The 144,179-nt window shown below is 39.0% G+C and overlaps 2 protein-coding genes across 2 annotated transcripts in view; one reads left to right on the top strand and one right to left on the bottom strand.

Moving 5' to 3' along the window:
* The window catches only part of hs3st2 (heparan sulfate (glucosamine) 3-O-sulfotransferase 2), a 15,331-nt gene extending 4,037 nt beyond the window's left edge, over positions 1-11,294 (bottom strand). Inside the window, exon 1 of the mRNA XM_041062908.1 lies at positions 10,777-11,294. Coding sequence (XP_040918842.1) covers positions 10,777-11,294 — 518 coding nt within the window. The remainder of the gene's footprint in view (positions 1-10,776) is intronic.
* Positions 11,295-63,795: 52,501 nt separating this feature from the next.
* On the top strand, positions 63,796-133,537 carry hs3st4 (heparan sulfate (glucosamine) 3-O-sulfotransferase 4). The gene is made up of 2 exons (XM_041062840.1): positions 63,796-64,394; positions 132,743-133,537. Exons 1-2 carry the CDS (start codon positions 63,796-63,798, stop codon positions 133,395-133,397), a joined length of 1,254 nt encoding a protein of 417 aa, XP_040918774.1. The 3' UTR covers positions 133,398-133,537.
* Positions 133,538-144,179: the final 10,642 nt, after the last annotated feature.

The following is a 144,179-nucleotide window of genomic DNA, read 5'->3' as shown; positions in this document are numbered from 1 at the left end:
CTGTAATATCAACAAACATGTTTTTTTTTTTATTTTTTTTTTTATGTAGCTCCTGTGTGTGTTTATTTGTCTCTTTATCACAAGATTGATCTGAATGGCTACACATTAATTCTTAATGGCCACATGTGCCTTTTTAAGTTTTAACAAAAAACATGCAAGTGATGAGAAGAGATTTCTCATTTTTAAAACATACTTTTCTTTTCTCACACCAACACACGGCAGCAGCAGCAGCCTCATTTACGTATCTGTTCGTTACTGAGATAGCAGGAATCAGGCCAGAAGGCAAACATGTGATACCTGAGGCAGGTGTCTGAACCAACCATCAGAAATTTACTTTTAAGGGATTTTTTTTCTCTCTTATGCCCCCAAGAAACTATCAGCTCTGCACACAGCATCTGAAACTAAAAGATAAAAGTGTGGGTCTTTAGAGCAGGTTCTGGTGTGGATTTACTAAAGGCTGTTCAGCTCTTGCTTGGTAATAATTATTTGCAATTACAAAATCAACAAGATTGTAATTCCAATGAAATTGCTTTCATGGTCACTATTGTTTCTGGAACTTCTGCATCTTTATGCATGCATCAGTAAACAAACGTTGAAACACACTTAAATGTGAACATCTTGCTTTTTGAGACTGACACATGAACACACAGACACACACAAACCCAAGACACATACACCTTGATTAACTGACATTTGAGTGAAGTGCTCTGATTGATTACCACCTTCTCACTCAATTCTTTGGGGTAAATTGCAGTTTTCTTCACAATTCTTGGTGAAACTTTAAGTCAGGATGCATTACGGGCTTGGCTGTGACATTTTAATCACCCTGGGAAAATGAACTCGGGTGTGGAAGATCTTCGCAATACTGTAAATGAGACCTGTTCCTGGTTAAATAAGAGAACATGGTTGAAAGCTAATTTGTTCCGGATGCTTCAGCATTGCATTTGATGCTGTAATTGCACAACTCTAGGTGGTTATTTATGTGAAAAACAGATTTTTTTTCCTAGATATGTCCGGTTTAACATTGACATCTGTCTTTAATTTATTATGATAAATGGCTTGTATGATATTTTATAATACCTATTCTAGCAAATTAACATTTCTAAGTAAATCCTAAGTAAATAGTTGAAAGGTGTCTGGCTGTTAGTTCAGTTAGTATCAGTTTTGCTCCTGTGAAAACAATTTCAGTACCTACTGTGAGAGGCAAGAGACAGTTCCTTACATTATATCATCCAAAAACAAAACAAAACAAACAAAAAAAAGTGAGGATAAGCTCCATCCGTTTAAACACAGTGGACATCACAGATCAGAGAACACTGGTGTGAGGCAGCCACTAATGGGCATACGTGGTGCTCTTGTCTTGTGAAGCTTTTGATTTGAGTCCCTCCATAGCAGGGAGACTTTATAGTACTTTACAGTATATTACAACTTGTGTTGAACTATTTTCAAGTATTTTACAGCAGAATAATGTCCAATCTTTGTATTGTAAAGAATACAGTCTAGACATACTCTATATAAGGACCCTTCTGCAACGCTTATCTACAGGTATTTAGGGTCAACAGTGGAAACAGTCATTGCCATTCATTAATGAGCTACAGTGTGCTGAAAGCTAGTCTGCATATTGTAATGACCCTGAAAGCCTGCTGGCTATCTTGCTGAACGATTTATCTCTGTTGGCGCAGTGGAAGCAGGAGGTCTGGAGTTCACACTTAGTTCCCTCTGGACGCTGCTATATCATTATGGAGGAATACGCCACAAACATGGATGTCTTTATTTCAAGGTACTAAGGTCTCCCCCATTAAACCCAGATGCACCATTCTCCTGCAGTGTGCATTTCCACTGGGAGAATGTGCTGCAGTTCCTACAGCAGCATATTCAGTCAGTGGAGGACAACAATTAGATTGGCATAGCTTAGCCAATCAAGAGTATAGCTCTGGACGATAACACTGCACACAGCACATCTGAAAACTAGTGATGTTCCTGAAAATTAACACCGAAAAACATTGCTGATAATAGGCGTCCATGTAGTTTGGTGTGGACACCTACAGCAAATCATCAGCAATTTATCGAAAGCTGAAAATGAATCCATGTAACAATTTCTTCGACATTTGCAGACAACCAAATATTTAATGGTTCCCTGGTTGGTCTATTACTCACAAACTTTAACTTCTCACGGGGGCTCTCAAAGTTTAATCACTCATCCATAGTGTTGGAAGTAAAAATATGAATGCTTTTCATAATTCTTCACACTCTGTGTACTAAGCCAGTAAAGATGAGCACTTTCAACTCTAAAGGGCTCACTGAGCTCACACAGGTCTGGAGAAAATCTAATAAAAACAAAACAAAACAAAAAACAGAATATGCAGTGCTTAAGCAGCCAGTTATTTGACTGTGAGTTTGAAACTACCTGTCTCTGTTGGCTTGAGGTTTAATGAATTTGTGCTAACTATTGTTCTTGAATTGAACAGACAGTGATCTGGATGCACAAGGCGACCGACAACAAAAACAGAGGACTGCATGAGAGCACCATCACAGTCGACACACACAGACTGTGCTTTATGCGCTCGTAGCTACCACTTCATTTACCATTGTGGTCATGACTCAAATAATGAAACAGTTTGGTAGACCAGAGGAAATCATATGGCATATCCAAAACAGTAATGTTCACAGGAACCTGACCATGCATACACATAAGTTTTTGTGTTGTTTAAGGGGTCAGCAGACATAATGTGATTTTTTCAGGGGACATTAATAGCTATAGAGTTTTAGAATTTATTCACCAGACATGAAATTTCAATAAAAACAGGGGTGTGATACTAGAAGTGATTCCTGCATCACTTCTAGTATCTACTGTTAGTTTTCTTTCACAGTGTGAAGCTAAGCTGAGGCTCCACACAATATGTCTTGTTGAACAACTTAGACTTGTAAAGAGCAATGCAGGTTCATCAGGGATGCAGACCATCAGAACAAGTAAAGGTCAGCTTTGAATCATCTCCTTGTGAATCAATGAACTCAGAATTTATTACTGTCATTTCAGTCTGGTTTGAACTTAAAACAGAGTGTTGCATATTGTCAGTTCAAGTTCTCAGTAAATGTTTGCACTGCAAATACAAAATTGTAATGCAATGTAGCTCCACATGCAAAATGAAAGTCCCTTACAAAACAACAAAAACAAAAAGAACCAGCAAATTTATCACAACCTCCCCAACCCCGAACAAAATTAAGTAAAATAACACAATGACACATGAAATGTGCCCAAAAGTGGCGTGCTATTCAAACTCAATCCCATGATATCAGTTTCACCTGTTGTTACATAAAAAATAAAAGGTTCCATCTGAACTTACTTAATGCCAAACTATCAGAACTTCATTCATGTTTTCACAAACCACAACTGCATTCATCCAATAATCCAACTGGAAACTAATCATCAAGATCATCTTCCCTATCACTTGTAATTTATCAAGGTGTATTGTGCAAACAGACTGTTACTAATATAGAAGTTTAATGAGCTGGAGAAACTCTGGTCTAATTGGGATTTAACTTAGAAACCATTAATCACAACATGAAGTGTTTCTGCTGCACCAGATAGAGTTAGAGAATAGCCTTTGCTTCCCACCGGACAACAAATGTTTGCCATTACAACTGCTAATAATGAACCAAGCCCATTAAACAATATGCAGGCTCATAGGCTGACCAGGGAGAGGCCAGAATCAAAGTATCCATTACATGCTGTGTCCAGTCTCTGGAGTAATTTAACAACAAAAGAGTTACACAATAAATTATAAGAAAAAGTCTCCTGGGCTCTCATTGCCTATGTGTTATCACAGTAAGCAGCATGCAGAGTAATGATGGTCACAGTCTTTGATAATACTGTACACAAAAAGCTCTGGTGTAGAAAAAAAGACGTTGCTTCATGGTGACATTCCGAGAAGGAACGCTTCATAAAGTTTATCAGAGGAACTGCCAAATGTCAAAAAAGTCTTATGTTTATGATTTATGTTTATGTGCCCTCGGATTTAATTATAGCTTCACAGGTGCTATCAACAGCAACAAAAGTAAACATCACAGTAATGCTGAACATATGAAAAAAAAAACTATCTAAATGCCATGAAAAGCTGGACTATTGCAGTCTAGTTAGGAAAAACTCAAGCTTATTAAATGAGTGTCTGAGTTGTGCACTGTCCTGAGATCCTGTCACAGCAACGTCAGGGTAATTGCTGTTTTTGAACACATTAGTAGTGTTCTCACTTGAAACCTCCAAGTATTAGATTTTTGTCTTCTTAGAATTGCAGCAAATTTGCTTTTGGTTCATTTTTCTTACACAATTTCATTTTATTTTTTATAATCATTAGTGAAGTGCTGATCTGAGGATTTTCAAATATCTTTGTTTGCAAACTTTTCCATACTTTTAGAAACTGACTCAGGGAAATTGTGTTTCACACAAACCATTTGTCCTGAAATGTCCTGAAAAGCCAATAGCACACACAGACCTGCTCCCTGCCGTCCAAACCCATTAACAGTTTATTTTACGGAGGTAGACTGTGCAGAGAAAATGTTCTTATGCTGCGTGGTTCTCATAATGTCTGTGCCACTGCACTTCCTAAAAATGTCATCTTCCTCTTCCCTGATATGACAGCGTAGATCCAGTCTCCACTGGAGAGGCTGCTCCATTATTAAAGTATCACTCACTTAGATTACAGCTGTGATGACATCTGATCATTAATCACCAGCAACAGAGGCCTGCCAGCTTGAAAGTCTATTAAGAGTTAACAAAGAGCAATCCTGCAGCCAATTCAGCGAGGTGAGGAACAGAGGTGAATAACAATTCAGCGTCCTGAGAATCAAGCATCTATTTCTCTAATTTAATTGAAGACAAATTGGTTGCAAATAGCGGACTGCCTGAGCCAGATGTCTTGCAATAGGAGGTCTTTTTGACATTAGGCCAGTTTTCAGCCACCTAATGTTATCAAAACACATTTATAGCAGGACAATACAGCCATGCAATAATGTAAAATAAATAAATAAATAAATAAAAAACTGCATAATGTATTTCACCTTGGACCAAATCCTATTTAATCGCTGTCATTTCAACTCTAGTGTCTTGTTTTCCTTGAAATGACAATTATTCATGGTTCGGTCTGCAGAGGGAAATGAGCAATAACACGTTGAATTGATCTGAGCTACGAGCTGTCACATTAACATGTGGCATAGGAAAATATCAGCGGAGACTAAAATTAAGACACTCATACATACAGGAAAGCCTCTGAAATTCTAAACTGTATCTAAACGTATTGTGTTTATTCAGTATTTTTTTTGGGGGGGGGGGTGAACAGCTGCTGCGCTCTAATTTCAACTGATGAACACACAAAATCGAGTCTGTGAGGGCTTTCTGCAACGCTGTACTATCATCTTTATGGCTGCTAAAATAAATTTGTTTTATAATACTATAATTCACATGAAATGACCTTCATCATAATAACATTGAGACATTATGAATGATAGTCTTTGTCAGTAATTGGGCTAAATTATGTCCTGCCCCTGCACACAGTAAGTCAATCCTCCCCTCAGCTTCTCACCTTTCACAGCAGCATCTTAATGGACAAAAATTGAGATTTCTTGAATTTTCATCAGGAGCTCTTTCTAGGTTTACAGTATAGCCAGTAACAATGTGACGGTCAAGGATATTTATAAATGAAGAGGTTCATACACCCTTAGTAGTTTCACTCTTTACTTAGATGGTGAGAAAGTACAAAAGGAAACAAGAACACAGGAGACAGAGGAAGAAAAGCTCAGAAAGGATTTGATCCCTGGTCAGTAGGGACACAGTGGGTTCGCCAAGAGGGGAAAGTTAACAAGCTGACAATCTCTAAGTGTGAGCTAAGGATCACAGACTTTTGAAGACAAAAAAGTGCCAAACTAGGTATTCAGTCATGTATTGCTCCAATGTACAGCAAATTCTCTGACCGTGCAAAAATACAGCAGCACACAACTGACTTTATCAACAACCCTGTTTCCTGAAACATACGTTGTTATATTACTAACAGTGTTGTTATAGTACTTACGTAGCTAATGGAAATGTCATTAGTTTGTTTGTATTCACTCATAAATCAAAGTTTTGGACAAATTGTTTGACTAATTTTATATTAAATTTCTAATAATGTATTATAGCTTGGACCAAAGTGGCTAACTTGTTGACAGACTGACCAATTGATGGCTAATAAGCAAGTGGTGCAAGTTGTGAAAGCTTATATTATGTATTGAATAGCCAGAAACAGTATCAATGTTACCAGACTTTATCGCACACACTAATGCTTTACCATGTGACTGGTCCATGTACATGAGTATATTATTTCCTGAATTATTCTATTAAAGGAATAAAAGCACCATCTCTCACATTTCAGACCGGTCTCATTGGGGAAGCATCTCAGAAAGAGTTGTTTTGTAATTAATGTTAACCACTACATGTCTCTGAGCTGCAGTGGAATGAAGACAGCTCATTAATAATGCAGAGTAACGCCTGACCATCCCTCACTGTATAATGTGCAGTTTTCTGTGTTAAATGAGAACCATCTAACTTTCTGTCCTCATCAACCTTTCTGATGATACTGTTTCAGAGCTCCCTGCCTCCCCGAGCCAATTAATGTGGACCTGCAGAATATTCGTAACTGCAGCCTCTCATACAATTTCAACGCTTCTCGGGGAATCTACTGGAAGTGTCTTTGACTCCTGTGAAATCAATAGAGCTGAGATGCCCTTTTAAATCTTGATGGTGTATAGCGACCTGTTTTTGTTTGATCTTTATGATTCTGTGGAAAGCGGAAAAAAGTGGTGAGAAAAGTTCAAGGAAATTGGTGGCAGTGTCTGTTTTATCAGGTCCTGTATGGTTATGTGAATGCCCCTGCACAAAATAAATGAGGCCACATGTGTGTTCTGTTCAGGAGGCACAGTAATGAACACTGCACCATTTTTCTTCTGAGCCTAAATGATCTGTCACACTCTTAATGTAACAGGACAGACTGTGCAACTGAACTGAACAACTGGCCAGTTGAACAACTGGCAACTTTACTGAAACTGACGAGAGTTAATTTGGTGTCATGTATGTTTCTGCCTGTTCGACAGATCTTAGCTGCTGAGACTCAGTTAAAATATACACAGTGTTTTTTTCTCTTCAGAAAATAGTATGTTGAGTTTTAAGTGTCTTCTTAACACAGAGTGCTGAAAAAGAAGTCACTCATTTAGTTTGTCCACATGTTATCTTGTGATGACACCAGAGCCACAGTCTTCATTTACTAATGAAGACTGTGAGATGTGTTTGATAGCTCAGGAAAAGTAAGTAAATGGACCTTATGTTGAGAGTATTTTGTCATACGTACTTTTTCTAAGGTCAATAATGAAATTCTGTGCTGAAATTAATTAGTTTATCAAAAGAAAATTAATGGCTGGCCATTTTAGCCCTGTGCGGCTGTTAATAGCACTGATTAAGATTATTTTGTCAAACTACTGTTCTCAGGTCTAGAATAACCTTTTCACTCAAATTTTGCTCTTCATTGCATTAGCATGTTAGCAGTTAACTGCCAAATAGTTGGCATGTAAGATGCTAATATGTAACATGTTAGCATGAGTACTGATATCAGATTATGACTTAATACTTTAGACGCATAATTTCATGAAACTGACGTGAAGAGTTTGACCTGTTGGCTGCACAAGATGAAAAGTCTATTATTAGGATTCACACAGATATATAAACTGGGCTATTGAAGGCAGCTCACAGTATCTCACTGCAACAAAGCAAAGAAACACATGTAGAATTCACAAATATATTATGTTACTTGCTATAGAGACAAATGTGACAGCTAATCAGAATGGAAAGATACTTAATATGACGTGCTGCCAACAACCCAGACACTGTGACAGATAATCAGTGAGGGCCAGTCCAATGCAATGAACATCACTCAGTGACTCGTCAAGTTGAATAACAGTTGATCCAGCCTGAATTAATCCCGTCTTTGTGTCCAAGGTGTTGTTTAAGTATTTATCTTGGATATATGAACTGTCAACTTGTGACAAGTGTGCAATATCCCAGTATTGTAATTTCCCTTTAGTGGCATCACATCAGTGAGGGACCTCGATTTATTTTTGCTTGAATCTGGAGTGACAGAGAAAACAAAAACGAACTTCTGTAAAGCTCAAACCTCTGGTCTAATAGTTTGCTCACTGCTGAAGTAAATGGCTTATCCTGCATCATTAAGCTGTATTAAGACGGTAGATTAATGTGATGGAAGCCTGCCGGTGTGGACTAATGGGTGGGGTAGGATGATATCTGATGTGTTGGTGTTTGACATGGGTTTGTTGAAGAAGCAGAAAAATTATTGCATCTAGTTCTTTCTGCATACTCAGTCTGCTGTGTTCAGTTGTTCAGATGTTTAGCTGGTGTGTATTTGGTTATCTTTTGTTAGCGTGATGTGTTCACACTTGTTCATAAAGAAAGTATGTATGAATACACTTTGTACAATTGACTCATTTACACTGTGTCTCCATTTGGCCTTCTGTGTGCATGCGTTTCTATAAATTAATCAACCCTTTCACCACTGAAAAGAAACGTCCTCGGAGACCATATTAAATGTCTCCGTGTGCCGAGGTATTTGCTGAGGTATTTAACAGACTTTCCAGCTCACTCTGTTAATTGTTACAAAGACCAGCACCTTTGTTTGTCAATATGTTGTTTCTAAATCAATGCAATTTGTGAAATACACACTGTCTATAAAGTAGCCCCTTAGGAAGTTATACAGTTTGAAAGCAAAAGGCTCCTTCCTGTGCATGCAAATAAAACAACATGGCAGTGTAGGCTTAATAACCAAGTATAATACATGGAAAATTAAGATTAATATCAGAAATTGCAATTAAAAAGAGACCTTAATAAACATGCAAATTATTGAACAAGTGCTTGCTTTTAAACCTCCATCCAGGGGGTTCCGAAGTGTTTTGTGTCTTACATTAATGCATTTTTAGAATGTTATGGCCTCTGGTTCATTAGTTTGAAGATGAAAAGGGCTGATTCTCTTTTCAGGAGTATGAAGCTGCTTTTGAGATAACTCCATTGTACAGCCAGTCTCTCTTTCTGTATTCATGTGTGTGGTGAATTGTCTGCAAAGCATTTTCATTTTAATCTTGTAAATTTATTGTCACTCTGAAATGAACCATGACAGGACAAGACTTTACAGTTAAAATGAAGACAAATTTATTAAATTTAGCTTCAGTGCAAGTCCCAAATTTAAAAACACAAACTTGTCCATCCTTTTTGCAGAAGGACTGATTGTACCTTTTCAGTTCTACAGAACTTTCATTTTAGGAAACAGTTTGTTGTCTGAGATGAGGAAAGAAGTAAAATCAAAATGGCACAGTGATCTTGGTTAAAGCCCACTAGTGTGTGTGCCAACATAAACCATCTCTGACGCTAAAGAATATTATACATGTGCAGAATCTTGGGACAGAAATTAAACATGCACATCCCATAATTAAAAGCAGTAACAGTTACTGAAAAATGTGCAAATTCAGGCTGCTAAAAGCCAAAATAAATTAAAAACACCTCGTAGCGTGCATGTCTAATGAGACCTGAGCAAACTATCAGCTTAGGCATGATGGGCAGGTACTCATATACATGTTAATTTGCTGCAGCTTCTGCTGTTCATTCCTGCAGTGCAGCTTGAGAATATAGTTCATCACTTGTTCTATGTTCTTGGATGCATTGGTGTGTGGTCTGTTCCTGCCACATTGGTGGCACTGTGGGTATATGAGTGGAAAGCTGTCGACAGCTCCAACAGTCCGATGTAATGCAACACAAAACCATCAAGCCCTTTTGGAGGACATTTGCAAACTTGAGATTTTAAGGCAGTGCCTACTCAGTTTGGCAGCGATCTGGATTTTTTGTTGAGATGACCCTTGAACTTTCTGCTTCATGATTCGTTTTAGTCTTTTGAATTTAAGTTTTATAGACGCTCAAAAGGTTAGAGACAGATAAAGGTGTCTTATCACTAGATTCAACAGGGGCCATCTAGATTGAAATCTAGTCACACAGCAACACAGAGGTGGGTGTGAGGGCGAAGCTGTGGGATTGTTGCACCTTGTGAGCTCCTTTGCCTTTACTAACCAACGCAAGAACATTTTGTGCCCGGGTGTAGCCTGTTGGAAGGCAGATGGTAAACCTGGGGGCTTCCTGTGTCATCTGTGCTGTCGGCTGTGATTGTGAGAACTGCTCCTACATCGGCTTCATGGAGCTGTCTGTTCAGCACCGTGGAGCTTTGCTGACAGCTAACATCTGCAGCACAGATGAAAACAACATCATAGTAAAAAAAAAAAAAGAAGAAGTAGAATCAAACTTGTGATCTTAGTGGTGACATGAAACCCAGGTGTGTGTGTGCATGTGTGTATTGCATTGCAGCCTATCAAAAGGATAAAGTGCCTTTGTAGATGTAACCACTTAACCCTTAAAATGAATTGTTGGCTTCTGAGTTATAGTAAAAACATGTATGTGACTGAGCAGTGTCCCACGCTGTGACCTTAACTGCATTCGTGTTTGTCAGAAAACAGGTTAATTGAACGATTGGACATGGGAGTGTCTACATCAGGACCTCACGGAGCAGAGGGGGACCGCATTACACTGGGTGTCACAAGTGAAACCAGCCCAGGATATTCAGAGATATCAAAAACATACACAAATGTATCAGAAAACAACAGAAATGACCACTACACTGTCAGTGCCATGTTTTTCCCCCTCACCTGTACCAGTCCAGCCCTCTGTCGTAGTTTCTGTCGAAAAAGTGCGGCTCTGTTCCGAGCGCGCGCACATCTGGATGTATCCGGATGAACTCCAGCACCGCCCTGGTGCCTCCTTTCTTTACCCCGACTATTAACGCATTAGGCAGCTTCTTATTCCCATATTTCTGCGCAACGCTCATGTTTCCTAACTTCACGTCAGTCCAGTGACTTCCAGACGAGGCGGGGGCTTTAGTTTGGTCGCGGGGATCACTTGATCCTCGCTGGGCAGCAGTCTCATCCAGGGCGGACCTGACTTCCAGCGAAGCGCAATTTTCTAAATTTCCAAGAAGTTTCTTCCCTCCTGCGTTCTTGCTCGGCGGGCATCTGTCCCCCTCGTAACCCTGGTTTGTCATGATTGTGCCGCGACAAAAAATAATACTATAGCATAAATAGGTGCAAGACAGTGACAAAGTGAATATAAAGGCGAATCTGGCGCTGAATCTGTTCGTAGGCCTAGATGAGAAGAACCTATGTGCCATGTCTCCATGGGTTCAAAGTGCTGCATGATTTTCCATCGGAGTCTTCCTCCTCTGTTGGTCTGCGGTCAGAGTCTGGGGATAATATAGGTTCCGAAGTCAGCCAGACTGGCATAGGAGAATAGGGGTGGCTTCTTGGAGGCATCAACTGCGCGTAACTGGCATTATTTCTTTTCATAGGCTGCTGAACTGTACGAGAAAACTTGGAGCAGAATATGATTACACAGAGAAAAACGGGGCAGTCCTCAAGTTGTTCTTAAGTAGTTTGAAGTGAGTCATTTGGATCAATTACTGATGCCTCTGTCTTAAAATGAATCCCACAGGAATTTGACGCCCCTCTCTATCCTCATTCTCCTTGTTGTGTGTCGATTGTGAGAGAAGAGAAAAAGTCCGAGGCGTCCTCAGTGTCCCTAAAAAAAAAAAAAAAAAAAAAAAAAAAAAAAAACTCACTAGCGCGATTGTTCTGCTCGCCTCCGAGGGGATTTCGGTTCACAGACCACCTTTCCCTTTCATAATGAAGTTGTGAAGATATATTCACTTCGGCTACGGGCTATAAATATTTAATCAACCCTCTGACGTCATGCACATGATCATAATTCAATATGCGTTTAATGTTTTAAAGGAACATCCCAAATATTTTTTTGGGGGGGGAGAAAAACATCGTATGTGGAGATATAAAGATGCAACATTTGAGCTGCCAGTAATTTATGCAGAGACATCGCTTCAACTTTAATTACATTGCTTCAGATTGTCAGAGCTGCAGCATGCGTGTTCACTGAGCTTATGGAGTTTCAAAACGTTCAATGCATTTATGACTTGCTTAATTTCAGAGGAATACTCTGAAACACCTGGGTTTTGCAAGCATCTTTTTTTTTTGTAATCAATTTTCTGCTGTGTGCAACGCGTTTGCTGTGCACTTGAAACAGAATGATTTATCAAGGCTGAGAATTATTCTCTTCATGTTGAGTATTTTCTTAACACACACTCGGGCATTAGCAGCCTCTGAAAGTCAAGATCACACTTGATCCACCGTGTTGCCATGATGTAAGCCGGATGCAGACTGGAATGTAAAGTTTTCAGCTCCTTCAATGTCATGGTGAAAGTTTGTTTCATTATGGAAGAGTGAATAGCTTATGCAGTGTACACATCAGCAGTATTCATGTTCTCCCACTTTTAAATACCAAAATATGAATATAATACATTTATCATTCTGTTTCTGTCCGTGACCCTGTGTAGATGTATGCCTGAATCTTTGGTCTGAGCTCCATTCACTCTGGGTGTGTGTTGTATGGACATCCCTTGAAGCAGTGTCTTAGCAACAAGAATGGTGTGAAGCAGTTAGTAGTGAAAGAAATTGGAGCAGAGTTATGTGGCAGGTCACACTTTCTGCTTCAAGGAAATTCATTCTTAAAATAGGGTAAGGCACAAAATTGAAACAAGTCTGTTTTCTAAAGGATTATAATGATAAAAGTGTAGGCTACTTAAAATGTCGGCTATTTAGCTATTAGCTAAAAGTGATAAACGGAGGAAGAGCAGGGAGGTGAAGGTGAAAGCACTCTGAAATAGAAAATGGAGATCCTCAATAACCAGCCTCTGCCTTCTTCTCACTCTTTATTATGTCAGTACACTTGCACTCAGTCAAACTTGACATTGAAACAACAGTGGGATCCTCACATCAACACAAAACACCTACAATTAAACTGAAAGGGTTTTAATGAACAATAATACATCCACGGTTTGGCATCTGTTATCATTCCTGTTCCTGATCATTAACTTCTGTTTATTGCAAATTAAAAAATTGTGCTGCGCAGACCAACTGCTTCTGATAGGGTATAGCGAATCCCTTCAGAAGAACAGCAAGAGATGCTTTGTGAATATTGTCATGTTATACAAATAAAATATCTCAGGTTTAATGCTGCTTAGACAGACAAGAGTCTCAGCTCCTGGGAGTTTACTGCCACACAGCTGCACTGTACTTCAGGAAACAAGCAGCAATATTTTTTTTCTTCTTTCCTTTTACACTACTAAAGCTTCTGCACTTTTTTATGAAGTCATCCATCAGGACCCCTCAGTTGGCCACCAGACAGCATCCTTTCACCTGCAGCTCACGTCGAATGATTTCAGGAAGTGTAACCAGCTCCAAAAAGTTTGATGATTCACAGCCAGTTGGACACAAGCAATTCCTTTGGGTTTGCAGTACCCCCCCCCCCCAATTTCTTGTCTGTCTGCTTTCAGGTCAAAGAAAAATAAATAAAAAATAAAATGTAGATTAGATATTAGATAACTAAATCCCACAACCCCAACAAAAATGCTGTTGTGAGAAAACAAGCAGTGGATACTGAGGCTTTAACATCTTTTTTCTTTCCCCTTGGTTCCTGCGATGTGGCTACTGGCTCAGTCTTTAGTAAAATAGGATCAGCAGACATGTAGATGGGGCCCTCAAGGTCAAAAGGACAACAACAACAACAACAACAACAACAACAACAACAACAACAACAACAACAACAACAACAACAACAACAACAAAAATTGAAACTCAAACAATTTTACAATTAAAAGTGATAGTAAGAAGGCGCCAAGACTGCACTGAAGACGCTTCTAACACTTTCACGCTTTTGTTCTGATGTGTCACTCTAAGACTGTGCATGAGAGACCGACCCTGAACTGCAAGGACACTCATATTTGTAGCCGGTGTGAATGAAAACGGGCTCAGAGCTGAAATTCAGGAACATGAAAAGAGAGATTTTTAAAAATCAGTATGTGTTCTTGCATTACAAAATTTTAGCTTTTTTGCTTTATTGGTGAGTGGTTTACATTCTTGTCATTGCCCAGGGCTCTCATTCTCCTTGGCTTCCTAAGCAGTTAATGCTTAAAGTCCAATAAACTGGCAATCAGTCATGTCGAGTGATTTGTTGCGTTTTAGAATAATTTTACAATATATAGTGTCTTCACGGCTATACTAGCTTTCACTCCTCACTCTACACATACACAGACATACACACACACACACCTTATTCAGAAAACCTCCTTCTCCTAGTTAAAGTCTGCTCACATGGACAGCAGGTACTGAAAATGGCTTTCCATAACACTGCACTTGTCTGCCCTCACATCCTTCACAGTGGAGAATGAACTACTTCCCTCTCAGGACAGTGAGCTGTACCAAAAAATTTATCCAGTACAGGATTTTTGTGATTAATTTTTTTCCTTTTTCTAAGGGCATTTATTTAGGACTGGGTTCAAGCAAATGACCATATACATCCAGCCACACATGTACAGACAAACCCATGTCACTTAAAATTCATACTCTTAATGATAGAGAACTCTGAAATGACTTGTGCGCTGTGCACCATAAAAAACTCAGGAATAAGTGTAAATACGACTGTTTTTTTTTTCTTGCAATCCCCATGTGGGAGAACTTTGATGAAGCTGAACTTTGAAAAGTTTTTGTATTCCGTGCAAATGTATGCAATTCCAATGACTAATAGAGCAGAATATTGTAAAACTTTTGCTTGATGTGTGCAGGTACACCAAAAATGTCTCCTAAATTACCGGCTTCTGCAGTATGAGATAGTTTGTCATGCAACAAGCCTTTCGAAAATATGACATTTGTAGGGCAACATCCTGACTTTTATGCTGTGCCTTCAATACTTTTGTTCATACAGATTCTGCATCACAGTAAACGCAAACATGACCTAATCACACACTTGATTTTCTGCAAACACCTGACGTTAAATTAATATTATATTATCACAGCAATCAAAATCAACACTTTAGGCCTTTTTTCTCCAGTGCTGATCACTTGCTGCTATGTGCCAATTAACCTCATATAGTATCTCTTTGCTGCTATATTAATGCTGCTAAACTGCCAGCTGTGCCCTGGCTGAAGCTCATGTTTCCAGCTGTGAATATTGTCCCCAGGGATTCAAATAATCTTTCCCTTTTAAGTTGATATAAACCACTGAGAATAAGCAACCTTGCCAAACGTCTGCACAGCGGCACAGTGCAGTGCCCTGTGGTAATGAAACACCTTCCCTTTCTTCTTGCCGTCATCCTGTAATGCCAAGGATATCAGGATATCTCACTTTTTCATTTAGTTTTTTTGCTATTCAGAGATTATAGGATCACAGTATCAGTATGATATCAGGACTTGACAGCATTAAGTTATTCCACCCACTCTATGTGGAAAGCCTGACATTATACCGCTAAATTATGTGGCACACTGTAGGCTGCAGTTACATAAAAAAAAGATGCCAGCGTAAGGACAATAAGTGTTGTGTCTTTGAAAAAGAAGTTTGACAGCAATGATAAGTTTCAGAATTCATGTTGCAGAGTAAAATGTGTCATCTTTATTTGTGGTAAACACCCACTCAGCGTTTCCTACAGATTCCCATCTGTCTGGAGGAAATCAGATTGAGAGTTAACTTGACTGTGGATCTTCACGACCTAAAAAAAAAAAAAAAAAAAAAAAAAAAAAAAATGTCCATTGGAGATAGAATTAGTCATAAACTCAAAGCCTCACCACGAGTGCTTTTGATTCAAGAGGCTTTAACAAGGCAAAATGGTCAGTCACATATAAAAAACACATTTCAGTAAGAAATAACTATCTGCAGACCTGTGGTCTTTGATTGGACCAGTTAGAAAATGACTGTTCAGAGGGAAGAGCATAGAACAAGAGGCACACAGGGAACCATGGTAGTTGCAGTAATGTTTTGTTGCTTTGAGACAGCACTAATGTTTCTTTGAGAACAAACATATGTATCCTGGATGTTTATTCCTCTCCACTGAACTCAGAACAGTGTTACACAACTACTGAACAAACACAGTTCGCTGACATGTCTCAGCATCAATATAAATGCAGACAGACTTAAATGATTTAATTGCTGCATCTTCCAGTAGTGAAGCGGTGCTTTATTTATTTATTTATTTATTTATTTATTTATTTATTTATTTATTTATTTATTTATTTATTGAGACTTCAGTCACTCCTGCACATTTTCAGTAACTAAACTGGACCCAAAGACAAACAGGATAAAATCTCAGAGGGCATTAACCATAACGCAGTCTTCACACCAACAGTCCTCTTTTACCACAGCTGTTATACTGTACCATGAAAATGAATTTCAGAATGATATTTGGAGGTTATTTTTCTGCATGTAGAAAAGGGAAAGTGACAGAGTTGCTAAGACATTATGATAATTACTGGTGGATTTATCAACAATTTTATTTTCATTGCCAGTTATTTTCTTAGACTCCTTCATCTAATTAACAAATGTGCCAGAGCTTCCTCTGTGCTTGGATTCAGATCTGGAGGCTGGGAAGACCACTGAATCACACTGAAATCATTTTTATGTTTATGAAACCAGTTTGAGATGACGTTTGCTTCGTGACATGATGCAGAATACCACTATCAGAAGAATTGTGACCGAAGGAATGCACATGGTCACCTGAGTTATCTGAGTTACTGCAGCTCTAACCAGTCTGCCCATCCTCCTCTGTCCTCACTCATCAACAATGTGTTTCTATCTGCAGAACCACTGCTCACCGGATGGTCTTTGTTTTGTTTTTGCACCACTCTGAGTAAAGTCTGATGTGTGTGTATAAATTTCAGGAGATTTCAGTTTCAGAAACACTCAAACCAGCCCATCTGGCACCAACAATCACACCACGGTCAAAGTAACTGAGATCTATATATTTTTTCCCCCCTCCTTCTAATGTTTGACATGAACATCAACTAAAGAGCCTGACTCACTTCCACACCTGATTTTATGCATTTCAGTGCTGCCACATGATTGGCTGATTGGACACTTGCATGGAGAAGCAGGCACACAGGTGTTCCTAATGACATCTGTGAGTGTGTGGGAACCTAATTGTTGTTTTAAGATGACCTAGCCTTTCACTTGAAGGCCAGTTTGATATGTAAATAAACATACCCCCTGGTCTGTGTGTGCAAAGTGTTTATATATTAAAAAAAATTTTTAACACTGACTTTTGCGGGATTGGTTTTCCAATACTTATTACTTTTTATTAATTTTTCTTTAATTAAAACCAGCTTCTTTTGCCTTTTTCTTCATCTTCTTAATTACCTTCTTCCTCTTTGTGTGTATTTGTTGCTGATCTACCGAGAAAAGATACAGCACGAACAAAAGTCAAGCTCTGACTAAAGGCCATTGAACAGCAGGTTACCTCTCTCCTCACCAGCCACAGTGTCAGCTAATTGCTGCTGACATTTTGCCCATGTTGTTTAAATCAAAACTATTTTGATGCATCGCTTTCTTTTGTTTCTTCACAAAAAGGGGGACATGGTTTAGAAATGCCATCCTTTCTGCTGTCCGCTGAGCGTCTTGATAGTCGACGAAATCGTCTAATTATCTCACAGTTGGCTTTGACAGTACTCAGCGGTTTCCTGTATACAGCAAATATTTCTGATCCTCTTGCACGGAGGGTAAAGTCAACACCCACAGGTCTGGCTGCCACCAGGTAAAAAGGGCTCTTAACTGTCAGGAGGAACCCAAAGATTCAAATTAGGCACAACTTTAGCAAAAAATATGAGAGACGCAGGAGCCTGAAGGCTTTGATCTCACCACTTTTGATTTATTTTGTTACTGTTCTAATAATGGAACAGGAATCTGCTGCACATTTGAGAGAAAATAAACAGCACTGATGCTAAGCAGCTGTGACTCTTGCTTGCATTAGTAAGTGAGTTGCAAGATTAAATGATTTTTAAAATATAAATTATTGATTCCAAGTTGTTGCCATCTTTCAAATTTTTGGCTGTTTGAGTGGTTTTAAGAGTTACAGAAGCTGCCTGTCTTCACTGTAATCAAGGTTCACTGACTGATTTACTGCATTTTGATGTAGCAGCTCTGAGACGACAGATAGCTGCCATCAGAGAAGGACACGAGTGTTGTTAAAAACGAAACCGTGTGTTTGCTCCGAGCCCTGAGCACAGCTGCTTATTGATTGAGACAAACCACATGCCTGATGGACTTTGTGTGTTTTATTTGGGTTTCAATGACTCAGACAAAGGGTTGCTTCGGCATGTGATTGATCACCGTGCATAGAAGGCTACACCCCTGTTTCTGTTTCCTAAATGCAACACAAGTCGATTGATGGCTGTGAAGTGGATTTCGATGTCCTTTCAGTGGCTCTCAAATTCATTTTCTTTGATTGCATCTCCACAGTTTCTTTATTCTGGATGGCCGGCACCCTGTGAAAAGCACATAAACAGCGAACACCTAATCCCTGCTGTTATTCTGAGGCTCAACAACCCTGAGTCCAAACAAAGCCAGAACTGTTCCTCTGTGGGACTTTGTAGCACAGAACAACCTTGGACTGAGAAACAGGAAAAAGCACTGATGATGACACTGGACACAGGCAGTGTTTGGCTCGTTATTCAAAAATAAAAAAGTTTTAAGTTTTGACGGTAGAACGACAAACATGATGTTCTTGTCATCTTTCCTCTAACCAGAATGAAAGTTATGGGTATTTTTCCAGAATATAAGCGTTTCCATCTTCTGAGCTAGCACAGAAGATCCCAAAAATCCCAAAAATGAATCTGAGATGTGATTGGATTGTTAACAAAAGGTTAACAAAAGGTTGTAGCAATTTTTTTTTTGAGGGTCTGGTTAACTGTAATATTACTACTGAAAACTGATTGGTAATTAATTTACACTACTCATTACTAGGGAAAGTAGTTTAATTACTTCAACATATGACTAGTAACTAGTTACTGCCCAACACAGGACAGATGTCTGTCTTTGCAAACAAACTTGTTGCTATTGTTTGGTCAGGACACCATCTTGTTAACCTCTCTCAGATTTTAATATGAGCTAATATAAATTTAATCAGTACGCTAATTTAATCCAAATTACATGTAGAATTGAACTCCTCTCTGTCAAAGTCAAGAAACAGTATGCTCACAAAAACATCAAATTTGGTTCAACAAAGTTAAGTGCCATAACTTTAGATGTCACCTGTTGCTAACATCCCTCATTTCAGTTTTAGTTGTCTCATTTAAGGCCTTGAGAGAGAATTAACAGTGACAAATATTGATTGGAATGTCCTGCGGCATATTTTGTCTGACAGAGATGAGAATATTTAATTTGATGATATTCTGCTTCAAGCAAAACTGTGGAGTGTTTCATTTTCACACGGTCTGATGTGACCACATGCACAGAATATTATGTGAAGCATTTATGAGTTTTACACTCTTCTCAATCAAGCTGATTCCCAAATAGTGATTCTGAGCAAGAAAAATAATAAGAGGAAAATTTACATCTATGTTCTTTAAACTGCTTTTGTCAGAGCACAGGGATGAGATTGGTCTCCATATAAACATACAGTGGATAAAGTGGGGGAAAAACTTACATAACAACAATAGAAATATGTGCAAATGTAACTAATTTCTGAAGAAAACACGTAACTCCCAAAGGTAAAAAGAAACAAAGGAATCGCTTTACATGTCACACAACAACAAAGCTCTCATACTGATTTACTCTCAGCTAAAATATAATACAGGTGAAATTTAAGCAATGATTTTGCACATTTTTTGCAGCTTTGCAACATTTTCTAGTTAAATGACACAATTTACTCTCATGTTTAATATTGAACTTTGAACATCCCTTGAGAAATACTTGAGGGGAACACAGAATTGCAGTCATTCACTAACATAGTAGCACCACATTTTTTTTGGCCAGTGCTGAGAGCACACCTGTTGTAGATCTTGCAGGTAATTGATGGGAGGGACTGTCACATCAGGGTAACTGAAATCAGCTGGGTCCAACACTTTATAACTTCCATCACAGTCTCCTCAGAAAAGCTCTCTCCATGTGCTGTGTTTTACTTTTTCTTGTCTCTTGCTCCTGAAATTCTCAAACCATGTCCATGCACCACTGGTTTCCACATTACTTCCCTCCTGTTCTGGCATTATAAGTTTATTTAAACATTTAAATTTTTTAATGTCTTTCCCATTTTTTTTCTTTTTTTTTTTTTTTTTTTTTTTTTTTGACATGGTCTGCAAGTCTTTTATGAAACCACTAATTTGGTTAAAAGAAATGAAAATAAAATACTTTTTGGCAGCACTGAATGCACCACCTCTTTTTACCTGAGCTCAACAAGGTCTGGCTTTGTTCTGCAGGCAAATTGCTGGTCCTGCTGGTTGTTAAAGAGATGGGAGGGGATAATTTCTAAACTGGCTGTTGATCAGAATCCATTTGGATTTTCTTTCATCTAAACAACAAAAACAAGTAGTTGCTGCTACCAGAGCTGGCTGTGCTCCAACAGCCATTTTACAATGCATGATGGGCCATCAGCTCCTCCATTCTTTCATATGGACCTAAACACAGTAAAAAGAGCAGGTCTGCATCCTGCTGTTTGCCTCAACTTAACAGGGAGTCTACATAATCTGATAACAGATTTTGGGCAGGAAGCAACGTGAACATGTGGCATAGACAGAATAAATGCTAAATGTTAGTAACTATGAGTGTGAGCTTAAAATGGCAAACAGAAAAACAGAAGAACTTTTACTTACCTTTATGCACTAATCACCTCCCATCCAAAATGCTCAGCATTTCATCTGTAATGACTGAGATGGGCAGAGTACCTCTCTGCCTCTCTTCACACATTAATTTTTAAAGCCCCTTATACTGACTCCCCTCCAGCATGCTCCTCCTTGGACAGTAATTTTTGATTTTCCTGTGGAGCCTTCCAGTTTATCAGACATCTTGGCACATAAGTGTTGTCAGTGCAGGAGGAAGCAGCTCTGCTCTTACAGAGCTTCCCGCTGTGAAAACAAAAGTGAGACCTCAGCTTTCTGCATCTGTTTGAGAAGGTGTAACTTTATATGTTGGTGTATATCACAGATGTGTAAATCCAGCAATCACATAGAGGTAACATGCAATGCAGTGCAAATCCCCAGCACTCAATACTGGTTGTGATATATTAAATATATTTAGGAACATGTTACCTGAAATATTCTTTTTTTTTTTTTTTTTTTTTTTTTTTTCTTTTTGTCTGAGGTAAGACTCCGTCAGTCCCTCTCTGAGCAGATGCAGATGTTTTTCAAGATGTTCCACCTCTTCACAAATAAAACAGGTGGCAAACCTGAAGTGAGTTTTCTAGTTAGTAACAAGAGTTTGCAGTATCAAACGATTCTTAGAGGTCTGAGATTCAAAATCAAATACAGTGTCATGAGTTTAATTCTACTCACTAGTAAAAGTCAAAACACAACTGGAGTTTTCATTTGTCTCATGCAAAGAGGAACAGAGATTATTTGGCATTACTCTCACAAACACCAGTGTATAAATGTGGATCCCATATGGATTGGCGGAGCACTAAACTGAATCTATAATTGAAGCGTGAGGGAGAATTTTTAGAGCACTCAAAAATTCTGACGTATCCATAATTTATATTTAAATCCTTCTTGGTCCCTGCTACATATTCAGATCTCATTTACTGTCATCTGTTCAGACTTGGCGCCTTTATCCTCCAGGAATCTAGTCTCAATTACTGTTCTTATCAGGATTTGAGAGAGGATTTGAAAGGGATGGTGCTTGGCTGTGACCATGGAAACATGCAGTAGAATTTGTGTGTGTGTGTGTGTGTGTGTGTTCTTACATAGACAGTGGAATAATTAAATTCTATGACATTGCTTCTGGTGCTTTTTTTTTTTTTTTTTTTAACCTTTTTGGGATCACATCATGTTAACTGAGTTCTTAGCAGGGCTCTCTATGTTTTATCATAGCTCAGTCAAACTAAGCTTGAACCACATCCATGACTTAGACAGACCTGTATCAACAGGGAGTTTTAGGATTGATGCACAAATATTTTATTTAAACAAATTGATTGTTGCAAATTCTGATGGAGGTGTTCAATTTTCTGCCTAGTTTGTCTTTTCACAGAGGGCTGACTCTGTACCCATACCTTTCCCGCTCTGCTGAGAGAAAACTCCACACACAGCCAGTGTCTGTCAGAGGAGATAGCGTAGCCACCATATAGAAGAATGGAAAAAAACAGGAGAAAGCTTCAATCATTCATCACCTCTCCCTGCACCACTGTCACAAGGGTGGAGATTCAGAATACAAAGAGTAAGTTCAGGGATGCTAAAGCTGCAGAAACGGGAGTGGATGTTTTTGGTGATTTGTCATAGTTTTTGCATGGTAGACAGAACTGTAAAGTGCTACAATCTGGCTGTGGGAAAGTTCTTGCAGGACCACAACATCAGAAGTGTCAGATTTATTTCCATTTGTTTGTTTTGTTCTCAGAAAGACTGGTTTTGTTGTTTCTAGGCCACAACAAAAATGGAGACCACAAACAATACAAAAACTACAAAGCACAACCAACAAAAGCCAAATGAAAAACAAAAGAAAAATAAAAGGAAACCTGTGTCAAGTATGTTTCTTTCATCAAGTGAATAGCAAACAAAAAAACTAAAATGATCATCAAGATCATCAAGCTGGCTTATCAGTCAGCTTGTTAAACTGCTTTTAAACAGGGTAATGTCACTCCCTAACCTGAAACTGATAAAATAAAATATAAATTGATTTCCAATGACAAACATCCCATTAATAAATAATACTGGTGAATACACAGCCACCAAATTGTGACCATGTCTGCAAACCCTTAAATTATACAGTAGCAGGCTGTTTAGAAAAATGCACAGCTTTTAGTTTTTTTTTTTTTTTTTTTTTTTAATCATAAAAGCTCAGTGTGAAGCTAATTTTCATTTAAATGTCTTTGTTGTTGCAGATTTGTCCTGGGAATGCAAGTCATAAGAGTTTGTTCTCCTCCCATCTGCTACTTGTTAGCTGATGTAGGATATAAATGAATTATTTAGCATAAGCTAATGTTACACAGTAGACTTAATTATGAATTGAAGGGAATCTACATTTGACTTCTCTTCCTTTTTTCTGCCCTTGTTGACACCTCTGCTACACAAAAGATGCCTGGCAAACAAAAGCTGTGGAGCAGTCCCTCTCAGGACACTCTTGAAGTACTGCTGCTTGCAGCTGATAAACTGAACCTGCGAGGTTGCCTCCTCTGGCCCACCTCAACAGTATATAGAGTTTACTCCCCCCTGAGTAGGAAGGGCACATCACCTCTTGAAACTCAGAAAGCAACTGAACAAATATAAGTAAAGTGATAAAACTAAAGCCAACTGTATGGGTATTGAAATAACATTTTTATTTTTTGCCTGTTATTTAGTTGTTTTTGAGGTTGCAGGAAACAACATATTGATACAGAAAGACCTGAACATCAATAAATAACAAAGGTCTTGTAAAGGATTTTCCTGTTTGTCCATACAAGAATGAATTGTGCAAGAAACACAAAGAACGATTCTCCATTTTTCCTGTGTGTGTGTATGTAATGAAAACAATAAATGGAAGAGGCCATATCTCGGCCAAACACACACAATTGTAACATAGAGCAACATCAGCACTGACATTGTCTTTCAAGGATATCAGAAGCAAGGGAGATGCGTAATCCCACACCTCAAAGGCATACTGCCAGTTTGTTTTCATAAACACAGAGTAAACCAGGGACTGATGGCAAGGTTGTGTGCTGTATAACCAACAATGCTCCCAACTCAGTAAAAGCCTGGGAAGGACATTCTACAATATGGAGATACGAGAGCATTGCACACACTGTACGTCTCAGTATGCAGAGGTGAATTTGAGGATATTTATCAGTGCACAGCTTTTGGGATTTGTGCTGAGTGGAATTACCATACAAGCTCTGGAGGCAGTGAAATAAAGTTTGCGCTCATACAACAGGCAGTAAGGTACTAACTGCAGTACACAGTGCACAGTAAACCTGTAACTGCATATGTGTAAAAATTACTCTGATATGAAGAGATTCATGTTATTTTCAATGGATAAATCTCAAAAGTCAGTTTACTGAATAGCATTTATTCACACTCATCATGAAACTGCAAATATAAAAGTCTACACTATTCTTAAACGGCCTGATTTTATCACGATTAGAGCTGATTCTATGAAGTAGTGGTGAATGCACTTAAAACAGCATTTATCAGTATTTTTTTTTTTCTTTTATAATAACAAAACATGATGACCCCTTTCTGTAAAGCTCTCTTCGGCTTTTGGCTAATTGTTTTACCACAAAAACAGTACACAGTTCCAACCCTGTACTCAGCTAAGCATTAGTTAATCACACCTGAATGTGGTTAACAGTTCGTTATAGTCTGGAGCAGATAATGCACCCCCCCATGCATATTGGATTCTTTACTGCGTGGGGATATACATACAGTTGTTCTCTCTTTTTCAAAGGGAAACATACGAGTGAAGTGCATATGAATGAAGCTACACAACCCTCAAACTGCACACACTTGATGTCCTAATGCACAGACTGAAATACAGTCCTCTATTCCCTGTCTTAGTCAAGCTGAACGCATCCTATTTGAAAAAGATGACAACTAAGAGGCTCCAGATGATGGAGCTGACACATTCAGAGAGTGCAGGCTGTGATGTTCCCATACTGAAGCTTGAATTTTGCCACACTATCAGTGTAAAGCTGCTTTTGAAGCGAGTTGAAAGAGCTTAAATCCAATGATGACTGGGTGCACTTCCTCATCTGTGACCAAACTGAGAGTGAGTGTGGGTACACAGCAAATCTAATGAGGATGCTAATATTTCACTTTTCCTCCACTCACAATATCATTCAGACAGATGATCATATTTTCATTATGCTCACAGAATATTATTGAAAGGAGGAACATTTTAAGTAATGCTAAGGGTAAAGCAAATGTAATTTTCAATTACATTAATAATATGTCTAACAACATATTCTCATTGACCACCTCACTGGTTTTGCCTCAGCACTTTTGGGTGAGTTTAGCTTGGTGTACAGCCACTGATCCAGTACATCGCATGCAGATCTGACAAATGTAAAAATGTAAGAAATGAGTGCTTTTAAAAAATAAAATAAAGATAAATAAATATATATATAATTATTATTCCACAGGGAAATATTAAAACTTTGTGACTTCAAACACAGTGGTGTCTTTGGAGTCCATGCAGGAGGGACAAAGGGGCACATGTTCATAATTTAGTTGTTGTAATAATGGCAGTCTAACTGTTGGCCCACCAGTGAGCACAGATGAAACAAGATGGGGCTGTCAAGTTCACAGTGAACAAAAGAGCAGTAACATCACTCTGGCCTGAGGAGACAATAAGCTAATCACACACTTATTAGGCTTCTAATGAGGAAATGAAAATCCTGCTCTTCATCAAATCACATTATCTTGCTATTTTTATGTTTCTCAGCGTATGCTAAATTTGTACATTATTATTCAGGAACATTTTTCTTTTTACATTCAAAGCAGATTTGAGCTAGTAAAAACACATCAGCCCTCCAACCTCCTCTCCTTTGCTTTATGGGCAACTTTTATCTCACATCTGTGACCTCTTTCTGTGACCTTTATCTTTGTAAAAGTGTTGTTCATGCTCACACATATTAACTGGACTGTCCTTGGCTGTAGGAAGGCCAAACAGAAGGTGTTTCATATTTAAACAGGCTGGTTTCAGCAAATAAAGCTTGTCACTGGAATGATATAATCACAGAGATGTGAGCCTTGAAGATCAAGCCAAGACGTCATTAAAAAGAACTTGAATATCTGTTACAGTGCCATTATGCAAACTGTTTTTGAAAATCAGACAATATAATTTGAGCACTGTTTCTAGTCTTTTTGCTTCTATTGCCAATTTTCTGAATATGACATTGACCTGAACAAACATTTTCACATGTGAAATGGGAAGACAAAGTGCACAAAAATGTTTCTTGACTGCTCAGTTTTGCAGCTGAGAATATGCTGAAACTGAGGCTGTCAGTCTACACATGCACCTCCTGTGTGTTTTGTAATTCCGCAACCAAAGCAATGACTGCGTCTGCTGATGTCCAAATATTTAGACGACTTAGATGTCAGTGTTTCAGTGTCCCAAATATTTAATTTTCTGAAAAAAAAACATTTCTCTCAGGTTTGGGTAAATGGCACGCTGCTTTATATTGCAGGGTGTAGAGGATGAGAGAAGATGGAGGGCAAAGGAGCAAAGAAGGAGTTTGGAAGGCAGAGTGCAGGAAGAGAACCATAGACAGCTGAGAGTCAGTGGTGCTAATGTGGGGTCTGAGTGTGTAACCTCACTCTCAGTGCGCTCTGATTAAAGAATGATTTATAGGCCTGCTGGAGAGCCCTCTCAGCAATCCGTCTCTTCAATGAGATTTTTTTTCCCTTTCAAGGGGTTTGGTAAATCAAGCCATCTTAGAGAGGATCTAGGGTGGACAATGTCAATGTGTTACTGAGAGGGAGCCATTAAATGTTATAATCATGAAAGCATGGGGGGGGTTCACAGGTGCATACAGACACTTATTTGTCACATACAGTGTTGGTCCTGACTCCTTCAGTGGAATAAATCAACCGTTCAGACATTTCCACATCTATCATCTCCACAGACTGATCATCAGACTAATCTTAGTCTCTTGACTTTAATGTTCATTTGCACATGAAGATTTTAAATGGGGTTGATAAAGAATGTGTTGGAATTTGTTTCTCTCTCCCTCCTTCATGTCCATGCTTTAATGTTGAGTTTATGCAGTGCGCACTAATTGTTCAGACTTAAGTGCACAACCTGTGAGTGGATTTGTATGCAAGTGCACTCCATCTTATAAAAGCACTTTTGTCTATTGTTGAGTTCTAAAAGTCTTGTTATCTTCAAACATGACTAAGGTTACAGTCATGCTTACCAAACTTATAACAATTTATCCTGCAGTGGACATGAATGTCTGTACCAAATTTCAATCCATCCAACAGTTGTTGGACCAAAAATGTCAACCTCATGGCGGCACTAGAGGGAAAAATCAGGGGACCACCAAAGCCATCTAATTGTAGATGAGATATTTCAGTCTGAACCAAAGTAATGGACCGACCAACTGACAAAACTACAGACAGACCAACATTGCCATCCTTGGAGTCATACCACTGACAAGGCTAACAAATTATATGATTTATACTAGAGACAAGTTAAAACTCGCATTGTACTCTGTTTTTAATTAAAACACTTCTTCAATAATAAAAGACTTGATAAGATGGAAATTTAACTTCTGGTTTGAAGAGTTCTGCAGAACAGTGGCAGCACTTATGATGGGAAGTCACAGCAGAGTGCTCTGGCACACCCATCAATCATTAACAAATCATCTGCAGACTGAATCCTATCTTTCAGATGGTGTCCTGATGCCATTTGTCCAGAGCATGCTGCATGACACTGTGGTCTGAATCACAAGTTCAACAGTTACTGCAACAATGACTAGCTTTTCATTCATATCATCTAGTACAGTATGTCTTAATTGGGTCACAATGTGAAATTTTAGGTAACCCGCCCATTATGCCGCATTCAAGTTTGTATTCTGTGATCGTGACCTTTTTATTAACTGAAGCACACAACCGCTCCGTGTGATGTTTCCCAATTATCTCTTCCTGTTTACCCAATTACCTTAATTAGAATGCACTGTATTTACATAACCCAGAACAAATAAGCCATTGAGCTAAACCTATTATAAAGCTTCTGTGAAAATAATTACTCTACCTACTGATGCCATTGTTATAATGTTGCTACATTCAGGAAAAATCTGTCACAAGCAAGCCTTCTTGTTCACAAAGGAAAAAAAAAGTGTTTGGATTTCATGTTTTTATTATCATAGATGTAAATGCATTGTTAAAGCTAAGTGTGGCCAAACCACAAATAAAATGAAAACATTATGTTTATCAATGATGGAGGAAGAATATTTTGGATCATGCATCCAAAATTTACTTTAAGTGCCAAAAGTACTATTTTATATTCAATTAGGCAAAAAATAAATAAATTAAAATGTGTACATTTTATGGACTTTTTTACTGGCTTTCTGTGGGACTGCAAGCCACAGACATGCCAATGTTGTGTATTTTATAAGCTCATCACATTTTTCAATTTTAAGTTTAATTTTGAAAAGCAGTTATTTCAACCATCAAAGAAATATAACAGAATAAAATAGAAATGTGACATTTCCTGCAAAAATGTAGCAATTAGATTCATAAAATATCACAAAATGGAAATACTCAAGTAAGAGACAAATACCTTAAAACCTTACTTAGGTAAAGTACTTGAGTAAATGTACTTAATTACTTTCCACCACTGGTATTTATTACAAGATGAATTCTGCAGGTAAAATGTAGGTATGTTGACATATTATATGTCCTTCAAGATTGTTTCTTTATTCTGTTGCAATTCTTTTATTCATTTTAAAAACATCACAAAAAAAAAAAACTTTACATCAGTGGCATTAATGCAAAACTGTCCTTCAATAAGAAAAGTCAGACATTTCAGTGTGACAAAAGTCTTTGATCCAGTTGGTAACAATGTAAACAAAGCCAGCACGGAGACAAAGATGTTTCTGCAGTGTGCTTTATTCCATATTTTCAGGTTTGGCCTTTAACAATGTAGCCCACGTACAAAGCTAACCTGCCTGAATAACAGTGATTAAATTGGGCAGACAGCTTTCTCATCATTATGGCACAAGGAGAGGGCAGTCAGAGAATACTTGAAGGTGCTTAACAGTCACAGAACACAATATTTTTCTCTGCTGATTAGCTAACATAGAGAAGAAGAGCACGGACGATGATTGTTCCTGAAGATGACAGTGGCAACATGTTGGAGCTGTGCTGGCTGTATAAATGTCAGGCTAACCATAGTCATTTGATGTTTTTAGCACCATTCTCCTGTTGCATATTCCAGCTGAAGTGAATTCAAGTTTCAACTGAAAACGTGCTGTCCTTGACTATTATACAGTACAAAGAGTAGCCTTGGTAAAGACCATAGACTGTATATAAAAAGAGAAGGAAGACACAAAGGCACCTCTCAGAATGCTAACAGACAAAAAAGCAAGTTACACTACATCCATGTTGCAATAGCTCACTCTGTTAGACACATCACAGCACTGTGCCTGTGTGAGTAACCAGGTAGTCCATCTTGCATGGATGTGACAGGCCTGCAAACATTATGTCTTGAATGTGTAATAGATTTTTCTGGAGCATGTGTGTGTAGCTCCTTGCAACTGAACTGTCTCCCTGGAAAAAAAAAGTGCCAATTATAATATTAAAGCTGTCTCTACCAGTGACCTTTTTGCATTTGCTCTGTATGCTATTACACTCAATCAAGAAAGGTCAGTGTTGGACGTGGGTCCCATGCAAAACATTTTTTTTTCATATTGTGCTGTCTGTTTGTACAAATGGATGTCATCACTCCAGTGCACAAACACACAAATTATCCAAATGACTTTGCCTTAGATTTGGTGGTTGCATACACTGATATGACTTGAATGACAACATGTACTGTTGTAAGTTTTGCAGAGCAAGTTTGTAACTTTATTTCTATACAGCTTTTCTTATATATGTATATTTGGTATGTAGGTACTTAAAGAAGAAAAACTGTAGTTAAGTTTTTAAACTTTGGGAAAATTATTTTTTCAACAGAAGTTAGACATTGTCAGTTCCTTAGAGTTCATGAGTAAGAAATTTGCTTTTAGTAAAAATAACTGCTTTTTACTTATTTAAAAGTGTTGTTATTATGCCCCTTGTGCACTGTATGATGGAAAAACACAAACTGTTTTACCCATTTAGGGCAACATGGCAAGAGGAAGCTCATGTACGTCAGATATGAGTTTAGAAATTAAACTATGTTGGAAACATTCTTACTCAACTTTGAAAAATGCATGTGCTTTTACACTCATTGCTCTGCACTCCTCGTACTGATGTAACCCAGTGAATCTGCTTTTTGCTGTATACAATTTACCTGTCAGACCTACCCTACGCCCCCGTAATGATGATGAGGTTTGCCTGTGAACACAGAGCACACTGTGACCAAACACACTCCAAAGGCTTGAACCTGCTTTGCATAGTCATATCAATATTTGAGGAGGGAGCCCCTTGGTGGGCAAACTCAGAATTTCTCTCTGAATCTTTCTGTCAAATAAATTGAGCATCACCGCAACTGGGCAATACTTCTCATCCTCTTCTCTATATTCTGATTTCACAACACAACACTTTCTGATTCCACTGATGTGAACATAACCAACACAGCATCATGTATATACGATGTGGTTGACACTGTCTATATTTGATGATTTGACCCTGTTTAAAGTGATGTTTTTTCTATCAATTATGATTGTAAAAAACCTTCAAATGATGTGTTCCGACCAGCAGAAACTGTTCTAGTCAAATATCCTCGGGGTCCAGCAGGGATTATTCCTGGTTTGGATAAAACTGCCGGGCCAGTTTTTCCAAACCTTGGTGTTGTGGTGAAAGCGTAACCTGACAAATGTAATACAGATTGTCCATTTGGATTTACTAAAGTGGCTACAAATAGAACAGGCCAATCTCATTTTCCATTTTAGGCACACAGTGTGTGCATCTCCTGATTTCAAACAATACAAAACAAGTTGTGACAGGATGTGAACTTTAATGATTTGATTTTAATTATTTTCTTTCTCAGTTTCAGGGCATTTTTTTTAGATTTAGTTTATAAATATAAAGGCCATATTTAAGGCCATAATTTAAGAAGCACACAAACACATCAGATGTCACTGGTAACTTTCCAAATGAGTTCTTTCAAATTTCCACTCCCCACTGGGCACTGTCAGCCAGCAGTTTACAATATAAACAATATTATCCCTGTCTGTTAACAATGCCATTTATGAAAAGTTATGTACTGACAATAAACTTTTGCATTCTCTCAAATAAACATAAACAAAAACGCTGCAATTGTGTGTATAAACATTGTACAGTATACAGTATATTTTAAACTTGGAAAACCGAGGCTGGCATTTAAAACAGTAGGTCACAATGGTAAGAAAAACTGTTTTATACTGTACAAATTTTATTAAGTGCCCGTATTAAAACATGTTCAGAAAATAATTTTATAACTGAATGGTATGATGAGCCACTAAAGTCAAAAATGTGTTCAACTTTTTGCTTTTTCTGATTAACTTTTATACTTTTGGGTTAGAAGGAAAAAAAAGTGTAAAATAAGTTTCAAGCACGTCATGATACTGTAGCTCACTGATTAATACTATTTCCTCCCACTAAGAGAGTCTGAATTTGATTCCCAGCCCAGGCATTGTACTTACTTCGCATTCACTTCAATGTTATCATAGAGTTGGCAGCCCGCAATGTAAGTGCGACTGAATGAATATTCCACCACTACTGGAAAACTTTCATCTGTGAACATTTGGGCTCGACCCTTCCATTTGCTGCTTGCAGCTATGTTATATTTCTCTCTTTTGAGAATATATTTGGTTGGTGAGTGGAGCTCTGTCAGCAGGGCACTCACTTACAGTGTGGAAAGAGACTGTTAAATTTTGATTCATCATTACCTTTGGGTGGAGAACTGTCCACTGCCAAACACAGAAGTTCATTTGAATAAAAAGGGTGAATATATTGGTCTCAGTGGAGAAAAAAAGACATTTATCTACAGGGCTATTTTATCATATAAATAACTAACTCAAGTGCCACTAACTCCAGTGCACTAGCTGGAGCGCAGTAACTCAAGTGCATGTCTGGAAAATCATTGTGTTTTAATTAGGAATCATCATAGATGTCTAATAATAAAAGTCCAAATGGAGTATTCAGAATAAACAAAATAAATTCTTGGGAGGCCACTGAATCAAAGAGTTGAAGTTTATCTGATTTTGTAAGAAACTTAAATCTTTGATCACTTCTCAGTGGACTGATGCTGAGATAAAAGATATGACAAAAATTAACTCCACTCAGTCTGTTTGCCACAGATACAGACTGAGGGGGAAAATTTGATATATTTTGTAAAATACTCACAGCCTAACACCTTCTCACACATTGATGGAAGCAGGTTCCTGTGTACTGAGCAAGGGATATTGTTAAAAACATGGGTAAGAGTGATGGGCTGGAAGTAGGAGCTCAGTTGTCCTTGTGTTGATTTCAGTGACCTCTGCAGGGGGTTCATTCACTCCTAATCAATTCACCGATCAGAGCAAGCTGAGCTCATAATAACCCCTGCAACCACATCCTAGGCCTTCACATTCCTTCATACAGATGCCGATATAAATAAATGTTCTCTGAGACCTCACCAGACATCAGCGTATTGGATTGCTGCTTACTTTAGTACACCACAACTGAATACCTCATTTGATAATAAAAAGGTATTGCTAAAATGCTCCTATTTTCATATATCATTTTCAGTGTACTTTAAGGACATACTAAGATAAAAGCACCAATGATACTACAGAATTGTACAGACGGCTTTCTGACCTTGAGCAATATATATATTTCTGCACACACAGAATGACTGTGTCACTGTACAGTGAGTCTATTCTCGCTCACCCTTTTTTAATGTAGGTGCATAAAAGTGATAATAAAGATGTGATACAGCAACAGAACAGTTGATGAAGTTGTCTTTTCTTCTCCAATAGAAAAACATGGAGAAGCTGGTTCATGGTCTCGCTCAGTAGTACCTCAATAAGGCAGATGCCTTACTGATGTAGGGGGTTGAAGACAGAGAAGGACACCTCTAAAACACATCCAAAAGCCTTACATCCTGATGAGAAATTATAGTAGACTAGACATTAACCATGCTTTGAGCCATTAGACATTTTAAATTATTGGACACAAAGTGACTTAATGGAGTGTTTGATGGATTTTAATTAGCTACCATACAACATGTTTTACAATCATAGTTCTAACAAAGTGATATGATGATAAGCGTTATAAGGTACAGCAGAGGAAGTTCTGTAAATATATCTGTGTGCGTGTGCGTGCGTGTGTGTGTGGTGTAAGGTCAGAATTTACTGTTACCTGTGTGAAACCAGGGCTTTTTCCTCTGCTGTTGATGTAGATGTAGTGCCACCCATAGACAGGTCAATATATTACATCTTCAGTCTGTGTGTGAGTAGAGATGGTAATCACACAGATACCAGACTGAGGCATTAGCAGCAGCACCGTGTTTACAAGCTGTTTTGAATGAACAAAAGTTAATTCTGATTAATTTTCTGTTGATTGATTAATCAGGTTTTTTTTTACACATAATGTTGGAGCGTATTTCAGCCCATTTGGGAATGAAGGGCTGAACTGTAACAGACTAACCATCTGAAGAAAATAAAATGGTCTCAGATTACAGTCAAGGTTTCAGCAGTTTCTGCTTCCTGCCATGCACAGATTTCCCCATGGTAACTCCAGCAGATGTTCCCAGTTGTTACAGACACGTCTAGTTTAGTAAGAAGATAAAGTGCCTGTTTACCATGTATTGTGCTGGACAACATACCCAAACAGATCTATGTCCACTAGGCTGTAGACAGTTTCCCAAAAACATACTGTACATATTCATAGTCAATTGTCCGCACTCCCTCCATTGTGGCTGTGGAATGATCTGTTCCTGCAGTAATGGGGGGAGCATTCACTGTCAGCCTGCAGCCCGACTGTGGGTTCCACCACATTGGTTTTGCTTGATGGTAGATGTCAGTAAGACCATAGAACAAAATAGTTTTGAATGAATGCTGGCAAATTGAATTCCTACTCCATTTGTTGGATGCCACTGTAAATGGATGTTTATTGACAACCGTAGTGTGAAGGCCAAGAAGACCAACCCTCAACATCATAGATCGATAGTATTAACTGAGTCATCCCTGCAGCGAGTCTATGTGAATAAATAATGAGGGAAAACAAAAAATATGAACAAAAAGTACTTATTGTAGGAGTTTTTTTTTTTTTTTTTTTTTTTCACTTAAATAAACTACAGGATTATATTCCATGCCTACTCCTGTGGCCAGTAGAGGTTCTGTCATCGTGTTTAATAAGTCCTCTTATTTCACCTATTTGTCTTTGTCATCTCAACGACATTGTCCATCGATCAATAACCATAGAGCAAAGTGGTCAACATGAATAATGTGCTAAATTAAGATCTTTAGCAGTTATTGATTATGAATTTGCCCCTGCCCTTGAACCCACTCACAGCACTTAACTGGTTTATATGCAAAGAGAGCTTCATGTCCTTTTATCACAACAAAGGAAACATACAGTATAGGTCAAACTCTAGAGCATTCCATCTATTTTCGGCATTGCATATTGCTTGCATGTCCTCACAGTGAGGCAACTTAAGCGCTGCCCTTTAAAAATGGAGAGGCGAATAAAGCATACAAAGCTGCAGTGATTATCTCCATCCCTTACCCTGGTGGTAAATGTGATACAGCGAGCCAAAGAGAAAGGCCTCATCAGCCCAGAACATTCTGTAGAAAACCGGCTTTGCGGCAATCGTGGCATGAAGCTCAGGCAAAATGTGGCCAGAGACATGCAGTCAGAAATTATGTCTCTGTCTCCTAGGGTAAACAAGCCAACACACATTCATTAAAGAGCTCTCGACTGGACCTCAAATGCGTATTGACCAGCTGGGGACAAATGGGAACCATTTCCCTCTATGAATTGAAGCCATTTGTTACAGTTTAGGATTGATTCTTTGTCATGGCAGCCACCAGTGTGTGGTCATGAAATAAGAAATTGCATTTCATTGCTCAACTGAAATTGATTTAAGAAAAAGAAAATGGTTGTGTTTTGACAGAGTGAATGGCCTCGTCAAGATGCGACCCAGAATACATGAAGGTGTCTGTGTGTCAAAAACTGAGCAAATGTTGACATTATCACTCAATGCATTTCAAAGGGTTTGTCATCTGTCCTGCACCTGCAGTTCCTTCTCAGCTATTTTCCTGATACATACTGTTTTCATCCCACTATTGCTATTCCCAAAAATTGCATATTTTTGATTATTCTGACCCAGTGTTGGACACAACAAGAAACAATTTATACATATCAATCAAAGCTGCAAAGGATATTTGTATTATTAACAATGAACAACAATCAGTACAGGTGATGTGGACATTTGAAAAGACTTGGATTGCAACTGTTTGCAAACATACCGTATTTTAGTTTAAGTAAATAACTGGCTGATGGCCTGTGATACTACTTTAAAATGTATTCTTTCCTGCAGTAGCCCGATGACTGGAATCTGTTCAATATATTTATGATTTAATAATAAGAATAAGTTATTGAAACTGTTACCTTGCTTGTATTTGTTACAATACACAGGAAGTTCTTGAGATCCTTAGACAAAATCCAAAATACATTAAATCCAATCTCTGCTGAAAATAAGCGTGTGTGGCACAGACCTCAGTGTCAGATTAAAATAATTCTATCATAACACAATATTCATACATTAATGCATGACTAGAATCTCTGCAGCTGTAAATGCATAAATATGCATACTGTGTTTGATGTTGTCACGTAAGCTGTGACAAAAAACAGATGTTCCCAGCCCATTTGCCATCTTAGTGGAACAGGCCAAACATAAGGAGCCTAAATCCACGTAAAAAATTTTAATAATGAGGGTAAGAGCTTTTTTTAGAGGGGATATGTAGGATGCAGTGAACACCCTGTTTCTCCCAGTATTTCCAAAGACAAAAACCGGTGCCCATCAGGATTGGATATTGATGAAGGGGTGTTATTGTATTTCTGACAAGATGCCAAAACCTAATAGGTGCAAAGCACATGTCTAAATATAAACAACCTTCCTGGGACTGCTTTTTTGCATCTAATTTATTATTTTTTTTATGTTAATACGACTAAAAACTGAGTATTACTAAATTAAGAATCCCTAAAAATAGACAATTGTTTTCTCATGACCATACAAGAGCCCAGCCAAAGCACTGACTGTATGTATAGCTGTCTCTATAAATAAACCAAAATACATAAATGCTATCATGTAAGGTACTGCGTGACATTCTGAATGCCTGAAGCTAAATGTATAATTTATCCTTTCTGCCTATTCATCAGGTTGCGTTATACACATTTCTGCTGGTTCTGTGGTGCACAATTGAAACTAAGGGAACATTTTTGGGGCCCCTGTGGTCCCAGAATTGAGAGGATCTCAGCTGGAGCCCTAAATGCAACGTGTGGAATGCTCCCCTCCTTCAATACCCCAGACAGAGTTATCCAACAAAGCAACACTGACACGGAATCAGTATTACATTTAACTCTGGTTTGAGAAGCCATTACCTTGGCACAGACTAGACAGCTTTATTTAATCTACAAGCTGCCAGCCCTGTCCCCTTCCCAGACTGGCACAGCAGGTGCTTGTTCATTCAATCTGTAAGGGCTGGCATGAGTCTGGGAATTTGATTATATCTGGAGGCCCAAAAAAACCTGGCAAGGAGCAAAGTTCAAACCGATGCCTATCTGTACAAGTACTGTGTAATCATTGTTTTGGTTCTGTGATGCACCGCAAGAATTATACACAGTATGTTCAGAAATTTGGGGTAAAAGGTGTAGAGTTTTAGTGTGGGAATATCTGAGGACGGGAAAAGGCACAGTTACAATTCAATTTATTGTTTCCTTCTCTTTATTTATTCCCTCTGCGCCTCCTCTCCCTATCAAGTCGTGCAGATGTTAGAAATATGTCTATTCCAGTGTTGACAGGCCTCCATAGCCAATGAATAGCATAGATCTTATCTTTGCCATCCACCAGACAAATCTGACCGTTCACCTCGCTGAAAGAAGTGGCATTTTTATTTTCAGATTTGAACAGGTGTAAAATGCGAAGATGTCAGTAAGCACATGTACAGCATGTATGGTGGGTCAGAGGTCAGTGTGCTGTGTGTGCAGTGTGCAGGGATTAGGGGATAAGGGAGCACATCCAGGCTACAGGGTTTAAATCCCAACAAAAAAAAGGTGCCAGAAATGTTGTGTTGGAGTCAGACAGAGAGCTGCTCAACAGATTTATCAGACTTAGATGGGATTGTGGTCATGCTGACCTGCTCTTTCAACCCAAGCGTGTACACATACAGAGATTAAACCAACATAGGCTCAAATACTTTACACTAGCAGTGATTTTTAAGTGATACTCAAAGGCACACAACTATTAAATATTTTAATGACCTTTAATCTCCCTGGAAAAGCCAGTGCCCTATTTGTTTTCTGAATTCATTCATAGTCTAAGAGCAACATGGTTAAGTGTTATACTATTGTATTAACAACATCTCGCTGAGGCATCAAGGTCACTAAATTGTTGGAATTTGGAGTGGGAGATTGGGCAGTAAGCAGAGAATTTGCTCATTAGTTAGCGCTCCATTTAGAGAGACACATACACATGCACGGACAAACACAATGAATATTTTTAGACACTTTTGGTTTTATACAGCAAGATATTCTGATTCATGTGTCCTCACAGCATTGCCACTGTGGTCCCATTTCTGTGACAGACAGAATATAAATTGAAAATTTATATTGTCTTCTCCTTTAGATCCTGATTTGTGAAAAGAGACATTCTTTGTGACTCTTGAAAAAAACAAAAAGGAGAGAGGATGTGCTGGTGTCATTTGCCACGTGCCACAGTTTTTGAATTTTTTTCCCCCTTGAATAAACATCTTTAGTCTCTACTGCTCAGTATTTGTTGTAGGATTTTCGCAGGTGTAAAGCAGCAAAGTCAATGCCCAGTGAGTTGCCCTTCTTAAACCATTACAGATGTCTCTTCTCATTCTGTTCACACTAACAAATTACACTGACCTGACACAGTAAGTAGACATAATAAGGGCTGTTTATTTTTCAGCGTCCTCTTCTAGACAAAGTCCTGGCTGCTAAATGTTTGTTGTAGCTATAAGGTATATCTCTGAAGACTACGCCTGAGGTCTGCTTAGATTAGGCTTTTCTATATTTCATGCTTTTTGTTTCTGCATACAATAGAGCCTGATCACTGAGCCTCCGCACATTTCCTGGAGCTGTACATGAATACATGGAAGGAAGAACCAGATAGGTGGCTGTGACTATAATGTACTGCAGATGGCAGTAGTTGAACAGGCATACACAGGTGAGCCGTGTTCTGCTTTTTTGTCTCGAATGTTAACTCCTCCACAGGTGACAGATGAGAACACAGAGCTTCCCCAACAGTGTAGTAGCACTTTTAATCTAGTTCAGATTTATGATGTCAACAGAGGGAAAATTCTTCCTTGTTTCCAGTCTGAGATGAAATGGAACATGTGCGCAGTCACTAAATAAAGAGGAGGGTGTTTTGGCGGGTGATAGAAAAAGAGGTTTTGCACCGAAGTGAATGCCCCATGTGATTCATCCCACAACCTTTTAGAAGCCTGACTGAGGGAAGGCATGAGGTGAACTGATAACCAAGCGCTACATCAGACAGGAATGAATTGAAAGACAAAGTGTAAATTGCAGCAACTCCAGGAGAGATGAAAGGCAGAGCTGAAGAAAGTTCAAATTGGAACTTAAAACAGGGCAGAAAAAAAAAAATGATGAACAGCCAGTATAGATTGACTCTATCCTAGTGCCTCATTCAACATGTACACCCTGTGGCTGGGTTCCTCATTTCCATAAAAGTCTAGGCCTTCATCTGACAAGAGAAAAAAAACATTTGCTGCTGCTTCAAGAGAACACAAGGCATGGAGAATATTGCATCATACCCTTATCCTGCAGACACTCCTATGTGGTTACACATGACATATCCATCCACACATTTATGTGCTGTATCGGGAGAGTTCCATAAAACATCTAACCACATGCAGTAAATCACAGTACGACTGCAGTGCAAAGAAAAACCAATTAACTGCACATTTCTAAGGAAGAAATGAGGAGCCAATCAGCCAAGTCAACCCTGGCCACAAATGAGGGGTCAACCTAAAGAAACGTTCTCAAAAGCGTTACAGAAGCCGAAGCATGAAAGATTTATATGAGAACCCGAGCAGAAGATTTACAGTCCTGTCTAGACTCAAAGTTTGTCTGTCCTGTCAAACGCTGCACAGCTAAATCAGTCACAATGAAACATCCAATGAAACATAGCCATATCATACTGCCAAGACCAATTGTTTGTTGCATCTCGAAGATCAGAGCATGACCTTAATGATCTGTGCAGCATTGAGTGTTGGATTACCAAGTTACTTGAGCCAGCCACTGATAGGCATGCTGCATGTTATATTTTGATTGTGTGGGCAGGAGCTGATACCCCCTCGGCCCTCCCCGCGCGGAACCTGACGCCAGCAGCAGGACACTCTGGGGAGGCTTCAGCAGGATGAGGCATTCAGCCAAATAGCAATGCCACACAGCTCTGCAATTTGTCTTCCTCCTCCTCTGGACACACCTCATGAAAACAAATGAACTCTCACCTTTGTTGCTTCAGCCAGGAAGCTCGCAACATTGTTAGAGGCAACTATTCATTGTAGGATGCCGGGGCTGTTATGGGTTCTTGAGCACCACTCCCTTAGGGGTGGGCCCAGACTTCTCTACACTTGTGATTGCATTCTACTGAAATTGGCCGAGGTGAAAAAAATAAATAAATAAAAGTGAATGATACTTAGTGACCTCTGATGTCCAGTGATGTTAGACCTTCAGGGTTTGTGAAAGACATAAAAGACAGTAACAGAAAGCAAGTGTTGGAAATTCACTTGAGGGTCAGAGGCCAGATGCTGCATAAGCACTCCTGCTGCACAAAGATCATAAAGCACTGGGTGGCCTATTGATTTCACAGTCTTTATCAGTGTTTCCATGTGGCCGGTGGCCGAAACACAGTGGAATAGACACGTCCGTCATCTTTATGTGTATATTTCCAGGGCCCCAGAGAAACAATGACTGTTTGAGCCTCATCTGTCTATTTCTGTCAAATGAGTAAAAAATTAGTTTTGTTTGTGTCTTCCTCATTTACAACAGTGATTTAGAACAGTGGTCTCTACATGTTCATCAGCAGCGCAGGATAGTGTAATCAATGTACTGCAGTTGAATTGTAAATCAATTTCCATCTTACTGTACATGAGAACAAAGCATGAGTAAAGCTACAAAAGCTTTGTCGGATAATTCTCATTTATTACAAGTTGAGTCTTAATACCATAGCTTTGGTCCTCATTTCTGTCACGTTATGATAATATTGTACTCACTGTTAATTGTTGAGAACACAGCAACATAAACAATGACAGGAGAAGAAACACGAGCAGTCGTGTTCAATAAAAGTCATACAGGTTGCAAACAAATCAGCAGATGATCTAGACCACTTTATTTTGGAGGTGAGACTTGAAAGTGAGAGCACTTTAGGCTGTTAATAATCCCTCACTGCACAGCAAAACTGTGAGTGCACAACTACGGTAATTATGGTAGGTGTTGAACTTGGAGATAGGTCTGTAAATTCTGTTGGACGTTCACTTCTAACTTAATTGCCTTAAATCTGTTTTTAATCCACCTATACAGTGGCTGAGTCACATGCTTGGTTAGTAGCATGAGCAGGCTCCGGTGAGGAGGGGGGGAAATAAGGTGTTGGTGGAGCACGGTAGCATAAGTAGAGATTCATTTAGAACTGACTCAATAATGTCTCGTATACAACATCAATACAAAGTTTGCTGAGCTAACATTAGCCACCAAAAGCTAATGGTCATACTACACCAAGTACGATTGTAGTTGCAAAACCCTAGAATAATTACAAAATAATTTAAACTTATTAAGATAAGATCCAAGCTGCAATTAACCATAATTCTCTGTCAAGATTTTGATTTGCATCTAACTGTTGCTGTACGTTTAGCTTCTCCATTCATTTGTGATATGTTAAGACAGATGCAAAAACCCATAATGAATAACTTTTATCATATGGTCAGCTCTGAAGATATAGAAAGTTCAGCATGGGGGCTCAGTGTGTCAGTGTTTCCATCCATTCTGGATTAAATGTTGTGACAGATTTCTATCAGAGAATCAGTTCACTGAGAAGCCTGAGCTCTTCTCAGTGTTGTCTGAAACTGAATGAGTTCAATAACCCAAGTTCATATTCAGGTTAATTATGTCTGCGTCTGTAAATAAATGCAGGGAGTAGCCTCTGTAACCTGCAGCTGCTGCACCTACTCACCGTGATTGACTTCCACTGTAGGCTTTGGGGATTAGGTTGACCTGGTGGACGAGTAGATGAGCTGTTTCTATGTACTTCAGTGGTGTAATTATGGAGGGGGGACATCAGAGCTCAATTTATTGAAAACCTCAATGCTGTCATAATTTTATGCAGCGACTAAATGGCATGACTTCTTTTCTCTCCAGCAGCCTAACAATCACATGCTGTTTTGTACTCCCAAATTACAATGTCATCGCCATTTTCTACTCGCCAACCACAAGCATCGTCTAATGATTTCTTTTCATTACAAGTCAGTGAACATATGAGAACAACTGTAGGCACGTCATTATAATTGTTATGCTTAGGTAAACTAAACCTTTCAAATCCACTTGGAGCATTTGTATGAGTGTATGTACAGCAACAATTTACAGCAAACTTACTTCTTAAACACTTTAAATGTAGACTTGAAGGAACAGTACGTCAAATGATTAAAGTATGTACAGATAGATGCAATATAAAAGAAATGTGTATTATAATAAATCAGTTTCAATTTGTATCTTACAATGAATGAAAGTCAAGGCGAATTTTTGAGTAAAAGTGCACTACAGCACAATAATTTTGTGGTTTCTGGTTCATTACATAGATCTTTCTGATAGCTGTCTCCTTGACCCTTTCACAGTTCTATATGAGTAATGGATATGCTCTCAATCCCATTAAGACAGCAGATAAGGTACTTAAAGGCCACTGAGTGTCGACTGCTATCAGATTTTAATCCTCTTCTCCACTTATTGTAAGGTAGCTACACACCTGGCTTACTAACAGAAGAGAAAAGATTAAAAGAGTAAAAATAGACAGTAAGCAGTTCTGAGTATCTAATGTATATTGTCTCTCCCATCTTAACAATTTCCTTTTTGTCTGTTAAAGAAACATTAAAGGTGCTACACTGTGTTCATGTGAAACCAGCAATGGGGTTGTCAAATGTTTTTAACATGTGAAATTTGATTATGTTTGATTTATAACAGACACAAGTAAATTCTAGCTGCTTTGCAGGCATTTTAAATGGGTTTTAGATAAGAATTTTAGATTAGTAACAGATGATTCATTAATGGATGATGCTTTGACTTCAGTGTAAGTGAACAGTAAGAGGTAAAAAAAAAGAAAAAACTTCCTATAAATGAAAGAAGAACCATTTTTGTCTGTTTTAATATCCATTAGTAGTTAAATTCTTGTTCTTGTTGCTTTGAAATAGCTAATTTTGCTTTCATCAATACTGTTGCAAACATTCATTGATTTTACTGCAGATTTTATGGTATGGTGATGTATTTGCTGATGGAGATGTTGACAGTAACAATAATTAACAATAATTTCAGTTTCTTTGACACCAAAAACCGGAGGAAAAAAAACAAGGGGGAAAAAATCAAAGGAAAACAAGACAAACAATGGCAGCCTCCCTCGAGTTTATAGTATAACCTTGATTGTTGAAATAGACATCTTGCAGTGCTTGGATGAATCAAGTCTTTAACCCTGCGGTTTAATCAGCTTGTTGACTCAAAAGCTGTTATTTAAGTTTCTGAGGTTTACAAGGAAACCTCACTTTGCAGGGAAAGCGCATTTTCTCAACAGTTTTGGCAAAAACAAAAGAGTGATTTTGCTTGAGAGGCAAATCTGGTTCTGCACATGTGACTAACATCGGGTTGAAAAGAGCACCTAGAGTAAATACATTCAAACATTTTGCTTTGCTCTGTCTCGTTCCTCGGAGTCAGAATGAATGGGTTTGAATGCGGAGGAGTGGAAGGTCAGCAGTAGTGAGTGTGCAGGTGTGCATGTGTCAGAAGTTAATAGAGGCAACGGTGGCTCTGTAACAGATTACAGCAGCTCTGTCAAAGGAAGACAGGAGGCAAGGCCTGCAGCCCATTCATCACCAGCCCTGTCTTCTCCTCAGCTTCAGTCTCCTTAAGCCATGTGATAAAGGTGCGTGTCAGCTCCTCTCTGCTGCTCAACTGCATCCAGTCCCTGCAGAATCCACACACAGTGGATCAGGTGCCTTCACAACTTGACATCGTAGCCATAGGAATACCAACATGGCTGCCTGCCTGCTAATGTAATGTATACTGTATGTGGACCAGAACTGCTTCATATACATCAGATTTTGACTCTCAAAAGCACTTTACTTATTTAAATACCTTGAAGCTCCTGCAAATCTGTACAGTCATATAGACATACAGTACCTGCTGTGTAACTCACAAATCTCTATTTTCACTATGGGAGAGTTTATATGCCTGAGCTTAAAGTATAGAAAATCCCCAATCAGCTTGACTGCTCAGGGGACTTTGGTATTAATCTTGCCTGAAATGGACAGACACTGTCTTACTCCGTGGTAGTCTTGTGGCATTAAAATCAGAGCTATAACTTCATTCAGCCTAAACAACCACATGGAAGTAATTTCTGTTTGACCTAGATTACAACATCAGGGGATATTTTCCCTTATTAGTGACACAGGCTTATGTTTGCTCTCAACTGGATGTGTAGGTGGCTGTTGGTTGAGTCATTTTATGAGGGATAAGCCATTCAATCACACCATATTTCAATTTTAAGTGTTGCATTTACATATACTAAGGAAAAGGAAATTACGGTTATATTTCCTATTCTTCACTCTGTTAGAAAAGTCTTTACAAAATAGTGGAAATACTATATTTCCTTTAAAGACTGAATCACCCCTTTCAAAAACAGGTCAAATGAGTACAATGTAAATACTACATATCATTAAATCACTCAGTGGCTTAATATGAACCAGCTTTAGTTCTATCTGTTCTGCTCAAGACCATTCCTTATCTTTAATTTCACCATGTGAGGCACATGGATCGTGACCTCCCTGTCATCTCTTCCAGCAAAAGAGATGTTTGTTGCATTCAAGCAGCACTTATCTTTAAATAGTTTCAAGACAAATACACAAAACCCTGTTATATTTTCTAATAAATTATTCAACTTCTACAGAACATTACATTAGGTAAGTCAGGAGGGTCAAGGTATTCAGTGCTTTCAAGATCAACATCGTGCTGTACTGATGGCAGTATAAAAAGCCTACACAATAACTGTGCTTACAACTGTTTTCTAATTCCATGCTTTCTCATTAGAAAAGGTCTTGACATTAATCAGAGAGTTCAGGGTTTTTTAATGTTTTGCAGTGAGTGATAATGCTGGGAAAACATGAAAACCTTGTTCAGCAGCTGTGTCCTCATGCTGTATTGTGTCTTCGTCTATCATTTGTAGAGCACATTATGTCCTTTATAAAAAGATTAGATTCTGTTTGACATTTTCTAGGGCCTCCTGAGACTCCAAGGGTTCATTTGTTTCGTTGTGTGATTTAAAGTGAACTTTCCAGAATTCCTCGGGTCTCACACCTATACATGAACTCTGCCCATGGACCCAACAAGCAGCTACCATTGGTCACTGTGTGGCATGTGACTCATGACATCACCAGGTCAACAAAACCCTAGCACAAGAAGCTCAGAGCACTAGTGTGTTTACCTCTCACACACACCATGTGGCCCCAGCCACCATTTTATATCAACCATTTTGTTTTGTCTGTCTTCACACACACACACACGCCCACCCACACCTGTTTACAGTACCATGCGTTAGATTTGATTTAGTGTGTTTTCGCTTTAGTTATCTGTTACATAAATGCTTTTGAAATACCTCCTGGTCTATTCAATGCTGCACAAAAGTGAATGACGCCAACCTTTTCTGCAGAACTCCAAACCCTTCAACCTTCACAAGCTATTGATATGGAACGTTTCTTCATTGTTACTGAGTTAATTATTAATCAGAGTTCCAAACTGAACGTTAGTTTATTTTATGACACTGTATCACCTTTTTAAAGATGGTGTCCCAGGGTAGATTTAATGTAAATTAAGTCCTATTACTTCATGTAACTATTAAGTATTTCTGATAACCAAAAATGAATAAGCTGTTGCACTAACAACATGCACCATACATTTTATTCACCTACATTTTATTCATCTATGTTCAAATGTTCAAAGCAAAATATTTTGCTTCATTTTTCTTTGCACTCACTTCATTTGATTAGTGGTTCTGCAAGCATTTACTTGGCAGCAAACATTTGTAGTAATAGAAAAGATATGTGTGATCTACATGGACTATGATTAACAATCAAAAATACATTTTGGAGCTACATTAAATCACAAGAATATTAACAGCAATTGATTAGGACAGAGCTCCCTACATACTGGTCTTCCTTGAAAACTCACATATAAGGCGTACAGCTATAACGTGCTCCCACACAGTTTAAATTCCTCTGTGCTTTGATTAAGTGCACGGAACACCAATCAATATCGTCACACTTTGCTGCTTAAAAATTGAGATCACCCAATCTGACACATAATTTCCACTGCTGTTTAAAGACCTGGGCCTGAAATTATTACCAGATGACCAATATGCTGCAGACCTTGTTTGGACTGTTTTATAAATGCACTTATTTGTTTTAATCCTCTATTGCTGCCTTTGTGTAATGTCTTTCCATTAAGACTGAGAAACATGGACATTAAGCTTGGTGCATTTCAATAGCATGAAAAGGCGTGTCATGTCTTCAGTACATAATGGCTATAAATAAATAGCATTGAATTGATTAATATAAAGTAATGAAGCTATCTTTCTCACAGGATAAAGAGATTGATCCTCTCCCAATAGCGCAGAGACAGGAATAGCAGTATGATCTAATATTTCAAAAGAAGAACAGTTTCTGGCATAAAGGCAGGCTGCAATATGATGCTCACACCTCATAATGAAACTTTACTTTTCATTCTTCAGTCCATTTCATCTTCACCCTTCTACTGTGTCCCAGGTCCTTGAGGTGCGCTAGATGAAATGTTCCCCCAGAGTGAATAAATGTCGTGCAAAAACCTGGTTTGGCCTGCGTTCATTTTGCAGTCAGTTCCCTTCTGTGCCTCCAACACAAGAAGGGTACTTCTGTTAACAACCCTGCCAGCTGAAATCTAATCCGGCTACTTGAAGTCTGCTCTGAAATGATATTCCCTCCTCCACCTAACAACACATGGTCTTAGAAATGCAGCACATATCAAAGTAGTGAGAGAAATAGAGACATTAGAGGAGAGGCGAGGTGCACTGTCCTCCAGAGACAGCAATTTTTGGACTGATGGGGATTAAGCTGGAGGAAACTATTTCTATGATGATGGGGATCAAACAGATCATATGAATTATTAATCACGAGCATTTTGTCCCCCATACCCCGAGGAAAAAGCAGCTACTGCTAACACAATCCACATCTCATTTATTTTATGGAAAGTTATTAAAGTATATACTTGAAATCAAACTGTTGGTGCAAGGAGGAAAACATGAAAATAATGAATGTCATAGCCCCAGTATCTGAAAATATGGCTTTCAGTGAGAAAGGAGAGAGTTACTGCTAATCTATCGCAAAAAAAAAAAAAGAAAAAGAAAAAGCATTTGTTTATTAGTTTTTGTATTGGTTTTATGCAGAACAACAAACTGTTTCATCCATATGTTTATTTGAGGACTGGTGATAATATAGGACTCAAACCTCTACTACCATCAGCATGAAAACTCACTCACAGTGACAATGCTCACATCTTAATTTAGGGTGTTAGCATGCTAAAGTTTGTTGGTTAGCATTTAATGCAAAGCGCAACTGAGAATGATGGGAATGTTCTTGGTTTTGCAGGTATTTATTCCATGAACAAAATATTGGACAATTTGAAATTTTGACCTTACTATGCACCAACAAGATGATGAAAGAGGTAACTTCAAACTCCTTCTCTCAAAGCAGCTCCTGCCTCTGATGATCCAGGTACTCTAGTGCTGTTTTCAGTCATTTCACTGTTGTTGTTATTGCCACACTTTATCTAGATACACACTTGTGTGTATTGTTAAAACAAAAAATAACCCAGAGCATGTGAGTAAACCTTTGCTGCATCAGGGAGTGCTGCAGAACATCTCTGAAAACCATTAAATCAAATTACTGCCGTCTTGCTGAATTATCGTCACCCTGCATTAACTGTGTGGAACTACATATAGTCTGTGTTTTTCTTCCATGTTCATTAATATAATAGCCTTGAGAGGAATATTAATGTGAACCAAACATCCAATCATAGTGGTCCAGCTTGCTTATGTTGATAAAAGCCTGTGCCACATAACAGTGTGATGTAAACTCGCTGCAATCAAATTTTGTTTTTCTACCTCAGTGCCGTGGGCACTTGGACCTAAATTTTGCCAAGGAAACATCACTACAATTCACAGCTCTGCACTCCAGAGTATAGAGCTGTTTTCCGTCAGCTAGAGAGTTTGCTGCTCCCCTCTAGTGAGGATGCGGAATGGTGCCCTCAGCACTCGTCTGTGATGGGGAGAGCTGATGAAGAAGTACAATGCCATGGCCAGCGGTCAGCAGTGTTTATGAGGAGTGTCATCACGGCTGACAGCCTTTCCGCTCTATGATTTATACACTTCCAATCGCAACAGGCACCTGCCGAGAAGTAACAACTCGCCTGCGGAGGAGTGTAGGATTGTTTCAAGCGAGAGGTGTCCTTGATGCCAGCAGACGTAATGACACTGTTTGATGTCTGGAATTCAACAGCTGGAATACTGTGCAAACATTTGCCAGGGACGCTTTTCCGAGTTGTCTGTCATTTGATGAAGAAGCTGTCTTATTTACAACTGTTCGTTCTCCTCCTCTCACTTCACTCCACTCACTTTTTATTACAGTAACAGTGCCATCTCCCTCATGAAAACATTCACCTGTATGTGACAGCATGGTGTCACATAACAGTGATAGTTCAGATGGACCTTGACACAGCTATGCTGGCATGTAAAATATATGGTTGCAATCTTGATTTTTAAGGTTTGTAGTGAGATTAAAGTAAAATAAAATCAGTCAAACAAAAAAAATCCCTCCTTTCAAATCCTCTTCTCTAAATTGTTTTGCTGCCCATTAGGAGGTTGATTCATCTCAGCGTTCCATTCATGTGACACTTTCTCCTGCAGTTTGATGCGACATTAAGGATTAAATAACACACCTACTGGCTGTGTAACACTGTGTCTATTAGACAGACCAGTATAATTTTCATTCTTGAAAGCCATCTTTAATTGAAATCTTCGTTTGTCATTTTGGGCACAATCACCCATGGCACCCCATAAAACAGGCACTGACACAAGCAGAGCTTTGAAATTATGATATAATTAGGTATTAAATAGGTGATATATTCTGTTCTTGATTCTTTGGACAGTTACATTCACACATTTCTTTCACATTTCTATTAAGTGACACATTTTTGTTCTTGCAAAGCACAGATAAGACTAATTGGACAGTTGAGAGGCTCATGAATTGATGGTATGGCTTGAGTTGCTTTTCATTCAAAACGTGGCATGAATTGATAAAGGTCCCTCTGCAGCTTCTCTGAGTTCCCTGTGACCTTCACCAGGCTTCAGAATAATGTTTTTGTTTTGCTTCTTTTTACTTTTTACTTTTTACTTTTAATTTGTCACTGAGTGAAATAGAGGTTTTCAATATCGCAACCAATATCAAAATTATTACCTAAACCATCAATTTGATTTGTGGAGATAATACATATACAATAAATTCATCATCATATACAGCCGCATAAGAGAGTGTTTTATTTGTTTTGTTTGGTTCTATTTTTGTTTAGAAGCGATAAATTCCTGCGCATTTCTAAATCCATTTGACATTTATAAAAAATGTGTTTTCACTTGAGACAGCTGGTATCTTACAGTAAAGCTTTTAATGCCCAACCTGTTGTAGAAAGAATGCACGCATTTTTTTGAAAATGTTATGCAAATATATGTAAATTTTACACATTCCTTTACATTTAAATTAAAGTAATTTGTGTTCATCGCCTTCAGTGATTGCAGATACTTGGGAAGATTGCAGAGTTTAGTAAATAAGTCAGTAGATGTGCAAACAAAGTAGTGTTTTCAAGATACTTATATCTGCCCCAATTATAGTCAGTAATGCTTATGATGGAAAGATGAGGCATGGTGATGCTACAATAAAAAAGGACAATGAAGTAACATGAAAAGTGTCTGTGTATGACTATGGAATACAGCATTTACCAGATTTTGGAACATCTGCAATTTTCATCCCTCAAAATGCGAACTCAATGCGAGTGTATTCTAATGATAACCATCGGAATATGTAATCACTACACTACCCACTGCACTACTCTAAACTACACTGCTTTTAAAGAACTGTTCTGACAAGTTTAGGCTTTCTGTTTTTCCACTAAGTCACACTTTAGTGATAAGAAATCGGTATATCCTGGAAGAAATGGAAAAACCAAACCAGCATCTTTATCTCTCGACATAGTGGATAAACTTAACCTCTATCTGGGTATTATCAGACTCCAGTGAGCAGGACCATATTTCTTGTCCATGTGAACATTAACCCTCTGGTCTTCTCTGAATGGAGAGGTACTGTATATCCTGAATCTCGCGTCTGGACAAATGTTCCCTTTGCACCCAACATGTCTTACCCATGATAAATCCTTTAAATTGCTTCATGCTTGTTTGCAGGAAAAAAAAAACAAAAAACATAACATTCTTCTCATGGTTTTCCCAGTCCAAAGTGAAAAAATATCATTCAAATGGAACAAATTGTGGTTCAAGCATGCTTCTGGAACAGCAACGTGCATTCAAATTGTCCCAATCAATTTGCAAAAACACAGAAATGAAGACTTTTCACTCATCAAAATTTAAAAGTGTTTACTTTAAAGATACTACATGGAAAAAAGGACAGAGTATTTCAAATGCCAACTGAGTAATTAAGACATGAAGGTTAAAACTCATTTGGGTAAAAGCTTAAAAAGGTACATCAGGGAAAAAAAGAACATGCCAGACACTGTGAAACGCTAATGAATTACAATAGGGTTTAGGAACAATTTAACCATTGGCTGATCTGTTACATTGGGGACTGTTTTTCTATTACACAGTCTCAGGGCTGCCACAGTTAAAGCTTCATCGCCCATCAGTCTTAACCAGTGTGTTGACAGAAAAAAGCACAGAGGTTTTAACTTTAAACCCTAATTAAGATGTAACTTCAAGAGGGTAAGATGTGAACTCTGAGGAGAGTCATCCCAGAGAAAGCATGTCTTAACTTTGTGTATTTCATGCTCAACAACATTGTATTACATGGAGGAACGGATGTGGAAAGGAGGAGGAGGTGTTGAAGAAGATGAGATTCAAGTTGAGGATGAAGGCACCCGAGGGGAGACTTGAATCAGATTTTTGTGTGATGCCTGCAATAAACACTGACCCTCTTGTTTTTCTGACATCTGATGCAATGTGTGAAACTAAATCCCAGCCCAGCAGAGCAGAACAATTGTGGAAACCCGCTCTGCATGTCAGTTATTGGTAAATCAGGTAGAGAATCAGAGACAGCTGCCTCCACTATTCTTTCTGTGAATGAAAATGAGCAGTGCTCCTCACCGCTGATCTGGGCCTCTGTCTTTCAGAAAACAATGTCATGGCCACATTTAAACAGATCAGAGCACATGTCACTTCTGTGGCAGTCGCATCCTGAATTTTCCATCGAACTATATCAACAGACACTGGACTGGATTATCAGTATAATCATATAATAAACCATCCAGTAGTGACTGAGACATTTCACTCAAAACCACAAATGTCAGCTTCACTGTGGTGCTACAGTAAAGGTGGATCACCAGAGTCAGAAGGCTTTATTGCCTGAACCATGAATTAATATATATAATATTGTGCCAGTCTGTCAGGTAGAAGCAGCTGATTTGACCACACTGCACCTCTTCCCGGTGGGAAGAGGTGCAGTGTGGTCAAATCACACTGCACCTCTTCCCACCGGGAAGCATGATTACCATTGTGCTTTACAAGCTGGCTGTGTGCTGAAGGTAAGTTATATGGAGTGAACAGAATGTAGTGTTCATCTCCTTTGCCATAAAAACAGGAATTTAAGTTGTAATTGCTGAAGTATGAACAAGGCTGAGGGTTTACCGCTGATTTAATTACTGCGTCTGCAATAATTATAACGTAATCTAAGCCAAGCTGAATAGATGTTTGTAAGGAAGTCAATTATGAGTGATGGTTTACATTTCCATGAATACTGTGACTTGCCTACTCTGCCTGTGGCTGGCAGCAGTGATATCAACCATTACGAACAGCCAAACTGATCTCATTGTATGAAGTGAGATCAGTTTGGACTTACCATCATCTTTCAAAAAAAAAAAAAAAAAATCTTATTTGCACATTAATAATTGCAAGGGTTATTGGCCAAGTTGCCTGGCCCTACCCACAAATCATTACTATGTGGAGGAGGAAAAGAGATTTACATATGCATGACCAGCAGAATGCAGATGCATTTCTCTGCCAGCACTATTAGGGGTGTTCTCCATTCACTGCACATGGTTCGCGAACAGTATGGCATTCTAATTTGGCCATTTCAGAGGTATGGTGCACACTCTATGCGTCTCAAGCCCTCGAGTCAGAGTCTACATGTCTCATCTGCTGCAGGAGTTAAGGGCACGAGAATGATTTGTTTGTGAAACACATCATAAAGCCAACTGGAAGCGGTGGCGAAGCACAAGTGGTAACGTCTTATACTGACTTATCTCTCGGTGAGTCGTTTTAACTCAAAGGAATGAACAAGACATATGGTGTCATTCCCACCTGCATGAATGTCAACCTAGAAATGAACCAAGAGTCAGTTTAGTAAAGAATCACATGCAGTTACTCTGCAGCCCAAATGACTCTGTGGCCTGTTGCAAGTCTACAGATGGTGTGCATTAACAAAAGAGTCAGCTAACAGGTGTAACAGTGCCACAGCCATACTGAGGTGATGAGGTGTGAATGGAGGAAGGGAAGATTTGTTCAACAGGTCCATCTATTCACCCAGCTTTTGAGACTCTGGTATTTATCAATTTAACAGAGGAAGATTGGTTGTTTTGATAGGGAAATTATAAATCATATACAATCTCTGACACATTTCTGCACATTGTTTTATTTTTCCCAAAGTGTGAAGCCAAGAGTCTTTAAATTTCATATCTACCTACCTAACAATGTGGATAGATTCCACATGGCACTCACCCATGCACCCACACAGGCACAGAAAAATAAATGCAAACACACACAAAACCACACACAAACACACAACCACACAGAGAGGACCTTTTCCAAACATAGCTGCCAAATCTGATTCAATGGCTTTGTATCATATAGAGCAATTTCTTATAATTACTTATATCTTAGTCACAAAATATGCAAATGCTCCTCATTGGAAGATTTCTTAAAACTGGGAGAAGACATTCTGATACAAAGCCAATAGGAAAAAACAGTGGTCTCGTGTTCCTTTTATAAAGTCCCTAGTCATTTTTATGGATCATTCAGATATTTTAAAAGTACAAGCTGCAAAATGTTACGTTTTGTAAGTACTCATGCTGTGCCAAGTTGCTGATGTGCTCTGCTGCATATTTGTTTATGTCTTGGAGACAGAATATGTGATTTATAGTTAGACTGGTGGGGGTGGCAGCAAGGGAAGCTGCTATGTTCTTCCTTTGCTTGTCGTGCGCCGCTGCTGTTCTCTCCAGCTTGCTGTACGTTCACCCTGATATGCACCCTCAGGCAGTATGCCTTTCATTATTTCTTTTGAAACTTTCATCTGAAGTCTCTGAGGGATTAGCCCTCTTGATTCCTGACACAGTCAATGAAAAACAAGCCTCATATACAGGGAGGCTTACAGCCAGAAAAGCCGTGCTCAACCCCCCCCAAACCCCCACCTCCACCCTCGCCTCTCAATGTGAAACTGTATAATGGTTTACACAACAAGTGGAGGCTTGATTCTTTTGGCCATTTTGGCACATTCAGATTTACGTTAGATTTGCTATGCAAGTGTGTTATTGCAGAAAATTATAATTTTATAATTTTGATGAAATCTAGTTGCGTTGGAGGTTCGATACATTTACTGCACATTTTTAAGTATCTTTAGCCAAAAGTGCCTGCCAAATTATTATGATGTAATATTAACATTTGAGCAGTAGTGATTTATATCGCCACTGAATAAAATGTAGTAGTGAGCCAAGTCATAACTAACACCCAACTCACCAGCACTATGCAGGTTCTGGCTGCTTTCAGCTATTTGGGTTTACCAGGCCACATGTAGAGAGACAGCTGAGTCTCCCAGCTCTCATTAACCTGCCCATATAAAGCCATTGGCAGCTACCTTCAGCAAACAAAATAAGGCACACTAGTGTTGCTCAGCATGGTACCGCAGCAATGTGAGATAAATAAATGGATGGTGAAGAAATGTGGACATCCAGCATGCTAAATACACAAACAAGACTCCAAATGAATGATAATGGTGCTCTGTAACTGCTGTCTTTGTAAATAAGCAACTGTTTGTTAATAAATTTGCCAAATCGACTGAAAGGGTAATGTCTTGGTCACATCTTCTTTCTGCTGTGCCTGAAGACACATCAGTTATTGCATTTAAATTTGGTTTATTTAAATTTAGATCTTAATAACAGAAAGGGGGGGGGACTCCAGAGGGCTGTTCTAATAATCTAATTCTAATAATCAGTGCTATTAAACATAAGATAATAGAACCTAACTGTATAATTCAATGGTAGTGCACACCCTTCTTTCTATTAGGCTTTCCATTAGCTTTTTAATTATAAAATTGAAAAAAAGGTACTGAAACAGTCTGTTAATAAATTGCTGAACTTGCCACGCAGCTGCTAAGTGTTAATAATGTTTTTTTTGCTTTGCAGTTTTCAGATTGGTATAGTATTAATGCTTTCTAAAGATTTCTACTGTGTGATGGAAGGTAACTTTTAAACTCTGTGTCTTTAACTAAACTGTGCTTGAATGGTGAAATGTTGCAATCTTGACTCCTTATGCTGTAAAAACTGTGAGTTATTAAACAGGGTATGTGAGTCCCTTTGGGATCCCTTTGCTGTTTAATGACGCACTCCCTCCTCGTTCTCCTTTGAGCTTACTTTTGTCAGCAGTTTCATTACTTTGCACTTTGCTACTAAGCAGGTGGAGCTAATCTATCTAGTTTGCCCTTCAGTTATGGTTTACTGTCCGGGGGACTGGACACAAGTGTCTCCAATAATCCCTTAATTAGGCAATGATGGACTATTCATTTAGTATGCAAAGCTGCAAATCTCCCCATCCACTGAGTGGAGCCCTCTGCAGTCATATGGAGGCCAACGCTAATGATCTCAGCAAGTGGCAGCAATCCATTGGAGCGCTGCAGCAAGTGCACATTAATCTTGCGGGTGATCCAGTTGATGAATGACCCTGGCCCAGAGACCCTGGCAGATCCCACCTTAATTATGCTGAGGGAGCCACACCTGGCAGGCACCGGGGGACGTCTTGCTAACTCAGGAACAACGACTCAGGAGAAGGCCTGCGGTCCACAGGCAGTTCGCTCCACACAGCTCTAGTCTGAGCGGCACTTTAACGCCTTGGGAAAAGTGTGCCTTTACAGCAGCTCCGTGGAGGACATTATAGCTGGGACTGACTTCCAAAGCACAAGCTGTGGAAAGGGCAAATGGATGTCATCAATTTAAGACAATCTCTACTGATAGGTCATTAGAGAAAAATTATTTTTAGGCCAGCTCTAAAAGAAACCCTTTCAAGATGTTCCTTTTTCTGTGATGATGCTTCCAACAGAAACATTTTCACCATTGCTCTAACTGTACCCCATTATTTGGCTATGCTCTGACATGTTTAAAGAAAAAAAGCACAGCAGGCCAAGTGTTGCGTCAGTCTAACATCAACACCCTAAAGATAGCACACTGGCACAAAGGGAGGATGAGTAAAAAAAAAAAAGAGGATTTGATCAAAACGCATGAGTAAACAATTTGAGGAAAAAGGAGAAAAACGCCAAATCCTCTGCAAAGTATTTGAGTAGACATTACAAAGAAAGATGTAGACACCAACCTCCAAACCAGTGACAACCACGTCTACAAAGTTCTTTTCCTTTCAAGGTCATATTAAAATAGTTGATATCTTCACATGTAAAAGGCTGTAAAACACATGAACGGCAGCATTGTTTTGGGTTTACCTCTTTGGCTTGAGAAGAAGGTGTTTTAGCCATTGTCACTGAGCAGCAGAGAATGTGTGGAGAGTAGAAGAGGAGGAGATTGGAAGAGTCTTGAAATTAGTTTTTGCTCCAAAACAGAGTATTGGTCACTTTGTGCTGTTGGAGAAAAGAAATCTTGCTTTTTGCCCCTGTGAGGAGGAGTAAGACTATTTTGCTAGAAGACTCTCCAGATTTGAAAAATTTTGGCATCTCGGCAGTTACCTTGACAGTGAAAAGGTCTGTTTTAATATATTCTACAGTTACTGTGGAAGGGCGTGCTAGTTGCCTCTCACTGATCCTATGGGGAGTACCTGATCCGTATGAACTCCACGCCGCCTTGATTTACACCTTCTTCATTTTGCCTCCAGTAATGGTCCACTGGTCCTCATTTCCTCATAGGATACTATTGAACATATGACCCATTCATAGAGGTTATTGGATTCTCTGGCACAACAAACTCCGGTAGGGATAAATTGTCCCTTTTCTTGCAGCAAAGCCACTGTGACTTATCTGGGAGCAAATTTGTGAAATCTCATTATGTCAAGTTTTGAAATGAGGATCAATAGGGATTTATGCTTTGTTATATTCATTTGGGTGGGATGTGAAAAAAGACCCATTGTTCCTTTTCAAAGTTTATCTCCATGTCATCTATCTATCTATCTGTCTGTCTATCTGTCTGTCTGTCTATCTATCTATCAATCTATCTATCTATCTATCTATCTATCTATCTATCTATCTATCTTCTTTTTTTAGTGAATCAATGCAACACAAGCCAATTGCTGCATCACAAACATCTCACAAATTGATATAACTGCATCCGCATACAATAAAGTTGGGATCCGAAAGGTCAGCTGGGAATGGGACAAAGCCCAAAGGAGTTCTCTTAAGGGCCATCTGAATTTAATACACATCCATCACTTTTTATCATCTAATTAGTCCTCGGTGTGGCAGCCTGGTCAACATTGGAGGGAAGCAGAATTATTGATCAAGTAAAGGCTAGTATCTATCATTTCACCTCACCATCGACTCTCCACACCATTTAAAAAGAGGGAAGACAATACAGCCTCAGCAAAGCGCGATGAGAATCACGGATGCCATTCAAAACAGAGGCCATTTGTTTGTTCCCCCCGGTTTGGCCATCGACTAATAGACTTTTTCCGACGTTGCAGTGCAACAACTACTGGGTTAATTAACACCAAAAGAAGATGAAAAACAGTAATCTGCATTTTGAATCTGATAGTGAATCAGATCATAGTCCAAAAAATTAAGTCTTTTATAACTATCATCTGTACAGAACTAAAAAACAAACATATATTTGTTACAACAGTAAATAAATAACTGTTCAATGTTGTGTAATTAATGATAATTTCTATATTAGCAACCCCATAAAAGTGCTTGTCGACCTGTTGTGATGTATTTGGTTTTGGAAATGCTAATCTTGAAGAAGGCAGCTCTTGAATTGGGATACCAATTTTACACATCTCCACTGAGATCTGTAATGTTGGAACAAACAAATCAATACTGTCAATCCCAGCATCAATTAGTCATTCTGACAGCTGACCCTGCTGAGTGGCACTGGAAAGTGCAGCAATTGAAAAAGAGCTTTCTAGCAACAATAACAGGCTAAAGTGACAGATAACTTATTGGGCTTTGATCAGCTCACTCAAGGAGTTTTTTTTTTCAGCAATTCAAGAATCACTACAGTCGACAGTGTAACTGTCCAGTCTGGAATATGTGCATGTTCTGTGAAACTCATGCTCCAGTTTTTATTTAGTGCAAGATCAGAGGATTTGTCTTTATATATAAGTGTTTGTAAAGAATGACCAAAGAAGACCGGAGCACACACCAGGAACACACAATTTTTCCTAATTTACAAAATTATCTCATCAGTGTAAATGATTGTTGCTATAAATCACAACCAAGGAAAATTGTATATTGCATAGGAACAAGCTTAATAGCTAACTAAATCAATAGATGCCAGCTCCGACAATTAGCACTAAATTGTTATTACTTCAAATGTCCTAGTTTTTCCCTTTTTAGCCTTCAGTTTCTCTGTCACCTCATTCCACCCTGTCAACAAAAATGCACAAAACTCAGAGCAGCAATTCTAACCATTCAAATCTCTGTTGACTGTAAGGCAGATCATATGTGGATCACATTTGGCTTCTCCTGAAAAAAAAAAAAAGCACTGTTTTTGACATATTCATTTGCTTAGATGTGTCTAAAATGTGTCAAAGCAAAGTATTTTTGTCAAAGACTGCAACACTAAATTTGAAGAAGAACCAGGACCAAAAAAAAAAGAAAAGCCAGCATAATGTCTAAATCCTCCTTCTTGCCAAATTCTGTCATTATATGGCACAAAGTGTGCCAAAGCTGTCACTGCACCTTATTGCTCATATTTATACAATAATGGCGGTTATTTCAGTGAAGGAACAGATATTACAACTTTATTATTATTATGGTAAAGCTCTAATTTTCAGGAATTCTCAGGACTGCAAATGTATTGTATAACAGTCACAGTATTTTCTTCTTCAGTTTCATCCTTCCGGCACTTTTATTCTCTGTTTGGATTAAACTTGCACCATAACATGTTGATGAAGGAACGGTAGCTCATCTCCCCTGACTTACCATTTTTTGGGTGACTGAATTAAAATCAATCAATAGGAGCTGACCCTCTTAATTAAATGGAGGCAGATCCAAAGTCCTTAGAGTGATATGAGCTCATGCTGGATGGACCAGTACAAGAGAAAGCCTCTTCATAATGTTGAAAACATTTAGATCAGGTGGTTATTTAATGGGTGATGACCTAAGCATGCCACTAAATCCAAGGTTTTAGCTTGGTGTTATGGGCTCAAACCACTGTGCATCTCTAGTCCACTTCCATTTTCCTCCAATTCCCTCACTACCATTACTCATTACTCACTAAATTATTTACAACAAGCATGTTGTATCCCACAATTCAAAGAGCCCTGCTGACTTGTTAGCTAATCAATAACTGCACAACTGACTTGACTATCTCAACCAAACTTGACTCTGTTGAGAGAAGACAAATGTGTAAGAGTATGAATAGGAAAAAAGTTACATGAATTGTATTATCTCTATTAGTTCCAATTTATATATACAACACAAAACAAACAAACAAACAAACAAGCATCTTGATTAAGGCATTAAGTAGTTGGGATCACTTTTTACCCAACAATATATCCAGATAAAAGGTGTTACTTTTTTTTTAAACAATTATATATATTAACATCAAAAACTTTGGGATTGCTTTTACTGACCAAACTGTCTTTATTTTTATTTGTCATTCAGCACAACAAAATACCCATCAAACCGTAGAGTACATGCCCATGGTGTACATCTGCAGAGCGGGAGGCATATTTGCACACTGAGTTTGTGTTTATACATCCCAGGTTTTGTTTACATCCAGGGCCCGAGGCTTTGGGTCTCTGGATACATGGAATTCAAGTCTTTGCTTGGCTCATTTTGTTGTTCAGCTTGCCTTCACATATGCATTAACCAGATTTCTGATTATATTTGGTATGCTAACAAAAACCACATGCTTTCCAAAGAGGTTTCTGTGATACTGATCCAAATGCATTTGCCAGGTCCAGAAATAAAGCATGGGACTCTCACATTTCTAATTGGGCTGGTGAATGTAAAGGTGGTTTGTCACCATAAATATGGTGCTCCGGTTTAGTGTTTTGATAGAAATTCATTCTTCCTGTGTTCCTGTGCAATGATGTTGTGCATAAAAAATTCAAAAAATCTCATAACATCTTTTAGCAGTCATTCTTCTTGTGGCCCAATATAAGAGATCTTTCTTTTTCCAATCTTCCTGCAGAGAAATTCTTCAAATAAATTCATGAGGAAAATGCCTTCAAGTATCACTCGAAGGCATTTTCCTCATGAATTTTGTTATCTTCATTAAATGAACACAACAAAACTGTAGATTCTACTGAACCTGAGCCAGCACTATACAGTGGACAGTGCTGCCCAGGTTCATGTATTCAAATAGTTATTTTTATCATTATTATTATTATTATTACTAATTATTATCTAAGGTACTCTATCATGCCTTTGTGGTCTATGAGTCTGTCTACTCATTCAGAAGTTCTGCAATAAATTGATTGGTCATATAAATATTGATTCACTGTAACTTTGTGTGTTGACTGTACTGCATTTACTACAAACTGTCCCATTCATGGTATTTTGTAAAGTGTGTAATTGTTCGTGGTCCCTCAGTACTCAATTCAAACTGATGGAGGGATGGGCACTTGTATCCATTCTGTCATCTTCTGTCTAATTGCAGCCTGATAAACCATCTCTGCTGTCAGCCGCAGTGGAGCAACAGGGTGTGGTACTGGCCAATGCACTCTGACTTAAATTACACTGAGCACAGTTACAGTCGAGACAGCTGTACCTGCCAGAACCTCCCCACAATGGCCGTTCATCTCAGCTCCAGCGACAGGCTCAGGCTGTGGCAGAGTTCAGAATCAGGTCATTTCATATTAGAAGACCCAAATCTCAAGGTGATGCAGCAGCTCCTGAGCTGTAACCATATTGAGGAAGTTAAAGGGCCCTGATGGGTATTTTGCATTGACAGCACAGGAATTGCATGTGGTGCATCTTAGAAATGAAATTTGGACAGATTTACTTTATTTTATTTATTTATTTATTAACAATCTTTCATTCTGCACCTTGTGATGCTGAGCCAGACATTGAAGGAGCTCTGTGGCCACATTAGTTCCCCATAGCAGTGATGGCAGTGATGTTGTATAAGATGCAGTCTAGTTCTTAACCTCATCTGTGTTAACTGCCTCCAGGCTACTTCCTCTGTACACCCTGCCAAAGAACAATGCACCAAACACCAACAACTGGCATAAAAACTCTGGTTTAGATTTTGAATACTAAAAGCCCTGAAAAAACAAACAAACAAACAAAACAACACAATCATATTAAGAATATTTGAAAGAAGGCACACATGAGAGAATACATTATTTTGATATTGTCTATTCACTTGTGGTTCCACTGAACACTGTGGATCAAATTTGACTTTTTCTTTGTAATATACAAACAAAGAAAAAAAGACTGCACTGTAACATTGCAGACCACGTGTTGTATGTGCATATGAGGTGTACACATGTATTGCCTGAGAGTGAAGCAGATTCAGCCTGTGAGATGATATTTAATACAAATTAGATGAATAATTTGGCATTAACTGCGTGGATATTGTCAGGTTTGAAAATCATGATTGCAGTGGAACTGCAGACACATTGGGTAGCTCAGACCCATTTTTAATTCCAGGTGTAAATGTAATATGGATAATTCATATCAGAATACAATCTAGACACAAGGTGAATGTTAATGCGAGCTGCAGAGAGGGCCACTGTGCTGTGTGCGGCTCAGAGTCTCATCCTGATGAACAATGAACATGTGCTGGCAGACTGTGACTAGAGTGGTTAGCTTGTGCCATGGCTGCATGAAACAAGGAGATGGGGGAGTAATTTTTAATCTCCTGGTGTGAGTAAATTACTGTTGGTTAACTTGAGCTGTAACATTTGGGATTATTTAGCTTGTCTTAAACCCTGTGAAGACCTGTTGCCAGCAGGTAAGGTAGGAAATGTCTTTCGATAGTGGCCTTTTTACACAACCAGCAGACTGTCTATTTAACAGAACAGCTGTGTGGACTTAAACTAAACTTGACTGAAGTAAATTTTCCTGAGTGACTGCTTATTTTCTAAATGCAAATAGACACAATCTGAGCACTCAGCTTCCGCAGGGACAGACAGTGTCTGAGCAATTTATGAATGGCTCAGATAACAGACACAACAAAGGGAAGATAAAACAGGTCAATATATTTTCTCTTTTGCTCTGATGACAGTTTATTGTCAGCACTGAGCAGCAGCAGGCATCTTAATACCACTTCACTTGTGTTGTTAACACTGAAACGTTCTGTTGCAACTGCTCCACAGCCACAATGTCTGAGCATGCTCAGAAATCTCTCGCAGGGTGACTGTTAGGCAGGTAGGAAGTCTGATAACGTTGGGAATTTACAAACAGGGCAGTTCGTGTTAGAGAGCTCTCTGCTTCTCCGAGTGGCAATTTACGAATACAACAATTTCAACAAACCCATTGAGCTCTCCTACGCACTCTTGACTGCCAAACACCCAGTAACCATTGTGCTCCAAACACTTGTCCACGCTTTCCTCCCCCTCACCCAATCACCTGCATTGCTTATGTACTGGTCTGATTTGCCAATAACTTAATGTTTGAAATCAATCATCGGACAAGAAGTCAAAAAAACAAAAAAAACAAAAAACAAAAACAAGATCCATGCAGGTATTCAAAGTGTGTTGTCGATCATGTTTTCATCAAAGAATACATTAGTGATACTGTCTATTAGACATTTGCATCTCACTTCCGAAAGCATAACTCATATTTGACCATAAAAATAAATAGTACTGTATAAAAGTAATAAAAGTACTGAATTGATTTGTTCAGTTAGTTATTGTGAAAGAGACCCTACATAAAGTACTCACAACTGTCTCCTGGCTCTTAGATCAACATGCATGGTTACTTAAGAAAAATGGTTTATTTCCACTGGGTTAAAAAAAAACTGAACTATTGGTAGAAAAAAAGCAGCACTGGGAAGTTGTATTTTCTCTTGGTATTGGTAACTCATTGCATGACATAGATTTTCTTATTCTGTGGAAATGTACTGGCTGAATGCAAAAGGGCTACCTTGCTAAATTGTTGTGCTTTAGTAACACTGCAACACTCATAATAAAATGACTATGTGTCATTCCTGGTTTGCCTGCCAAACCAGCTACAGGCAGTTGGAAAAGACAGATCTGGTCAAACCACATGTACATTGAACATTTGCTATATTTCAAACACAGAACTTTAAATATAACAGTGTCTCACTGTTCCGAGAGTGAGGCATTGCAAATTACTTGTGACCCAGTACTTAGTGTGACGCTGGCTCTCCTGGTGTGTTGGAGGTGCGTGATGAATGAGATTCTCTAATACAAGGAGACATTTCAGTGGCATGCAATTTTAAATCCTCATATTGCTGCAACAAAGTGTACAAGTTAAGGTCTAGTGAATATTCTCATCAGTAATTATAGTCTGCACCCATGTATAATAAATTCAGTGTATAATACGTCTAAGCGGCATCCCCATCCTCAGCATAATGCAGAACACAGGATTGTTTTCTGCATGTGCTCTCTTGCGTTCAGAATTGTGTAGAGAATTAACTGCCACCATGACCCTTCATTTTAATTCAAAACACACTGTCGCTCATTATCCAGTTTGATTCATATAATCTGCTTTTACATTCATCAGGATAAACTTATTTTTCTCTTCTTTGTAAATTAACTTATGTAATGCTCCACAGAAAACCAGCAGGGTGCAGACATGAGCTTTCTGTAAAATGTAATCTCTATCAAAATAATATTCGAGATGGAGTTTTATCGTGAAACTTTACACAGTATGAAACATTTCACGACGCAATAAGCTCTCACGTATTCCAGCTATGTGATTCCCAGCTCCCTAAGCAGTCACAGGAATGGGGAGAAGCAGCCCTCCACACAACTATCTCAGATTTGGAAATCTGACGTTCATAGCTCTACTCGTGCATTGATAGAGGGAAAAGTGGGTGTACACACTAGTTGTGCTGTGTGGCTCCACAGTGCTTCAGTTCAGATGAGCTCACACAGCCGATGCGCACATCTTAGGACCCTACCAATGTGAGAAGGCGCAAGGACGGCGAGCAGCAGCCTGGTAGTCAGTGGGAAGAGTGGATGCCTTTGTGCAAAGGCTGCTGTTTTTTGTTTTTTTTTTACACACAAAAGTAAACAGAGAGAAGCGTAAGGGATTGTGCGCTCATTCGTCTCTCGTTGGAAAGATTCTTTGGATTTGTAGGTTGCCTGGATGGATGTGAATTCACTCTTGTGTCGCCGACTGGACTGGACTTCGGGCTGAGCGGCTAATGAGAAGAAGCCCACTTTAAAGACACTACTGTTCGTTTTCTTTTTTCTTTTTTCCTTTCTCTCTTCTGTTTTCCTTTGACCCTCTTCTTAAAATGTCAGGATTTCGTCCATCATACTCTGTCCAGTTCAAGCCAGGCTGCTCATTTGGAAGGACGCCAGACCTCCAGCCTCTCAAATCTGCAAGTTCAGTCCAATAAATTGTGACATTGTCTGTCAGCTTTGGAATAAGAAATCGATACTCAAGAAAAAGGACGCGATATTCTTCCGGAATTTTAACGATCTATTTCCCCTCTATCCTTATAAATATGCGATCTGGTCGGATTAGGTTGGTTTGGTCCAGCTTCACGCTTTTGTAGCTGGAGCAGCGCTGATAGTGACTGATTATTGCCGTTGATTTTGTCAATGCAAGACTCGGGGTGGAAACATGTCTGGCCACTTCTTTGAGAGGATCACTGCTATCAGAGATGGCATTTTGGTCCAGCACTTCGGTTTTCACCTCTAAAGTGCCCCGGAAAATCTTATTCATGTTCACCCTCTCCCTCTCTGTCACCTACTTGTTCTATAGCTTGATGAGCTGCTACAACTCGCTGCAGTTCCCTCTGCAAGAGAACTACGTGTATCAAGGGAGGCTGGTGACGGAAGAGACAACTTTTGTGACATTGAGGGAGAAACTTTATTCCGCTTCACAGGGCTTTAACGAATTCACCGAGGCCGAGAGAACCACCGCGGTTTCCACAGTAAAGGATCATGCTGAGGCCGAACAAAGGACAGTGGAGTGGATTAGGACTCAGGCGTCTCCAACTAAATCGGCGGCGGCGGCGTATCACACCACCGCGCTGGAGAGGGAGCACCAGGAATTCAGCACCACGGACAGCGAACTCAGGATGAACTGCACCTCGGATTACGGAGAAAAGAAACTTCCCCAAGCCATCATCATCGGGGTGAAGAAAGGGGGGACCAGAGCCCTGCTGGAGGCTCTCAGGGTGCACCCGGACGTCAGAGCCGTTGGAAATGAGCCACATTTCTTTGACAGGAACTACGAGAAGGGTCTGGACTGGTACAGGTGAGTTGCCATTTCAGTCTGATCTAGTTATCTGAAGACTGCGATCCTGTTGTGTGCATGTTTAAGCGAGATTTACCACAAATCATGCGTGCTTTACTTTTCTGTGTACCATTTTCCAAGGCATGCCACGGTGTTTTCGTCTGTTGAAGTGTTTTTAGTGCTTTCCAGCAACACTTTGATTTCTGTAAGGTTCGAAAATCAACTTCTAACAGACAGAGACTTGAAACGTGTTTGAGACAGGTAATCCATCAGAGTGAACATCATTTCTGCCCTTAAGCTTGTCAAAGTTAATGTACTGTTGCGTGGCCATGCAAACTTTTTAAAATTAGTCTGCATTTTCAGCTGTTTTACTAAACCAAAATGAAAAAGACTAAACAAAAACTATTTGTACATGTCTTTTTTTTTTTTAATATCTCTAATTCAAGTTGATTCTCATATACAGCGACTTGAATGGGAGGCAATGATGAAATTGTGGCACAAATAATTCACAAAGCAGCTTTGGCAGGTGGTTACAGTAGCAGTGATACACACATTATATTTGGTAAATGATAAAACTCTGACATGGTCCATTAACAGACTGTGATCATTTTACTTATCATGCACAACAGTCAAATGAGTGAAGTGAGTTTTATAATCTTGTAGTTTTCATTTGATAGCATCCCTTTCTAAATTGTAAGGTCTGTGTTTGATGTACTGAAAGCTGTTTGAAGATGCACAGTGATCTTAAACAGCAGTTCTTTTCAGAAAAGAGAATTACACTGTACCATAGGTGTGTCTGTTATATGTCAAGTGATGTTCTGTCACTCAAAAAGTTGAAGCTCAGACCTTTAGTGGCGCAAACACGCAAAGGAGTGTAACTCTATTATTATTATTATTATTATTATCAATAATAATAATAATATTTTTATGTCTGAAGTTTTTGTGTCTCTATACCAATATGACATTTTATTGTGCATATTTAATTTGACCTTTTAGACAAAGTTATGTGCCTCAGGCTGGGTCCTTCATCCACTGGTAAAAAATGAAATACACAGTACACTGCGAGACAACAGTCACTGGATGTTTATATCACATAACTGATGTTGGTAATTTCTAGATGCTGTGTTTGACATTGACTGATGGAATTTGGATCATTATTCAGTTAATTATTGCTCAGTATCTTTTACACTCTCATACACACTCACATACACAGATGCAGAGTCATGCTGACAAAATAAAAACACATGGAAATAATTTTTCTATAGGGTATATTTTGTGTTTGTGTGATAGATATTGGACTATATATATTATGTTGTATATGTTGGTATTTAAAGGAGAATTAGTAAAGTTTTTTTTTTCTGGAGTTTACTCTGTTTTAATTTCACAGGTTGGTCAGTAGTTTCTTCTGCTTTTCAACAGCACTTTAAACCCATCACCTTCCAGAGCACCTCCTTTATTTAAATAGCAGATAATTGAACACGTAACAGTGCCGTTTAGTACTGTATTTTCTCAATTACCGTTGGTCTCTGCTTTGCAGCTGGTTCTCAAAGGAGCGTGAATTGTCTACACCACCTTTCATGTGTGTGTGATGGTTGACATTCACTTTGAGTCCAGGTTTATTAACCAGAGAAGAACCTGTTTATCATTGCCACGTTTATGGGGGGAAAAATCAATTTGAGGGTTCATTCATGGTCAGTTGGTCATGGCTCAGTTAGGCGTTGTTCTCACATAATGATGTTTGACCAGGGGAATTTAAGATTTTCTAATGGAGTCAATGAGCTGGTGAGAATGACGCTGACTCAAAGTCCCTTCTGTTTCTCCGTAGAACCGGGTCTGTTACGCCGATGTTTGGGTTGCGGAGCATCTGCTTTCATCTTGCTGCATAGACACGGGAGCTCTCGGCTGTTCATTTAGCCTGTGTTAATGCAAGCTGTTTCATTACGCTTACGGTGAAAGGCTCATTAGACAGGAGGATGACATGCTTACATAAATAATAATAAGTGTGCTCGTGTGTTTTAGGGCCCCTGAGCCAAACAAATCCCTAAAGGAGGCCTAATTTTATATCTGTCATTGTCCTGTGTATAATGCTCACCTCAGAGTGGTGCGTTCAGGGATGAAAGAAACACACAGGCAACATTTTGCACCAGTTGGGAGGACACACCGAGGCAATATTTCTGCTTGTTTTCATGGTCAAAGTGAAAGGTTAAATGGAACTGAGCCACTATTTCTGATACCAGAAAATTCATTCAGACCACATTTGGTTTTTGTTTGTTTCTAAATGATGCATTTTACTGCATCGCTGTCTTCTGTCTGTGATGCTCTGGCTAATGTGTACTTAATGGAAGTGAAATTATGATCAGTTACAGATGTTTGCAACCATTTGACATTGGTGTAGTTGAGTGAGACCAGTAATCTAATACGGTGCGATTCATAAATTTTTAGTAATACCCGCTTGACATTTTGGCGGATAGACTACGGGGAATGTAACCCAAAGGCATCATGTATGTGCTTACATGTACTCAAATACCTGAGCAGTATTTCTCAATACAGTACACCCAAAGACGTTTTTGTGTTGTTGCACCAAAGGTTTTTTATTGACTGGAGATAATTGTCCTTTACAATATATTCTACACACATTCAGGGTTAGGGATATTTTCGAATAACTGGGATTGCGTGGTTGTGTTAGGGTTGTTGTTTGTATTTGTTGGGGGATTACTTTGTTTTTTTCTTTTTGGTGATGCTCTGGAGGAAAGAAAGCAGGATGAAGGAAAGTTCGGTTGAGTGTTGTGCTGTGAATTAAAGATCCTCCTTGCCTGGAGCCTTTGCCACTGATAGCCACTGCCATTGATTTTCTCAAAAATGCAACAAAAAAATTTTTTGGGAGGTTTGAATCTTGCTTATGTGCTTCGGTTGCTCTTCCTGCTATTTACATGGATGGATACCTTAAAAAAAATAACAGTATATGTGTATATGTTACAAACATTCCATAGTGAAAAACCGATCAATTACTGACACCTTTAGCTGCTGGTAAGTAACTCTCAAACCACTAAGATTAAAATATATATAATAAAGGCTGAAAGTTTTCCATTCCTGAGGAGAAACAATGCATTCAGACTTTTAGATTTTCTGCACAAGATGGTCTGCTTGTTTTTAGATTTGTTCAGAAATGTCTCACAGCAATCACTTCTGGTTGTGGCTTCCCGTGCAGACGCAGAGCTCCACGTCCATAAACCTTTTTGCACAAATCCAGCACACATGATAAATTCACATCAGGATTCCAGGTGTAGAGTGGGTTTAGTATGAGCCTCGATGGACAGGCCCAGATGGGTGATTGGTGCTGCCTTCCTGTTTTTAGCACTCTTGGACAGTTTCTCCAGTGTGTTTTGGGCTTACTTGAACAAGCAATTAGCAATGTAGAGCCATCATTACCATACACAGAGGACTTTTATCAGCCAATTGGCACTTCTAATGTTGCCTCTATTTCTGAGTAAAGAGGATGAGCCACCACCACAAGGATTTAACTTATCTGTTCTCTTGAGCATGGCTCAACCTGGTGCAAACGCCCATCCTCGAATAGGAAACATTTGATGCATGATGACCAATACAGCAACTGTTACTGCAGCTCTTTGCCAATTTTCATACACATTAGTGGAAACATAATGTGTCTCAAAAACTGTGCTAAAGACTGTAATTGATTAGCGGTCATACATGAAGATCTATTCCTTTTGTGGGTGAGCATTCTCAGCAGGAATTCACACTAGTTAGGGACCGGCCTAATGAGGGCTTATTAGTAAGGTTGACTGCTTGGTATTTTCGGCATTTCTGCAAAATGCCAAACAAATGGTGTTTAAATTAGTGTTAACAAATAGGGCTTTAAAGGAGCAATGGCCTAGAAGGAATATAGAAGGCAAAAAAAACCCCCAAAAAACTAACAAAATAAAGAAATGAAATTCTGAACTGCTGTCTGAAAAACTTTATGTATGAACAATAATGGTAGTGATGGTAGTGGTCAGTTGATTTACAGTAGAATCTTGTTGACAGAGCAGTATTTAAAAAATAATTAAATGATTACATTACAAATTAGGAATATATATATTTATCTTGCACTTTGCACTTTCAAATTTGAGTTAATTGGCAGATCAGCAGTGGCAGTGTCAGCCTTCCACCTTGTTAGAAATAAAACCATTTTGAAAAGTGTCAGACTGTCCGTTTTAGATTAATTCCAGCTGAAAAGCACGTGTGACCAGATCAAATAATAAAGCGGGAGGAATGAGGTTTCTCGTCTATTGAGGCTCACTGGAATTCTGCTCTGCACTGATGTGTGAACTGGACGAGCAGCAAAGTAGGAACAGTTGTATCAGTCTTTTCAAAAGGAATAAGAATAGCTTCCTTCACACTGAAAAAAACCTGGTACAGAGTAATTGTGTTGAGAAATATGCTATGGAATAATGGAAGTATGTAATAAATATATAATATGTTCAGTAATTTTAAATGCAGGAGCATGAATATGTCCTCAAACATCTTTGGACTTTAGGGTCAAAAAGCAAAGATTCAAGGTAAAGAAAAGTGCATTTTGTACTATATATGTTGATATTCTAACTTTAGGCTTCGGTACGTCCAGTATCCATATCTGCCGGGGTGCAAAGTTGAGATGATACCTAACAAAAAATCGATACAAGAGTCAGAGATACAGCTGCATCGACACAGAACCACAGATCCGAACCAATTCTGTGTGAAATTCATCAAAAATCAATATGGCTGTGAAACACATCTCTTAAAATTGCAAGCAACTCTGTCTCTGTGTCATTGTTCTTCTGGTGTGTGTGCCTGCATGTTTGTGTGTGTGTGTGTGAGTGTGCACGTGTGGCAACCCACACCTCTCGTGCCATGATACCCTGTAACTTACAATACCTACTTTCAGACATCCACTTCCTGAAAACAATCCCACATGGAAAAAAGTCAGACTCCACCATGTACAACAAATCTGAGCTAAAGAACTGTGTTATGCAGGACATGCAACAGCAACGTAAGACATAGAGGAGGCATCACTGACACAAATTACACATTTTGTGCTTGAAATAAAATCATCTTTACTGCTTTTTAAATTCACTAAAATGAGTTGTTTCTCTGTGCGTGAACAAGCTTTTTAAAAGTTTTACACAGTGTCCAGTCCCACAATAATTATCCAAAAGCTATAAATAATGCCTCACTCATAAAGTTTCTCATTAGGCTATAAGAATTAACAGGATAAAGAATAGATTTATATACTGTAATTCATCAAATAACTGCCACTAAGAGAATATTCTCCAAGGTAACAAGAGTGTAGATCCTGCATATGAAACCACTGGTAGCTGTCCTGAATAACTTATCGCTCTGTCAGACTACTGCTAACACACAACAGCTGCCTGCTTCTGTAACACTGAGTTTCACCACAGACTGCATGGATCTGACCCAGTGTAAAAGGATTTATTTCCAAGCTCACCTGTTTATGAGGTGAATACATCATTTATCAAAATCATAGCCCCTCCGTCGGGACTTGGCAGCACTAAATTAAAAGCATATTTTAAGGAGAAAAAGACGAAGCAACAGCAGGTTGTAATATAAATAAGTTTAGTTTGAAGTAGTTGCATGACTTTCATCCCGCATTAGCAAACAAAAAGAGATTTGCAAACTGCAGTTAAAAACTAATCTGAGAGGATTGTGGTCGTCACCTGAAATTTAGATAACTCTGGTGAACATGTGAGCAAATCACCAGTTAAGCAAAGGTTTGCGTGTGCACACCGTTTCCGGTGTATCCACTGAAAAATGTTTAAACATAGGATAAATCAGCTAACTGTGAACCCGAACCAAAGTATTACAGAGGTTTGCAAACTCTAATATCTCTGTGTTATTAAAATGACACTTTAACCCCCAATGCAATAAAAGCTGAGGGGATGTGCCTATAAATCTTTGGAAGCAGTGTTTATACCCTTTCAGGGCTGCGTCCCTGTGCTGAGAAACGAATCAGTGATAGCTTCCAGCTCTGTGGTGATTAGTCCCAGCAGACATTGTTTTTATTCCAGCATACTCTGAACCTATTTTGCTTTTGTTGCTGTCTGCTTTTCAGTCATCTTTTCTTGATGCTTCATAAGATGTGGCCTTTTAAAAGGATGCCACAGAATGGGACTTGCCATTTCCAAGGACTTTTGTCTTTGTGTGAGTTGCAGTGTGCTCTAATCAATAGATCCTACACAGCTACAAAACTTTTACCTAAACCAAGGCCATACAATAGAGTGTGTTCACTCCTCATCTCACCTTATCAAAGCAATGGATCCTTTCTTTGCGCTTTCAATGTGAAAGTCATGTGTCTCTCTTTTTTTTCTTCTTTTTTTTTTTGTTTGACGTATTAAAGTCGCTTCTTGGAGGCAGTGCCAGTGTACCATGCCTGATTCATCTGATGTAGGAAATTGAGGGAACAGTGTGCACTGCAGCACAGGCTTTAGTGTACCTGCAACCTCCAGTTGTAAAACGGGACCCAGTGACAGGACTTGTGTAATGGAGACATGGATCCACTGCCGAGCCCAGCAGCAGAAAGTCTAAATCCAGCGTTTATCCCTTGTTTAGCCCTGCTTTCCCTCTCTCAGCTGCTCCATGGGCAGCTTAGCCCCTGACTCTTGCCACCTTACTGGGAGCCTGCGACTCCACTCAGTGGGGATATGGGAAAGAGCAAGGTGGGCCAGATCCCGGAGTAGGCAGGATGCCATGCCTTCCAGCTGGGCCTGTGTGCTGCTGCAGTGCCTCCCTGTCCTGCGCCTTCCCAACATGGTAGAATCTGCCTACGCCTGATAAGACGGCGCCAAGACTCACAAGGACGCACCTCTGAGTACTCTGATGCCAGTGCTGCAGTTGTGGAATTAAACTTTTTAATTAGCAGCATACCCCTGCGCTGTCAAGAGAGTGGACCGCTTCGGTTAGGTCTTTCTCATTGCCCACCCTCTTTCCACTTGATTAAACTCCCAGGCATGGTGGAGCTGTGAGGTTGCAGTTACCACAGGAGCAATCATGTTTATTTCTTGTTTGAAAATCTCTTTAGATGCAGCATAGCACAGGGAAATTACTCATTATATCCTACAACTAGAAAGGGCAGCCTTTTCCTCGTTCTCTACCTCACACACACACACACACACACACCAACCAAATCAATGCATTGAACAGTAGGCCTACTACACTTCAGTGTTATACCTATCCACCCTATTGAATCAACAATTCAATGAAGCCATCTACCCCATGAGTGAGAAATGACTTCTTATTGTGTAAAGGCCCTCCTCTCTGATTATCAAACATACAGCTGATTGTCAAGTGTAATGGTGGAGTACCAGTGAGTGCCTGTGCAATCTGAAAAGTGAAACTACACATTCACATATTTTACACTTGATGTCATTTTAGTTCCATTGGTAAAGGTCTTTCATATGCAAACATGTTATAAACGATTGTATCAAATTACATATATCGTGAATTGTGTGGACTGTATATTTTTATGTGTTAATATATTCAGTGGAAACTGGTTCAATCATTTTCTAGACACGTGGGTGCCTTAGGTTGGACATCCATTCGAGGACAGTATTTTAAAACAATGGTAATAATTTTAGAATGTTTCATGTTAGATTTAATGTTAACATTATTCAGAGTCAGGTCTGTTCAGCATTTTGGGAAATACTATTTGCTTTCCTGTCAAGAATGAGATGGAAAGATTTGCAGCCCTTTCATGTATATGGTCAATGTGAAGCTACAGCCGGCACTAACTAGGAAACTACTCCATTCTGCACATAGCCTAAGTTTGTAGAATGTATTAACATCATCAGGCTTTAAATTCTTTAAATCTCAGGTGAAAACTTTCTTTTGTAGTACTCTGTAGATTTTAATTTCAACAAGCACAGCCACAAAGCTATCTATCTCAGCACAGCTAATTAGTTCAGCCATTACAACACTTCTCTTCAGGTTTATTTTTCCTGATTTTTTTTTTTTTTTCATATTTTCTGCAGCAAATATCCCAATACGATGGATCAACACATACTGTACAGTAGAGCACAGTGCTGAATTACCTTTCAGGAGGTTTTTCCTTTCACTGATGTTTTGTTTTGGCTGAATAGAGCCTCCTTTTTTCATTCCATTTCAGGATTACAGGCTGGTTTGATCTTATTCTAGCGATCTGTATTGTAACATGAGAATTATGGAAGAGGTAATACTGCTCTATCCTTTTTGCATATGGAGGAAAAAAAAACTCTTGAGCAGTTAATGGGTATAGCCAATTTCATCCTGCCTTTGGTCCTGCTCAGAATTCATGTGCATTCCTCCTCTCTCACACACACATTCATCTCTTTCTCTTGCCCTGCTGTAGCTACACTCTGATGCTTTCAAGTGGAAGTCTATTTTACTTATGGTTAGAATTTAATTCACTGTTTTTTCCCCTTTCATTGCTATGAAGTGGCCGTGGGTTATGGTTCGCCATCAAGGCTCATATCCATTTTATTTTTGTGTCCATCAAAAGAGCCTGATAAAATTCAGAGCAGCCTTTTCCTCTGTTGTGGCTGGGATAGAAGGGAGGACTTAGGCTTGTGTTTTTGTTCCACAACATGGACAGATTGTCTGAAAATGAGAGACATAGCTTCATCTGTTAAATAATTTATTTTGGACTCAAAATAAAGTATAAGCTGAAGTCATTTTATGCTCAAAGGGATTCATCTCTCCCAAAAGATTATTTGCATGCAACAGAATTGCCGTGATGTGCTTCTAGTCTGGAGGAACAATGATTCTCTTCGGCAGAATGCTGGTTTACAGACGTCTTTAAATCTCTGCAAATAAGACTACCTTGGGACAAATACGCATGTCAATCATACTTGTCAAGATTCCAATTTTCCTTCCACATCTCCTGGAGCACTTGCGCTGCTCATACTCCTTATTGGCTGCGAGGGATGTGGTCTCATGACACAAGCTGATGCATTTGTTCAGTCAAAGGGAAAACCCTGACAGGAATGGTCATGGAGCCAAGATACAGGGAGACTGCTGGGAGTGTGTTTCAAATGTGTGTCCATGAGCTGATTGGTGCTTCTGTAGTATGCTATGCTGAGGGATGGGGAGAATAAAAGAATGTTGGCTTTTCCCTCTAGTGTAGGCAGCCTTATCATATGACCATTACGCAGTAGATATATGCAGCAATATGCAGCATATGGGTTTTTTTTTCCCCACCAAGAAAAGCCTTGGCCATTTTGTCAAAGCGCTGAAATTAGCATGCTGCTAAACATAGATGCAATTCCAGCGATTTTTCAGGATTCTCTTTTTTTTTTTTTTTAACCAATTACCCTCTTTTTTAAGGATTTGATGAAAACAAAAAGTTAGGACCATTTATAGAGGTGATCTTTGCAGCCAAATACATCTCGTGCTCCTTATAACATCTACAGTTCAGCAACAACCTGACAGACTTAATTCAATTATGGCTGTGTGATGTGTTGAGACTCCGGAGGTGTGAGCTAATTCCTCTGTTTACACCCCTGAGTCACTGTCACAAACAAAGACAAACACATTCATTGGCTTCCAGGATCTTGTTTGCTGTGATTGTCCCATCGCCTTTGAAGTTTCTCATCGCTTTATGTTGTTTACTTATTCATGCTCTTTCTTTCCTTCAAATCACCATGGGGTATTCCGTTAGAATAATTTTAGCACAGTGTGAAACAATGTATGAGCTCAGTATTAGATGTGTAAACTGCATTCAGCACACATCTTACTCACAGTACAGTAGACATGTTGCCGTGATGGACCAAGTGGCACTTTGAAGAGGAAATCTTCAATCAGTCAGTAAAGTCCTGATTTCATGACTGATGAAACATATTGCTGGTGTCTCAGCCACTACCACTCTCAGTGTGTTTGGTATGTTGGAAGTCATTAACACAAGCTGTGGCATTTGCCAAACTCCCCTGAGACTTGGATTAAGCCAGTGAAATGCAAAAGGACGGGTTTAGGGATTATGCTAATTGCTAATTGCTGTAACAGGAGGTGATTGTTTTTCCTGGATAATTTGGATTATTGGCGTTAGAGATTTAGAAGAGAGTCGACGTGTTCGGCCTTTCTAATAAGGCTGTTACCTGCTCTCAACCATGAAGGCAACTCTTCCCTTGTGGGGCCCTTGATACGTGTGATATATTGTGTGTAATGCACCACATAAACACACACAATGAAATCAGCAATGAATTGTGCTGCAGACAAAGGGAAAAAGTGGTAACACCTTTAATTGAAATGCCTCTCATAATACAGCATTAGGGCTGCCCCAGGGTTAATGGGGAGAATTAAGTTTGGGCTCTCTTTTCATTCTGTTTTTATAAAGCCAACATTCATAAACCATGTTTACCAAAGTAGCATACACCAAAATATACAACTTACTCCACTGTGGTATTTTTGAAGTGACTTAGAGTGCGAAAAAAATGCAATACAAAAAAAATCACAGTCAGATTCATAAATTAAAAGTGTGCGTGAGTGTGCCCAGTCTTGTTTACCTCAGTCCTTTTTAGCCTATCGCCACTTGAGGGCACTCTATAAAAGGGTGCTGTGGCCACAGGGCTCTCAAGTCTCACGCATTGAGCGTGACAGTCACGCTTTTCGGTCTTTTGTCACGCACTTGCGCCACAAGTTGTATTTCTCACGCTGAAAAAAAATACCGGTAGATTTCTCTGGTGCGTCGTTGCTATGGAACCGGGGGGAATCAAGCACGTCTGCACGAGTCGAGCCTGTCAGTTACCTGTCAATCAAAAAAGGAAAGGGGCGGGCTAAGATAACGCAACAACCAATGAAAAAAAGCATTGTTATCACGTGATTATCACACGCTTACAATGCTTTTGGGGGGATGTCACGCTTGCCCGCATTCAAAACTTGAGAGACCTGTGGTCATCTTGACGCTCTCTTGCTTCTGGCTCAGAGGCCCCCCACTTCCTGGTCGTCCGCTTCCTTTCCCTTCTGTCGTCGCTGGTGCAGGCCCTCTTCCGACGTGCACGGTTCGTGGGTTCATTCCCAGTGCCGCAAATTAGCCGCGGGTTGCTGCTAGCCTCTACTGTTGCCCAGTGGACACCTCGCCTCTTCTCTCAGGTAAGCAGACGTAGCCTGGTCGGTACGTACGCCGGGGGGTTTAATGTATTTAACCTGCATGTGCCCTCTATATATCGTTTGGTTAGTTTAGCTTCCTTTTGTTTAATACAGAGGGTTATTTGCTGTCTGGTTTGTTCAGCACGGAGCACAAAATCCTGCCGCTTTGCCTTACTGGGGTGTTTCTGGCGCTTTCTCCGTTGTGGTTCCGCTGGCCGCTTGGGCGCTCTGGCGTTGCTGCCGTCGGGCTGCGCAGGTGTGCGACGCAAAATTGTTTCTTGGATTAACAATTTTATGTTATGTTTGGTAATTGATATCCTTAGTATTTGTGTTTTCAGTTAATTTATAGCCACCTGTGCTATAAGCATTGGTTTATTCTTTTTTTGGGGTTGTTTTTTGTTTATTGGTTGTTTTGCTTGTGTTGAGTGTGACCCCACTAATTTTATCTCCTGGTCACCTTTTCAGTCGCTGAGAGCCGAAGGTTGTGATGGTCGAGGTGTTGAGTGGTGGTGTCGCCCTCCCTTTTGTGTGCTGGTCCTGGTTTCCCTTCACTACGTGTGTGTGTGGCTGTCTTGTGTGGCTGGGGTGATTTTGTATATAATTTTGGGATAAGCCTCAGCCCTGATATGGTCCCCTATTTCTCTCACGTCCTTGGTATGAATGGTGTTTTATAGTGTTTAAAGAAGACTGTGCAATAAAGTGTATCTTTTGATTATTGTCCTGGACCCACGTCTCCGCTCCGTTGTATTACGAACCTGAGTGCCTTGTAGTTGGTATGGTTGCTTGTAACCATTTCCTTGGGTGAAATTCCCAAGGTGGCGTTGTCTGGCTTTTTGGTGTTGCTCTTAGTTGGATGTTGTAGTAACCCCCCCCCCATTTCGCCACACCTGGGATATGTATGCAAGCAGACTTTAACACAAATTGAGAAATGTTTTAGTTTTTTACATTACTAACTACCAAAGACATGTGACTTGATGTATTTTTATAATTTTATAAGAAGCTGAAGTATTTGAGAACCTTTGCCAAAAGCACAACTGTAGCTATCAACAAGAACTATACTGTGGCAAACGCTGTAACCACGGTTATGTTATCAAACTCAAAAAAGAGCGATTTGATTGCTACATCTAACCACCTCTAGTCTCTCAGTAAAATAAAGTATTGATTCACAGCTTTTGACCTTTTTCTAACCTTGGTTAGCCTTTTAACGTTTGTCTGCAGTGACTAAGGAGCAACAACTTTCAGACACAAGATGTCTCTAAAAATCTAAAGACAATGAATGAATGAATGAATAAAGAAGGCTTGTTATTGGATGGTTGTTTTCTATATTTCCAAATGTCATTCACAGACACAGGAAAAATATATTCAACACATATAAATATAAAGTCATCAGACAACATTTAGAGTAGTCTGTCAGGAACAAAACTGGAAAAACACACCAGTCTGCTTGCAGGTTGTTGGATCAGGATCCTTGACTTATTTCTGGCTCTTTTTTCATAAGGAATGTGAACAGCATCTGGTTATTCATTCACATGCATTTTAAGTACTCTCAGGGTGAATCTCCCAATAGTCGCTTTCTTCTCTAATCGACCTCTGGTTTGTTTCATGTCTACAAGACAGGAGGAGGCAGAATCCTAAGTATGAATTGATTTTTGAATGAGCATACATTTACTTTTTAACACCTACAGAACACACTGGGGCTGTGCTGTGCAGCAAACAGGCTGTCTTAATTGATTTGAGTAATGAACAAGGACATGCTTTCTGTGTTTTGACTCAAGGTCACTTTGCCATCACAGTCTTAAGCTGTGTCCTCTGGTCTTTATAAAGGACCAACTTACCATGAAAGTGTATCTGGGCCGAGGTGAGAAGGTAGCTGCTGTAACTAATGGGTTTATTTAATTCAATTTATTGCTTCAGCCGCTGCATCATATGAGACATGCTGGTCACTGTAAGATTGAGGTTTCTTCATGAAAGAAAGAGAGATTAACCCCCTTTTCAAAAGGGCAGAATACACTCTCATGTCATGCTGAATTTTCGTGCCTAGATAGCTGGATGTATAAATCTGCAGAACTAAATGAATATAGGTTTGTGGTGAAATGGGGCTCTCAAGCTTATTTCGTACAAGCCTTTTAATCAGCGTCACGCTGGGGCTATGCTTGCTGGGCTGGGAATCTGTAATAAATGAGGGCTTTGTCAACATGTCCACTGTTGGATGCAGGGAAGCAGTGTCTTTTGATTTCAGTGTGTCAGCTGAAAGGCACTCCAGCATATTTTTCCAACTAAATGTTTAGCATTCACTGCTATCTTTTTCATCTATTGTGTATTTCTATGGACTGAGGATGGCATTCTGTTTTCACCTTCAGCATATTATAATAATTAATTCAGCTTTAATACTATTATGTTGGTTACATGTCAGACCATATCTGCCTCTTAACACATTGTCTCCGGTTAACATTTTCCAAATTTCTGATACAATCTGTAGAATACAAATGAAACAGTCCCAGCAGCAGCTGCTGGGTCTGTGTTGTCTCAGCTCAGAGCGAATTGCTTTCTCTTAAATTTGTTTTGTATTACACCTCATTTTTACAGGAATAAACACGTACTGTCTACACACTGGGCAAACTCAACAAAGGCTTCAGGGTTTAGAAAATTAATGTGCCATGATAATTAGTTAAGCAACAGAGCAATGCCAGCGGAAGGAATTTCACACCTTGAGTTGTATAATATATAGTATAATTTGCCTTGGTTGGAATGTGCATATGCTTCTTCATGTTATTTCATGGTCGTGATGTTGTATTGTCAAATCTGAACAGATGGATCATCACATACTAGCACAATAGCTGCTGCTTATTTCAAAACGTCTGTTTGTGAAGTTATTTTTGTATGTATGCTTCATGTGTAGTACTGGTATAATTGACTTATGTCAAATTAGGTGTTTTATGGGATGTTTTCCATTTGTTGCATATCATACTTTTATATTTTTCTCATGGAGAGTATGAAGGATCCTTCTTTATTCTTTTGTTTACCACTGAAGGAACACATGGGGTATCATTTTCATGGTTAAAATCCTTGGATTACACATTTTCAAACAGCCATCAGCATCCCAGAGTGAATTAATGCTTTCTGGGAATATCTCAAAAAACAGGTCAAAATATGAAAATGTTATTCTAAAGAACCTAAATGGTAAACTCCTTGCAACAGGATGTTCACTGCACCACTATTTTCCTTGTAAAACCATTTGCTTTTTGGACAACACTGAATGAAACTCTGGTCTTCAGGACCCAGAGCACTGCCTCTTTCTATCCTGCCAGCCAGTTGATTGCAGGTAATTGCCTTCACCTGGCTTCCCAGGTGTAAACCACTTCCTGATTACATGTTCAGAGTGAAAAGCAGCAGGCCTTTAGGTCCAGAGGGCTTGGATTGAGAACTGCTGCCTTAAACACTCATCTACTTCCAAACCCATCTACTATAATTGCTCTCCAACAATTCTGCAAATGTTTTCTTTTAAAAACATCATTTAGAATTACATTTCTTCATAAATGCTGTCTGAAAAATGTCAGCAACAATATATGTTTTTTTTTTTTTTTTTAATTTCTGAGGCTTGCCATTCTTCAGTTCACAGAGGAATGCCTGCAGAGGTGCAGTGGCAAATTATTCTGATTTATAATAAGACAGTGGGTTGTACAGACACTTTGACATCACAGAGGCTAACCCCGCTGCCCTGGATAAGTGCTAACCCACAGAGTCAGACATGGCTCTTTTTCTCCATGACTTCATTGCTTTTTGTTTCCAGAGTCTTTTTTTTTTGACTTATGAAAGCTCAAAATCTGAAAAGTCCAACAATGTCCACCGCATGTCCTGTCAATTTTTAAAAGTCGCCAGAGAAATCGTGTGGTGAAAATTAATGTAATCACCCAGCCTCCCATTGTTTTGACGCAATTACAAGAAAGAATGTCAGCTCTTGGACCTATGAGCATGTATAACAGGAAAAGATCCTTCTCTACCTGTTACTACTGGTTTACTACTGTTTTTGCCTGGATGAAGTGTGGGGAATAAAGAATGCTTTTTTTCAAGTGTAGAGTTTGAGTTGTGGATAATATGGAAAAGTGAAAAATAGAAATTATATCTGGCATGTATGCGTTTAAAAATAGTTTGCAGTTTTATGTTAACTCACAGTCCTCTGTACTACACATACAGTGCAATATGACGTGGTCATGTGTGGCAAAGTGGAGAGAATGATGATTAAGTGTGTTTCCATCCAAATGTAACGCAAATTCTAACCGAATTTTGAGAAAAGAAAAATGTGAATTAATACACGTTTCTATCCACTGTTGTTGTGTGAATATTAGGAGCTGTAATTTGGCAGTTATGTTTGTTTCATGTATTCATTTCAGAAACATAATGTTATTGATCCACATAGATCTGATGTTTTCATTTGCCACTATTTTCACTCTCTTCAGTGGAGCGGAAGCTTGAGTGAACGTTTAAATCCCACATTTTATCTACATAATGATTTTTTTGGCCAAGTCTGTTTCCAATGCAGTTTATAATATTCAGCTTGTGCTGATACGATGAAACTTTTCCACCTCAGAGAGGCGTAAAACTTTTTGTAAGCTTTACATTCTATTCAGAGCACAAACCTTTCGGTATAGAATTTTAAAAAGTCCAGTGGGCGATGAAGTACTTAAGACCACAGTGTCATGGTCCACTGCTCCTCCATCATAAATTTAAAATAAAGTTGATATTATCTTCATTGAAGTCTACCCTGAATATATCTGAATTTTCTTACGTGTTTCTGACTGTTTTGATTTTGATGCGTAAATGCTTGGTCATGATGCACAAGGCGTTCAGACAGTTGATGGCCAGTTGATGGCACTGTTAGGAATTTTACAGACAATAACTTCAGAAGAATATAAACTCAGATTTACTGACTGTATATAAATGGGCTTTATAGAACATTGGCACAGTGTGTGAGTCAATAAAAAAGGAAAGGCTTATGCAAACAGTGTGAGTTGACAGTTCAAGTAGATGTGATTAGGAGTCAAGAGACTGTTTGACTGTGTGGGGCTTCATCTACAGACTGTTTGCGTATAGTGACAGCTCTGGGGAAGTACAGCAACTGAGATGACGCATGGCCACAATGACTACTGAGTCCGTGAGAGGAAGTGTGGTGAAGCAGGCGTTTGAGGCTTTATTTGGATTCTGAGGCTTTATTTATTTATTTTTTTTTTTGGCTCTGGAAATATGGACAAATATGTTAATTGAACAAGGTTGCAGGGATTTGTGAACTGTGTATATCTCAGTTATAATGATATTTTAAACATTTCTTGGATACCATGAAGAGTTTATTTCCCTGTTATAGCTGACTGTGATTATTGTGATTTTATATCTGAGAAATTGCTGCTCCGCTTTTAGTATACAACTTGTTCAGCAGGCTTAACATGCACAATGCCTCAGACAGATTAGATGCTTTTCACAGTGGCACTGTTCCATACTCTGAATAAACAACAGGCCTACTTTCTCCAGCCAGTATTGTTTCTATGTATCATTTATGATTTTGTGACTTAAGTAAACCACAGACCTGCTGTTTCACGCTGCTATGTTTACATGACCCTGCCATCGTCAGGTCAAACACCAGTTTGTCCAATACTTGGGTTTATGAACTAATGCCTGTCAGCCTTAGTTCTATTTTGTGTTTAGTGCTAATTATCAAATGTTTGCATGTTCATAAGCTAAACAGAGGTGCTAAACATCATACCTGCTAAACATCATACCTGCTAAACATCAGCATGGTAACATGATCACTATAGGTATATTATGATGTTAGCAGTTAGCTGAAAACAACTAAGAGCAGAACTGGCTGTACATATGTTAAGACAAATACTACTGATGCAAGTTTGTGCTTGTGTTACAATAGAGAAAGTAAGTTGTTGTTTGAGGCAGTCTTTTTCTAAAACTACCAGAAGAGGAAGAGGGTAAAAAAATATGTTTTGCCTTAGTTGATGCCTACTTTTCCAACATTTGAGAACGAACAGTAAACAGCTGCTTCTGCTGTACTGATACATGATGGTGGACTTTCTATGTTGGCTTCCTCTGTATGAGAGAAGCATCTGGGTGTGATTTCAGCCTCCTCTGTGTTAGTGTTGTGGTTTGTTTGTTTTGGAGCAGGTTCAGTGCCTTAGCTGGCCTCTTTATTACTGCATTCCCTAATGCCTTGTTTTAATGCACTCTCAGAGGTCAGATATTGTGCTGGCAGCCACAGACCACTTCCTTCAACACCGCCTCATTAATAATAGCAAATAAATCAGGGCACACTATGAATTTTCTCACTTGCATATTGGAGCATTTGGGTGTGCTGTGGGGACATCTTTATTACATAGGAGGTAAATCGCCAAACGCTCATCTGTTTACACCTCAATCCCAAGTCCAAAACGTGTGGTCCATGTCCAAATTAATTAAAGGTACTATTCCCTGAGGGACATTTACATTTGCATCCCATTATAAATCCTCAGAGGGCCAGAACTGATTTGTGGAAGATACATAAGACTATGTAATGTTGGTAAACTTCATATATATTCACACACACACACACATATATATATATATATATATATATATATATATATATATATATATCCTTTGATGTATAGTTTATAACACATAAAGTCACATCATAGAAAATTTGCCCATACTGTTTGTAGCTGAGTATGTGTGATTTGGGTTTGTACCTAGCATGTTTGAAATGAAACAAACAGTGAAATGAGTCACTCTCAGCGAGCATTACAGTGCCAGAGATTTGCCTTCGCAGCAGCCTGCTTTCTGCACATACATATCAGATTTCGTTTCATCATCCAATGATACGGATGTGGTCAGACAGAAGAATTTTTATTGTTGTCAGCATGTGTTTATCTTGATTTGGACTTGTATAATCAAATTTATTCAGCAACCCGCCAACCTTTCGTTTTATTTGAGTGCAAATGTGCCATCAAAACCTTCATGTGTCTTTTGAGATAAAACTTTGAATAATGACAAACATCTTCTCCTGTTGCTTGTAACAGTCAGTCTGTTTCTAGCACAGATACAAACTATGCTTGAATTATTATGCAGAAAAGCTGTGTTCTGCTTTTTCTTTTGAATGAGTGAAATTACTGAAAATGGGCCAGCAAACAACTAAATGACAAATGGCTTAATGACACAAGATGCTCACTATTTCCCAGACTTGCATCTGAGCTATTCAGATTTGGCCAGAAAGCCTGCGTTTGGACTAGCCCTAGATATGGTTATAAAACCCAACATGCCCTCCTAGAGGGGATTTTTTTAACGCAGAAATTTATAGCAAATGTTGAATCACTGAGGTGAAGGCCTGCATGTGCAAGAGTGAGATAGGTTGCATATTTCAGTTCTAGATACATCGGGGATGTAAATCTCTCGGCAAGGTTTCTGTCAGGGATTATGCTTTTACAGAACTGCCTGAGACTAAATAAATTATTAAATGCATAAAGATAAAAATAAAAAAAAAAAACATTCACAGGACACTGGTTCTACTGTATGCGTACACAGTCATCTATATTGTTTATGTACCATTAATCTCCCACAGCATTCTCCCCTTCACTTTTCACATGAAAGCATAAATTGCTCCAGGCTACTCTCATGCAACAACAACTCATATTGTCTGTACTGTAACAGAGGAAAGCAGGCACCATATTCACACAAGACTCCCAGAGAGTTAAAGAATTAGTCGATGGAGGAAAAAAAAATGCATAGGACACTGCTGTTCATGGTTGGATGGATTTTTTATACATAATTATGATGTTGGGGAAACAAATTTTGCCTAGAGTAGAGTATTAATTTCAGCTTCTTCTAGAGATGAAGCCGAAGTAATCAAAAACTCTGCATTAATTACATACATGAACAAAGGAATCTTGTTAATGGCGATAAACACCATCAAAGTTACTGGAGGAACTTGATGCAAATAGGATCCTTGGAGAATAATTGCGCACACGTGTGTTTGTGTGTGTGTGTGTCTGTGTACTGGCATAAGGGCTGTCTCCTCTATATGGGAAGTCCATGATTCTGTGATGATTCATGCTTTTCTCAAGGAAAACCAAACATGTTGGTCTGCCCAACTGAATAATCAACATCATTAGCCATTCTATTTTTTCTTGCCTTGCTATTAAAAATGAACAAACCCACTATAGCTGCAAAACTTGGCAGCAGGGACTTTGTCTTGATTTGCAAGGCAGCCAATGAAATGTCCTGGCGGGGGCGGGCATTCTCTCAGATGTTAAGATGTATGAATTATGCAGAAAGGAGCTATTTCAATATTTATCACTATATGTCATAGTCTTTATTGCATGGGGGTAATAGGCGTGATGTCATATTTTTAGTTTCACAATTACTTGTAGCTGTTGTTACATCTGAGTGACAAAAACTGTGTCCAGTAATCAGTTTTCAGTTGTTCACTCACAATAATCTCATTACAACTCTGCAGTCAACTTAAGTGGATGCTAAGAATACAGCTGGGAGAGTGAAGAGTGAATGGATCTTATGTTTTCACTTCCATGCTCAGCTAAATTATGCACTGGAGCATTGTTTATCCATCAAACCAGGCCCTGTTCCAGCGATCCACTCACAAAGAAATTCAGAATTAATTGGCAAACACCAAAGTGGAGACACAGCAAATAGACAACTTTCTTCCTCTGTCCGTGATGCAAATAATATCCAGTATGTGGAAGAAAAAAAAAAAGCAGAGTTCACTTTCTTTCATGTCTCATCCCCTTGGTTCTCATGCCAAAACTCAGTTGCTCTGTGGAGTGTTTAACCTCTTCACCCCTGGTTCCCCAAGGCGCTGGCAGGAATATCCTAACTAAAATTAATGCAGTAGTGAGCAGCAATTGAGGAGGTAAATGAGGGATTGTGAATGACGGTCAGATAATTGGGGTCTGCTGCAGCTCTCTGTCCTCCCTCTGATTTGGGGACATGAAGGGAATGGGAGTCGGGAAGGGGGAGGGTGGTGGGGCTTACTCAGCAGAGGAAACCATTTGAAGTAGGGATGGACTCCCACTTCTACCTTCTGCTGTTATAATAGCCCTTTAGTACACTCTTAAGTGACTTGCTTAGATATATTGCATGTGGCTTACCTGTTCTGAAAGTTACTCTTCAACTGTGTTATCAGTGGCCCTTGTGGAGATTGTTGTTCATGCTCGAGGGGAAGCAGAGCAGGGAGCTGCTAAGTGGTGCACCTTGGCGAGAGCCGTGTTTACCCATGAGCACTCAACACAGTGACACATGCTTTCACTTTGACTAATAAATCATTGAAGGTCTGATGTGCATTGATGGGAATGCAGTGTCAGTTTTGATACTTGATTAGCATTTCTGTCACTTCGCCTTACGTTTAACATAACTCCAGCTGTGCAACTCAATTCACACTGCCCATGGGCATGACTATGACGAGCCATTCCTCAAACTGACAGCCTGTCGTAGCAACACATCGACAAATGTGCAATTTCACTGGATATTTGAAACAACATGTATTGCAAGCTGTATTTGCATATTATATACAATTAAAATAGGAGTCTACAGTTGTATGGCATCCAAGCTTTTAACTTTTATTTGACGTTTTATCTTTTTTTTTTTACGTGACAAATCAAGAAAATTACCTATGTTTCAATTTTTTCTTTTGAACAGATAATTATGAGATTTGTGAAGAGGCAGCTGAGATATGACACGGATGGGAGCGGTGAAAAAAATGTCTGGCATAACACCCTTAGGGTAGAACACAGTTTGAACCAATAATTTCAACAATTTTTCTCCCAGGTATGAGACAGCAAGGTATCCTACTGTGCATATTCCATTATAGTGCTATTATAAGAGAAAATCTTTAGCGTAATATAGCACTGCAAAAAGCATACATGATAAGAATATAATCATTTTCAACAGAAGTAATAAAAAAAACATAACTTCCATGCCACGTCGGACTCCAGTCCTACACGATGCAACTCTACTTTCAACATCAAAACAAATGTAGACCACAAATACACAAAATCAGTTTAGTCAGCTAAAACAACGTCAGCTGCGCTTAACTAGACAACAGTTCTGTTCAAAATAGATTTACACACTGCATTTAGTTCTGATATGACCCTGCAGATATTTTGAGGAATTAATTTTATAAGGTCTCTTTAATGTTCCACTGGAGACTCAACAGCGTTGTGCCGTCTCTGCAGATTTTTGGCAGAACATTTTTGCTACAGACATGTTCCACCTCATCTCCAAGGTGTTGTGTTGGGTTTATCTGAGGGCTGCACAGGCAGTTGGACTGAAATGAAGTCATGTTCCTGTAAGCATTTTAAGACAGTGTGTCATCCTGCTTCAAGTACCATTTGAAAATTGTACACTTTGGCCTTGAAGGGATGAATATAATTCAAAACAATTACTAAGTGAGGTGCAGTGTTCATATGGTCAATTGTTACGACGGAGCCTGACGTGTTTAAAAAAAAAAAAAAACATTCCCTTCACAATTTCATCCATCACGTAGTCCTGACAGCACGTTTATTTTAGTTTATCACACCATTCTCAGTTGAGTATAGACACTACAATATCCCTGAAGATCAGCTGTTTTCCGATAATTTGGTACCAACCGCCATGACACGTTAAAAGTTGCAGTCACACGCCCTGCTTGTTCTAGCGTTTCGGTGAACAGTAGCTGAACCTTTTAACCCTGCCTGCATGTTTTACACTCATGCCTTATTTATATACTGTATGACTCACTGATTAAAGTAAGCTGATTGCATACCCAGTAATCGGGAAATTGTGGAGTGTATGATATTAAGAGGCATGCAGTTTGTGGTTCACAACTCCCCTTAGAATATTATGTAAACAGTGTGCCTCTGTGCAGATATGGGAATTACCATCCTGCCTTAGCTTATGTTAACCTACGCTAAGCTCAGGCCTCCCCATCTGTCAAACTCCACTGTTCAGAACAGTGAAGGTGACAAATCTGTCTGTGACACCAAAACTTCTGCAGTGTTAGTTGAACCATTACATCCTTAATAATGATGTGACATTTTCTGTAAAGTAACATTTCCTCACACCTTCATCGTTTTGAATTATTCCGTTTCATTTCTGTGAATATTTTAGAACTGTTTCATTCTACAGTGACAGCCGCCATTGGAGCAAAGTGATCCCCAAGCTCAGCACAAAAAAAGCACAAGAAAATAATTATAAAATACAAGAAATACCCTCTCACGCTCACAAAACACTTTCCTACTTAGCTGATAAAATAACTCCCTCACATTGTTGACCCTATTTTTTTCAGACAGAATATGTATCACATATTGTACTTTGAAAATCTGATTTATTTAGACTTTTTGAAAGATCAGAATTAATGTAACAGTGACCTTGGAATTCAGTTGTAGTTTAATTGAGGTAAGTGCTAGGGCCTCATTTTCATGCACACTGTTAATATGGTAATGAGAGGATATGTTAATATACACCTTCAATCTCGTCCTCATTCATTCTGGCTGTAGTGATACCTGTCTGTGGTATTGCCCGCTGCATCCCTGATAGAGGTTGGCCTGCCCGGTCACTGTTAACAGTAACACTGTCAGGGCAGAGCCAGAGGTGAGATGCACGTAACCCTGTCTTAGACTTATCTGGCCTCTTCTTCTTGCTAAATCCAGAGCAATGCAATATCATTACTTCTGTAAATCAAGACCCTGATGTCAAGCACAAAACGTGCATTTCACATTCATAATGTTCTGCATTAGTTTAAGTTTTCTGTTGTTCATTTAAAACCTTTTTACATGAAACACTTGCAATGCAAATAGATAACATAATACAGTTAACTACTGGCTGTCGAGTCAAATAATGAGGAATAACAGATTGCTAATAAATTTTTCAAAATGTTACCTTAGAGAGTTTTTAGATCACAGTGCTTCATGAGGTGATTCTGACACCCTATGTACTGTTTTACTGTTAAATCTTAATGAACACAGTGACAGTACAACTGTTGCTTGTTCTTTTTTTGCACAGGGCATCTGGTCTGTGTGTTGATCATTGCGATGACTTTGATTCAAAACCGTTTGAACTTTCCTAGAGCAAAAACCTCCTTTGAAATTGTGAAATGATCAATGTGTGAAGCACAGTTTTCCATGGCAACGGTAAACCGACTTTTTCACTCTGCTAGCCAGCTAATCAAAATCAGCTCTTGACACTGCACAACAGATTAGCCAAAGAACCACCCTTGAATCAAGGAAAGTAATGAGTCTCACTGCTTGCGACATTATTCAGCTGAAGAATGTTCATGTAATTTGCCACTCTGTGATGGCGGGTAAATAGGGCTGCATATGAATGCAAATGTGCTAAAAAATCCCAGGAATCTCTTCTATTGTACACTTAGCTGAGTAGATACAGACAAGTGTAAATTGCTGTGTAGTTGAGTGAAATTTTTACATAAGAGTGTGAAAAATGCAGGATGACATTCATCAGCGTTTTGGAGTCATGGAGAGCACTCAATTGTGTATGTACTTAATACTAACTCCTAAACTGATCCAATCATTTTGAAATTTTAAAATGCATCTCAAAATAATAATAATAGTCTTGACTGTTAACTAAAAGTTAACTATAAACCAGATTTTTCTTCTCAAATTATGAATCACCTAGAAAGCTCTACTGGCTATTTTTAGCACTAACAATCAACATGCAGGAAGCAAAAAGTGTGAGTGTACCTCTTGAACATGCGCAATTATTGTTTTACAAATACTTTCACTATAGTGACATCAAGTCTGCTCACTAAAAAATGATTTGTATAACTCATATAGAAAGTATCTGTTTTCTAATGGCACTGGGATTAAAAAAAAAAAAAAAAAAAAAATATATATATATATATATATATATATATATATATATATATATATATATATATATATATATATATATATAACTGCCTCCTGGTGGCAGCCAGGTAAAGGTAGTGTTTGCTTTAAACCTCTACATTGTCATTATTGTGAAACATCTTAATACAGCCAGCATGACTTGGGAAAAACTCCACTCCATTAAGCTTAACAACTGAGCAAGAAGGAGCTGTTAATGATATGGTATGGTATGTCCCAAAAATGCTAAAGGGGCCCTCTTTCCAAAAACTGTTGTTCTCTGGAAGTGTCTGGCTGAAATACTCCCCTGCTACTTGCTCAATGCATTGTTTTAGTTGTCAGCTTTTCCTCTCTGAAGAAGAAAAGTATAAAATCAGAAAAGCATGGAGGATTGGCATAAGAAAGTGGAACATCGCTCTTGGAAAAAAAAAATCAAGCAACTCTCAGTCACTGAGATTGACATGACAAGCATGGTGAGATGGACCAATTACCAAAAAGGACACTCCAGTCTTCATTTGATGTATCAGATGTAAAGAGGGTGGAAGCTAGAGAGCGAGAGAGGCAGACAAGAAGAGAAATCCTCACCAGGTTAATTGATCTGACAGTATATCTTGCACAGCGGGACAAGCATTCTGAGGTGATGAGAACAACTCCACTAGCAACCGTGGCAACTTCCTTGAACTTGTGTATGTATTTTCCCCACTATCACAGTTACTGAAGATGCATATAGAAAATGTTGCCAGAGTGAAAGCCAACAAGTGCCAAAATGACATAATTTACAGCACTGGGTATTTACATCAGGAGAGAGATACAAAGTGAAATTAAAGAACCCTCCTATTGGATGAAACCTCCGATGTTTCTCACCAAAATGTTTTTCATTTGTAGTGTAATATCTTCATCATATGCAAATAAAAGACAGATCCACTGAGGTGTGCAGTACTGGTACAACTACAGGCTAGAAACTGGAAATGCTGTTCTGTCCCTTCTGCAGAAGAATGGCCTAGCGCTGAAGAATATGTGTGGCCACACTACGATGGAGCAGCCAACATGAATGGCATGTATTAAGGTCTTCAAGCCAGAATACAAAATGAGAAAACCCTCAACGTGCACTGCAAAGCACACTGTCGGAATTTTGTCCTGGTGGAAGCCTCACAAGTCTAACAAGCATTTTGTGACTTTCTTCAACCTTGTGGAGAAGCTGTATGCTTTTAGCACTGGCTCCCCAAAGCACCATGCTGCCATGGAGAAACAACAGCAGACTCTGTATCCTGGACAGCGTGTTGTTGAGCTCAAAAAGCTGTTGGATACCTGATGGGCTTACAGAGAGAGAGAGCACTGAAGGCCCTTCATAGTATTCTGAAAGCTGTTATGAAGCTCTTTGATGACATCAGTGAAAGCGCTCCAGCTAACCTGGCCCAAGGGGATGCTAAGAGGTATAGAAATGTGATCAACTTCATATTTACTCTCAGCCTGGAAATCACCACCACCGTTTTCTAAATCACTGCTTGTCATCAGACTCTCTGCAGGAAGAAAAGCTTGGACCACTCCACTGCAGACATGGTAACTGATGGTGAGGAAACAGAAACAGTGCATTTCCAACAACATCTCAAGCGAGTGATCAGTCTGTGGTGGAGGTCCCACAGACAGAATCATTCCAGCTTTCCACTCCTTCACAGTATGTGCCACCTGGGTAAACACCCCAAACTCAGAAGCAGAGGAAGCTGTCCACATTTTCTGTGATTTCTCTAAGGAAGACGAAGACCAGCTGAAGACAAAGCTAAAGGTCTTTCATTCAAGCTTTCCCTCAAAAGACCTGCAAGCAATCCTTGCCACAGTGAAGGAAAAGAGAAGCCAGGTCATCTTTCAAACCTTAGTGAAGACCGTGAGGACCTATGCAATACTTCCAGTGTCAACATCTTCTGTATAGAGAGAATGGCTCTCTGACCTTCTCCTGCTTCCCGTAGATCAAGACATTCAGATAAAACACAGCGAGGTCATCAGAATCCTCCAAGACTCCCGTGAAGCAGAATGATCCTGTTCCAGTCACCACAGTACAAAGAACGCACTTAGCTTCGTTGTTGCAACTAAGCACAAGCCTCCTTTGTAGCTTGGAGGGTAGATTGGCTGAATTTTTCATTCATTCAGAGAACAGCCTTTTTCAATTTTGTGTAAATATTTGTTGATTTTGAATGGTTATTTATTCAATAGACCACTAAAACATGCACAATGTGGCATTGTTTTCTTTGTTTTTGCCTGTCCTTGGGATAAATGTAGAAACAATGAATGCTAAAGACCACCGTCTCTGTGTGAATTGATAATTTTGTAGAAATCCCTTGAGTATTTAACAGCAGCAGCCCCCCAAAAATGTCTGTGCACAGCCCTGATGGTAGCTTATAGATGTATGGCAAACTCACTATGAAAGTAAAGATTTACTTAATGACATAATGTTAGCAGTAAAGTTATTTTTGTACTAAACTATCTCAAAAACCAGTTGAATTTGAATTGCTAACAATGTAGTTTTACAGCAACATAAAAATAAAGGCTGCTTGGTAAGGGGATAAACAAGGTTGCCAAATGTTTATCTTTCTACAGGAACTGACTGGTGCTTGGGTTAATCTCAAGGTCATACTCAAATTATTTAATGAAGCTTTCACAGAAATAAAAAAGCCAGTTTGAAACAATATTTGCAGTACTACATCAGTGTAAACAATGACAGATAAATTATTCATTAAACATTAATACTTCTAGGATTAACATATTATCATAGACTATAGGATAAATAATATAGCATTAAGACAATGCCATATCTCAGCATGTTTGAATGCATTTATGGACAACATGATTAGATCTGAATAAATAAAGATTGAAACATGGATTAATGATTTCATGAATCTGTAGTTCATTTCTAATTGGTTTGTAAATAAGCTACAAATGTAAAAACACTATTCTGGTGCTATTGTTTGTGTTTTAAAAACTCCAAAAGCCAGCACAAACCTGGCTGTCAGAGAATTATTACCATGTCATAGACAAATGTATGACAAAATTCAGTGGTGGTTCTGATGGTTCAATCAAGCTTTTTGTTGCACATTCCACATCTATTTCAGTGCAGGGCCAGGGTCATTTTGTTTGGGGAATAAAAAATAAGACTACTAACCCCAGAACATAGAAGAGAGAGAGACCAAAGAGGGAATCATTTCTTACATAACAGCATTAGGGAATTATTTGTATTAGATCATGATTTTGTTTTAGTACTGTATGTAATAAGTCAGTGGACTGTGGAAAACCCCACCGGACAAGTCTGAGTTTTGGTGGTTTTCTCTGATTCTCTTCCAGAGATGGTCAGAGGACTCTGACCATTTGATCTGTCCTGATCTGGGCTTGATCCTTGCTTTAAGGCTTATGGCCTACATTGCATTGAACAAAGCAAATCTTCTTTGTCTTCCCCTCTGAGGGCCTCTGAATCAAGATCATAATGGATACAAAAGTAAAAAATTGCTCTTGGATATGTTGTCCTCTTGCGGTAGCTTCTGTCTGCATTATGATGATGTCTTAGTGTGTCCTTGTTTTGGACACTGGGGCGGATCTATACACTAAAACACTTCATTTAAATTGTAGCTGTATTCGTGGAGACCCGCCTGTGAGTTCAGTAAGTCTGAGATGAAAGCATGAGATAGCTTTCAAATCTTCTCATCTTCAGAACAAAGACACATCATACTGCAACACAGGGATGGTGAATCTGACAGTCCTTATATGTACCAACAGCTTGTGCTCTCCAGACTTTACACACACAAACATCATGTCATTGTTCTCAAACTCTAGTTAAAATGATTGCAATGAAGCAAATGTACATAACTGATTGAAATTTTTAAAGTAAACATTGACAGAGTTCTGTTAACAGGCCATAATATAATATATTCTGTCATCTGGTAAAATGGTCAACAGTGAAAAATAGTTTAATATTAACCGGTTTCTTTTTAACCATGAGGTTATATGAGTATGTATCCTTACCTTTCTCCGTATGGCGTATGTTGACTGTAGCACCAATAATAACATTTCAGAGCTAGAAGCTATACATCTGCCCTGCTGTTACGGGCTCTGACAGGTTTAGTGGCACAACTGTATTAACCCAATACTGAGGGAAAGAGCTGAGTCTGCCAGTCCCCAGTCCCATTTTTTACAGGCTGATCTCACACCGGACAAAGCCTCACGCTTTGATCTGTTGAGTGAGTTCTGCCAGAACATCTTAACTGCCTCTGACTCTCCTCCTCAGTCTGCTCTGTAGATCAGACGTGTGTTTGTTTTGCAGGGAACAAAAGAAGAGCTGACAAATTTTGGTTGTTCAGCTGTCACTGTAGGCAAAACGGTATATAACACCCATATAAGTGATGCATATTCAATTATTTCATGTGCAGATTAACATCTGCTATCACATTCATTAGTGAAGGTGAAAAACAAATATTTGTTAGCTCAGTCAGATTCTGATTTATGTCTCTGCAAAATGCACAGACAGTATAAAGTCTTTCAAAGTGCACACTTCATCCTGGCCAAATGTCACTTTCAAATGTACTTAAAACTGCAGTTTTAACACTTGAACTTTTGAACACAATTGTGCGCTTCAATTTACATCTGTTCCTGAAGTGGCACATAATGATGTTAATGCCTTTTCAGTAAGAGGCTATGCCAAGCTTTGTGGTTACTCATCTCCACCTCAGCATCACTCTTTGCTAAGCACTGCAATTTTTTCCCCCTCTTTTTTAATTTGTAAAAATTTAAATTTTAAAGTATGATATGATAAAGAACACAGAAGACACCAGTCCACCAAAGTTAAGTAGTTGGTCTTTGACCAGCGAATGGAAGCAAAGTCAAAGAGGTGCAAATTGAAGAAAAAAAAAATGTCCATTTTACCCTCGTCTTCACATTCTGTCCTTTATCAGCTTTAATGGAGTATAATTTCATTATTCAATAATTTCTTTCTAAGGACACCACAACTATAGAGTTGCAGTGCTAATTTGGTTACTGTTAACAGCATTGAAGGTCATATATTTGGAGTAATTGTTACTCAAAGTCTGTGTAATTATATCGTTGAATAGCCAATTAAAATCCTTGTTAGAGGTTGAGATATTCCTTTATTTACCTTCTCTCTGTGGACTTCCTTGCTCTTGTCATTCCTTACAGCTTTGCAGGACCCTTCTGTGCACACACATACACACACACAGGACCATCACCACCTCTGCTCCCACGTCTGCTCTTGTCATGCTGGTTTAATAAGAGATAGCACAGAATTAGAGAAAAGACAATACTGGGTGTTTGCACTCCCCCATACTGGGGTAATGGCCTGGGGAAGCTGATTAAATACCACGGGAGCTTCCGTCCAACCCGCTTAATCTGGACAATACAGTATGTGGGTGAACACTATTCCATAGTGTTCACACCCGCCTGTTCTAAAGAATGAAATTAGCCACACATCCCACATACTCAAGTCTTTTCTTTCTCTGCAATTTCTTTATGTATTTTTTTGTCACACGTGGTAATTATGTCAATTGTGGAGAGCTTTATGTGTTAACATCGCACTTCGTGTTATTTAGGGAAGCGAAGCCAACAAACAACCAAAGCTACAGGAAGAACCCTCCAAATGCGTCAGTGCCTGCACCTACTTGCTACTTGCTGATACTACTTATCAGCGCTGAAAATCCAGTTCCCAGGTGGAACTGTGAGAAGGTGGGAGGGGATGTGTGGATCTTAAAAAGTATTTTTATTTGTCTAGCCATGTTTCAGCATTGAAGCTAGTGATAGGTTGACATTTAAAGCTAGTGAAAAGTCTACTGTATAACCGATAAACTGTATCATAGCAGTACAAGAAAACATATGATTGCAATACAAATCCATAGCTCTGCTGTTTTTAATTTTTTCTTTCAAACTTACAATGTTGTTGATTTTAGGGGGAGTTGCCCCATATTATAATGCAGAACATAATATTCTTATGTGAAGCTGTGAGTGCAAAATATTTTTTAATGTCACCTAAGTCAAATTTGACATAAATGTGTGACATTATAGGTATAGGTAAAGGCTGCTGTATTGGATGACGTTATATTTAAAGCTGTTGCTGTCACTGTGTCTACCTCTGTACACGTTAAAAGGTACACTGTCCTATTTGCCCGACTTTAGTCAATAACAACCACACCGTATATGCACTGACCTGCTCTATACTAACTGTACAGTGACCCAAGGGGTTCTCCAAAGATGCCACACTGTGCATGGCCCTTGATGCTATAGAAAGCGCTAGAAAGCTGCAGTTGATCCTCTCTCATTTCAGTGCACTCAGCATGCTGGGCCCATAATGCCTTGAGTGCTTGCCTGAGCTATATGACATCACTCAGTGCAGCCACTCTCCAATTCTAGTTTCTCCTGTGCTTTCCAGGGTAACAAGAACAGAATAACTGGAAGAGAAAAAGGTGGAAAAGGGTTTTGGCAGGGGGGGAGGCAAAAACAGGCAAAAGCTCGCCCGGGGCAGAGCACACCAGAGAGGTCTCTCTGGTACACACTAATCTGGCCACCCACTAGTCGTGACCCATGTATTCCCTGTGTGCGCGGCGTACTCTAGGACAAGCCCACCCTTCCATCACTGTCGCATGCTGCACTAATGAGTGCCAGAGGGCACAAGGTCAATGACTAAGCTGATTTGCCTGCTGATAAGTGATCGCCAGGAGGTACTGCAGTGGAGAAAGTGAAAAGAAGTCTTCACTGCATTTACCAGGCCACCTCTCTGTTTCCCTTCCTTTAAAAAAAACAAAAAAACAAAAAACATGGTAAAATAGATTGCCTACACTGGCCTCTTTCCTTACTCTCAACACCGAGATGTCCAGAAAACTAAATCAAGCAAATAACAAAATCACGGCTAATATTTCATTTTCATTATTTGGAGATCAGGGTGTTACCATTGGTGTAGTCACAGACTCTTTTTAGCGTTGAGAAGTGTTTGGTGCATTAAGCTGATTTCAGCATGCCATTCACATAGGTAAGTGATAACACCCTCAGAACTAATTTGCATGCGATTATGCAGCTGTTACTGTAGAAAAGAGAGCATAGCTGTAATGGTCTAACTTTTAGCATGTAATTACATAGCAATTTGCTTTCTGTAATCTGAGATGCTATAGTGAGAGCTGTGTGGCAGAATTAATTAAAGAAAGAGGTGTGTTGACTTGATACACACCCCTGTTCTTTGTTCACATCTCTCCACTCCTCATATTTGTCTCCTTAATGAAGTGTGTTTTTCACCTTTTATATAGCACTCAATAAGTTCTGAAGGGGCACAGGTTTGACTTCTACCTTTCCTTTTATGATGTATTGGACTCTATACTGGAGTGGATAAAAGGTGGGGGGAAAACTGTGTAATTATCCTATACCTGGTAAAGCTGAAAAGATTTTTTCTTGTTGCCTTTTATGGATTGCTCCTTATCATCATGTTTCCAGCTTATCTTGCTCTCTTTTAACTTCACCAAAAGCAGCATCAGGCTGTTCATGACTTTAATCCCTCTAAAATTAAGCCCAAAGTGAAGACAAAGATGGAGCCTAGAGTATATGAAATTTCAGACATTAGGTGGGAATGAGTCTGCAGTCCACTTGCGCAGAGGGTCTTTGCTTTGTAATTGTAGATACACACTTGATGCCTTTATTTTGGCAAGACATTAGATATTGGCAGTCCTCAGGAAGACTGGCAGTAGCCCTAATCAATCAGGTCATCTGGTGTCAGGGGGAGACAGCTGAGCCCAGAGGCGGCCTGTCCATCAGGGAGTGTGGCTGCCATCTCAGGCCACAGGACCATACCTTCACCACCTTCATACATGTGCATAAATGAAAAGTTTGTTTTAATTAGTTGGTTCCTCCTTGAAGTTTATTCAATTTTCAGACCACTTAGTGTCATTAGAAGGTGGTTAAATAATGCATCAGGTACACAGAGAAGAGTAGGTTTTTGTGCTCCCACTCAAAGGATTTGCAAATATCTCTGAAAGATTTAACAGTTTGCTCTGAGGCTTTTACATAGAACAGATGCAGCCTACTTCATAGGAAAGCAGACATCAGTTTTATTAGTTTACATAGTTTATAAAAAACGTTTCTGTTTGGCGGGTTTAAGAGCCTCAATAGGGGGAGATCTTGTTGAAAATTGAAATAGAAAATGAATGAAGAAAATGAAGATAAACTGACAAAAATGTCCAGTGGTTAGTGATGAAGTGCCACTGAGCTGCTTTTGTTTAATCATCCAGCAGACTCACTTTTGTTATAGACACTAACTGTGCAGAATATGCAGTAAAAGTTGTGTACTCATTTTGGATTTATTTTGAGATCATTACACTTGATTTATTCTAGCAGGACGACGGAGACAACATATGCCACTGCAGGTGGTGTTTGTTATGAACCTTCCAAACCGCAAGTCTATAAAACTAAATCCATCAAAATTTTACCCTTGAATTTTAAAGTACTGAGCAAACACACGTACAACATCTTGTAGTTACAGCTGTGAAAATAAATACCAACAATAAAAAAACAAACATGTTTGATTGATTCTGTAACCCTGCCAAACCGATGCACATTCAAAATATAATGTTTCCAGAAATAATTAAAGTATAAACATGTGTGTTAAGACATTTATTAGATAAATAGACCAACGATTCACCATTGCCTGAGATCATTCAGTTACGTGTTAGGCTTTTAATAGAAATAGTGAGAAACTCCTTTAAAGCTTAGTCTGTATGAATTTCTACCACCTGTGTAGACAAAAAGTGGTTTGACTTGTGTGGGTGTTTGTGCATATTTCTTTTGAGATCTGGCACTTGGTTCCCAAAACTTTAGACAGCTGAAGTTTTCTTGGATTTAGGAACTGGGCCAGCACTGAAGGTCCAGGACAGACTGCAGCATGAAGCTCAGGGATCAGAATAACACTTTTTTTTCTCCTTTTATTATTATTATTTTTTTCCTTGTTCGAAACTACCATAGTCTGCAGATATTCCTTTATTTTAAACACAGTCATCTTTTCACAAACTGCTGTAATGTTCCTGTTTTCCTGGGATTTTTTTGGTGTGTGTGTGTTGTTGCCAGCACATGAATGATGCATACACATGTAGAGCTGTGGGGGCTTTCAAGTAGTGACCCTGGATCACCTCGCTCCCAGGACTGGAAAGGGGAAAAAAAAAAGTGGCAGCCTGCAACCGTGTTGACATTTTGGAGTGAGTGATCCACAACAAATGTCCGTTAATGGTGTGTTGCGTTTCATGGAAGTCTGTCATATTCCTCCAGCCCAACACAAGTCGGCCTGACCATGCCAGCAGAGGTGATGCTTCACCAAGCTGCACAAATCAGCTTTCCGTTTCACTCTGCATGAAAGACCCTGTTTAAAAAATGGTTTCCGGTTGATAAGTGGCTGCTTCCCATGATGGAAGTACAAGTAATACTTCCATGTCCATGAGCAACAAACACACGGTCATCGTCACACACTGCGATGATGGTGAATTAATGCTCTGCTGGTGCAAAGTCTGCACAGTACATCCCACCTGCAGAGTGTTTGGTAATCAGTGCTTAGGGCTGGAGGATGGGAGTCATTAAATGGAGTTGAGTAGATTTTAAACAAGACATTACTGTGCTCCTTCTGCTGCTCAAGAAAAGGACAGTTAATGTAGATGTGACCTCAAGCCTGATGTTATACAGTCTGACACAGATTGTGACCAAGATTAATAAATTAGGATTACAGGGTGTGCATCATGTCTGTGTGTTCAAATTTGACTGAGTTATGACTCTGAGAAGGTGTGTGAGGGGAGTGTCAAGCGATTTTTCTCACCTTCCCCACGCACCTCCTCAGGCACAATGGTATGTTCATTATACCACGAACCACCTATGCTGAGACACCTCAAGAATGTGAAGCCTACTTTGCTAAATTGAACTTAGTACACGTGCCATTCATTCTCTGGGAGAAGAAGCATTCACACATTGTACTTTCTTGAAAAGATCCAGATAAATCATGATAATGAGACTAACATTGGCATTTGGAATAACATGTAATAGTATTCCTTCTCAGGCATCTTGGCACAATAAAGAAGATTTCTTCCATGGAGCACCACTCCCATTATCATGGAAAACTCTGATTCTTAGCAGATTATTAATCTTACTGGCTTTAATTGAAAACTCGAGTGTCTTCCAATTGTAATTTCTAACTGTTAAAGGGGGAAGATAAAATGAAGCTTCAGGTGGTGGCTTGTGAGTCGAGTCCTAGTTATCTTGGCGTGTGAAAAGAATTCTTACATTCTCTGCTTTCATGCATACAAATACAGGCAACACAGGACATTATCCTGCCAAAGGTCCAGAAATACTAATTACCTGCTGTTTACTGGGCTTTGTACACCCCACCTTTCTTGGGACAATCAATAATTACACACAAAAGCTGAGGGAATGAAATCACCCTGATAACCATTAGCATGAAACTGGATGAAGTTCATTAGCGATTCTGTGGGCATAGTGTGTAATATCCAATATCGGAGGCAACTAGCTCTGTTATCCCTTTGTCTTTTGTTCTCACCACGTGTGGAAGGCACACAAGTTGGTAGTCTGTGACTGTTCATTACAACCTTACACAACATGCAGTCTAATATGTTGCCCAGTAAAGCAAGACAAGCTGTTTTTGAGACATTCTTATGCTGTTTGTACATGCACTCTCTCACACAGTAAAAAAGATAAAGCTGAGAAAAGAACATTTTTTGAGTTAGGCAATTTAATCTCATTTCTGTGACCTAAAATGACCTAGAATGTACTGAAGAGGGGATTTAATGCAAAAAAAAAAAAAAAAAAAAAATCACAAAGTTGTGATCACAGTGTTAAGGCGAGACCGGTTATTTCTGTACCTCACAATCATCCTGGTGGCTGGCGTGTGTCTATATTATGTTTCCATTATTATGTGACAAGTTCCAAGATCACAATTATCACCTTTTTCCATCCTTGTCAGAGTGCCGTCAAATGCATTTGCAGTCATTTAAATGGGCACATTTCACACGTGTAAATCATGGAAGGAACAGGGCATTTAGCCTAATTTAGCCTAATTTCAACTATTAGCTCAATTTTGGCCTAATTTAACTAATGGTTTAATAGTTCTGGGTATCTGGTGTGAGATTATTTAAATTAGCTAAACCAAGAGTAATTTTCTCTGCTTGTATACTGGGCAGATTTTAGTTTCTTATGTCTGAACATCTTATTGTGTGTCTCAAGGGCCTGCTCTTATCTGCAGCATGCTCTAACATTACACTGCATGACTGGCTCCCAATAGTGATGTGCAGGAGAGCTCCTTTCAAGCCGAGATGGACGACACAAGGGACCGCGCATGCAGAAAATAAATAAATGAGTAGATTTGTTAAAAATTAACCATCTCTGCCCCCCCCCCCCCCCACCATCCCCCAACTGACCAAGGGCTTTAAACTGCCAGTGAAGCTCTCAGTAAGTAAAGTAGGCTGGTGCTCGGGATCATCATTCACTTGGGCCTCACTTGCTCTTACCCAAGTGTAATGACAGCAAACAGAGGTGAATATTGTACATCAGCTCTGTGACACGTCTTTTTGTGAACCTCAGACATTTCCATAATTTTCTATACAGCATCCTTGTTTACCGGCTGTGCTGCATTTTTACAGCCTGGGCAGTGAACCCCAATTTGTTCCCCGTATAACTGCAGTCTATTAATTAGTTTGTGGAGGCACATTTACATTTACTGAATATTTATTTTCAATTGCATCCTATTAAATCTTGTCAAAATATCTTATCAATTAGAATAATTATATGCACATGCTGCTCATTAAACTGTAAGGCAGAACTAAAACACAGTACAAACACATTTGAAAACATTGGGGAAAAGCATACGGAGATGTTGAGCCATGTTAGCAGGTTGGCTTGGAATCTTTAGAGATGGCAATGAAATATCACTATTACTACTTGACAGATTTTGAGTGAACTATCTTGACAACTATTGGATGGATTGTAATTACATTTGTTACAGAAATTCACATCACCATAGGATGAACTGTCATCACCTTGGGGATCTTTGACTTTTAGCACCAAGTTTGGTTTGTTCACTACTTTGGTTGGTGACCAAACCCGCAAAACAGATTATGTTCCCATCAGCCTCAGCTGTAATTTATGTTTTGTGCTAATAAGCATTCTATTTTAAACACTATACCTGCATAACATTAGCTTAAAGCTAAGTTCACACCAAAGTTCACACCATAATTGCACAGCTGTGCGGAGGTGAAAAAGGATCCAGAGTTTAAGGTTCTGTCTGTAGCTCTCTACACAACTATTTGTGGCACTTTTCATGTGCACAACAAAGTGCAACGCTATAAATGTCTTCCGGGAGAGACTGTTTGAAAATGTGCAAAAGTTATCTCCATTTTTATACAATGGTGTAGCTGTTCAGAACAATTCTAAGCACTTTTGATTTCTGACATGGTTGGGCAGACTTGACTATAGAGAGAAAAACTGAAACATCATTGGTAGATGGGTATAAAGTATCACAAATGATAAGTTTTAACATTAAATTGTAATTTCCTTAATTTCCTTATGTCCAGCTCCTGTTTTATAGTTTCAGAAAGATTCAGTACCTGATATTAAGTAAGTGACTACATTCTTAGCTGCATCTGCTCAAGTGTATCGTCAAACTATGCTGATTCAGTATGAATTCAAATAGGATAAAACAGATCCTGCTACACTATATACATAAAGACATGTTCACTGCAGTCATAAAGGATAAAGACATTTGCTCTACCTAGTAAATGCTTGGCTGGTTTTCCTTATTTTTTTTTTTTTTTAATGCCTCTTACTCCTGGTAAACCTATTGGAAACCACAGTCCGTGTAAAGTGTTAAATGTAGAGAATGGCTGCCACATCACCACGTGTCAGGTGCAGACAGAGGAATCTTAATATATCACAGGAAAGGCCTTTTCACCTCTTTATCAGCCACTGAAGGGATATCACAGGACCGGCACTTTATAACAGGAAAATTAAGTAGAAGGTAAATGTTACTTTTATGTTCCAATATTTCTTGGACAAGATTAAGTCTTCAACATTATTCACTACATTCTACATTTGTGTCCTAATATTTGCGCGCAAATGGCATTGCTCAGTGCACAGTTTAGCTAATGAATTAGAATTTGCTGTGTTTCAGTGAGGATTTGAAGAATTGTTGCAGTACATACAAAACACAAAAGATGTCCAACATTTTCTACCAGAAACGTAAAACTGTCAGCAGATGTCCATCTTTCCCCAAAAGGCTGTTTTCCTAGTTCTAGTTCTGCTTCTAAATTTCAAAGTGAAAAAGATAATTTAGTGTGTGCCGGGGGAAGCCTTGCTTCACTCACAGTAAACCTGTGTCTTTCAAGTTTTGTTCTTCGCAGCCTCTGCAGTAAATCAAATGAGCCTACTTCTCTTTTTCTCCTCTCCTGAGACATATTTTGTTTCAGTTTTCTGAAAATCACACAGTTTAGTCAGGGTTTGAGGGTGTTGTTTACTGTGGTAGAAACACTGCTTGGGAGGAAACATGTCATGAAACAAATATACACTTTTTAAACTGAATTTTCAAATCAAATGTTTTCACATTTTGCTTTGTATTTTTTGATAACACCACCATATCGCCCAGCTACCCATGTTTGAATTGTGCCGTGTGCTTAGGGTGTTTAATGGCAGCATGCGATGACCACAGATAACCTTTGAGAACGCTTGTCCATGTCTGGTAGGATACTGAATGAGAGACAGAGAGTGTCTGAAGAACAGAGGAGATGTTAGAGTGTTCACCATACCCTTCCAGTGACATTATCTCAAGTGAGACTTACTGCAAGTGGACAAGAGTGCAGAAAACATCACAGAATAAAAAAAAAAAAAAGGAAAGATAACATTGATCAAGGAGAAAAATGGGACCCTTCTTCAGAGTCATTCATCATCACCTTGCTGTGCTACTTAAACTCCAGACGGCTTTAAAGGATGTGTAACACTGATTGCTGTTTAAAATAACAGTGTTTGAAAACGAGTATGAAACCAGAATAATTAAGTGATCGCATCTGTCTATCACAAGATCTCTTTCATTTCTTCATCACTGCTGACCCTCTAAAGTCACTAAAATAATGGCAACACACTTGGTGCACATTGTGTAAAAGTCTAGCCCTGATATGCAGTGTTATAGGGCATCTAGGTGTAGAGTTTGGTGTTGTTACAATAGAATTCAAGAAATACCCAAATCTTACTTTAAATAGAAATTCAAAGATTGTATCAACATTCCTTCTTCACGAATTTTAATAGAATTCATTTCTGTGTAATCATATCCTTGCCCATGTCATGTTAAAGATTATGAGAAACATACTCTCCTTATGTAGGTGAAAGAATTAGATCGTTATTGAAAACCTTCAGTAACGCCCATAAACCACCAATAGACATAAAATATGATGCAAAAATACTTTCCTTTTTTATGTGCATCAAAAGTTGTAACTCATCAGACGAAAAAAAAAAAAAATTATGATGCACTTTGATCCTTTGACCTTGTTAATTACTCAAGCACATGTCAGCAGAGATGCTCTACCATTACCAACACAAACATAAAGAATCACCAGTCCTGACCCTGAGTGCTTCCATGCCATTAAACACAGTGTACTTCGGACTTGTGCTTTGACCAGACCTTGGCTTTTAGCGCCTTTTTACCCCAGGCGTATTGCTTACAATGGCAGAACACAGTATTTCTCTTAAAAAAAAAAAAAAAGAAAAGAAAATTCTTTCTTATTCAAGGGATATTTTGAGCCATTCTATGAAGAAGAGCTGTCTGTAAAAAGGTTCCCTGTCCTGTAACAACTGAAACAGCGCAATAAATAAATAAAACCAGATATGGTTTGCAGCTTTTTTTCCCTCAATCTGAAGTGAAACCACTGTAGTACATCCTCTGTTTCGAGGTATGACAATTTAGGAACATCGCTCACGCTTTGACGAGGCTGTTTACTTTAAGACATGCTTTGAGCAACAGCTAAAATTGTTTGCTTGCTCAGTTCTATTCAGTGTTTATCCAGTGAGTCTTCCTCTCCCACCCAGATCAGCCGGAAATCTGTGTGCCAGTTTAGAGAGGGGTTAGCCCTACTTGACAGTTTTCCCTTTCTCTCTAAAGTGACAAATGTCATCAACGAATCAGGAGGCTGTAGTAATACTGTTTGACTTTCAGTTTCCCAGGTAATTAAAATGGCAGGGCATCTACCTCCCTAATGTCAGAGGGATTTCGTTATCAGCTTTGCAAGGGTTCTATGAAATAAGTCTCTGTGCGCCATAGTCTCAACCGTTCGTATCTTCCTCCTCAGACTCTGGCTTGAGTTGCAGTTTTAGACAAGGTTGCCATCCTGGGCCCATGACTCGATCATTAGAAGGTCAGAGGCACACAAAAAGAGACAGATTGTGCAGCAACCTCTCAACAGGACTCATCTCATCTCGTTTACAGCACAGTGGGTTGCTTTCACAGTGCTATGCTCAGGAATGTGACATGGCTAACACTGACAACTTGAAATGTACATAAAACGCAGCGAGAGCCGGCGTTCCATCCTGCCCAGCTGAAAAAGATTTGTTTTGAGATGCTAATTTTTCATTAAGCGCAAATCGCAACTCACATTTCTGACAGTTTTGTCACATGGCTGAGTACTGCTCCCAAAGCTGCCTGAAGCCTAATGATGCTGCTGTTAATGAGGCAGAGTTTGATGACACACACTTTAACGTCCACTGAGTATGTACACACTACATACAATATACAATATGTGCAATATGCGGAAAGCTGGTATGGAAATGGAGGATAAAAAGGAGCATTTATCAATACTTTTCAGAGCGTCTCGATGTGCATTTTCATTGCTATAATTTTCAGAGCATATGTTTCTGTGAAAATATTTTCAGATTTTGCTCATTAAGGATAAAGTCAGTAGTTATGAATATACTGTGTACTGTCATATAAAAAAAAAAAAGAATTATGAAAAACAGATTTTTTAATTTGTGTTGTCTAGTCATTCATGAGAAAGTATAACTATCTGCATGGCTAAAGACCACAAGATCAAAGTAAGAAAATATGTTTTTTTGTCACTTTGAGTGAAACAAATGGACACTTGATACAGTGTTCAATGGTCATTCCAGATCAAGTATGTGGGAGAGTATCCTGTAATGTCACCTATTCAGACAAAAGTTCATCAGCCCAGAATCTGAGTGACTGCTTGATATTCCAGTTTCATTCTGGATCAAAATATTGTCAAGTATTTCCTTGACACTTTCATCCAGAGGATGGACAGCTAAGGTAAAAGGTCTTCCCAGTGTATCAAACTCTATTTGTCAAGACAAAGCTGTAATTCAGATTCTGTCAAAGAAAACATGCAGCGAGTTTCATCCCTCTCATTGCATGTCCACATATTGCTTTTCCAAATCAGACACATTCACACACATGCTCCTCACTACCAAGAATACCCTCGCACTTAGTAATGACTTGTAACATACTCGAGTAATGGTTTTCCCACCCGGCCAACTTCTAGCTGACGGTTGTGGTTGTTGTAATTTACACCGCAGGTTTCTGGATCTCAGTTATGCTAAAAGTGACTCTCTGTATGAAGCATACACATCACACTGTACCGTGTTACATGGTGACTGGGCCCAATACCAAAGCTGCGCGTCATCTTAGAAAGTGCTACATCACGAAAAAGAAAAATAAAAAAATAAAAAACGGTGCACCGTTCACCTACCGCTTTGGGAAGTAATTAAACCCAGTGCATATGTAGTAACTGGGTATTTAATTATATCAGTTGTACACTGCGAGGCACTGCTCCTTCTGGCTAAATTGATGTTTAAATAAAATTATCCCTTATTGTCCAGTGGTTAGCAGACACTTTGTGTTATTTTTATGTGTGTATGCTGAATACAAGAACCCAGAGATTTAATTAGCATTGAGAAAGTGCTGTCTTTTGTTTCCCATCCATTTTTCATACTTGTGTCCCAGTCTGCTTTTAACTCAGGCGGAGAATTAGTCCCTTTTGTTAGATCTGCCTGACTCAAACTGTCCAAAATGAGTGACCCACTTTGGGGTTTAAAAATAAGAGGTTTTAGAGACATAGGTGGGAAATCGAACAAAAATGACCACCTTTACTTCCTCTCTATCCAGTCTCTATCCTCCTAACCCTGCTTTTTCTTTCCCTGATCGTCTTTTTTTTCCTCCTTCTTTTGCTTTTAGTTTTATATGACAAAACCCCTCTCTGCCTCTCAGTCACTCCACACTTATAAAGCTTTTAAACATTGATAGTGCCTGCAGAGGGCATTGATGCCCACATGGGAGGAGAGTTGGTGACCTCAGGTGATTTTGAGCACCTGGCTCTCAGGGGAGACGTGTGAGGAGCGACTCCGTAGTTTCTACTTTGCTTTTAGACAGACGTGAGCTGCAGACCCACTTTCTCTGACTGCTGATGAATTCTTTTTCTTCTCACCAGTCCCAGATGTGCCTTTGATCACTGTGTCTATTTTTACAGTTACCAAGAAATAAAACTAATAGAGCACATAAGAGACCAGTATTTTTCAGTATGGAAATCTGGAGGAAAAGTGTTCCTCACTGACTGTATCTCAGGCTTATCTCAAACGTTTGACATCAGCCCTGTAAATTAGTGATAGTATTTTTATCTGTATTTCCTGTGTTTGGCTGCCTTCAGTGCTTGTTTGAAGCTTAACAGACAGCAGATCACAGTGTAATGAAAAAGACAGGCAAACAGCACACGGCTTATTTAGGATTTCCATCATAGTCACAGCACGTTTAGAAATCATGGGGTTGTTCCTTGGCACACAGTTTTCTGCTGATTGCTAATTTTATGTATCTGGCACGGAATCATATGCTTCTGCATACTGTGGTGTTGGGTAAAGAATGCAATGACTCTTTGTTTTCCAAAACCTAATGCAGCTTCGTATTTCCAAGGATGCATTTAGTCATACCTCATTTGGTTTGAGGACACTTAACACGCTCAATTAGTCTGTTTTTGCTGTCATTCATTTTAATAATGATTATTGTCTGCTTCGTTCTCAAATAAGATGCTTATGCAGCACAACCTTTCTGTAAACCCGTGTTTGATCTCTCCCAGAGAATATTTTCCAATAGACTGTTGTAGCTGTACATTACAACTGACTGTCTCCCCATATGTGCTGATAAACGGCGATTTAGATTTAGATGTCAAAATTGGCTTTGTTCACTACACTGCTGCGCTAAAGCAGCATAGGCATGTCAGATTGGTCAAGCGTGGCATTAGTTTCCCAAATTCCCTGAATTTGTCGGGTTTTAAAGGATTACCAGGGAGTACATGGCTCAGTGCTGCTCTAAAATTTCCAGATTTTGCATTCGCAATGATTGATATTTACAGCCTTTTTTTTTTTTTTTTTTTTTTTAAATCTGTGCCTGCCTTTTGACATCTATTAATCTATTGAGATTAGGCAAACCTTCCATTCCCAAAAATGTTTAGCAGTGCCCTGAAAATAAAACCTGTGATTGTCAAACAAATCTTGTTGTTAATGGGAAAGGGAAGTAATTCTTTTTTTTGGTAATGTTTCTGAGATTAATAAAACACTGACTGACCAACCATAGGTGATTTGGGCAGAAAGGGGTAAGATATCAGACTCAGCTGCATGGGACACTTATTCCTTTTATAAAGAGACGTGATTACCTCCACAATAATTCAGCTTTGGGTGGGTGGGGGTGTGGCGGGTGTGGGGGGCTGGTGTTGTATTCTCTTTGACAGCTAGAATAAAAACCTTCCCTAAGAAAATGTAAATACATTTCATAAACTGTATAATATAAATGTCCATGCACATGTACATACCCTCCACAGCTACACTCATAAATAAACCCATGAAGGTTTATAATTCAACAATGATCCATTAAATGCCTTTTCTAAGCCTATTGCTCATTAACGGCTGCTGAAAAATTCATGGTGTTAGCATTTAAGCAGCAGTTAGCAATTAAAGGCAATGTGAAGACAGACACTGCAAATTAGCTTGAGGCTATGAATGCTGTGATATGTGGCTTCAGCCTAACCAATGAACATTCTACGCTCATGTCCTTGTAAAAGTAAACAAATACTCATATTTACCATGGCCTCTCATTAACAGAAATAACTGGGTAATATATTATGTTTTTAAAGAACCTTTTGGCACAAGTAGCAAACTGATACTGAAGGTCTTTTGACTTTCGATAATTTGTATGTTTAACAATGCAATTCCTCACCAGTGAAAGTATTGTTTTATATTCAATTTTAGAGTTTGAAAATTATTAGTGCCTGTTTCTTAGGTCCAGAGGATCATTACTGCCTTCTTCACCTTTATTAGCGTGTATGAAAAAGCAGAGCTTTACCCAAAACAGTTATAATATTCTTTTATTTCACTGAAGTAATTTGTTGTATATTTGTGTAAGTAATTAAATTATTGTTTTGTTGCCAATTTGCCTTTGTTATGAGTTTAGGATACAAAGCACTAAACTGAGAATATAACAATTTCAAAGCGAGTGCTTCAGTAAAATGTACTGCAGTTGAAATTCACAACAGAAGGTTTCAGTGAAAGATTGTTTAAATAAAACTCTCCATTCACTGTTTCAGATCATGTTTTTTCACAATCTTATGTTCCCAAAGGAGGTTCATTTTTTTTATACCATACTTCCATATGAAGGTGGACCTCACTCAGTAAGGAGCAACAGCTTAGTGTCACGTAAGCTTAAAAACCAGGAGAACTTTGGAACTTACTTTGGATATATGTGGACTCTGTGTATTGAGTATTTTTAAGTAGTTTGTAGTTATGATTTTTATACAATGCTAACTATGTAATGAGGGTGCCGCTACTACTGAAAACTTCAGTCATTGATATTGTAAATGCACATTTTTAAGAATGCTTAGTACTCAAATTAAATGTCTTATTGTCTTTAAAACACATCTTATTTTTAGCTCACATGCTTTTGAACTTTGCATCTTCACTTTATTTTCCATGGACATCATAATACATGTATATAAGAATCTGTTTTTGTTTTCTTTCTTTCTTTCTTTCTTTTCATGTATTTGTATTCTTTTCTCCAATAAACAGATGGCCCTGATATGATCCTTTCTTGTTGTTACCATGGTAACCACACAGTGCAGGTGCAAACTTATCCCTCACCCGGGTCTTAGTGGATATGAGGCTTGAACAGGTTTATTTATATACAGGATTTGTAATGTATACATACATTGCTCTTTTTTTAAACATAAGCAAAACTTTTTTTTTTTTTTTAAAGGCCACACGTGTCAGTCGACATGTCAGTGCTGCATATTCACATGCTTTTATCATATCCATGACTGTCATTAGAATTTCAGCATGCTTGACTGATGAACTGATAAGAGTTTTAAAGTGTATCTGACATGTAGATGGTGGATGAGAGGAGTAAATAAGCCCCGCAGCTTTACACACTTTAGACAGGGTCTCAGAACAAAACAGAACAGAGGTCGTGTCTTCCCCGGAGATGAGACAGGGTACGCACTGATAAAGAAATATTACATAAAACCATTGTTGATCATGAAATTTAAAAAATGCAAATAAAGAAAAAGCATTGTTTTCTACTTTGGTGTTAAGAGATAAAATGGAAAGGAAGAATTTTGAAATGTAATCTGGATGGGTGAGTTGTTATTGTATATTAAACTGCAACAAGAAAGGCAAATGTCATGCCTCATAAACGAAAAAGATGGTGGCAGTATCTGATAGCAGATAAATCCATATTGATGTCACTGACTTTTGACCCTAGTGGTCTCACGCTTCAAATATACCTCAACTGAACTCCAGTGAAGCTCAGTTGCGACACTGATGCAGAAAATCTTTTATTAGTTCTTATAACAGGCACAAATTCAGTATGTTCTGTTTTATTTTACAGCAGCCTGAAATACGCAGTCTTTTCTATTTCTCAATCAAGTGAGCAGATGTTTCACAGATATTCACACCTTTTACTGTCATAACAGTAACTGAAAAATCAATATATTCACATCTATTAGTGTCATCGCTGCAGTGGATTATTCACTTATGCCAATTAGTGGACCGAGAGGAAAATGGAAGAGGCCCTTTAGAGAAAAACACACTTCTAACAGCGTATAGCTCAAGGATTGTAAAAGATGATTTTAAGTAGAAGACTTGATGAACGTTGAATGTCAGAATAAAACATCAAAGAAACCGCAGTTCATCACAAGTCAAAATTTAGCAGCTGCAGACAAACCTTGTCAGACTACCGAAACACTGAGTGTGTGTGCAGTTCTTCCAAGCACTTCCACTATCATCCCTCTGCTGTAGTGATAGTAATGCTTAAGAAAATACAATATTTTTTACAGTGATCATATCCTCTCAAAGGGCCATATTGTTTTGCTTGAATAGTCTTTGTCTTTGTGTTTCCATTGCTATGTGAACAATCCATTAGTTGGTCAAATGCGCTGTTTTAGAAGAGAAGACAAACATCCATATTTAATGATATTGTTTGTTTCCAACTTTCTTTTTCTCCAGAGTGCCATCCCAGCTATTGTGCTGCATGTGTACCATCAGATCATCCAAATTCACGTTGTCAGTCGCTGCTTTTCTTTCTTCTCCCTGAAAGCAATCGCTTCTACTGCAATCTGTGCTGGTTTTAAATTGTTTTTATTGAATGAAACTTTCTCAGTTCATTTCTCCTGATTAAAATACCACACCAGCAGCACTTGTCACTAATGTAATAATGTCACAGAAGTGTAAACATGTGATCGCTTCCATGGCATTTATTATCGGAGAACTGTGCAGAACAGGAACAGAGGGTACATGTTACACTGGCCTCGCTACTCTTTACAAATTGTATAAATTTCATTCACTGTTGCTGTGTCTATATTAGCAATGTTAGCATTACATTTTAAACTTGAGGAAAGGTTAATGGAGTACAGAGGGAAGAACAAGCACAAGGTGAAATTGAACGTGCTGCCCGGCTCAGATTTTCATCTCTGATAACGAGGTTCATAACATATCATCCTCCTGCTAAAGTCAATGAAATCGTAGCTTTCTTGAAAAATGTATTTATAAGTGAGTCAACCACTGTGCTAATGGTGCTGTCGCTATTATGCATTAATTGACATATTAGCCCTTCAGGCTTATATTTTATAAACTTAAACTATTATTTTTTTGTAGTTGTTTGTGCTGGAAGACCAGGGAGGAAAATAATTGGAACCTCAGGTCAATTTTATTGGCAATGGTAGAATATTCAAAAGGTCATGCAAGGTATTTCTTTATTTTTCTAGTCTATAAAGGCCATGTGTTGTGCAGCATGAAGGGCATCAACAAGCGAGGGCTAAAAAGTGGCCTGCACATCAGCCTCGAGGTCGCAGGATCAACCCTCACTATGATATGTACATGCTACAATCGTAAGAAGCACTGTACAGAAGACTTGACAATCTTTGAAGCAGCAAAGGTCAGAGACTTTGATTCGAGCTAACTGATGTCATGTGCCAGGTCTGCAGAGCTCCTCACACTGTGCTGGAGCTCAGCCTTCACAAGACCTCTGACTCTACAGCAAACTAATTGCTATGAAATGGAAGTGACCTGATAACCTTATGTCTCTCATATCAGTCTGTGGCATATTTGTCTTTAATTGGCCGCAATGAAGTTTTGGGCCCTGATTTTCTCTGTATTTTAGGTGACATTTAACTCCTTTGACTGACATTTTCCTCATATTTTTATTCACAAGATTTCACAAGGCCACCCTATCAAGACAGCTATCAAAACACTTCTGCCTTTGCGGGTAATAGCCTCACCAGCTCCTTTGTGCAACCTTTGAAATAGCTCTACTCTGGAGGAATGACAGCCGTTTAGACAAGATTTATGCTAATGTTAAAGTACAACAAGTAGTCCATTCAAGTGCAGGGAAGAACAGAAACGCAGGGTAACCTTCTACAAAATAAAGACAGGAGAGTCAGACTTATTTCCTCTGTGGCCCCTCGGGTATACAAGGGAGGTAGGATGTCGATGTGCTTTTTTTTGCCATCTCTTGACAGATTTAAAAATATTCTGGATTTGTATTTGTAATGTGTAATAAGAAGGCTATTCCAAACAATTGCTATTCCCTATAGAAATCCTGTTTGTTGATCAGTCTCAGCTGGCAATGACTGAGAGACTCTGACATGTGCAATCCATACAATGAAATAACTAGGTGTAGGAAGGAAAGTAATGTGCAAAGCTATTTGCTTTGGCATGGCAAGGCTTTCTTAACGCTGTGAATAAGAGAAGATACAGCTCTTGGACTCCATGAGAGCCAGTTGGCTGATTGGTACTAACAGTGGTGGCCATGGTGGGAGGTGAAGTGGCAAAATGGATGAAAGATGTACATATGACACAGGATGAAGGCCACAGCAAGTAGCTTTGACATTAAAGTATGTGTCAGTCTACAGAACTTTTATTTATTTATTTTTTTGGGTGGCCATGTTTTTTGGGAAAAATGGTTATTCGCTCTCTTCCTCTGTCCATTTTTTGTGCAAAGATAAGCTAACAAGCTTCTGGCTGTAGCTTGTGGTATCAAACTTCTCATGTGACTTTCAGTAAGAAAGCAATTTCCCATACTACCAAGCTACTCTGTCAACTGTCCAGGTTTATTACTAGCGACAAGAAAGAACACAGCGTGTTTCACTCGGTTCATGTCTGTTGTTTCATGCCTGTTGTTGTGAGGTCATGTTTTAGAGACGAAAACGGCCAACCATACAGTCGTGCTATGGCACTATTGCTTAATTCACAAAGAGAAAATATGTGAAGTCACCAAGGTATGCTGTTTCAAAATGGCTAAATGTTTACGATTTCCTGTTTGTTCTCAGTGGAGATGACACAGCTAAATGATTTTGACATAGATAATGAAAAGAGTAAAAACACCACAGATTTAAGTGTCAGCACAGCTGTTAATTATTTTGTTCTCTAAGGCATTGCCCCCAGGGTGGTATTGAATAAGCTTAGTGTTCAGCATATTCAGGACGGCTTATTTTAATTGAAACAAAACAGTGACGTCTAGCTTAGTGGTATGCGCTTGCCAACAACTGCGAGCGCCTTGGCAAAAAAAAAAAGTATTGGATTCAAATCACATTTAGAGGTCACTGGAACGACTTCATTAATCTGCACATACACTTGGCAAAGTCTGGTGTTCTAACACTAAAGCAAATTGCTCATTGTGCTTATGATGAAATCCAATGAAAGTTAATGCAAGATAAAGATGAGTATTGTATTTGAGGTTGTTTGTTATCATGCTTTTCTACCTGAAACAGAATGCTCAGGGATATGGATATGTTAGTATGTGGGGGGCTGCTGTTCCTTTATGAAAAAATACACCAAAACACCAGCTGATGAGCCTGTCAGCTGTGGGGCAGAGGGGTCTTGCTGGGCTGCATGAGCTTTTATTGTGTTTCTTGTGTTGCTGCTTTAGTTAAAATTGCCAAAAGGAACAACAGTGATGTGTCTTGACAGGTATTCAGAGCCACCTCAAAACTACTTCTATTACAGACAGTATCACTTTCGGGGTCTGAGCACAGTTCATTCCGGCTGAGACAGAGTGTCAGCGTCGTAGGCAGATTCGGTGCAGAGGAATGTGTATGCAGCCCGCAGCCATGTGTTTTTCTGTCATGGTCAGGCCAAATGACAGCCAGACGGGACTCTCTGTCAGTCAGCCAGTAGCGGAGGTGGAGGATTGTCTAGGGCCAAGAAACACGCACTTGAAAACACAGTAAGAGAGAGTGTCATATCACCAAAACACCGCAGAACATTCTGGCAGCAAGTGAAAGTAACGTTTTTAAAGGACAAAGACCTTGCGAAGGACTTGAAATACTTGCCGTTATTATTCAGGAGGAAAGGGAGTTATTATTTTCACAAATGGGTTAAAGTTATTTGGACTAACACAGAAAGTAATCCATTTGAACACTGGCTAAACCCTGCCCCCAAATATGAGTGACCAGTAAAAGCTTAGAAATAAACTGCACAGTAAGCCTGTCAACTTTAGGATTTACAGGAGCGGGGTGTAGGGAGGGTGCAACAGTGGGGTCAGCCCTAGAAACGAGTATCCGTCACTGACTCAGTGATGATGTTTTTCATTTTCTGCTTTGTGGTAGATCTGCCATAGTTTTGACTCTAAAGTGCATTTTCAAACGAATGTGGATTCTTTTGACTAAGTTATTTCAATCATTCCCATTGTATATAAATATCACATCTGTAAACAGCATATATAGAGTAGCTGCTTAATATGTGTTTTAACAACTTCTTTTAGATTCCTGTGGTGTTCCATCAGATTGCAGAGAACAGCTGTTCTGAGAATAACAGGGAAATATCATGGGTACACTCTGTTGCTAAATACTAATCAAATCAACATAATAAGTGTCTGATTTGATTACTAGCATGTCAGGGGCATAAAAAAAAACACTGTCTCGTCTAACAAAATTAACCTTTAAGGTATACAAACACGCTAGTTAGAAATTTAAATTAACCTGGGAGCAGTCAGAATATGTCATAAACAGAGAAATCTTTGCCCTGCGTCAACACTTCGCCACTTTAAAGACCTCTCGGGTTTGCCAGCGCCTTGGGTTTTGTCTCAAGAAACAATTTTGAAATGTATGTGGATTCCAACTGTGCAAGAAGAAAACAAGCCCAATTTCTTTCGAGCACGCTACTTCTCTTAGTGAAGTAAATCAAACCCAACACTTTTTCCTGCTTTGGTGCACTTAAGCAACATGAATAATTACAGGCTTTATTGAGAATGTCTGACAATGTGGTCATGAGATTGGTTGTGGTTGTCACAAGCTGCGCATTAAGTCATCATGAATACAGAGCTGTCCAAATGGGACTTGTACCGTATTTTTATCAATAATATAAGTCGTTCTCTCAGACTTTGTCATTCTGTCCCAGAAATGTCTGAGGCAGCAGTGTAGAGACCTTTGTTTCCTCTTTTGAGCGACCAGGTTAGACAAAGATCAGTTTTAGACATACAATGTGTAAAAAAAAAAAAAAAAAAGTATGCCTGTTTTCAAAAATGACATTATCATGATGGTACCTCATCATTCTTGGTCATTTGAACAAAACATAAAAAGGGGAAAAATGAATGAACATGCAGCTTATCTCAACTCCCTCTGACAGGCCTGAGGCTGGTCACTTCAGGGTTTTTTGTTTGAGATGTCAACATCCTTAACGGTGAGAAATAATGAACATCCAGAAGGAGAATAAAGCATCTTTTAATAGCCTTCTGTCTCGCTGAGGTAAAAGCCAATGTGGAGACCATTTATAATGAGGCAATCATCAGGTGGACCTCGTGATAATATTGTTTCTCATAATATGCCCTGAAATTCTCCTGGCTCACAAATCTCCCTCCAGACAAGCAGCAGAACTCTTCTTGTGCTCATTACAACTAAAAAAAAAAAAAAAAAATCAACAACATAACATGCCTCTGCCATGTGCGAATATTAACATGCGTCATGCAGGTTGCCAAAGGTTTTGCACACGACATTCAGCTGGGTTAGTGGTAGATTAGTGGTGCCTGTTGACTTAAAAACGCATATTTGAAATGTGATCATGTGAACAACCAAGCAGAGGATTAATTTAGGAGTAAATGCTTTCCGACAGGCTTTTAACTGCTATGCTCAGATATAAAAACTGTCCATTAAAAACATTAATAACTCTATACCCATTTCTGTTCATCTGAGATTATCCCTGTGAAAGCCACAGGGATAATTTCTTCAAGATGCAAGTTGTGGGAGAGGCCAACAGTTTGTTATTTCCAGTTTAAACCATGAAGCTTACGTCCTTGTTGTGTGAAAGATGACTGTGGTGTGTAATATTAATTATACCAACATCTGCTCACAGAAACTGCAGGAAGTGACAAAAATGGATGCAGTGGGAATGCAATGCTACTAAAATGGAACGAAAACAACCATATTATGTGCATAATGACTGTGAAGAACGTTGTGAAATATAAAAGTATTGCCTGTTGCTCTTTAAAAAAAAAAAAAAAAAAGATCATTTGTAAGGCCAAAAGTATGAGGATACTTGAACATTACACCCTCATTCTAAAATCATCGCCATTCATCTGCTGCTAAAACAGCCTCTGCTCTTCTGGGAAGGCTTTCCACGAGATTTTGGAACCTGGCTGCAGTGCATTGCTCCCATTCAGCCAAAAGAGCATTAGTGGGGTTGGACAGTGATGTTGAGTGGTAAGACCTGGCTAGCAGTCGGCAATTCAGTTCATCCCAAGGCTGTTGAAAGGGGTTGAGGTCAGGGCTCTGCGTAGATCAGTCCACCACATCAAACTGGAAAACAGTTTCTTTAAGAATCTATCTTTTGCAACTCCATCTCCAAGAAATGACTTTCATAAATTACTAATTTGTTTTTCCTGTTACACTGTGGTAAGAAATGTACAGTAATTGCTTTGTAAATGCTTTTTCTCAGTGAAGCAAGCGCTGTGCAGAACTGAGGTCATGTGGGAGGTGTTCGGGGTGAATTCTAGAGATCAGGGATTGCATCTGTGCGTGCGTGTGTGCGTGTGAATTTTCTTTTTTCTTCTTTTTTTTTCAAAATGTATTTCTGTGTTTGCTGGCATTGTCATCTTGAACAAGGAAAGGAAAGAGCTTTACCCACACTGTTTATCCACACTGTTTACTGGCCGAAACCATGAAAAACCGGCCCAGGCTTTTATTAATTAACTTTAAATAGGCTGTACAAAGCCAGATTAAATAGTTAGTTTTAAATATAACATTTATTTGCCAGATAAACAGGATTTTAAAAGGATTTTATGAATCAATGGTGATTAAAGTCCAACTAGTAGCAATTTTCATACAAATACCAAACCTTCTAAAGAAAAGGCATGAACCTTGCATGTTCTTGGTAGTTGTTATATCCAGAAAATCAAATATAATCTAACTGAAGGGATCATTGTCGTGTTCTATGGTTCAGAGAACAAACACGTACAGTATTCTTGAAACTATGCCAGTAACACAACAACAACAACTGCCTGGCAACAGTTTCCTTAGAAAAAAGAAATAGGTGTAACACTTGATTACTGCTAAATGAAATAGCAGCTTTCCTGCCCTCATTTTGTGCTTCACACTGAAGATTCATTTACACTAAATTTCTGACGGGAGGAGATAATCATACATCAGTTCAAGAAACAAACTGTTTTCCTTTTACACATTTCTGGCATTTGAATGAGCTGATAAAGTCACAGGAGAGGGCCTTCGGCGAAGTTGTTTTGAGCTTTCCTCACATATTTATTGCCTAAACAGATTGTTATTGAAGAAAATATGAAGTCACATTGTGTTGTGAATGATATCTGAACTGCCATTACAAGATTACAAGGCACGTCTGCAAACAGGGAGCTACAAAGGGCTCTTGTTCACAGCTTTTGTAAGCCTTTAACTAAAGCATATCCTTTCAGAAGCCCTCTATTCTATCACTGCTATCATGAGAATATATTGCTTGTATGTGCAAGAGTCATCAGGCAGTTAATTTATTGTATAACTTTACACACCCTGGTGTCCAATTCGATTTACAAGAGTAGATTGATAGTGAAATTATATTCTTCAAATGAACTGAGCTTTCTTTCCTATAAGGGGAGGGTCCACATTCAATGCAGCGTAACAAGTTCAAGGATTGGTCAGCTTCACTGGTGTACACACCAAAGACTGTTTTTCTTGGATGATAAATCAGTAAAGAGCTCACAGTGGTTAATGATGTATAGTAACACAGAACTCAGTGCATCGCTGAAGAAAACCTGAGTACTGACAGAGAAAAGACAACAGTATGAGGTCAACTCTTTCTTTCTGTGTGAAAGATAAAAAGGGAATTCAGTTGATCGTGATATTGAATTTGATGTGTGTTATTGAAAATAACATACTTCAAAAAGATTTTTTTTTTTTAATCTCTTGGGCACAAGCGCCTATATGTGCCCATATTTCTTAGAAAAAATCTTTGCAATGCATCTTCTGTGTGAGACTTTGTGCATTACACCGGGAGAAGCCATGAAAATCTGCAATGCAGTTTGCTCTGCCAAATCACAGTGCTTAATTGAATACTGATGTGAAACGCAGACAGCAAGAGATAGCAGACCAAGATTCACAAGTAATTAAAACATGCTACTCAGCCCATATGGACAATTTGCTTTAACTCATTTATCCTCAGTGCTGCGAGTGTACCTGCTTTAAGTGTTGGTTATTGATTAGGGAATTTCATGGTCAGCAATAGGTTTACTTCGCAGAAAATGAATCTATGCCTGACAACATACAGAACTATAAGGTGATTGAGCAATCAGTCAGTTTTATAATTAAACAGGTTTTATCTGGGTAGACTTCTGAGATGTACTCCATCAGAAAATTAAATCAGACCCATTCCCTTCTGGCTACAGGAAATGTTCAGATACAGTCAATGTACAGAAATTTGTTTAATAGCAGAGGTTCAGAAAGGCACTGTTAATTTACATTTTAACACAGTAAATATTGACAAACATGGTACAAGGACAACATGAACTTAGGTTCAACAGACCAGAGAGTCTGTACATTGCTTTGCAAATATGCATTCACCAGTTAATAAGCATGTGCATGGGGACATTGTGGTGCACAGTATGTCCCTCAGTGCTTTATCCAATCAGCAAATTTTCTTTGGCGGAGGTGTGGGCCAAATAAGCAACCCGGCTGCGGTGCAGATTGGGTAAGGAATGCGGTTCACATTTTTGCAGCCAATTTTGAACCACATGTAGCCAGGTGAACAATAGAGAGTGCGTTTTTGGGGCTGTTTAGATAACGTGGTATGATTTGCTTGTGGCGCTGTAAAACTTTAAGACCAGCTTAAGGTCCATGTCTTAAAGCCTACTTCACCTGTACATGACGGTTGCAGAACGTCTAGATTGTCATTTCGGCGCCCGTGTTAACAGGTCAGAACAGCCGCACAGCCTGTGTGAGACAATATCCCTCAAAAAACAATTTTCAACATTTTTATAACCATTTTAGCAACTGCATGTTATTGAAGGACAGTGTGAAGGCTACAAGTGTACTATACAGTATACAGTATATTCATGTATGGTATAATTATACCATACATTTACATAAATAAATATACTATGTCAATAAGTTAACAGAACATTAGGCGAAGGGCAGTAATTTTCTGGTTCTCTCTCTCCCTCTCTCTCATACACACTGCTAATGAGGGTAAACAGAAATCATGTGACTGCTTTCTGGTTACAACATGGTTTTCAGCCTTCTCATCAACGATGGATGATTATTATTATTGACGGCCATTATCAAAGTCAAACCCATTGTAGAAAGACGAGGGCTAGGAGTAGCAGCGCTACAGCAGCAACACTTGTGGTGTGGACACACACACACTCGCACGTGTGAGCTGCAGCAGTTCAGCGAGGTAGCCGTCACGCAGAGGTGAAGCAGGCAGTGTGGCCCAGGCGTAAGGGCAGAGCACGTGAGAGTGAGAGCTCCCGTGAGACGTGAGGCACAAGGAAGCAGCAGTATTGGGGACCTGACTGCTGATAACGGTAAAATGTCTTAGGTGTATGATATCCCCGCTATGCTGAGGGCAACACTGAACAGTGGGGCAGCAGAAGAAATAGAATGCCATGCCGAGTTCCCGGTGTGTGTGTCTTAGTGCACACTGGGGTGAGAAAATGAGCCAGTACTGTTATCTAATGTCATGAGTTCATTAGGTTGTATTATATGCCGGAGATATTGAGTTACAATATGTCTACTGTACTCTATGTACTGTAATACTATGGGTGACCTACCTGCACCATTGGTTATTGGTTGGTCTGCAAGAGCGACGCCAGCTTTAGAAACGCAAATGTCCATAACTGACTGACTGAGTGATGAAGTTTCCCCATTGGCTGTTGCTCTTTTCAAAATGAATTGGAGCAAACAGCTCCTATTACGTCATCCGGGGGCATTACATCTAATGCATTAAAGTGTTAGATACTGACTGTAATTAGATACTGAGCCCGTAATGTAGTTTCGCCTTTGCACCTTTGTCGTAATCGATGACGTCGGCTACGTTACGTGCAGGCGAACAAAAGCATCGTTGAGCAGGTTGAGGTCCAGAATGCTCAACAGTGGTGTAATTAGATGCTGACTGTCAAGGTATGGTGGAACATATGCGATGAGTGCCCAAATGCATGAAGCCCTTCCATTTCTCAGCTAACTCTGCCAGTAAATTGTCTCGTGTGGCCCAAACATACAGTCATTTAGAGCAGAATTGTGTCTGCTCTCAGCTATCAGTGCGGCTTTTGGACAAAACATCACAGAAAACACACTGGTTGTTTTTGTTTTATTTCTCAGACTTGCTGTCAGAGAAAATGTGACCTCATGATGCTCAAAGCAGTTTGTTATATTTTGAAATTCATTGTTTTTCTCCCCATGCCCTCTCCCAAATGCTCCACACAGAATACAAAAACATTTGCTTTCATATTCAGAAAACAAAGTTAATATGTATGTTAACTCCCAGTAATGCACATTAAACATTCAAAACAATGGGCACTGTTTTCCATTTAAAAATGGCACCGAAATGAAACCTACATCAGGCGGTAGCAGTGAAGTAGCTGCACATCATCTCCCACAAGACTAACGTCTGTTTATGTGTTTAGGGCAGCGGACATCTTTCAGTGTTTAACACCCTTGTCTTCTAAATTAATTGCAAATTGCTGTGTGACACTGAAGCACTCAGTCATTCCATGAAATTACTTGGAAAAACCACGTGGATGAAGATGACTTGACTTTATTCACTGAATTCTGTTTTAGCACCTGTTTTTTTCTTTTTTCACTGACATTTATTCAAAGAAGTATTTTGTCGTTTGTGATGATTTAAACTGAAATGTATTCAAATCCATTAGCATGACAATCAGAGTTTAGAAACATTAAGTTATTCTACAACAAAAAGACAAATGAAGTACTTTAAGTCAAGTTAAATGTGTGATTTTCTTTTCCGGGATTTTGTAAAATATGCTTTATTTAGGTTACTTGCACCATTGCTGTTTAAATGAATTGTAATTAATCTCTCTTGCCTTCCCAGAATAGAACAGAACATGTGAGGATAACAATAGAAAAAAAAGCCTTTGGAGATTAAGGTTTAATATTTGGTTTTCTTCTATCTATAAACATTTGACACATTTCTCTGTAAGCTCTCCCTTTGGCAGCCTGGATTACACAAGTTAATCTGTATATCTCTAAAACATTATCCTGCATTTGTCATGTGTGTTTATTGCAGATTCACTTGCTGTGTCAAACTACCTCTGCTAGGGAGATTAAGAGTGTGTACAGGGTTTACTGGAAGTGCTCAAACAAGCTGCTCAGAGGGCTGAGGGCTATACCATGATCCATTCAAGGATTACATCCTCATATCTTTTCCCATCTTGAGTATTGAAAACCAGCGAGATGTTCAATGACTTGCAACAGCCATTTCACAGCTGAGGTGCTGCCTGTCCATTTCCTCAATGATAAAGAATATCTTTCTGTAGATTTTGGGGCTGTAACCAGCAGAAGTACTGCAGAGCAGCCACAATAAACACGTTAGAGGTCCTGCAGAGGCTTTCTGTGCAGTAAGTCGAGCCCTTTGGCTGGTGTTCACCAAATATTATGGTTGCAGGCCTTTGAGTTAGTGAAAGTGGGATGGTACTTTCGATGCTTTGATCCTGAGAATTAAATATACATGACAGAAACTGAAAAACTCAGATGCCATCATTTGGAGCCATCCCTATATAAAGAGGGATGTTTAATGGAGTGGTTGTTTAGCCGCTCTTTTCGTGTTTTCTTTGTGACAGCACACTGAACCCACTCATATTGCAGAGTTAGGTCCTTTTCATAGTGGACTCTGTCTCTAATCCCTTTAGTCTTTTGCAGTTATGAAACTCCAAGAGGAGAAGAAACCCACTGAGATTAAGGTGTTAGATTAAATCTAACAGTGATTAAATAACCAACCATTATATGGCTGTAGCAAATTAATTTCCCCTGTGTAATGTCAGCCTGCTAACACAGTGTACCTGTGGAGCCAACTGTGAGCTGCTGATATTAGTTGTAGTCGTACCAGTTTTGGAATAAAACAGCTAACCTAACCAAATCTCCGGCCTCTGTACAAAAGTCACCATAAAACCAGAATGTCCCGTGAGACAAACAAGAATTTAAGGATGCTAAAGTGTGTAATTGTTTCCCCCCAAGTGACACCCTGAAAACAGAAGCACCCCAAAAAGGCTTTGTGTCAGACATGAGAGAAAACATTCATATGATCCTACAAGTAAACATGGAAATTCTTACATAAAAGAACCTTTCCTTTGCTCTCTGCTGTCAGCAGTGGTAAATATAACTGTCACTCAGCACATTTAAGCATGATGTAAGTATGGCAGCCGTGGCTATTAAGCCTGTGTCAAATGAAAACACGCTTAAGGCACTCTGAACTGGTCATAGGTAGCATTTATATGGTAAGCAAATGGAATATCCACCATGAAAATGAGCTTTTCTAACTGAAAAAATAGCTCAGCTTTTGTGCACATATGATAGTGGGAGATAAATATCTTATAAATGATAGCTCACATGGCAGGTGAACCATTTTAGCTTTTTTTTCCCCCTCCCAGCAGACTGTCTGAATTGAGCAATCTCTGCCAGCTAAAGCACAATTTGGATTAGCAAAAGCCCCACTGATAGGTCAGCTTAGCCCGTAATGGAGCAGCTTAGGCCTTGTCTGCATGATTATAACATTCTCAGCAGCCTATTTCCTTGCATCCAGATGTTACAGTACAAACATCTCTGCCTCGCTATAAGTCCAACACAAATTTAGATCACAGGGACATAAAATACACCATTTTATAGTATCTTTCCACATATGATGTACTTTGACAAGAAACACAACTGTGACTGTAATGTCAATTCTAACAAATTTCCAAATAATGTCTTGTAGCTGTAAAACATTTCAAGGAATATTCATTCCTTGATAATTTGCCACGTTCAATTTATTGTAAAAGTTATTATCTTGGACATAATTTCAGTGTTTCATCTGTTTGCTGAATCACAGCATCATAATGTCAACTTTAACAACATTTTAAACTACTTTAGATACAGCAGACATTTCAGCTGTGACACTTCATTTACAAATGCTGGCAGGGATGCCTTTTAGTTAATTGATATTTAGCAGCTCAGTCATTTTGTACATTTTTTGCATTTAAATGGCCATGAATTCTAGTTCAAAAACTTCTCATACTTTTCAGTAGTAATTTATTTTTTAACAGTTTAGTTTTCTTGCTGTAACTTTAAAGTAGAGCTCCCTCTGGACAGTTCCAGCTGCTGAAACACACTAATGATAAAGGGAATTACAGTATCCTACATGTCACAGAAACTACCAGCCCATGTGTGTAAACATGAGTGCACTCACTCACGCCAAAGTTTGAAGGGTGTATTGTTTGTATTTGTACATTGTGATTCTTAGCAGCATTCTCAGCACGATCAATAAACTGGTACAACAGGCCAAGACAAGGTTAAAGGTTTTAAAGGTTCAGAAGTGGTGTTGTCAGTGATGGAAATCAGTTGAAAAGGAGATTACTTGAGAAATCAATAGTTTTTTTCTTGCAAATGACAGTCCACATGTTTGTTTGACCTGCTGTGTGTTAAGTCATTTTTCAAAGTGCACTCTGGGTGAAGACATCCGCCAAGCTCTTCTGATCACAAGTGTCCCACTCAGGACTTTTACATTATCATTTAAAATATACACACTTCCACTGTTCATATTAAAAGAAGAGTTCTTACAAAAAAAATTAATAATAATAAGTGTGGGCAGCCTGCAGCTCCATGAATGCAGAACATCTATCAACAATAAATGGATGCAAAGTATAATTGTTTGGCATTGGGATTATCCTGCACAAGTTCATTGGGTTAATCTGTCATTTCCTTGTTTTAACCGAGTTTTAACCGGTTTAACCGAGTACCTGATTAGGTCACAGTTCCTTTTTTCAATGGAAATAAAGAAGAGGAATAAAACACTAAAATCTTAATAATTTAGTAAATATTTTAAGTTTAGTGTTTAGAGATTTGTATTGTGTACGCCTCTTCAGATGCCCCAGGCCTCAGCTGATCAGTTTTGTTGTCCTCGTTGTTTAGGAAGGAGTTCACGTTTCCCTTCTCGCCAGTAAGAAACCACATTGTCTGCAACTGAAATGCTTGAATGGGTTTCATTTCAAGTCATTCTGCATAGGTTAACAAAGCTAGACAACAATGAATGTACTGATTGATTAGTTGATGCTGACCTGTCAAAAACAATAACCTGAATTCAAAAAAGCTCCTGGTGCTTCGAAAATTATCACTGCTAAGTTTCCTCCCAGTGTCAGTTTTGCCACATTATACCCTTTCCTCCATATCCACTGAAGACCCATTTCCACCCCCTTTCTCTTCCATCGCTTCAGCCAACATTAATATTTTACAGTGAGTAGTGGGGTGGGCCAACCTGCCCAGATGACCTGCCACAGCAACTGAAAGGAATTTAACTTGTGCCACAGTGTTTGATTGGTATTTAAGGTGCTTTTGCAGCACACTACACACCTTTGTGCATTTTGTGTGTATTAAACATATGTGAGAGATTGCTGTGCAAAGAAATAGAGACAGGGAGCAGGTAAATCTCTCAAACAAAGGTAATGGATACACTTTATTTCATGCCTCCCTCTTTTTCTTTTCTTTCCCTCTTTTTGTCTGTTGGGAGACATATTCTCAAGTATAGGAATATGGGAAATGTCCCTTAGTGTAGAACTATATATAAAATACCCAGAACCTAGATGATATTTAAAAAGATTAACACAAACCTGCGGGGTATTACCTGGAATAACAGTATGACAATTTACTGACACCATCATCCTGCTCTATTGTAACTTATCACACATGAATCACACCATGTTTAAAATGTAATACACTGTTTACAAAGGGCTGTCAGGATCGTCTGAAATCATCTAAAATCACACACCAGCAGGCTGCCAAACTCTCCCAGCCGAATAGACTCTCACCCTTCCTCAAGAGAGAAAATAATTTCCATTTGTCACATTTAGTTGCTGACCAGTTGCAGCAGCAAACTGCTGACCAAACACTTCACATACTTTTAGCTTTTTTTAAACTCATTTCAAAGCCCTTGAAGTGGCACCAAAATTTAAATAGCAGGATCAATGCACATGCCACTGCTGTTCTAAGTCAGTGTGCTGCTTCTGCTGCTGCTGCTCAGGTGCCCATTATAGCGAAGGGTCAAACATGAGTCACGAAGCACTGGTTGAACTTCTGGTGTGCGGGAGAAGCCACTGCATTGGAATTACACAAGAATTATGATTCAGTGACTTTTTTATTCAGTTATTAGTCCACTGCTGTTCTTCATTAAATCAACCTCGATGGCTGTGTTTAGACAGAAAAAAATTTTATGGAGTGGAGCACTAAGGGACACTGTAGATAAAGGCCTATAGTGTTAATGATCTTAATGGATGCATAACAACGAGATAACACACACACCCTAAATCTTTCAAGTTTTTTTTTGCCAGACCAGCACTTCACAGAAGCTGGTACAGATGATCAAGACCTGACCTCGTCTTCACCGGCTCAGTAATAAAGAGAGTTACATGTAAGAAGCAGGACTCGTCGAGATTGTTGAGATTGGAAATTTAACCACCGTGATTAGTCCAGTGAGGAATTCAAACATAAAACTGAAGACAGATGAAGACTCTTGAACCATAATGTATTCCATATTAGTTAGAAGTTATGGTTTGGCAGGTTAGCTGCGCTAGCTAACCCTTTTCTTCTGATCATCATATAAATATTTTATGGCTATGGATAAAGTGTATCGTTGTCGTCTTCATTTTCCTGCTCTTTTTAATTCCTGACAAAGCACGAGACTCCTGCACCATTTATCCCTGTGAAATACTCGCTGAGCTTGAAACTGGAGAGAGGGCAAGCTCTTGTCTGTGATAGAGAGCAAATGCAGTAAAACTATTCTTTTCTCTTTTAACTATCAAATTTAACTTGTCAAATGTGTTAAATCTCCTTGTGTTGAACTTTTGATTAAAATCTAAATGTTTGCAACTCTAAGTTAAAGTATTATATAATATATATCTACTATAATGTTGGTAGCCTAACAAATAGATTTGAGGAAAAAAAAAGTAAAACCAATGACAAGTTAATAGTCAACTCAAAGTCTAACCTCCCGTTGATATCTGAAAGCTGATAAAATATGTAAAAACCAGTGGTTGCATTACTGTTCTTTGAACTTACAAAGACCAGCGCTGGCATTTCCCAACAGCTTTTTGTGGCACACATCAATTTCTGCAATATGAGAAATGGCGATAGTAAGAACTTTGCCTGTCGTAACGTTTCCCTGAAATTCATCCTGACATTTTGGGAGTTATCCTAAATTTCTCTAAAAGGAGAAAGCTGCTGAATTTCAGGTGATTTTCAGAATGTAGTTCTGTCTGTATTACTGGGTATATGCATCATGTCTCGCTGAGAAGATGGTCTGAGTTTGTGCAGCCTCCTCCTTTGTGGTGTCACACTGACCTACAGCTCCATAATGAATTGGAGAAAAATGGAGCAAGAGGTGGCTGTGATAGGTAATTTCTTGGAGAGGATCGCGTTCAGGTGTCAGTAGCAGTTTAAATCTTCTGTAGCCACTTGTTTACCCACACAATAATTGATGCCCTTCAGTCTCTTCAGATGTTGTATCACTGCAGGCGTGGCGCATGGCGTGTAAATGGAAATTAAAAATGCCAAATGCCAGGAATGCTCCCATTTTGAAAATTACTCTTTATAAATTTACACACGCTGTAGGACTTCAGTTACCTCAGATGAACCTATATACAAGTATGCTTTACAAATCTCATGAATATATCATGTAATATATGAGCTTAAATGAGCAATAAAGGAGAATTGGTGCAAAATGTTGCGTCATATGCTGCGATCAGACAGGTGCAGGGTTTTATCTGTGGTCAGCTTCAGTAAAATGCTTGGTCTCTGAAATACCAGACATTTTTCTCAGGCAAGGAAATCTATCATGTTCAAACTGTCATATTAATTGGTTCTGCTTAACTGAGCTGGATCTGCAACATTTCCAGGATGTAGATTTTACCCTTTGACTCTGATGTATTCAGGTGTGACTTCCAATTACAGAAGATGCAGAGATGGATGAAAAACTCTTAGTTGCTTGATACAGAAGAAGGTATAATTCTTTATATTTTTAAACTGATTTGATATTCTATGAACCGACATAGCACATTAAACATTATGTAGTTAGTAAGTTGTGCTTCAGGTAACACTTTTGTGCTTGTGTTCGGTGAAAGTGGCGAGCTCTTGTTTTTCTACGGGTGTGCTTGCTGTTTCTGCTGGGACCAGCACATCACGACTGCTTGTTTTTGTAGTGGCAACATCAATAACAGAATATTGAGGGCAATTGTGATCAAATTGAATGAGTGTAGCCTGAAGTGCTCTCATCAGCTCATCCAAAGGCAAATAAACAAACAAGCAGATAACAATAAAAGAAGAAAATCATCTTTCAGGGGAGTGTCAGACTGCTGTTGTTTTATTAGAACACAGATGAGCCATTATGTAAGAATATTATTTTAGGTTTAGTCTGTACTGTATATTTAGGTTTTTTGAGGAGAAATCTGTGCCTTTTTATAGTCTGCAATGTTAGACACTGAAGTTGAAAACAGCAATATCCTTTGAGTCTTTGATTTGAGATAAGATTGCTTCCATTCTCTCCACGGACTTTTAATACAGTTAAAAATAGACTAACTTTCAGGCTCATATGCACTGTTATGGACTAGTGCTGCAGCATTCCAAACATCCACACAGTTTCTATCGTCACCACAGTTTATTTCATGATGTTTTATGTCCAAAGGGCATCTGAACACAGCTTCAGATCTCAGCACTGCAGTCTGGTGATGTGGGGAGAGAAGTACCTGGCTTGCCCACTGTTGGAAGGGGGACAGTCTTTAGGGGATCTCCGGAATAGAGCGGGGAATAAGGTTTTGATCAGGACCAGCTGTCATTTCTGTCCTCAACTATTCTGTCAAAGCCCACAGTCCTGCAGCAATACAAGTATAATGGGCTTATTTGGAGTGGGGAGGCTGTGCTGTGTTTTAATTAGTCTCACCATTTTATTCTTCTTGCCGTTCAACAGACATGGTTTGCTTGTCACTAAAACTAACTGACCTCAGGAGACACTAACAATAATAATGGTGATTAATGACTTTATGACAGAATAATTTGGCTCATATCCCAACACCAGACTCCCAATGTTTAATTAGCGAGATATATAAAGGTGAGTTTGTGTAGGTGAGAAGATGGACTCTGTAATCATTGCTAAGATCTTTTCTGAAACTCCAGTTGCTTTTGTGCCTAAACCGTGACCGTTCAACAACCTCAAACGTGTGTTTATTATTGTTACCCTGAGCTAACCATATGTTCCTCTGGGTTGTATCCAAGGGTAAGAACAAAGGACCTATATAGTCTTTCAGGTGGGAGGACTTGTTGTGCACAGTACATGGCATCATCTTTGTCCAACTGAGCCACACCAAAAAGCCAAGAGACGTGAGAAAAAACAAAAGTGTCCTAAATTTGGCAGGAAATTTTGTGTGCGCATAGGATTACGTCACTCATGGAGGGCAAACTGTAGGACAGGATGGCAGTACTGTTGTATTAGTTTTAGCTATAGGTGTACCTAATAAACTGGAAACTAAGAGTAGTTTGTCATGTAGTTTAGAGGACTTGTTTGGCTTTGGAAATGGACAAAGAAAGAGATACTTGATAAATAGTTCAGTTGGAACTGTAAAATCGAAGAAATGGATTGACTGATTTGGGAAAAAAATGTGTGAAGAATATGAAAGAAAGTCACTGGATAAAAGGATTCGGAGAAGTAATAGGTGTGAGTGAGGAGTGTCAGGGCGAGGTGGCTTTTGTAGTTGAATTTCCAGCAGGGCTTCATTAAACATCCAGCATCTGAATTAAAGTTTGTGAAGGCAGAAATGCATCAGGAAGATATAATGAAACATGCTGCTGCTTCATGCTCATTCAAGATCATATGAGAAAATATTAAAGTCATAGTCACAATGGTTTTTGCAACTGTGTAGAGCGGCACAATGTCAGTTTTTCCCTTTTTCTGACTGACTAACTTGCCTGACACTAGCAGAAGAAAATACTCACATAAAAAACAAAACTATTTAACCTACTATAGGTCTATGTATATTACGTAACTAGATCCAGTGGATAGCTCCAAGGCAAGCCCACCTAAAGGATCCTTTCACTACACTCAGGTGAAAAGGTCAGATTGAGTTGGAGAAAAACAAAAACAAACCAAACTCTCCACCATTACTTGAGCCTGATCTGATCACTGCGAATAGCAGCGTACTCTGTATTTGTTTTCCTCCTAAAAGTTGCACCTTAACCGTGACAAAACAATGCCTCCCACTCCAAAACAGACCCACCAAGACCCTTTGCTCTGGCCTGTGGGCTTGTTTTTGTGTGTGCCATGCATGTAAGCATCCACTTGTTGAAAGCAGAGTGAAGAATGACTCATTTGACCGATGTTTTTTCTTTCTTTTTTTTTTTTTTTTTTTTTTTTTTTTTTAATTTTCTCCACTTCTCAGTAAACCAGTCTTTGTTCTTTGTGCTGCTGTAATCACAGACATGTCACTCAGGGTGCAGTAATGGGATTATTCATTGCAAACTGACCACAGTATCTCTCACTTCAAATGTCCTGACTGACTCAATTGATATTTGCTGTCAGAGTAACACAGCAATACAATTACCATTTGTTTTCTTTTCTTTTCTTTTTTTTTTTTTTTTTACTGTGTGCCTGCACTGAAAGTCAAGGTTCTGGTTTACTGAGAAAATGCATTTTGAAATATCATGTCAAACAACTTATCTCGAGAAATTGTTACCATAAAATTGCTGATTGATTCATCTTCCAACATCTCCTTTATTAAACTGAAATAAAACATGTTTCTTCCACAAAGAGCAAAGATTCTAGCGCCTCCGTGACAGAAGCATCACTTTCTGAGTAAACTCTGACAGAACACAAAAAAACGAGACATTTCATTAATTCCCACCTCAACATCATCACATTATTTTTTAGGAACTATTTAGAGGATCGCAGCAGTCTGCCCACATCTCTCGCATCGTCTCCAAAATGCGCTCTCCAAGGATTCAGGAGCTTATTATGAGTGGACTCCTTTAGAATAATTGATTGTATTTGACATGACATGGAGGAGGCTTGGCGGATTGATACTCTGCAGCCGAGCCGTGATCAATCCAAATGAGAGACTGGGGGAGCTTTTATTTCTCTGCCAGAGTTTATTAGAAACAACTAAGCTTCTCTGGAGAAACTATTCCTTCAGAAACAGCTTGGACCTATTAGTATCTGGGAATGTAAATTAGTGTGATCCCTCACCTCATCATGCCTCAAAATATTCCCCATGCACTAGTTTGACAGAGCATAATGAAACATTGAGTTAAATGCTTGGGTATGTTCCAGAGTATTTTTGTGGTGGGCGTTTAGCCATGAAGACTTATGATTATCTGCAAAGATTGGTTTCTGTCTTAACAAACACAAAAATTTGCCGTGATTTGGTATACTGCACGTTCTGAATGACGAATCAACCTTTAGAGACGACAGGGCATGCTCAGGATCTGAATTTTGTGTGGAGTGGGTGTGAAATGGATTTCCTTCCTAAGTTATAGTACACGGCCTCGATACGACTGGTGAAATGTAGTTTTAAAGGTTGATTTTTCTGTGTTATTACACATTTGTCTGGCTTGGATAAATGTTTTAGCTGCATTTAATGGATCTGGCTGTTTACATATTGTAGAACAGTAATGAGAATTCATTCAGATGTTTTCAAAGGAACTATTTTCTATGCAGTAAAGTATCACAGTCACATTCTGCACGAGTTGCTATTAATACTAACGCATTATCTAACATATCTCTAAATGCAACTATGCTCCCTCAGGCAAACAGCAGCATGCACCTCCGGGTAGAGATCATTAAAAAGTTACTACAAGTACAAAGCACCTGCATCTTCACACTTCTTTTTGATGTGTAAATAAAGGTTTGGACATGTGTGGAAATGCAACAAAGTAAACGTTATGTGGTATGTTCTCGGTCTGAGGGTAGTAAACAGCAGATGGTTTGCTGGGCCTCTTTAGCGCTATGGATTTTATTTACCTACCCACCTGAATGACCTGTGTTGAGCTGAGCAGCTGATGCGGAGAAAAAAAACAAAAGCAAGAGTTAACTTGTTTACTCCAGTTCCACTAGACTGCAAGGCCAGAGGAGTCATTTGCCATGCACGGAGAAATTTGCTTGTTTATCAGCATTTTGATTTTTTTTTTTTTTTTTTTTTTTTTTTAACCTGCCTGGCCGTCAGACATTTTAGATGTACATGATCCATGACTGATTTTCAATCAAAACCACAATAGCAAAGTGTGTGCAGTTTCCATTGTTTTATAATTAAATGTATGATGATTAGCGTGGAGCCCGATGAGGACAACAGCTTGTTATGCGCCCGCCTTGAAAAAGGTAACCTTGAACATTGTACATCTGTCCTGTCAATTGGACATGCTCCAAAGATGCACAGCACATTACCAGTGAGATGCTGCAGCTCATGTCCATACAGTAGGACATCGGTTGTTTCAAGGTGATTCGCTGTGGTATATTTGGGTATTTTTTATTTCCACACATGGTGATGCTGCACCCTTAGACCACCTACTGTACTTTGGACTTCAGTGGCAGACAGAGCTGAAGTCCTTGAAAGGTTACAGAAATCTTTAGCCATTCATTACTATAAGGGAGAAAGTGTGGAAAGTGATGGAATATAATGAAAACTAATACTCTTTCTAGTTACCATGCTATCTGTAGATACGTTAAATATCCCATTACAGGCCCCGAAGTAACCACAGTTCTATACTGTCAAGAGACAAACATAATCCGGAGGGAAATTACCCATCAGGAAGGCAATACTGTTACTGAGATGCAATTACCAGGCCACTTGTGAGACTTTCAGCCCAGTATCCATGGGTGCATGTGTGTGTGAGGGTGGTCGATATGTGCATAACAGCTCTTATGTTTTGCAGAGTAAATTGGATTCTTTGCTGGAGAACAGTTAATTTAGAATATGTCCAAGATGCAAATGATTGATGTGACTATATCGTTACAACTGTAGGTTTGTGGGGCAGGGCAGCCTAATGGAAAAAATATTGCCGGGAGAGGAAAATGGCTTTTATCCAAGAATTATGGAGAATTTTCTGAAACTAACTCTGTCAGTCTCTGGATGTAATGATCTGGATTCTTGTTGTCTGTTTCATACCTTAATTTCCAAGGAAACATTACTTAATTTGGAAGGAAAAACAAACTGCATGTTCAGATTCTGCTTCTCTTTACATTATATTGCGGAGCTCAGGAGCTCGTATTTGTTAGTAGTTAAATAAACGGCGTGTCTCACAGAGGATTTAATGTACCAATTTAGCACTGAATCTCATAGCCTACAAACAAAGAAAACAGCACAGATTGGAATGAACATCAGTGTAAACATTTGATAAGGATTTGCTCGAGGCAAATGCTATGCTTTATTATTGATACAAAAATAGAAACTGTAGAAACGAGACTTGCTTATGTGCCTATGATGTACTTGCCTCTGCACTGTCATATCCTACAACTCATTCTCAGAGACCGAGTTGAATATTTGTGGCAATGGCAAATGGCTTCCCGTTATCCCCGAGATACATTTCTCAAGTTGGGGACATTTCTATTGTACTACAAATTATCAACTTGAATCTGATAATTAATCACTGCTGCCTTCACTGAACAGCCCCTAACCTTAAATGTAGTACAGAAGGGAGAAGAAAAGAGCTGCCTGCACCCATTGCAGGGGAAGTGCATGTGCATTAGAAATAAGACTGCCTGCACAGAGTGTGAGCCTAGCATGCATAATAAATGTATGACAAAACAATACCCCAGGCACCCCAGTATTAATGATATGCAGTGAACTCATTATTAAAGTTCCAAAACAGCTCCTGGAGTAACACAGATGGAGTCAATTAAGCAATGAGCATACTTGCTTGCCTGCCGTTTCATCTTCTTTCTTTTATCTCTTGCATATTACTCCATGGATGTAATTAGCTGTATGTTTCTCCTCACAACATAATGTCCAGTGATAATAACAGTTATTTTCACTTGTAATTTCAAATAATGTACTGCTTAATAAATGTACCAAATTTGCTTGCACTGTGTCCTTGGGTATTTCACTTGCACCGCAAGAGGTGCTCAGGATAATACTGTGCTAAGCTGCTTTTTTTTTTCTGCTGTTTGTGTTCCCAGGGACCTGATGCCTTCAACGCTGGAGGGGCAGATCACCATGGAGAAGACACCCAGCTACTTTGTGACTAACCATGCCCCAAAGCGCATCCACTCCATGGCCAGGGACATCAAGCTTATTATTGTGGTGCGTAATCCTGTCACTAGAGCCATTTCAGACTACACACAGACTTTGTCCAAGAAACCTGAGATTCCCACCTTTGAGGTTCTGGCTTTTAAGAACCGGACGCTGGGTCTCATAGACGCCTCATGGAGTGCGTTGCGTATAGGAATATATGCACTCCATTTGGAGAGCTGGATGCAGTATTTCCCCCTCTCCCAGATGCACTTTGTCAGCGGGGAGAGGCTCATTGTGGATCCTGCAGGTGAGATGGCCAAAGTGCAGGACTTCTTGGGACTGAAGCGGATTGTCACAGACAAACACTTTTACTTCAATAAAACTAAAGGATTTCCGTGTCTGAAGAAGCCAGAGGACAGCAGCACTCCCAGATGCCTCGGCAAGTCTAAAGGGAGAACTCACCCTAAAATTGACGCGGATGTGATTCGGCGGCTGCACAAGTTCTACAAACCCTTTAACATGATGTTCTACCAAATGACCGGCCAGAATTTTGAATGGGAGCTGGAGGAAGACAGTGAATCTCGTAGCTCTCAGGACTAGTAGACTGCGGGATGGCACGGCGCAGCCACACCACCAGCCTTCTCACTGAAACTACTATTGTCTCGCTTCGTCTTCAGAGAGTGCTTGAGCACGCCAATCAGTCATGGCTGTCTTTGCAGTGTCTGTATCCATTAGCAAGAGTTTACTGACATGCTTTTTCTCTCCCTTCAATACTAATGTTGTTGATGATGGCAAATCATTATTGTATATACTAAACATAAAAATATATTTATATTTGTGAAAAGAAGACGATTTATTCCTTTTGTTTTTAAAGCATAGACCTGATATAAAAATCATGTTGACTATGGCAATGCATGCGATGAGTTAAGTGTCCTTACCTCATGAGCCCTAAGGGTAAACTCTGCCTGTTTCTTCTCCCTTTACTTTCCTGCAGTTTCTTGCCCTCACACCCACTCACCAGCATTCAGTACAAAAAGATATTCTATTTCAATGGCTAAGGCCATGAAGTGCTCTGTATTATTTCTTTCAACACTGTCCTGCTGCTTTAGAAGAGACAGAAAAGAGACAAATGATAGACATATAGTCCAATAATCCTTCAGCGTGCTCGTCTTTTCAGTTGTCCATATTCTCAGTGGAGACAATCCTTTTTTTGTCAGTCTAAGTTTACCAAAGTGTTAATTTACTCAGTTTCAGTGTTCTGGTTGCTCTGCACTCATTAATTGCACACATATTCAATAAGGGAGCTGATGTACAGTGGCCATCATTCAATAATTGGATTGTTTCACTGCATAGTTGAACATTAGCATACTGATGACCGTGCACTCAGATGTGCTGCAGTATCAGTGGTTTTGGCATAATTTGACAAAATGAATCCATGTACTACAAAAACCACGGGTTCGCTGTGCATCTTGACGAAAGCGTATTTCACGTTACCAAAATATCAGTGAACTCTTACAGTGTTCAGCTGTTTGCCTCATGACCCTCCTCTTTTAAAAAGCAGTAGTGAGGGTGAACAACAGCAGCTTAGGACCGAGCAGAGGTTTGTTCACAAACATCTGCTGCAACGCGGTCTTCTGTCGTTAAGAGATTAATGGCGTGTTAAATAAACCGCTGCTGCTGGAACAGTGTCAATGTCAGAGAGAATTTGCTGTCACGGAAAAAACTACGTACATGCCTAGGTAAATTACTAAGCCATTACTGTATGTACTTAACTGGAATGAGATGATGTCTGCCAGGGAACTGTTCTGTAACCAGAGGTTTACTACCAAACACTTGTGATCAGCAGGACTAACTGATCAGATGTTTGTGATGAAAATAGTAGGGTTTTGCTGTGAAATGCTCCTTTAATCATGCAATGAAATAACAACATGACCCAACACCTTTTCTTTATTTTTTGGTTTTGCATAAATCGCTGTGCGTCTGTCTGTTGTCTCTGGACTTTTCATCAATTGAGACAATCAATACAGTCAATGAGTCAATAAATACAGTCTGCTACACATCACTGCTTGCTACAGCTATGATGCATTGCTCTGTTAATCCTCCCTGTTCTCCTGCCATGGATGGCTGGATTGGTTCACTCTCTGCAGACCTCTCTGTCACCCTGGGGAGGCTGGGACCAGCAGCTACTTACACAGAGCAATTGATTCAATCAAAGTAAGCACTATACTGCCCTTTGTAGCACCAAACCTGAACACTTACCCCGAGTCTCACTATCCCAGAGTCACAACTTCCACTTTGAGGGTTTTGTGTACAGCCATCCCTTGGTGTTTTCGTGACAATCTCTCTGTCTATCTGCACTTTTACCCACTCTCTCCCTCTCTTTCATTTTCTCTCAACGCGCACGTCATCCTCTGAGCCGATGTGGCGTGGTGGGAAGCTGTTTCACAAAGGTGCAGCTCTCTATATAAAGATAACTGAACTGCAAGCAAGACATGCTAATCATACATTTAAGAATAAGCCTTTATCATTATTTATATATTCACAATTTTCCCCAAGCTTTAGAACACACATAATCCACCTTCCAAACCAGACATCCCTCCTACTCAGTGTAGAGATGCTCAAAGAAATCCACAGAAGGCACCCTACAGTGTTATCACGACAGATGAGGACTCTATTTTCCATCTATGAATATGCACTCATGCTGTCATTTGCATTTCCAGGATCACACGCACGAGGGAATTCCTCTCCACAGTTAAAACCTCTCATTAACAGAGACACACACCTTTTTCTTTTGTACCTCTTGCTTGTTTTAGGTGCAGGCGGAGTAATGTGATACCTCCTGTGAGAGTTGCGACACATGAAAGACATGCTAAGCTGTCCTTCATGTGTTCCTCCTGGTGGGGGTCATGATGTGTTATGTGGTTCATCAGTGTTTGCAGCATCGAAGCAGCGAATTCTGTGATGATAAACAAGCATCGTCTGCTCATCAAACTGTCACTGTTTAAGTGCCATCATTTCAAAATGAAGTACAAATTCATATTTGTCAGTCATTACCGACAATTTGGCAAAGAGCTGAAACAGTAATTCATGGCATGAAAAGGCTACCTGCGTGTACCTGTAAATGATTTGCACTTTCAGTTTGTGTATTTATTTTTGGTTGAAGGGCTATAATCTGTGCATGAGAGGTGCTTTAAAGTGTTGTATTTCACTTTTTCTGTTATATGATCTATAATTACATACTGCTGAAGGGCATAATGAAAGGGTAGAGCAAAAAAAAAAGCTCAGTTTGAACCAAACCAGCATGAATAGTTTGGCTCTGGAAGCGTGAATGTTAGCAAAAAACCTTCAGAAGTAGCGAAGTTTCCATTACTAGCAACTAATTGGCTTTTCACTTCATTTGAGTGAATGATTACCAGCTGTGTAAAGAGGCACAATGGTGTCAACTTCTACAACTAACTTTGCACTACTCTGCTCCAAATTAGTCTCTAATGTAGTCTTGAAACATCCTTATTTTAATGCCCACTAACACTTACATTCCTAAAAAAAACAAAACAAAAACAAATGCTTGTTGTACAGTTTTAGCAAAGGTTTTACATTTTGCAAAAGAACAATGCGTGTTTGTTCACCGTTAACAGACAGTGAGGGTTTATCAACAGCTGTGAATCACTGCAAAACAAATATCCACAAAATGGAATAAGCTCAAAACGAGATGCAACTGTACACTCTCCCTACCCGCTCATCTTTTTCATCTGCAATGAAATATTTAATTTATCCATATTGCAATTGTATCTGCATGGAAAAGTTCCCAAGGTGGCTTAGTCGCTCATTGAATTTAGCTGCGACCCATGCACCAGAATCTTATTGATCACTAAATTAAGAATTAAACACAATCCCCTCCTCGCTTAGCAGAGTTATCTTTTTTTTTTTCTATTTTTCAAAATCTTTGTCTTCAGGTGTAGGGAGTGGGGGGGGGGTCAGAAAAGGAGGACAATGCACCCTCTGGTTGCCAAGGACAACCTGCGCACTGATGACGGAACTTACTGAGATTCACAACCCAGACAAAAACGTCTATCTCCTCTTTCTTCAGCAAGACTGCTCATTTCCACATTCACTAAATTTTCCATGAAACTTAAATTTATTCAAGTGTTGCCCTGCTTTGTGGAGTACAGATGATATCCAATTCCATTTCTGAGCTGAAACTGATGTTGAAACAAGGTCTGAAGTTGCCATTACAAAGTCCATAACAACAGGAGTAAAATCATTTTAGAAAATGTCTTCAGTTACACATCGTTCCTATATCCTCAGATCAACCCAGGTCCTTCCATTTCCACCGACCACAGTCACTACCAGAAGTAATCATTTCATCCGATGCTGCTCCTGAATCAAGAACTTTCCCTTCAACCACCTCTGGAGAGGAAATGCATCCTCTCATGAATCTTGACTCAGAACCCATCCTCTGCTCTGTGCCGTTATGGTGTTTTTCCCTCTACAATCTCTGAGACCTGCCTCGTCTCACATAAAGTCCCGTGTAATTTTTTTAAGATGACTAAAATTCGAGTCGTGCAAATTCCCAGGCATGGTTCTGTTATTCTGAAATAACTTTTAGAGCTTTCCAGTCAGTACAATTACAAGTTTTGATGTTGATGATGAAGAGAAAGTGTTCAAAAACAACTAAAATGCAACTGTTTGATTCCCTGCAAATTTTGTAGAAATGCATTGTGAAATACATTGTAACTCACTCTTGAAACTCAAACACAGGAACACCAAGTATTTGCTATTTTTACCCTCCTTGTGTTGTTTAGAATTAATTCCATTTTCTGTGTTCTGTTAATTAATAAGAGACTGTGTGTTCATTACAGGTATTGTGGGATGTTTAAAGGTCTGCTCGAGCAAAGATGATTTCAAACAAATGCAAACGCAAAGAAAAAAACCACTCAGCGTCACTGTGCACAGTTATTATCTAATCACCAATTAACCAGTAATCACTGAAAGATAAACATGTTGATATTGTAGACCAATAAATTAGGCATACATAATTAATGTATGTTTAATGAAATCGGCAGAAAATCACATTGGCTCCTCAAAATGTGCTATGATAATGTGCAGTAATCCAGTTGCTACTGAATTATATTAACCCAGTAGTCCCCCCCCCCCCCCCCCCCCAACATACACACACAACCTCCCCCGTTATTAATCTTTACAACAACAACAACAACTTTCTCTCTCTCACAAACACACACACAGCTATAAGTTCACTTTTTTTGTTGTGTGGTAGATGTGAGTTAGCCAGTGACAAAGCCAGTTCCCCTGCATGGCTGGTTAAAGCTGGCATGTTCAGTCTTAAGGACTGGTTTTCTTTCTAATTAGCGAGTAATCAGGGAGATCCAGGTGACTGCAATTAACTAGCTGGTATATCAGTACTCTGCCCCAAGAAGCAAGATTTGAAGACACACTTCTCCTGTAACTTTCTCCAGGAAACCATTCAACAACATTTAAACAATGAAAAATATGTAAACAAACAATTTGATGATGTTCTTTACCCTTCAAACAAGCTGCACTCCTCTGTGTTCATTGTTTCTTTGACTTTAAACAATATATTTAAACATAATGACTTAAAAGAAGCATAAACATAAACAGTCACCAGACCATATTCTCATCACACTCATGACACTCTGATGGAGAGCAATGACAGTAACAAGTGTAGATCACTGTATGATGGTCATTATTGCTTCCATGGAGTAAGAATCAATCTTGTTTTTGCACTGAAAGGAAAAGCTCACTGTCTTTCTAGGAAGAATTTGATAGTTCAGCTTGTCCTCTGAAGAAACCTTGAGGTAACTCATACCTCTACATGCAGCTGCACATGACATGGACATGCAAACAACAGGCTACTGGTCTGAACAAAAACAGAAAAAAAAAAAGTTAAATCAAATATCCCTCTCAATCTGTAGGGGAAAAACATTTCTGCCTCCCTAGCCTCTTGGTACTTAATTCAGATCCTCTAGGGCCTAAGTCCTGCAGGTGTGTGATCCTCCCTGACAGTTAACAAGCCACACCTGGTCTGTATCTACTTGGCACCATGTGCAGCACATTAACTATCAAGGAGAAGGATCAAAAGGAGGATCAAAAACCTGGAGGACACCAGCCCTTGAGAAACAGAATTGAGTGTCTAGGCTTCAGGCCAAAACAGGGGCTTGTCATGAAGCCCAGTACTCCACTGGCAGAAAAGCTCCTCTAACGTGGTCTTCTGTCACCTTGAATTGAGGGTCTTTGTACAGAGCAGTAGAAGCACCAGGCAATATAGTTTAGCTGTTCAAGGTCTTGAGAAAATGTGAGTGCACTGCAGAAACTGAAACTCTGGTAAACTCGAAGGCTTGGCAACAGATAGCTGTGGAAAATTTAGTGTGAACATTTGAGCCCTTTTCGGACAGGTCGGGTTGACCGAATGATGTCAAGCAAATTATTTTTTCTTAGAATTAGGACTTCTGTAGGACATTTGAATGTGTGAAAAAGTGTTCAAAAAATTACTGAAGTGAGAGAAGAATCATTCAAATTGAATGATTGAAGTTTTTTTTTTTAAATTAAATTAACTATGTATATATACAAATATTTTTAATTCTGATAATGATGAGCCCTCAGCAGGCAGTATGAGTAGGCCTGAGGCAAATATGTCATGGTTGGATCCAGTCAGATTCTTATCTGTGCTAATGAACATAGAGACTTCAGAGTTGGCTGAAGGACAGCAATGTATTTACGAGCTGTGGCGTTGGAAAATCCAAGCCAGAGGACAAACAAGCAAATATCAATGTCATAAAAACAGTGAATTTTTAAGCTACTTGCGTTAAAAAGAGCCCAGATACCGCATCAACAGTGTCATGTAAGTCTTCATAAACAAACTGAGTAATATTAGTATGAATGCTCAGCCACTCCTACAATGATCAGTGCTGTTGTTTGAGTGATTGTTGAAATCACTGATGGTGAAAACATCAGCAGCTTCAGTCTGTGATGAAGAAATTGGGACATTTCTTCTAAGAAATCAGGATCTCAGCAGACAGTTGCTGAATACTGGGGAAAAAAAGGGAAACATTTGCATAACTGGTGTCATTCAAAGTTATAAAAAGAAACAAAACAAATCCTCAAATGATCCATGTGTAATATTAGTTTAGGATCTCAGACAACAACAAAAGAAATGAGTCCTCTGGGACAGAAGCGTACAGGGAACAAAAAGTGTTAATTATGTTTGTCACTGAAATTTTGGAAAAATTAACTAATTTAAGATGATGTTAAAGTAGAGGCTAAATAACAGACAACAGCAGTAAAACACTGTAAAAGTTTTTATCTAACAGAAAAAAATTTTCAGGCTTATCAGAAAAACGTGTTGAGATCATTCCAGTCATGCATTTTAAAAACCAAAACAGTAATTTCTGAAGAACTATGATCTAAAACTAACAAAAGAGACTAAACTGAAAAAACAGAGTCATACAGACACAGTGGGACTTTAACCTCTCTCTGACTTTTCCTCTGTTTTCAACTTTTGAGAACAAAACCTTGTTTTTGAACCTTGTCTAAACGAAGTCACCTTTTGACTCGCAAGCATTTCTTTCTTTAAGGGGCTGTTTTATTATGATCACTCACTGCGTTTCTCCTCCTCTGTCTGTTCCCGTCTCACAGCATCAGCACAACTCAGCTGCTGCTCTGCTCTGCCTCAAGTGTCTAATTTCTATGTCTTATATTTTATGTGTTAAATCAATATTTTAAACCATTTAATTCACTTGTGAAGACATACAAAATTACAAAGATCTTTCCAGGAAACTTCCCAGGTATTTATTATGAAATTAAAACATGAAGGTCTGAGTGCCATTTCCAGGCCTTCTCAACACTGCCAGAAATAAAATTCTCACTGAATCGTTTTTATTTCTTTTATCTCATTGATCTAAAAAGTAATCAGATTGTATGTAAACTACATAAAGTTGCTAAGACTGTCAAATTCCCACAGAAAAGTTATGAGCTCTGTGAGATTTGTATGAGGTCTTGATTAGACTCATTATGGAGAAAAGGAAGATAAGTAGTTGTATATTTGACAAACATTTAGTTTAGGTTTATAATGTGAAAGCTGTAAAGCACAATCCAGCTACAGGCAGATACAGACGGGAAATTTTAGCTCTGTTGCAGATTCAGTTTGACTGGCTAACTTTGAAATGCTATTCAAATGAAGAATTGATACATGAATCAGCCCATCTCTAGAGTCTTCTCTAAGTACTGTCTGACTCCCTGCCAATTAATAACCCAGTACAATTTTCTGCAGAGACATATTTCATGCGTATGAATCAGTCCTGAAATTACTGCAGGGACCTGCTGATAGTTTAGCTCTTCAAGATGACGAAAACAGGACGGTACAACAGCCGATGCAAGAAAAACCTTGAGTCAAATATCAAAGGTTTCATAAGAAAATGCCCTTTCTTTCAAATTTCTGACATTTAAACTTAAAAAAAAATACACTATCTTATTTATTTATTTATTTATTTATTTATTTATTTATTTATTTATTTATTTATTTATTTGGGTCAGTTAAATACCTTAAAATACAGACCAATAAAGGGCATTTCATTCCAACCCTGACAGTTCCTTTATTGGCTCTGACCTCCAAAGGTTGAGGATCACTCAGCACAGGCCATCTGGTCAAGGGCTTCACCAACAGATGCATTATTTTTCAAATCAATACCTCCACATCCCAGAAAGTCCTGCTTTGAAAGGAGACTAATTTCGTTATCAATCCATGCAGGTAATGATCTCATTAATTCACTGTTGATTCATTTTCAGCTGAGTGGATATTAACCTTTTGCCAGTAATCATTAATTTTCCGTGGGAGAGGTGTGGTATGTTGTGATTGGAGCTACATAAACAAAACAATTAACATTAGAGGTCTTTCATGATGTCCAGCTGACTTCTTCCACTCAAATGATCGATTTATTGATCCTCCACCACCAGAACTGCTCTAATCTCTCACCTCACACGGGGCATGTTTTGCCCCAGAAGTGACAAGGGGGATTATTTGTGTTGTTTTGTGTAGTCATGCATGTGTTTTGAGGACAATTATCATGCTCTGAATACTCATGACTTTGCAACAGGCAGTGAGGGATTACTGTGCAGCACCTGGTCACTGCTTCACAGTTTGGCTCTTATGAATATACTGATACCAAGAGCCAGAATTATTGATCCTTTAAAAGTTAAAAAAAAAAGTATGTTTTAATTAGTTTATTGTTATCCTCTTTAAGCTCCACAACAAAGTTTGTGCTTCCTTTTGAGTATTTTGTGTTGAGCTTTTGCAACTCAGTCCAGTAATCCAGAAAAGACTCCTTTACTCCTAAAATTGCATTCAAGCTCTGCCAAACTGATGTTCACAGTCACTACTGTGTCTGCACTGGATGGCTTGTACATGTAAGTGCTTTTTAAAGTGATAGCAATTTCAGTTGCCAAAGTCACTAAAATTACTTTGCTTAAATCTCCCTCCTGTCCACACCTCTCCCTGCCAAGTCAGTTCACTCTGAAGAACTCGATCGTTCACGATCAAGTGAACACGAGCTCATACTGTGCATCTTTGCTCGCAACTCAACCTGCATCTGATTGTTGGATAATATACTATACAATGCTGTGAATTACTTTTTTTTTTTTTTTGAGCTGAGGGGCTTCCAACCCAGAATATCACAATCACTCATCTTTACTGGCTCTTCTGAAAAGGCAGCAACAACAGGAGTCCAGTAAATCCTTCACCAAGCAAGGAGTTTTACAGAAACAAGGCAAGTGGAAAACAAAAGTGCATAAAGTGAATGTGCTCAGAATTGTAAGGCCTGATATGGTGCAGTAAAGATTTTGGCGAAGGCAACATACTGGCTGTAGGTGGAGGAGAAGTTCTCCATTGAAAATGTTTATTGAACAAAAGGGAATAAAGCAAATAAAAAGTATCATCATTCATGTCACTCTGGAGCATAAAATGTTTAAAACTGCACAAAGTACTGAGGAGATTGAGGAGGAGTTTAAATCAAAATAGAAAGGAATCAGAGGACAGTGTTTTGGGTGGAGGAAGAGCACTTTTGCGTAGGTAGAAGAAAGAAGTGAATGTGTTGCTTTATAGCAAGACTAAAGGGAGCCAGAAACTTTCACACTTCAGGGACTCAGCACCCAGTGGCCCATTGTCTGGCACTAATAATGGGATTTTGTGTGGGAAAGTGTCAAAAGTGTATGCATTCATTTTACAAGTTGATTTTTTTTTCTTTTTTCAAATTGAATAACAGAATGAAACATTTCAGAAAATTTTGAGGTAGAATTGGGACATTATAAAAAAAAAATTCATAGTGTGGATTCATGTAAATACACACTACACTTCTGACAGCAGCATCCTTTCATCATGTTTGACTGCTCACTCTTCCACCTGGTCATGACAACAGTTTACATTTCCTATCAACATACATTTTTCTCCCTAAATGTTAACTAAATGATATACTATCCACTCCCGCACCAGCACTACCTCTGTCAGCCTGGAGATAAAGATTTGAGGGAGTATACTTGATAAATCTTAGGATGACGAAAAGCATCACAGGCCTGAATGCAAATAAGACCAGAATCATGATTTTAGGCCCCCGAGAGGTGCAGCAACTCCACGCCTGACATGCAGTATTTCTCAGAGCAGACCGTTGCAGTGATGACCTTAAACTGAATTTATTCCTCTACTTTAAATTAGGACTTGTTGCGTGTCCTCTAATTTAAAATGTTAGAGCCTATTGTTCAGTCAAGACTTATTATTCTGCTCTCGGGTCTCAAAAATGAAGTTTAACATTCACTCATCCTGACTAGCTTATTTAACTGCATTGACCCCCTGCAGGATCCACAATTACAAATGCAATTTAATGCTAAATTTTAACGGTTTTGTTTTTATTGCAAAGGTGCAGCTATAACAAAAAACTGCACTGATTCTAATATTTCACTTGAGTTGATGCTGTTTGTTTTGTACACACTACACTGGAACAAGCACAGAAATACAGAAAATACTGGGACAATGTGGAACACTGTTTTATTTGGTCAGGTGTAATTTAAGAAGACATTGCATTTCAAACTGTCACAACCAGCACTAGATGCCTAACTGTAACCTTTTTCCAACTTCTACATCCAGCCTTAATCCTTAACCTGTGCCCCAGTCCTAGAAAAGCCCCTTGAAGTTGTAAGTACCTGCCAAAATGACCCCGTTTTACAAAAGAAAAAATAGTACTGACTGAAGTCTGAGGCTCAAACTGGCTCCCACAAACACAGAAGTGAAGGAACAGATACTGAAAAACCTTTACTGTCAACACAACGTGCTGTGTCCAATAAACATGCACAGACGCATTC

The sequence above is a fragment of the Toxotes jaculatrix genome, chromosome 18, assembly GCF_017976425.1.
Source record: "Toxotes jaculatrix isolate fToxJac2 chromosome 18, fToxJac2.pri, whole genome shotgun sequence".
NCBI lineage: Eukaryota > Metazoa > Chordata > Actinopteri > Toxotidae > Toxotes > Toxotes jaculatrix.
This window is presented reverse-complemented; position numbering and strand designations above follow the sequence as displayed.

Coding starts and splice junctions, on each gene's coding strand:
- hs3st4 (XM_041062840.1), top strand. CDS start 63,796: ATGGCATTTTGGTCCAGCACTTCGGTTTTCACCTCTAAAGTGCCCCGG. Junction 64,395..132,742: donor AAGGGTCTGGACTGGTACAG/GTGAGTTGCCAT, acceptor TTGTGTTCCCAG/GGACCTGATGCCTTCAACGC.